General features: G+C 44.6%; 2 protein-coding genes across 4 annotated transcripts; both read left to right on the forward strand.

Moving 5' to 3' along the window:
- The first annotated feature begins 71,854 nt into the window (after positions 1 to 71,854).
- LOC134565038 (histone H2A.Z) lies at positions 71,855 to 74,011 on the forward strand. Its single transcript, XM_063424404.1, has 5 exons — positions 71,855 to 72,053; positions 72,321 to 72,398; positions 72,777 to 72,890; positions 73,338 to 73,467; positions 73,616 to 74,011. The coding sequence occupies exons 1-5, from the start codon at positions 72,051 to 72,053 to the stop codon at positions 73,675 to 73,677; spliced, it is 387 nt and encodes a 128-aa protein (XP_063280474.1). The 5' UTR covers positions 71,855 to 72,050; the 3' UTR covers positions 73,678 to 74,011.
- A 1,128-nt stretch (positions 74,012 to 75,139) lies between these two features.
- LOC134565039 (dnaJ homolog subfamily B member 14-like) lies at positions 75,140 to 110,222 on the forward strand. 3 transcript variants are annotated; one of them, XM_063424407.1, is made up of 9 exons: positions 75,140 to 76,476; positions 79,294 to 79,372; positions 81,102 to 81,276; positions 98,285 to 98,430; positions 101,404 to 101,589; positions 101,950 to 102,044; positions 102,698 to 102,807; positions 104,015 to 104,187; positions 106,603 to 110,222. In XM_063424407.1, exons 3-9 carry the CDS (start codon positions 81,119 to 81,121, stop codon positions 106,725 to 106,727), a joined length of 993 nt encoding a protein of 330 aa, XP_063280477.1. In that variant the 5' UTR covers positions 75,140 to 76,476; positions 79,294 to 79,372; positions 81,102 to 81,118; the 3' UTR covers positions 106,728 to 110,222. The 3 variants fall into 3 exon arrangements, with proteins under 3 accessions (XP_063280477.1, XP_063280478.1, XP_063280476.1); XM_063424406.1 differs by lacking the exon at positions 79,294 to 79,372 and having other exon boundaries at positions 75,145 to 75,209; positions 75,343 to 75,525; XM_063424408.1 differs by lacking the exon at positions 79,294 to 79,372.
- The last annotated feature ends 11,674 nt before the right edge of the window (positions 110,223 to 121,896 follow it).

The following is a 121,896-nucleotide window of genomic DNA, read 5'->3' on the forward strand; positions in this document are numbered from 1 at the left end:
AAGTTGATTGGATGCACGGGGGACACACCGTGTTCATAATGTTGTTCAAGTCTTGTTGCACAAAAGAAGCTGTAAAGCCAGGCTAGACAGAGCTAGTAGGGAAGTTTCCCTCCCTGTGGTAGGAAGATTGGAATAAAAATAAGCTTTAAGGTCTTTCAAATCACATATGTGCCCAAGTAATTTCCTTAGAAAGAATTATAAGCTGTGATTTCTCTGCGTTAGTAGCTACAAGTTTTTTTTTTTTTCCTTCTTCTTTTCTTTGCAATTCCTATGAACTTTTGTCTAAGGGGAAAAGGATTTTTTTCTTTTCTATTTACTGATTTCTTGAGAAGGAGATAGTTAGCATTGTCCCTTTGACATTATGTCTGGTTTACTTGCTCATCAATTTAGAAAATATAAATCCTAAAGTTGCCCTGATACCTGAATTTCAAAAATAGAGAATAAGTAATTTATGGGAAGTAGCTTTTGTGTCACTTGTATTAAAAATGATTAATGTTTGCTTGGGGTCCTTAAACCCCATATTTAGATTTAATAATACACAAGAATGGGTGGCAAATACAGCAAGTTTGCTTTGGTTTAAGGAGAACAGTCATAAGTTAACTCGAGTTTTGTTTATTAATAGAAGCTAAGTTTGTGGAAGTTTTTTTGATGACTGGAGTAAAAAGCAGTAGGGTTAATGTTCTGAAAGTTGCACTAGATAAAGCTGTCTAGTTATTGGGGCCAGAATTTTAAAGTAACTCTTAGCCTTGGAAAACTTTCCAGTATTCTAAGTTTCAAATTTAAGCGATGCATGGTATATTACAGAGTATTTTGGTGCATTTTTTTCTCTAGCTTTTGATGCTTTTCATCCAAAACGAGTTAGTTTTGCTACTCTTTTTAGGAGTGTCTGAAGTGATGCCATAATCATGTAATATGTGTAAAGCAAGACGTTATATTGCTGCTAGTATTATGTGTACCTTTTGTTTTTATTGCTTTTGTATGCTTAGTTTATTTTGAGAAGTTGAGATATTACATATTGATAAATAACCCTCCTTATTCCCCTCAAGGGTCTAAGCTAGCTCAGCCCTTCTCAGGCCTAGGAGGATTATATCAAGAGAGACAGGATAAGGATTCAAAAGAGGCTCTCTCACCCTTTTAGCTGCAGATCTTTATTCCAGGCTGGTGTCCCAGGAGAGAGAGAGCTATCCCGGGGGACAGGGGTCTTTTCTCAGGGTTTCTGAGGGAGGGGCAAGCTGGCACACAGCCAATGGGGTCAGAAGGGGAAGGAAGGGTCAGACTACATGACAGGAGTTCCAGGGGTCCCTGAGGGAGAAGAAACCATTTCCCCAGGGGGATGTAACATCTCCTCCTTTTTTTGTTTAAAAGGTACAGAGAGAAACTCTCAAATTCTGTTTGACACGGAGTGTGGGTTTTCCCACCACTTATGGTTGGTAGGGAGACCAGATCGCTTTAGATTTGCCAACTCTATATGGTTGACTTCTGAGGTAGAAGATATGAGGCCATTAATAGCCTTGAAAATCAAACAGCGTAGGATCCCGAATGCTATGGTTACAAGGAAAAGGATAAAAAAAAGTAACAAAATTGTTTTGACTACAGAAGTCCACCACCCAGTGAATCCCCAGCCCTTTAACAGTTCCTTGATCCAATCTTCTGATTCTTGCTTCACTTGTCCGATCATGTTGTTCATGCTTCGGAGGGCAGCATGGATGTTTGGAGCCTTTGAGGACAGATTCATGCAACAGAGTCCTTCAAATTCCTGGCATTCATGTCCATGCAATAGCAAAAGATAATCGATAGCAGCACGGTTCTGGATGGTGGCCTGTCTGGTAATCTCCTCGTCTTCTAGGAGGGAGCTGATGGCGATGGATGTTAAATTAGCTTGCTTGACCACCCAGCACTCTAGGTGGCCCAATTCACCTAGAGCTTTGGCTGCTGCTACCCACGGAAGAAACAGGGATACAGCAACTCTTTTTGACTTTGCCCAATGAAAAATGTCTGAATTACAATTTGGGTCCAAATTGTCAGCACTCCTTTTTTGAATTTTGTCAGCCGATTTGTTTTTGTGTGTCCATTCACGAATTAAAGTTTGGTTGGGTGTCAACACGGACAATCGCCCTATGGTACATGGCCCTCCGAAAAGCCGGGATGGAATTCCTGCCCATGCCCGATCCCCACAAACCAAGAACAATCCTCTAGGGAGGCTTCTGGGTTTGGAGTGAGATGGGTTGTCTGGTGCAATGCGCCTTATATTATGACACCACCTCTTTGCAGTAAATTCTCCCCGGAACTGCCTTATAAGGTGGTACTCGTCAGTGTTAGGGGGTATTGGGATGATAGAGAACTGGATGCAGTATGTGGCAGGGGAGGAACCCAATAGTTCTAACTCCTGGGGTTCATGAGCTACCCTGGGCAAACCCTGCACCCATTCCGCTAAGGGGTTCATGGCGAACACACCTTGCTTTTGATGATCTTTGTGTGGTTGTGGGGTGTGTGCCTCTGGAATTTCGTTGGACTTGTATTTGTCCAAGCCTGCTGGAAATTCTCCAGCCTGCAAAGGAATTCCTACCAGACAGGTAGACATAGGATTCTTAGCTGCTGCAGTGGACAAACATGTTTTCTTGCTGAAGTGTCTGTGCCAGGGTTACCCAGACGTTCTGACGTGGTTGAGGTATGATCCATGCAGCTGCCAGACTGTTCAGCATTAGCAGGATGACAACTTGGATGGGGTTCATCATAGGGTTGAGTGGGAGGTAGGTTTTCTCTGGAAGGGAAAAATAAACATTTTTAAAACATGTTAAAAAGGTTCCTGTTTCTGCCAGAAGGAATCCACCTCTAAGGAGGTTCTTTCTCTTCCATCCGTCGGCGTCTTCTCTTCGAAGCATCAGTCACTTGCTTCTCGTCCCCTTCTGCTGGAGCTGGATTTTTGGGGACAAAAGGTTTCACCCACTTCTGGGGAATCCACCAAGGGCCTGAGGGAGTAGCCACACATGCATAGCCACGACCCCAGGTCACCAGCTCATAGGGACCTCTGGTTTCCCAAGTTTCAGGATCCCTAATCAAAACCGGTGGACGCTGAGACAATTTAAACTGATTACCACTATTAAAATGACGTACCACAGGTGGACTCATGTTTTCAAATGAACAGTTCAGAAAATTGATGGTGAACATGGCTTTGCAGAGCTTCTGCTGTAGTGTCATCCACGAAACCGAGGAGTTCTGCCTAGCCAGAACCTGTTTGAGCGTCTGGTGTGCACGCTCGATCACAGCTTGACCTGTGGGGGAGTGAGGGATGCCAGTTTTATGCTCCACTCCCCACTGCTGGACAAATTCTAGGAACTCCTTGGACACATACCCTGGGCCGTTATCAGTTTTGATTGTTTTTGGAATTCCCAACACTGCAAAGGCTTGCACTAGGTGCTGCTTGGCATGTATGGATTTTTCTCCTGCGTGGGCAGAGGCATACACTGCACCCGAATATGTGTCAATGCTCACATGAACATATTTGAGGTGACCAAAACTAGGAATGTGTGTGATGTCTGTTTGCCATACCTCACAGCTGCCCAGGCCCCTGGGGTTAACCCCCATGCCCATCGATGGCATGACCTGGAGCTGGCAGTTCGGACAGGTACCTACAATGGCTCGAGCCTGGCTCCGTGTTAGCTGGAATTGTCGGATCAGGGCTGGCACATTTTGATGGTAATGTTGGTGACTCAGTTTTGCCTGCTGGAAGACATCAGGGAGATGTGCCTTTTCAACTGGTGCAGCAAGGGAGTCTGCCTGGCGATTCCCCTCTGCGATCTCACCTGGCAAATCAGTGTGTGACCTCACATGCATCACGTAAAACGGGTGCTGTCGATGAGAAACCAAATAGATTAGCTTTGAAAGCAACCTGAAGAGATGTTCATTCTCTATTTCTTTGAGCACAGCCTGCTCCGCTCTGGACACTACTCCCGCCACATAGGCAGAGTCAGTTACCAAATTGATTGGTTCTGAGAACTTCTCAAAAGCTCTTACCACTGCGGCCAGTTCAGCCACTTGGGGGGATCCCTCCACAAACTCAACATCAGCTTCCCAATGCTGAGTCCGTGGGTTCCTCCAAGTCATCACCGACTTGTTGGAAGCCCCCGATGCGTCTGTGAAGACTGTGAGAGCTTTGAGTGGTCTCCCACTCCTTTTCTCATGAGGAATGAGGTGGAATTCCTCATTGAACAACTTGTGGGACGGGGCATGGACTGATATTTGTCCCCTGTAGCTGTCCAGAGATAATTGGAGACTGGCATTACTCTGCAGCAAATGCTCAAACATCTCTTTGGTCAGTCTCTCAGGAGAGTTCTTTCCCTCCTCTGAAAGTCTGACCGGGAGGTGAATGCATGCAAAGTCACAACCTGCCAATTCACACAATCTTACCCTGGCCTTCCGAATCAGCTGCGCTATCAGCTCCTGTGGCTCTGTGATGGTCTTGGATCTTTGGTGGGAGAGGAAAACCCACTCTATTATCAACAGTGAATCTCTCTCTTCCTCGATCCATTGAAAGATCAAACCATGCAGGTGTGGCAGTTTTCCTAGAACAATGAACTGGAAAGGCACCTTTGGCTCACACCGGTGAGCCTGTCTCTCTGACAAGGATTTTTGTACCTTTTTGATTGCTGTCTTCGCCTCTGGGGTCAGCTCCCTGGGAGACGTCAGCTCCTTCTCCCCCTTCAATAAATTGAAGAGGGGTTCTAGATCTTGATTTGTGAGGCCTAGCCAGGGTCTTACCCAATTCAAAGACCCACACAGGGAGTGGAGATCTGCTAGAGTTTTTGGATTGCAACCAATTTCTAAGCTCTGTGGAACAACAGTCCTTGCACTGATTTGCAAGCCCAGGTATTTCCAAGGTGGCATCCTTTGAACCTTGTCCTCCTGTAATTGAAATCCAGCAGAGGTTAAAACTTTAACCACTAGGTCAAGCGTGTGTTGGAGTATAGAGTCATTGGGGCCACACACTAGCACATCATCCATGTAGTGAAGGATGAGGGCTTCTTTTCTCTGTGCGCGTATTGGAGACAGTAATGAGGCTACATATTGTTGGCATATGTAAGGACTCGATTTGAGACCCTGGGGAAGGACCCTCCAGTGATAACGCTTCATTGGGGCCTGTCTATTGACAGTGGGAACTGAGAAGGCAAACCTAGGGGCATTTTCAGGGTGCAATGGAATTTGGAAAAAACAGTCCTTGATGTCTAAGACAGCCAATTTCCAATCTCGGGGGAGCATTGTTGGAGTGGGCATCCCTGGTTGGAGGGGTCCCATGTCTTCTACTATTTTATTAATTTCTCTTAGATCATGGAGCAACCTCCACTTGTCCTTTCCCGGTTTCTTTATCACAAAAATCGGGAAATTCCAGGGGCTTGTTGTCTCCACAATATGTCCCTGAGCCAATTGCTCTTCCACGAGTTTTTCCAGCGCCTTGAGCTTTTCTTTACTCAAAGGCCACTGTGCTACCCATCTGGGGGTGTTTTCCAACCACTTTAACTTCTGGGTAGGGCGCTCCACAGTGGCTACTTGCAAAAATCCTGGGGTGTTTTAGGAATGACCAATTGGACTCCCCACTGAGACATGGTGTCCCTCCCCCACAGTGGGGCCTTATAATCTGCTACGAAAGGACGGACATTCGCCACCTTTCCATCAGGTCCCTCAATTTGCACCACATTTTTCGAAATCCTTGCCATTGTGATTCCTCCTATGCCCTGAAGTTTGCCTGCCACCGGCTGTAATTCCCAGTTCGAAGGCCACATGCTTTGTGGCAGTACGGTAATGTCAGCTCCCGTGTCGAGCACTCCTGCCACTAGGAGGCGCTCTTGTCCACAAATAATGTTGCACATCATAGAGGGTTTAGGTTCCCCCACCACCTCTGTCCAGTAGACCTCTGGTGATTTACCGTCTGCTGTGATCTCTGCTGGAACCGGTATGGCTTGGGCAAGAATTTGCCCCGCTACCAGATAAAAGGGTGGGTGCATGCAGTGTGCCAGCAACATGAGGCCTATTATTTTTCCCTTTATGGTCATGGGAGCTATCTCAATTTCCAAGGGTGTGTGTGCCGTGTCTCCAATAACAAAATACTCACTGTCCAATCCCATGTGGTAAACCGTCAGGTCCTGTGAGATGTTAGACAGGTCAACTGTTATAACCATCCACTCAGTAGATCTGAAATGGAAACTTTTGGTAGTTACAAGTCTAAAACGGCCAAGTGGCTGCCAAACCTTGTTAGTTGAGCATTTAACATTTACATTTTTCTGCACCTCCACACCCCGTGACCTGCCCTCCCCCCCCTTTTTCTTTAAGAGAGAAGCTTTTGCCAATGTGAGTCCCGCTATATTTATATCTTTGCGCGTTGTAGTATCAACAGCGGGTACGCGCTGTAAATTCAGTTTTTTTGTTTGTGAAATTTCTTCTGCTTCTGGGTCTGGGGGCAGGATCTGGCGAAGTGTCCTGGTTTCCTGCAGCGGAGGCAGATGATGCGCTGCAGCTGGTCTGGTGGCATCTGCTGCCTGCTGGGGTGTGGTCCTGCAGGGGCTGTATGCTGCGGGTGTGTTGTTCCAGGATGTCTTTTAGATGTGCAGAACATTTCTGCCCTTCTGGAACAAGCTTCTATCATCTGGGACAGAGTAGGTGGAGGGTCCAAGGGGAGAGTGAGGATAATTCTACGACAGGTCTCATTAGCATTTCTTTGAGCCATCTCTGATCAGCTCTGCCTGCACCACGGGATCTGGTATTTGGTGTTCCACCTGTGTCCTCAGACGATCAACAAACTGTAAGAAATTCTCTGTAGCAAATTGTTTAACATTGACATAACTTCCTTTCCCTTCCCTTGATGGTAGCTGATAAAACATTTTCTCTGCAACATTGCTAATCCTAAGTAAAATTGGTTTGGATAATACTCAGGTTTGTTTTTCGGGGCAAGCCCAGGCACCTTCACCACACAGATGTTCAAATGTAATATCATTATTCTCAGTGTCCTTAGCCATATTAGGGTTTTGCTGAATCTCCTGTAAAATTGTTCTTAAAGCTCTTTTCCACATATTGTCCCACAGATCATACTCTGAGGGAGATAACAGACATCTGAATAAGTCTTTAATATCATTAGGAACCATTTCATTAGAATCAAATGTGGCTCTAAACATCCCTTTAAAGATGGGAGTGTCCCTCCCAAATTCACGCTGTACTTTGCATAGCTCTTTCTTGTCTTGGTAGGAGAGTGGCTGGTATTGCCTAGAACCTTGCCTTCTACCTACATATGTAACAGGAGCAACAGAGAAAATGTGTTCATCTGCATGTGCCAAGGGACTGGGAACTGCTGCTGATATCCCTGTACCCGAGGACACTGAAGTTACCACGTTTGCAGTCCCTTGTGGGTTGGGAAGGGGGGGCATGCTCTCTCCGTGCTGGCTGGGCAACCCAGGCTGTCCCCCTCCCCCCGCCGTGTGGCAATCATACCCCCCGCCGTGGCTGTGCGGGGAGGGGGGGCCGGCCCCCTCTGAGCCGCCGCAACAGCCGGGAAGGAGGCAGGGGGAGGAGGGGTGGGGTGGGGCTGCCGGAGGGCAGCAGAGGTTGGCACAGGGGTATGGGGTGGGGGCGGGGGGCAGGGGGAGGGGGTGGGGGGGGAAGGGGTTGTGGGAGGAAGCTCGGGGCACATGGCAGCCGCCATTGTTATCTGCCACGTGGAGGGATACCCCCAGGGGCTCTGCAGCCTGGCAGAAGTCCCGGGCCGCCGCTGCCCCCCCACCAATATCAGTCGGAGAGAAACTGGCTTTGTTAAAAGGATCCCGGGACAAAGGTAAACCCGGATATAAAGGTGGATCAGAGGGAGGATTACATGGGGTAAATTTTTGCTCCTGGCTGGGTTTGCTTAACTCTAAAAGATGTTTGCGAGCTTGCAAAAATATTGGGATAAATACAGAAGCGGCGTGATCATTATTTTGGACTTTATCTGTGATCACAGTACCCACGTGGTCCCAAAAGGAAACAGTATCTATCTGTAACAATTCAGCTTCAGTAAATTCATGTTCTAACCAGCAAACAAATTTTTTTTGCAGCCTTTTTGAAATTTTAACGTTAATTAAAATGTCCTGGAGTTGTTTTAATACACTCTTTTGAGGAGCTGATAGCTGTATGCCCATGATTCGATATTATTGAAAGCTATTTGCTCAACATACAGCCTCCAGCTGCTACAGTCAGCTGTATGTAACTCCTGTGTCTCCTATAACCAGAGAGAACAGGCGGGGAAAACTCGGGGGCTGCGGTCGCGTATTCGCGCCGTTTCTCCAGCCCCGGTGGCACCGGGGGGGTCCCCGCAGCCTTGCTTGGCCGATGGGATATCTGCCGGGGCCGGGGTTTCCCCGAAAAGCAAGGCTTCCTATGCGGAGCCGCTCCACGGGCCCGCGGGCTGCGGCAATCGGAGACGAAAGAAAAAAAAAGAAAAAAAAATCCCAGCCGCTGGGTCACCCGCTGCTACTTGCAAAGGTAAAATTACGCCCTCCCAGTTTGCGGTACCGATCAAACGGAGGTCTTTACCTGGTCCGTGGTATCATATGCTGAGTCAGAAGCAACTGAAGGTCCTGTCTTTAGCTCACTCGTGACTGGGCAACTCACAAGCTACGAGCTTATCCCTACCCACCTATAGCAACAACATGTGGCCAAAGTGGCTAGGGTAATTGAACTTCCCAAAAAGCTTCTAAGACCCTGAAAGGTCTCCAGCTCCGCATGGGTTTCTATATTTAAACCCAGGTTGGGGGCCAATTGATAAATAACCCTCCTTATTCCCCTCAAGGGTCTAAGCTAGCTCAGCCCTTCTCAGGCCTAGGAGGATTATATCAAGAGAGACAGGATAAGGATTCAAAAGAGGCTCTCTCACCCTTTTAGCTGCAGATCTTTATTCCAGGCTGGTGTCCCAGGAGAGAGAGAGCTATCCCGGGGGACAGGGGTCTTTTCTCAGGGTTTCTGAGGGAGGGGCAAGCTGGCACACAGCCAATGGGGTCAGAAGGGGAAGGAAGGGTCAGACTACATGACAGGAGTTCCAGGGGTCCCTGAGGGAGAAGAAACCATTTCCCCAGGGGGATGTAACAACATATGTTATAAAAGATTAAGATCTGTCATTTGTGGAAACAATTCTTTAGCTTTTCTATGCCTTGTTAAAATATTACCCAAGATTATAATTGGGATCTTAAATGTTATCTCGTTTAAATACTGATTTTACTCAAGTAGCTCTTCTTCATTACAAGCATATTACCTAGAGCTAGTCTGTGGGATTAGAGATTGTCTTAATGCTTATTTACATATTGTGTAACACCCAAGTGTAAATAAGCACTTTTGGATGTATCAGAAATATATACATAAGTGTTGTTTGTCAGTATTATTATTATGAACCTCATTTAGTAAGAGGTAAAATTCCCTTTCTATTAGTACAAAAAGGAGATTCCGGATTGTGTTTTGAATTGTATTTGTCCTGGGGTGACAGGACATTTTCATGCTTTGTATCCCAAATCGTGGGTGTTTTTTTTTTCTGTTCCCATGTTCCCAGTTTGTTTTGTCTATAGCTGAGCCCCTCCCCCGGCTGCTTGCTTTTGGCTTGCTGCTAGCTTTAGGCTGCTTTGCTGGCTTTGCTCTCTTGCTTTCTGCTTTTTGCTTGCTTTTTGCCATTTTTCTGCTTTTGTGTTTCCCCTTCTTTCCTTCCTCCCTTCCCTGAAGACATCGGACCTGCTTCGGGCCCTGATTCGGGAACATCAAGGGAAAACCCCCCGGAGTCTGCACCTGAAAGAATCTTTGGCACCCTCCCCAGCAGAGACTTCTCACCCTCTCTTGGACTGGTGAAAACATTTGTTGTCATCTCGGACTGTTTTTCTTGTGTTGGGGAGTGTTTTTTCGTTGTTTCTCAATAAACAAGTTTTTTCCACTTTTCCTCTGAGGAAATTCCTCCCGAACCCGGTGGTGGGGGAGGGAGTTGTGGGAATTTTCCCCTAAATTTGTCCTAAACTAGGACAGTATTCTAGATTGTGTGCTGAATTGTTTTTGTACGGAAAAGAGATTTTGAGTTGTGTGTGGAATTGTGTGATAGATTATTTTTGTATAGAGATGATGTGTGAATTATGAACTAAAAAAACTCATTTAAATATTCAGATTGTCTGAATAATAGCCGTAGCAGGTTTACTTCCTGTAAAGCATTTTTGAAGATTTTTCAAAAGTTCTGTCCAAATTTAAACTGACATTATGCATAGACCCTTAATTGATAAATTTAATTTGAAGTAAGCTGCGATAAAATGTCAAGATTTTGACTTATATAATCAGATAAATTCTGGTAAAACAAGTTACCTCCATATGACAAAGGTGTAGTCTTTGCTAACCCCTCAGTTGGAGGGTTCCTCTGTTTTGTTCCTTGTTACAACAGGTGCCGGTGCAAAGAAACATTAAGAGAGGTGAATCCGTGCCTCCAGAAATTAAGGAGAAGGAACTACACCCCCAGGAGACCAGAAAGTGGAACTATACCTCTGTAGCAAATGGCAGAAGAAACTTCAATTCACTGCACTGAGTCCGGATGCCCCTGCAATCCCTATATACATTTCAAATGCAATTATTGCCTTGAAATTTGGGTGATGCACTGCAAGTGGGGGTGGAGACCGCTGGGGCTATGCCACGAGTGTTCTGAGGAAGAACAGAATTTGACCATGCAATTCTTAGACTGTGCCACACATCTGGGATTGATAGAACCAGATTCTCCTGGGTGGTATTCAATATATAAAAAGGGGTTAAAGGGAAAATTAGATGTAAAGGCCCAGGTGTTAGCTACTGAGTGCTGACGAACTAACAACGTGCCTTGTGTGGCAGAGCCTGTAAATTTATCTCGGTGGGGAGCCTTTAAAAGGAGATATGCCGTTCGAACCACTCCGAGGATCCGAGCAGAAAACCCCTGCTGTCGCGAAGACGGTTTTCCCCGTTGTTGGATGCTACCCAACAGACGCTGGGCTAGACAGAGGGACACTTCTGCAGATCGCTCTAGGGAGTGTGAACCAGGCTGTGCACCCGGTGAGGGGCCAGCCCTGTGAAATATGGCTCAGCTAAAAGTTACCCCTGCAAAAACCCAAGTAAGCACTCCAGCCCTACACTGGCAGAAAGTAACTAGCTGGCACTCAAAAGCACTCAGGGACACGGGAATTGGAAAAAATCAGAGGAAAAAGTATTAAAAATAGACATGGTTCAGGAATCGCTGGTCAGATGTTCCTTCTAGAGAGAAGGTAGTAAAAGAAGTGAAATGCACCAAGGAAATAAGAGACATAAAAGAAAAGCAAAATTATTAATAGCTAATAGAATTAGGAAATGATGGGGACGATGAGAACATGAATTAAATAGTTAATAAAAGAAAAGAAATAGGGGAATTGTGAAAAATGTGAAATTATTAATTCATGTTCTTATGGTTAATGGAAAAACTATAAAACTGTATAAATATGTGTTGTATAAAGTATATGTTTCAGGAGACCTTGTAGCAGTTAGTGAAACTAAAAATGTTGAAAAAGCAGGCGCCACCCCAGAAACTCCCATTCAGAAAGAGACAAAAGGTTTACTGGAAAACCGGCAGCCTCCTCGAGCACCGGGAGGAGACCCATCAAGATAAGGTGGCCAAGTGATCCACACCTGTTGGTGGGTTTATTGAAATTCTGTAATTCGATCTTTATTAATAAACCAAATTATTAATTTAATTGGAATATCATATTGGCATTTATAACAAAGGAGATGTACCTGCCTCTTGAACCAGCGACTTGGCCAACCAGGAGTGTGTGCCCACGTGGGCTGTAGATTTTAGAATCTATAACTGGGATTGTAATGTAAACAGTAAACGGCTTCTGGTGAAATCATTTTGGTTCCGTATTCAGTTGCCCATATCCCCCTGCATAATGGTGACCCACGACGTCCGAAGGACACGTGAGATTGCTGCTGACCAAAGCTCTTTGAACTCTGTTAGGGTGCGAAGGGGGTCTGCAGGGCAGAAGGCAGGGGGCCCGGCCTACAGCCTCCACGGCAGGCCGCGGGGGTGGGAGTCAAGAGACTCCGCTAGGAGTACAGGAACACGAACCTCCCGAGAAACGCTCCGGAAGAAAGAAGAAAAAACTTCTGAAGCTGCAGCGAGATTGACCGATACAGGTGAGAGGCCGGGGCTAGGGGATGGGAAAGGCACTGTCTAATGAGACACAGGCCACATCAAATGTCCCCTAACTTATTCTGTCTGAGAGAGAAGTGAAATATGATCCGAAATGGGGTCGGGAGAATGCAGGACGAACAGCCTGCAGCGAAACGAAATTCAGGCACTGAATATACAAGTGGTGAAAGGCTGCGGTTACAACCGGCCACGGAACAGCACAAAATATGCAAAGGCAAGAACCAGCTGGCAGAGCGGGATCTGAGTGGGAGCACACAGGGCCATGGACCCTGCAGGACGCGCAAAAACAAACACAGCTCCCTGGGAAACCGCGAGCACCTGGGGATGGGAGATCGAGTCAAAAACTCTTGAAATAACAACGGGATGTTTATTGGATTTTAAAGACTTTGATGAGATTGCATTACAGCTTCTTTGCGCCCTGCGTGCCGCGTATTTAATGAAGTTATGAGCAAGTTAGAGATCTGAGCTGGCAGTCGCGTCACTGCCCCCCCTGCAGAAACCTGGGCAGCTCCGCCTAAATCGGAGCAGCGCTCTGCTCCCCTGAGTTGTGACCGACCCCGCGCCCTGTCCCACCGAACTATTGCTGGTTCCCTCGACTCCGGTCGTGGCTTGCCCAGTCTTGCAGATGTCTCCCTCGGCCATACGGGCAGCCCCCCCCGGCCCGGGGCAAACCCCCCCGAGCTAACGGAGTTTGAACACGGCGGGAATCGGGCGGTGTCCTTCACCAGCACTGCGCATGTGCAGCACAGCCGTGCGTACAGCAAAATGCCAACGCCCTATCACAAGCATGCGCATTAATGCTGACACCATTTTGTGACAACCGAGGCTCACACCTCCAAGTACAGTGCCACTTCTGGGTGCTTCTATTATTGCAAGGAGCGGTAGGGGGAGAACAATGGAACAGAAAGTTATACACGAATAGAAGGAATACAACAGCGAGGAAATGATTTTATCTTGGCATAAGGGACAGATTTGCTGGATGCAGGCTCAGTGAGTCTGAAAAGAGACCCCTCAAAATTTAAATCACAAGATTTTTCAGGAAAAAGTTTAAAATCACTTAATTGGACTGAGGTGAGGCGAAAAACGATTAAAGAGAGAGATTTTGGTGTAGTAAATTAACAGCTTTTGATTATGCTTTGTTGAGAAACTCAAAAAAGAGTGTTCACCTCCTCTTCCGTGGTGACCAGAGACACAGACCTGAAGCAGGGGCAGAGTGGCTCCCGCGCCCGCGAGCTGTGCCGCCCTGCCTGACATTCCTCCCGAGCCCAGCCAGCCCGGCTGTAAGGAACACAGCCACTGCCAAGAACACCATGATCAGTCCCAGATAACCTGCAACTTGGAAAGATCCAAGGGCAGTCAGTTTCGCAGAGACATGAAAATACCTTGTCAGAAATCTTAAAGAAGACAGTAACAGGAATCCAACAACCCAAAAACTTGCTAAAATATACAGAAGGAAATAGAAGCTTGAATATATTGTACAGACATCTCCAAAATGCTGCAAAATTGAATGGCAGTTTTAAGAAACTATAAGTGTTGTCTTTTTTGTTGGCAAAGCTACAGTTATTGAATTATACTCGAGGTTACATTTAATATAAATCAAGTGTTGATAGAGTTAAGCATAAATAAGCTACTATGTTTAGGTCAGAGTTAAGTTATATGCTAATGCTTTAATATCCAGATGCTAGAGTCTTTTTAAATTAACTTTTCTTGAGTTTAAATGTTGATTAATTTGAAATTATTCTAAGTTCTGTTAAAAGATGCTTGTCTAAAGTTCAAAATATAGGGTGTTTTTTTTTTTCTTTTAGAAAAAAGGCAGCTCTGAGTGGTTGAGTTTTATCCTCCAGGAACTCCAGAGCTGCGGGCACTGGTCAGTTCGCAGCTCCATACAGAACACGTGAGCTCTGCAGATGGCAGGGACCGAACACACATTCCCTGCTCACAGCTCCTTCCTGGAGCTCAAGGCTCCAATGCCATTCTCTCTTGGTCTCTGCGTAGGCTTTTCAACAGCTCGGCTGCTCTGCCGGGGCAGCCCCGGGATCGGCAGCCCCTCTCCACAGAGCTCCATGGGCTCCAGGGCAGGAGGTGGAAGACACAAATGCTTTGTGTCTTTTTAAGCTTTTCCGTATTTGGTTTTGGTGGTTTTTTCCCCTTTTTGCTACATGCGGTCTTTAAAGGTTTTCCTTGTGTTGTTTTTCCCCTCCGCCTTTCTTTCGCAGGTGTTTGGGGAGGGGGCCAGGATGCAGCAGCCCCAGGGGCTGTCGTGGGCTGAACCGAGTAGGCATTCCTGAGCTAAGGATCTAATCCTTACGGATGTTATAAATGCCAATCCACAAGTCCAATTAAAATATAATTTAGTTTATTAAAAGATCAAATTACAGAATTTCGGTAAAAACCCCCCAGTGGAGTTACGTTGACGATGACCCGGGGAATCATCAAGGGTGAACTGGGATGCAGTATCTGGCACACTGCCATTCCCCCAAAGTTCACAAATTTGCCTTGTTTGGGGCTTGAGTTTTATACACTTTATTTTGCCCCTGGCACTAGATTTCCCCATAGTCTCTGTTCCCAGGACTGGTTATTCGAATTCATAGTCGTCTCTGGCCGGCTGAAAAGATTTTCCTCCTTACTTGGAGGTGTCAATTTCGGGCTTCCCATGGGTGAATGGAAACTGAAGTTTATGAATGGAGGAGCGTTCTTCTCCAGGGATCCAGGAGATAATGGTGCTCTGATGGCTCTGCTGCCCATGGGAGGAGAACTGATTTCTTATCTTAATGTGTCCTTCTTTCAGATGCCAATCTCCTCATCTCCAGTTCCTGACACCTTATTGTGTCCCCCTGAATAGTAGTAACTGGGTGGTGCCGCCTTGCCGAGGCCGTTTCTATGGGATATAGGTCTTAAAAGTCTAAGAACATTTTAAGGTCCAAACAGAGTGGTTTATTATATGAAAGCATAAGTCTGAAGGTGCGAGAGTTCTAAACGAGCGGTCTTACAATGTCACAATCGGTTAAGAGTATAAAGTATATGAGTATAAAGTTTTAGAAATAAAATTCCAGAATAAACAGTAGTCTTAACATGGAATGAAACATAACATTCCAACCTTAGAATAAAACAACCTTCAACTCCTGACCCCAAACAGGGTTTCTGGCCGTGGGGCTGCAATAACAGAAAGGGGTCCCAAGATCACAAATCCCAGACAGGGGTCCCGGCCCTGGGGATCGCAGAGACAGGAAAGGTCCCAAGATTCAGAACTCACACAGAGTCCCCGGCAACAGGCTCATGGCAGTGAGGGATCCCGAACCAGACAGAGTTCCCAGCCATGGGGTCACAGTGGCAATGGGGGGGTCCCGAACCCGGCAGAGTTCCCGGACACAGGGCCGCAGTGGCAGAAAGGGGGTCCCGGGGTCCTGAACCCACACAGAGTTCCCGGCAGCCCTGAACAGAGTTCTGGGGAAAGCGCCGCAGGGGGGAAAGGGAAGGGACTCCGGGGCCCTGCTCCCAAGCGTCAAAGACTACAATAGATGGTACCTTTAGAATCCCATTCGGCTCCCTGGCAGGGCTCCTTCCTCAGGCTGCAGAAGGTGGAAGTTGGATCGATAGATCGGGTTGATCAATCGATCCCTTCACTTTCAGCCCAGAGGCTTTTTATCCATAAGTTACAAATGCATATTCATATATTTATCTACACACTACCCAATCTAGGTGCAATTCTCTAAATTCGTAAAACTACGAAAAACTACGAAAAGCATCATCAAAAACCTACGCATATAGCATATCTATCAGTGCAAAAACTCTATCTTACTAGCGTAAAAGTTCTATCTTATTGTGTGTAAAAAATCTATCTTGTTATGTGAAAAACTCTATCTTAACATACATAAAAAACTTTATCTTATTTGCGCAAAATTCATACCAAAAATTATAAACAGTACTCTATTTTTGTTGTGTCTAAACTCTATCACTAGGCATGAAGCTCTGTACTTCTACACTAACAACTAGGCACTTAGGGCATGTGAAGCTTAAAACTGAGGCTTATATTTCTACTTTATGCATATATGGCTTTATATATTCTAATTTTTCTAAAGGTTTTAATTCAATCCCTTCACATTTCACTCTCTGTGGAGGATCCATGGAAACATGGACTCCAACACCGCCTAGGAATGCTAATTCCATGGCTGGGTGGAATTTAAGTTACAATTTATTTCATATTTTACCAAACCATGATTTTATTATGTTATTATCCCCAAAAATCACAAATTAACCTGCTACATTTATTACAATCCCTCCCCTTTTTAATATTAACATTTAATTTGTGTTTCCATTAACCCCAACAATTTCATATTCTAGGTTTCTCAGAAAGACTAGCAATTAGATCCTTTTCTTTTTTATTCCTTTCCAAATACCCCCTCCCTCTGTATACCTTCCCCTTTGTATACCTTCCCTTGGGAAGAACTTCTCCCGAGGAGAGGGAGCAAATCTGACCAGCGATCCCTAAACAGTGCCTGTTTGCTTTTTGAGGTTTCTGATTTTCTCAATTCCCATGGCCCTGAGTGCTCTTAAAGGGACAGCTTAGTATTTCTTGAGTGTGTGGAGCTTGGGTATTTAGTTTGTTTCCGGTGAGGGTGGCCTTAGGCCAAGCCATGTTTTTTTATGGAGCTGGCGCCTCACCGGGCGCACAGCTTGGCTCAGACTCACTAGAGCGATCCACAGATGTGCCCCTCTGTCTATGCCAGTGTCTGTTGGATTGCAGCCAACAACATGATAGGCCGTTGTCTTCTCGACAGCAGGGGTTCTCTGCTCGGATTCTCGGTGTGGTTTGAGCCGCATATCTCATTTTGAAGGCCCCCCTACCGAGATAATTTTACGGGCTCCGCTACACAAGGTACTTTATTTGTCCGTCGGCACTCAGTAGCCAAAACCTGGGCCTTTGAATCCAGCTTTCCCTTTAACCCCCTTTTGTATAATAAATACCACCCAGGAGAATCTGGTTCTATCAACCCCAGATGAGTGGCACTGTCTAAGAACCGCACAGTTAAGATCTGTTCTTTCTCAGAACACCTCCAACACAACCCCAACGGTCTCCACCCCCATTTACAATGAACCACCCAAATTTCAAGGCAATAGTTGCATTTAAAATGGATATAGGGATTGTAGGGACACCCAGGCTCTGGGCACCGGATGGAAGTCTCCTCTGCCATTGGTGTAGTTCAGCCTCCTAGCCTCCTGGGGATGTGATTTTTCCTCCTTATTTTGGGGCACGGGTTCACCTCTTCTTGGGTATCCTCACAAGGGTACCTGTTGTAAAGGGGCACAAGAAAAAAAGAACCATCCAACTGAGAGGATAAAAACACCTCTCTCTGACTTTTGTGAAACCCAAAGAGGAGTGTCTTTATCCTGGTCCTTTTTTCTTCTTGACTCCTGTAAATCTTTATTAATTACTATCAGATAACCCACATTTGTATATAAATTTTATCTAAGGTGCCTATTAGGCCCCCTTGATATTCCAACCCAGCTTCTTCCCTTGATTTTTCCCTTTTTGACCTGGCCCCCACACTTCCTATGTTACCCAATTGCAAATCCCCTAATTTAAAAAAAAGAAAACATTTTCCTTCCTATCAGGTAGTCCTTGGTTGTTCTTCTCTCATCTGTCTCTCAGCTTCATCCGTTTCTGCCCTTTTTCCATTGATATCCTGGGTGCTAATAATCCAAGAAAGCTATCTTCTTTGTCCTCTTATTAGCCAACTAGTTTTCCCAGCCTGCAGGATGAGCTACCACTGATTTTCCAAAGCTCCACGGAGGCCAAGTCCTGCTCAGATGCCAAAAGCCTTCACTGCAAGCTTCAAGCTCAAACCCTTCACTTCCCAAGGCAGAGGTTTTGCAGCAGGGAAGAATTGCCTTCCAGTGAACCCCCGGGCCCTGGGATGGGAAGGACAGACAGGGCCTGGGCACAGCTTCCTTATCCAGAAATTTGTGCTGTCCCCTTTGACATCAGTGCCAGCAGCTTGTGGCTGCAGCCCCATTCCCACAGGATGTTCCATGGGTTTTTGGGCAGCTCAAGGTGCTCCAGAGAAACACAGAGATAGCCTCGGGCACAGCCCTCCAGCTTTGGACGTTACCAGGGTGCTTTTTAAACTTGCTTTTTAAACCACTTAGATAAGAGCAAAGGTGACTCAAACAATGTTGTGATCAAGGACTCAAAACAGGGAAGCAGGAGACAGGGCAGGAGAATGAGAAAGGAAATGAAAAGAGGAGCTGCTGTAGAAGGAGGAAAAAAAACCCGAAACTGCCAAACCTGTGCTAGCCTTGCACCAGGAGTCCAGCCCTCCCTACCCTTGGAGGCAGAGGCTTTGCATTACCCAAAAATGCTTCAAACCCAGCACACAATTCAAAACCCCTCTCTGAACTGCTGCAGGGAAGAGGTAAAGGAGAAAAAAAGGAGAAAAAAAACCAAACCCCGGCCATGGTCCTTGATCGGCCTTGAGGGTGCCAGAACAGGGACCCCCACGAGGCCCTACATCCCTGTGGATGCCTGACCGCAGGAAGGAATTCTACATACAATTAAATGAGGCCCAGGGTAATGCAGGCTAGCAGCAGTTCTATAAATATATTGTAGATGGGGGAAAGTCTGGATCTGCAGGTGGAAGTTGTCCCCATTAAGGGAACCAGGGATGAGCCCCAGTCATCCGAACCCCTACCTCTCCACAGTCAGTTTTTCTTGGATCACCTACAAACACATCTGGAAGTGCCCACCTATGCTGGGCTGTACAGAAACCAAACAACTGGATTAAAGTAACCTTAAATTCCCATACACTGGCTCCAGGTGATATGATTTAAAGAGGAAGAGCCAACTGAGCAAGATTAATATTTTAAATGAGATGAAATTTAAGACATTTGCCACAATCCTGGAGGATGTTTTTATAAGGACCAGAAAATAGACCAAAACCTGGCTGATTTGGGCAACAGCCAGATTACAGCAAATAAACAAAAAGAGGGGAGAGAAAAAAAATCCCTGAAAGTCCAGTTTGCCCCTTTTAGGGGGTGTGAAAAGGTGCTGACCTGGGCTGCAGCCTGACAAATTTGGGCTAAAAATAACCAGGGCAGTGTAAATAATTTAAGTTCTGAACTCAGGGCCTCTATTAACTATATGGAAGCTGGAACAGAGCAACGCACGGTACAACCAATATGGTCAGATCATACGGTCTCCTCTTTATTCCCGAAATGGCTGGTTTTATACAGTTTCAGATAGTTTACAGTTGCAGGTGTTTTCCCATTGGCATTCAGCATGAGAAAGAATGCAAACAATCTTCGTTTAAGGCAGCTACCGTGATTCTACTCTAACTGTCCTATCTAAAGCATGCACACACCTTAACTTAAATTCTAACTGCGCCACAGGCTTATCTACTTTCACACAGGCCTGAGACTGAGGCCCAGCAGGCCCAAACCCTAGGCCCAGTTTGGGATAGCTCAAACTTCATTCCATAACATGTCATGCTCACGTTACAAAGTTCTAATCCCTTTATTTGTTATTCCTTCAAGTGCGCTACAGCAACTGTTTCAAATTCTCTTACCACCTTTACAAATGGTTTTCGATAACTACCTGACAAACCAATTCCTTTTACCTTCTTACTTATTAATTCTTTATCCTCCCTCAAATTTTTCCTCAAATGCACCACCTTAACTAACCTGGTGCTTTCAATGCCTGAAAAGCTGCATACAGATAGCAGACTTGTGCTGACCCATCAGCACTCCATCGTCCTCATTCAATGGTCCTTCAGATTCCTCATTTATTTTCACATACCTTGGCTCACTTTTCCTACTGTTTCTCTTACAGAACCATCTACAAACCATTCCTTGCCTGCTTTTAGCTCTGCATCTTCTAAGCCTGGTCACACTTTTCTGCAATCTCACTACCTCCGAACAATCACGGTTATATCTCTCCATTTCCCACTGTCCTGGTTTAGGACAAATTAGGGGAAAATCTCCACAACTCCCTCCCCCACCACCGGGTTCGGGAGGAATTTCCTCAGAGGAAAAGTGGAAAAAACTTGTTTATTGAGAAACAACGAAAAAACACTCCCCAACACAAGAAAAACAGTCGGAGATGACAACAAATGTTTTCACCAGTCCAAGAGAGGGTGAGAAGTCTCTGCTGGGGAGGGTGCCAAAGCTTCTTTCAGGTGCAGACTCCGGGGGGTTTTCCCTTGATGTTCCCGAATCAGGGCCCGAAGCAGGTCCGATGTCTTCAGGGAAGGGAGGAAGGAAAGAAGGGGAAACACAAAAGCAGAAAAATGGCAAAAAGCAAGCAAAAAGCAGAAAGCAAGAGAGCAAAGCCAGCAAAGCAGCCTAAAGCTAGCAGCAAGCCAAAAGCAAGCAGCCGGGGGAGGGGCTCAGCTATAGACAAAACAAACTGGGAACATGGGAACAGAAAAAAAAAACACCCACGATTTGGGATACAAAGCATGAAAATGTCCTGTCACCTCAGGACACCCACAAAAAGCCAAATATGTTCAACAACCTAGCATCTGTGAGTCACCTGTCTGTTTTGGCATAGGAGACTACGATACCACCACAAATGCTTCTAATGTAGTCCTTCTCACTTCTTCCATCATCCCTTTCAGAGCCACCACAGTCCCCAGATAAATCCACTAGCCTTTGCTTTCAAAATTCAATGATTTATTATACTAATTTCACCAATTTCCTGATCTCTTCCTAATTTTCATTGGCACTCCAGGCATTGTGCAATTGCTACCATCCACAGATAACCCAGAAACTCAAAACAGGAGCTTGGACCAATATTCCTTTTTAATTTCTCCAACATTCTCAGGTTCTACCCATTCTATCCTGTCTGCGGTAAAATCCCAGTACACAAAAACCACACAGCCTAGCCACAGCCTTCAATCTATCATAAAAACTCCTAATACCCTTTCTAATAGATCACAGTTTTATTTCTGGTCCTGTTTTTCCTGTCCTTATCCATTCTTGCCTCTCCACACTATACTGCTATTTTTTGGGACCTCTACACTGCTACCCCTGCGCTGCTCCAAGGGATGGCGGGACACCCCATGCGTTCCACTGCCCTGGGCAGCACCACGCCGCCACGGAAAGAAGGGGGGAAACGCCGCTTGCCCCGCTGCGCCCTGCTGCACGGATGCCACTCCGCCCAGAACCCCCTCGCTCCGTGCTCACCACCACTGCTCTCTGTTGTTTTGTAACAAACAAGTCGTCCCCTTGCCGCAGGAGCTTAATTCCTTTTTTCCTGTGCTAGCTGACCTAAGTAAAAAAAATTTTCCCAGGGCAGAGGTATACTAAATTGTTGCCTTCAGGGGGCCTCAGGATCCTTCCAATAAGATACACAAAAAATGTTCTACTGATCCCTGCCAGAGGATGAAAAAAATTCCCTTAAAAGCAATTAAACCATACTAGGGGTCTCAGGTGTATTTAGTTCGAGAGAAGGGTTATAGGTCTACCACCACCAGAAAGAGCAGAGAGAGAGAAAAAAAAATTATTCCTTTACTCCTTTTCCTGCCTTTTTCCTCCCTTAGCTGACTTGCGCGAACTCCTCCCCCAATCCAGCTCGTGCGGGTACCAACACCACCATTCATTTTCCAGTGCATCCCAATTTACCTCTGGTTCCAACAACACGTTCCGTGTTGCTCCACTGTCTAACATAAATGGAACTCTTTTCTCACTGGGTCCCAGTTTCAATTCCTCTAATGGTTGCTGTAATGGTTTTCCTTCCAAGGTGAAGGAAAAATATTTTTTATAGGAGGACTTCTTTTTTCCCCCAGTTTCCCTCCGGACCGCTTTTAAAAACGTGCAGGTTGTAATCATTCTGCTCCCACCTTAAAATTCTTTTGGGCTTCCTTGGACCTTTTTCAAGGGTCTGGGTGTCAGCAAATGCTCCAATCAGGGGATGAAAATTGAGTTTGTTCTTCCCCCCTTCCTTTTTCTTATTATTCTTTTCCTTCTTCCTAAAAGTTTGCATCGGGGGCCAGGACATGGGGTCAGTATGGGTGCATTGTCCAGTACCAAAAAAGGGGACAGTGTTCTTTTTCTGAGGTCCCTTCGGGCGAGAAAGGGTTTGGGACGACAGCAGAGCTTGAAGCTGCCATCGAGGAGGCCAAGGATGAGGCTGGATCCTGCACTGTGGAATTGCATTTTATTGAAATGGTATGCTCTGGCTCACCCCTGGAAAGTGTATGGTTTATCCCAAGTCTGTAACCTCCCCTGCAGTATCGTGTCTCTAACACCATTGGCCAGAGAATCTATCCGTGCCCACTTTGAATTTCCCTGTTAAGAGTGCAGGGGGAAGCAGACTGCCTCTCTTTGCCCTGGAGGCCTCCGGAGGCTCTGTTCCTCTCCCCTTCCCTCTCCCCTTCCCTCTCTCCCCCTCCTCTCCCCTCTCCCACAGTAACCATGTTCCCTTCCTGGGGTCGAACTCCAAATAAATCCTCATCTCATCAGCACCTCACCAGCCGTCTAGAGTCTCTTTGCCTGCCTGCATGCAAATACCAATGAACCTAGGACCCGGGGGGCTCCTGGGGAACCTTCCCCAGGGACCCCCCACCAAAATTCAAACTACAACACCGTGTGGAGTAGGGGTAGGGACAGACAAAAGGGGTGGCCACCGAGCAGGGAGAGACTGGGCTCCTCAAGGGATCCGGCTTCTTCTTTCTATCACTTCTCACAGGATATAATTTAATTGGAGCCCTATTCCATAATAGAGCATATTCCAATTCATCTGGCTCTTTTCTTTCCTTAGTTTGTACATATATGCACAGAGCCTCACAAGCTCATTCATCAAAAGTACCAAACACAGGCCATATCAGATTCGATCTTACTTCCTTTCCTTCCCAAACCTTTGTGCATACTCCAACTTGTCTACCTCCCTTCTCTCCTTGTTCCTAACATACTTACACAGAGCCTGGCTCGAACGTGCCAAACACTGACAAAATTACATGTTTCTTTATCTCCTTCCCTCCACACACTTCCATACAGAAATAAATCATCCTTTTCTTTGACTTCCCTCCCCTCACCAGACACTCCTGCCAATATTCCAACAACCATCCAAAGGGGCTTCCCCATGGGATCTTGGGAGCTACCTCTGCAGAGGCTTCCCCAGAGAGATCTTCCTGATTCCTGCTAAGATATGACCCCATCCTTAACACAACAGAAAAGTCGCAGGTCACTACTCAAAAATTAGACCTAAATCCCCAAGTCAGCGACTTGGTGCTGTTAACCTACTACTCCAACAGGGGACCGTCCCGTGGAGATTCCTTTAACGGCGGGCCCTCAAACTACTAATGCAACAAAAAATTAAGCGGACCTTCACTGGTGGCGGTCTAGAAGGTTTACTAGTTCCCGAACTCAAAAAGGAACATCCCTTCCCTCCTAACCCCCTTGTGACCGACACCCCCCCGTTAGGGAACACTCACACAAATATCATACGCTTTTCTTGCAGCCGGCCATGCCCCTCGAGGGATGATGGAACTGCGGCTTTAAGGTCCACACTCACCCTGTGATAATATCACATCTCACTCACACACACACATGCTTCACACACTTGGTCACCCCACCCAACCACACGATACTCACGGTCTCCTTTTCTTGCATGGGTTCCTCGTGCACATCGATTTTTACGAGTGAAAAACAAAATATCGTGGTTCCAGAGACCCCCCCCCGCCTGAGTCCCTGCCGAGTTCCCAGAGCCCTTTCCCAAGCTAGCTTGTCCTACCCTCCGCTGTTGTTTTTTGTTTTTGTAGGTTCTTTTTGGCCAGTTGGCTCTGCAGGATTGGCCCCCTTCCGCCGAGCCGCTTGTAACAGCGGGGCACCCCTCGGTCAGAGACGGGGGATCCGCAGATCTCCCAAAACTGGCCCCGCGCTTAGGCGCCAAAATTCTTATAAATGCCAATCCACAAGTCCAATTAAAATATAATTTAGTTTATTAAAAGATCAAATTACAGAATTTCGGTAAAACCCCCCCAGTGGAGTTACATTGACGATGACCCGGTATCACCGTGGAGGCCCAACCAGGAACACAGACTGGGGACACAGATCTGGGTGCAACAACAGCAGCAGGGCAGAAGACCTGCCCTTAGTTTATTTTTCCATTTTATATCTGTGTCAAGGTGACCATGGATTGGAGAAGGGTATCGCCACCTCTCCTGTCACATTGGTCCAGGAGGCTGTCATTCAGCCTCCCCTTCTCTTGGAGAAAGTATTCATAACATTGCCAATATTTACAAAACATGGTCCTGTGTTTACAATTCACCAGCGTGGGAAACTGCACGTTTCTCCTTTAATATGAACGCTCAGCAAACCAGGAAAATTCATGGCAACATCTCACCCTTTTAAGTATATTAAAAAGAAAACAAAAAAAGAAAAATGAACAATTCTATGACAGGAAAAAAGAAAGAAAAAAAAACCTGTATAAAGTTCACCGACCTTCATTTAGGTGACGGTGTGAGGGCTACATGTTGGTCTGATTCTGCCTTTGCTACCCAGGGTTTCACCCTGAACCCCTTGCAATAACCTGCTCAAAATATCTCGAGCATAGTCTAACATAATTCAACCAACACCCTCATATTTTTAAATTTTTATAAGATACAAGGGAATATACGGTGCAAAAGGCAGGAGCATTCCAAGAAAGATTTAACCACTCAATTGAAAATTCTGAACCCCAAAAGTTCTGTCCCAAAACCACAACCCCCAAACAACATGCACTTTCCCCACAGAGGTCACAATGGCTACCATACATAAAACTGAGCCATAGCAAACAATTCCTCTGAGTCCATGATTAACAGTCCGCTGGCTCTCAGCATCACACTGCTTCAGTCTGTCCTTGTCCAGCAGCTCCACAGGATCCAAAGTCTCTATGGAGGCCATATAGGAAAAGAGAGGATGCCAGTCCGTGTCCATGTCAATCAGATCTCGAAGAGGCTTCTGTGATGGGTGGCACTAGGGTGGCACAGGGTGCACAAAGTTTCAGGATCAAACAGGATCAGTCCAATCCACCTGAGGCAGCTCAGCAGACTTTCAACGGCCACCTTCTTAGCATGGATCGCAGAACCTGAGGATAGAGAACTTAGAAAACACAAATTGAGCAATTGACTTTTTCTCAAAGAATGCATGCAACATAGGATGTGGACGTAGAAACCCACTGCAAGGTCCAAGGAAAACTGACCATAGCTATGTGGCAACATCAACACTTCCTACACTTGAGATGATGGCTGTACACCAGCCAGAGAATTTTGCTCTTGTTCTAGAGCTTGGGAAACTGTTTCGTCCCCCTGACGTCTTCGTCTTTTTCTTCGCCTCCGAGTTTTTGGGCTTGGCGTGGGCTCAGCATGACCCACTGCCTCGCATGTTTCTGCAGTATGGTCTGGACCCACACCTTGTGCGCAGAAAAACAAGGGAGTCACTTTCTGTGCCTCCTTTTCCTGTTCTCCACTAGGCTGAATATCTGCCTGTGTCTCATGTCCATCATTCTGCCTCTTTTCTGCCGGCTGTGAAGCAGCTGTTGGGGTAATCACCATACAATCACAGGTGTTTAGAACTGCACAGGTCTGGACCATCTCCAGGACAGTAGAAGTCTCTGGAATGGTTTCCAGGAGCCTCTGGCAAGCAGAATTAGCATGGCTTCTTGCTAATTGCTCCAAAATTATCATTCTTATAGTGCTATCCTGGACTCTCATCTCTAAAAAATCCATCAGACGCACTATAAGTCGATGAAAAGGTTCACCTGGCTTCTGTGCTATATCTGAGAAGTCTTCCTTTGGGGAGAAGGATAACTTGGTTTTTATCAATGCAGATATCCCTATGTATCTGCACGAATCTAAAACAGTGAAAGAAAGGCCAGCTTGCACATCAAGGCAAGCATATTGACTCCTCCCCATAAGTAGGTCAACTCCGACCCCAAACAAGGGATCATCTCGAGGCAGGTGGCTATTTTCGACAGCCATTTGTCCAGCTAGGAATTTCCAATTTCTTTCAAAGGTAAAAACCTGTTGAGGTTCAAGCATCACTGTTGCAAAACCTCTTATTACATAAGGCAAGATCAGATTCTCAAATTCTGCACTGATCCATTGAATTGCCTCAGTGAAGCTTGTATTATTTTCTGCCACGTCCCTTGATAAGGGAAACGGGACTGCCCATGATGGGTCATCATGGCTATGATGCTGTGGACCCACGTCCACAGGTCCCTGAACTGGCTCGGGCAAAGCTGCATCTTCAGGCAGCAGCTCTCTTAGGTCAGCAGCCTGGTTCACCTGGGATGCAGGACTAAAAGCCTCATCCGATTTCACGACAGGAAAAGCGTGCACATCAGACAACGCTTTTTCCCCGTTATCATCTCCCACAGCCGACCCGGCCCCGTAGGGGGGGTGGGCGGGGGACAGTGACTCGCTCAGACTCCTCTCTGAGCGGGGGAGCGATTGTCGCGCTGGGCAGAGAGGCGTGGCCGATCGGCCACAGCTTTCAGCTCCTGTTCCATCAGCCGATGGGTCGGTGGCCGGGGCCAGAGCCGGCAGCAGCTCTGCGGCTCCAGCGCTCGGCCCCGTCCCCTCTGAACAGAGGGGGCATGCGGCGGGGCCGCGCGGCGGCGCGGGGGGGCTGTCCATCGCGGGGGGCCCCACAGCAGCGGGCAGCGTTGCGCCCAGCCCTCCCCCCGCAGCGCCGGACCGGCACCGGACGCGTGGGGCGGGGCGCGGCGCGGCGGGCGGCGGCGGCGGCTCCGCTGCGGGCACCGCACGGACCGCCGGCGGCGGCGACCCCGCGCACAGCATTTGGCGCGGCGGGGGGACGGGGCAAGGAGGGGCCGTCCCCGCCGCTCTCGCCTGCCGAATCCTGCGCGGAGCAGGTCGTGGCGGGGCGGGGCGGGCCGGGGAGGCGGCGGCAGGGGGCGGCGCCGGCAGAGCCGGGGGCGGCGTGCACGGCGGCCCCCCCGGCTCCCCGCAGGGGGCCCAAGGCGGCGCGGCTCCGCGCGGCAGCTGCAGGGCGGACCCCGCAGCGGTGGCGGGCAGCGGGGGGGTCGCCGCGGCACGACGGCCCGGGGCGGCGCGGGCGATCCCCCGCGCTCGGCGTGGGACCCGAGGCCGAGCGCTCCGCCCCCTCGGCACCCCAGCTCCCCGCCCGGCCAACCGCGCGGGGAGCGGACCGAAAAAAGCTTCCCCGCCCTTCCAAAAACCCCGCTGGGCGCGCCCAACCCCCGACATGGGGGTGGGGGTCTCCTGCATCGGCTCTAACCCTGCATCAGAGCAATCCTCGTCAGAAGCGACGGAGCTCGCAGGGGAGCTTCTGCTCTGTGTCGAAAACCCAGAATCAACTTCAAAGTCCTCCCCAGCCTCTTTTAGAAGTGGGAAGACTGTTCCCCAGGTCCTTAAGAGAGCGCTAGCTCTCATATTTCCGTTCAGAACGGATAAAAAAGTTTTTCCCCCAGGGTTTTCCATGGGTCGATTGAGAGTGCTTTTTCAGCACTATAAAAAATTCCAAGTTTCTTTCCCCAGCTAAATAGTTCTCTCACGTGTTTCCTGGTCAAGTCAGCGTCACAGGACAACAAAAAGGAGTGGAGCAGTTCCATCATCAATCGTTCCTCTGAGAACATCGTGGGTTTCTTCTTTTTGCAGCTGTAGAAGGCAGATTTTTTTTTTTCTTTCTTCTTTTTTCTTTCCTCACTAGCTTGCAACTTGACCACGTATAGGCGCCAGTTATCACCGTGGAGGCCCAACCAGGAACACAGACTGGGGACACAGATCTGGGTGCAACAACAGCAGCAGGGCAGAAGACCTGCCCTTAGTTTATTTTTCCATTTTATATCTGTGTCAAGGTGACCATGGATTGGAGAAGGGTATCGCCACCTCTCCTGTCACATTGGTCCAGGAGGCTGTCATTCAGCCTCCCCTTCTCTTGGAGAAAGTATTCATAACATTGCCAATATTTACAAAACATGGTCCTGTGTTTACAATTCACCAGCGTGAGAAACTGCACGTTTCTCCTTTAATATGAACGCTCAGCAAACCAGGAAAATTCATGGCAACAACCCGGGGAATCATCAAGGGTGAACTGGGATGCAGTATCTGGCACACTGCCATTCCCCCAAAGTTCACAAATTTGCCTTGTTTGGGGCTTGAGTTTTATACACTTTATTTTGCCCCTGGCACTAGATTTCCCCATAGTCTCTTTGTTCCCAGGACTGGTTATTCGAATTCATAGTCGTCTCTGGCCAGCTGAAAAGATTTTCCTCCTTACTTGGAGGTGTCAATTTCGGGCTTCCCATGGGTGAATGGAAACTGAAGTTTATGAATGGAGGAGTGTTCTTCTCCAGGGATCCAGGAGATAATGGTGCTCTGATGGCTCTGCTGCCCATGGGAGGAGAACTGATTTCTTATCTTAATGTGTCCTTCTTTCAGATGCCAATCTCCTCATCTCCAGTTCCTGACACCTTATTGTGTCCCCCTGAATAGTAGTAACTGGGTGGTGCCACCTAGGAATGCTAATTCCATGGCTGGCTGGAATTTAAGTTACAATTTATTTCATAATTTACCAAACCATGATTTTATTGTTATTATCCCCAAAAATCACAAATTAACCCACTACATTTATTGCACGGATGTGAGCACAACACAGCAGCTTATGTTTGTTTTTCCTTTCCCCGCAGTGGCTGCAAGATCGCGCGGCCGGAGTTTTTCCTTATTTTTTTTCCTCTCTCTTTCCCCCTCCATCTCTTTTTTCCCTGCGGGCAGCACAGCCCTCCTCTGCTCTGGCACGGAGTGGGTTCTGACTACCTCTGTTTAATGAGGCTTTACGTATTGTATTTGTGCGCCTTGAAAAGGTATTGATATAACGTTTTGGTTTGTTGATTTTTTTTTTAAGCTAATTTTTTTTTTCTGATTTCTGATTTTCTATGGTTTTACGGTTGCTGGAGAGATGGAAAGCAGTAAATGTAGTGCCTTATTACCTATCAAAGATTTTAACATAGGTCTGATTTCTTTTACAAGAACACTAATGAATTTGCCAGGTGAAATTACACGATATACAATCGCGAGAAGCTACTCAGCTATTCAGCAGTCTGCCAAATTACTCATTGTTATGTTTAATTTTTCAGTAACCCTGCACTCTAAGAAGTCTTACAAAATTTCTGTTTCCAAGAAATTTGCAGTTGCCAGGGATTTGTCTCATAACCAAATTACTTATGAGTTTAATATGCTTGTTGTGACATTTATCCCTCCAGTACATCATCATGCTGTGAATTTTTTTTTTACCGGTTGTTCACTTTTCCTTTTTTTTTTTTTTTTTTTTTTTGGTGTTATCACAGTACAGTAAGCTACATCTTGTTGTATCTATAACTTTTGGAGATATTAATTTGCAGTTGTGTTTATATAAGATCCAAGGGATAATGCTTCTGTTAAACTGAGAAAGGCTAAGTTTTAATGTGTTGGTTTAGTGGATTTCATGTCTGCTAAGTTTCAATATTAGTAAGTCTAGACAAGGTTTTATTCCACTTTTATATGGATCACAGTTGTACTGAGTATAATGGTTGACTTTGAGTTTTCTTAAAGGTACCTTCTGTTTTACTGAGATAATACCTGAGCTCTTAATTTGAAGTCCTTTTAGAGCAGTTTTATTGAGTTCATTTTGGTCAGCTTTATTGCTGTCAAAATTTGTTTACACCAAGTTTGGGTGTTGTTCAGTCTGAGTTATTGTAGATTTTACTGGTGAGTTGTTTAGTGTTTTCCTTTTCATGCTTCCTGATACCCACGGGTTATGGCCATGCAGGTTGTGCAGGAGGCAAAGCTGTTTGAGCTTTTCTATGTTTTCTGGGGGTTCTCTGGGTCTGCTGATGTTATTGAACTTGAGCAGAGGGTGGAAGCTCTTGAAGACCTTTTTCTAAATGGTAGATAAACTCTCTTGTCTTTTTTCTTTGTGGGATACTGTTGTCCATCCTTGCTGTGCAATGCTGCGTGTCTTCTCAGCTTTGGATTGGGTTGTCAGTGAAGTCTCATTTTGATTCTATCCTGTTTTTCAAATTCCAACTTATTTGGTGAAATAGCTCAGTTTTATCTCCCTTGTTTCATTTTACTGTTATAAATACATGAAGGTTTTGAATATATTATCTGAACTTTTTTGGATAGTGATAACTGATATATTTTTAAGAGAAAAGGTTACAGGTGGACACAATCTTGAATCGTGGGAGAGCACAGCCTTGAGCCATGGGGGACGGCCGAGAACCGGGAAATACATTGTGTCCGAGGAGACATGGGGCATGGTCTGAAGAACCGTGGACTTAACCCCGATAAATCATAGCTGTGTTTTGAGTGTGATACAAGAATAGGATAGCTAGTCAGGCAAAGATCCTGAGGAAGAAGGAACTGAAGGTAATTGCAAGAACAGTTTGGGAAGACTGACCAAATGGGAGAGACACTTAGTGTGGTGAGGAATGTGCTGTGAGGTCAGTCTGGGTCTGCAGTTGGACCCTGCAGTAGGAGTCTGTTGCAGTCATAGTCGAGCTGGGTGAAGGCCTACGGTCAGTGGTGGCAAGGGAATACTAGTTATATTCTACTGTCCTATTCCTACTAGAATACAGTCATATTCTAGTAAGAAATAACCAGTAGTCAGAGTCTGCAAAAGGAACCCTACAGTGGGAGTTTACTGTGGCCAAAGGTTGTGGCCGAGTTTCTCAGGTATCGTGGGCATGATATGCTCACAGATACCATTTGAGCTATTCCAAACTAGGCCAAACTAGGCCTCAGGCCTGGGTCTAGTAGGCCGCAAAACGTTCAGCATACGTAGTAGCAGATAAACTTATCTCCTACTAGGAATGTGTTAAGGTATGGACGCTCGCAGCATAGAGGTAATGGCACTAAATCTCCGTAGCTACCTTAACCCTAGATTGCTTACATACTTTTGTATGTTCACCGCCTATCACAGTGCACCTGCTAACTGTAAACTATTCGTTCTGTACTTAACCGGCCATCTCGCGGAATAAAGCGGAGTTCGTGCTGGAAACCATACTGGTTGGTCTCACGTTACTCTAGTCCCCGGTCTTACCAGAGCTCGGCTACAAAAGGTCAGTGACTAGTTAGGATCAGGATGGCTGAATTATAAAGGAGAATGTTATAAACGTTAGTCAATTCCAAATTAATAAATACTTTTCTTAATTATCAAGAATTAACAAAACAAAATTTAGGATAAGCCAGCAATTGGAAGTTCAGTGTCGAGTCCCGGGATCGGCACTGGGTGAACCTTAGCTACGGCCTCTAGCACACCGTAACTCCCCCGTTCACAAATCCAGTCTTTTTGGGGTTTCCTTATATACAGTTTATTTAGCTGGGGGCAGAGTATTTCTCCACATCTTCTTTGTCCTCTGTCTTTTCCTTCATATTCATAGGAGTTTCTCTCTGCCATCGGGTCTGTTGAATGGGTCTTCTGAGGGAAAATGAATATTAATTCAGTTTCTCGGAATCATGAATGGAGAGGTGGAATCGTGAATGGAGAGGCATTCCCCAGATAGTGAGGCGAGATCCATATCGTTCCTGATAGCTGGATCGTTCACAGTTCCACCACCCAAGAGGACCCATCTGCCTCCGGATCCACCTTCTTTTCTGTTGTTAATTTTGTATTTCCCGGTTTCCTGACAGGGGTATTGTTCATCCCAAATTCCTGGCAGAGGCAGTTGTTCATCCTAAAAATCCATCTGTCCCAAGCCCAACCAGCTTTCTCATTTTATTTTACAGAACATTTCTTAAATTACATTTTATATACACAATAAGCACAAATTATCTCATGTCATTTATCACAGAGAATAAACCAGGACCTTTTCACATTTTTAGACAAGAGTCTGTGGTTTGACTGTTTCTATCTCAAACATGAGGTCCGAATATTAATTGTATGGTGTGAACTTACTGATTGCTAATACGCATTATTCATAAGTGATATTATTGTGTTATAGCTGGCTTCTTAAAAAACACCTTGTTCCAAGATTTTATTTATTTATATATTTATTTATTTTTAACTTCTTTAAGTATTTCATAACTGCTGTTGGACCTTATTTTAAATGTGTTAAATTGTTCTCTAGCTGTTTATGCTAGTTTCTGCACTAGCTCAGTGGTTTGACCCAGTGCTGTTTCATGATTTTTAAGTATTTTTCAGAGCTTCAAGAAATGATATCTGAGCTTTGTCAAAGACCTCCTCTGAACTGATGATATTGTGACCATTAGTTCTTGTTACAGAAGCACTCTGACAGTTTGCTGTGTTTAAAGCATCCCTATCCTGAGGGAATTTCAGGGAGGGAGGAGACCAGTTATTAGATGGTTCAACTAGTTGTTCATCCTAAGATTCTTAAGTCTTGTTTTGAAATAGGCTTAGGGAATTCTCTTCCAGCTTAGAGCTCGGGCAGTGGCCAGGCCTTAGCTCTACGTGGATGGGAAATTCGCCAACACACCCAGGTGTTTTCTGTATCAAAACAGTATTCAAGTCGCTTTGACTTGGCAATTTGACTCTATGAATGACAGCTGGACCTATCTTTGAAAAGAGTCTGGGCAATCATTAGCCGGAAAATGATTGTCCAAATCTGTTGTAATTTAGATTTAGGGGTGGGTCCCCAGGGAGGGTTCCCCGGGAGCCCCCTGGGTCCTAGGGTCTTGGGTGTTCGCATGCAGGCAGGCAAGGAGACTCCAGACGGCTGGTGAGGTGCTGATGAGATGAGGGTTTATTTGGAGTTCCACCCCAGGAAGGCAGCATGGTCGCTGAGGGAGAAGGGGAAGGGAAGTGGAGAGAGGGAAGGGGAGAGAGGGAAGGGGAGCCTCCGGAGACCTCCTGGGCAAAGAGGACGAGCCCTCTCCATTTGCACCCTTAACAGAGAGGTTCAAAGTGGGCGCGGTAAGATTCTTCAGCCAATAGAGTTACAGATACAAGATACTGCAAGGAGGTTACAGACTTAGGATAAACCATACACTTTCCAGGAGTGAGCCAGAGCATACCATTTCCATAAAATGCAATTCTACAAATTCACCCTTTTTTCGTTAAAATGTGAGAAGAGAAATATGACATGACAATTAACAATTTAAAAATTAAACAATAATTACACAGTTTTGCAGCATAAGAACAAGTACAATTGCAGCAAGGATTATGTTATCTACATAAATTACAACAGTGGAGTTGGTGACTCGCTTGGTGAAAAGGGCAGTAAAGAGGGTTTGTCTGATGCAAGAAAAAAGAAGGGGGAATTGTAGCCATGCATCTGTGTAACAGGCCATTTTGATGCACCAGCCAAACTGTTCGTGAGAAATCTTATCAAGCCACCTGCAGTCTTGGTTTCAGGGTTCTCAGGGATTCATCAAGATTACTGGGAAAATATCAGGATTAAGATAGGAACAGAGAGCCTGAGAAACTGTCCACAAAGAATGTAAACCCTAGATACAGAAGACGCGACGTGATGATGGACATTTGACCAATTAGATGTCCTAAAGGAGATGTACCTGCCTCTTGGACAAGTGACTTAGCCAACCAGGAGTGTGTGCCCACGTGGGCTGTAGATTTTAGAATCTATAACTGGGATTGTAATGTAAACAATAAATGGCTTCTGGTGAAATCATTTTAGTTCAGTATTCAGTTGCCCGTATCCCCCTGCAGGAGGCAGCCAGACACCTAGCTTCCCACACAGCTTGGCACAGGGACAGGTCTGCAATCCCTAGAGCAATCCTGCAGACCAGTCTCTCTAAATCCACTGTAAGGATATGGGGAAATAGGCAAGGATTACCAAAAGAAGCCCCAAAAGATGATAGTCTTGACAAACGATAATTTGTACCAGTCTCACTGAGGATTGCATTTCACTTCATGTGTCAAAATGTGAATTTGCTTGACTCTAGCAATGATTGTGATTTCAGATTTTGTTTCCTCAAAGACTGTTTAAAGTAAAAACATTTTTTACCCTCCCTGATGGTAGGCAGTAGGGGATGGCTTGTTCTGCAGAACAAATGTCTCTGATTTCCTTCTCTCATTTTTTTCTAATACTCCACAGAGGTTTGAAATTCCTCCACAGAGTCTACATGGTCTTGAAAGCTGAGCAAGATTCATAGCTTGCTCTGAATCTGACATCTATGAGTATGCTTGCCAGGAAATGTGCATATAAGGTTTTTCAGGCAGTAACCAAATAGGGGATGTTTTTCCATATATAGCCTGTGTTGCTGGCTCACACCCCAGGCCTAACACCAGGAAAACTCATCTTCATAAATTGCTTTCTTGTGAAGGCAGGTATCATATAGCATTTTATACAGTGTTAGGCAAAAATTATCTTTAAGAATTGGGTCACTATGGTAACCACTTCTTATCTCAAAATCAAATAGCCGTTATGGCTGTAATTATTGTCCTAGTTTAGGACAAAATTCCACAACTCCCGCCCCCACCACCGGGTTCGGGAGGAATTTCCCCAGAGGAGAAAGTGGAAAAAACTTGTTTATTGAGAAACAGTGAAAAAAACCACTCCCCAACACAAGAAAAACAGTCCGAGATGACAACAAATGTTTTCACCAGTCCAAGAGAGGGTGAGCAGTCTCTGCTGGGGAGGGTGCCAAAGCTTCTTTCAGGTGCAGACTCCAGGGGGTGTTCCCTTGATGTTCCCGAAATCAGGGCCCGAAGCAGGTCCGATGTCTTCAGGGAAGGGAGGAAGGAAAGAAGGGGAAACACAAAAGCAGAAAAATGGCAAAAAAGCAAGCAAAAAGCAGAAAGCAAGAGAGCAAAGCCAGCAAAGCAGCCTAAAGCTAGCAGCAAGCCAGAAGCAAGCAGCCGGGGGAGGGGCTCAGCCACAGACAAAACAAACTGAGAACACGGGAACAGGGGAAAAAAAAAACACCCACGATTTGTGATACAAAGCATGAAAATTTCCTGTCACCCCAGGACACTATGGTAACCACTTCTTATCTCAAAATCAAATAGCCGTTATGGCTGTAACTATACATTATATGATTTCTACCAAGAATTATTCTGAATTATAATTCATTTTCTGTCGCAAGCTGGAATTATTTTTATTGCCCCCAAAGGCATCAGCATTTGATCTAATTCAGCAGTACAAAACTTCACATAGAGAGATTATAACCTGCTTTGAATCTACTGTCAGAAATCATGGTCAATGACTGCAATCTCTTAAATACTTCAACGGATTCTATAAAACATCAGAAATAATTTTTGGGGAAGGCAGAAGATAAACAAGGTCTCCTGAAACTTGTGTTTCATTGCAGCTAGTCACATGCCCTGAGCCCAGTGGTGCACAAGAGGGCCAGGTTTGCTGCTGTATACAGGGAGTGGGCAGGCCACAAAATCGAATTTTCTTTTAGCTTAAGCAGAAACTTTATTTTAAAACAAGCAAAAAATATAGAAAAAAAGAAGAAAATCTCTCAGCTTTTCTTCCTTGGGCACTTTTGCCTATCACTTCTATTCTTGGGACCAAGGTCATGCATGGAAACCTTGGCAGACTACTGGGACACGGTGAACATCATTCACAGGTCAGTCACTGTGACTGCCTTTAAAACCATAACATAAGTAACAGGAGCACAATGTTCCACGTGGGCCCAATCAAGCCAGGGGAAAAGCTGGTTTCCAAATAAAGGGGAACAAACCCAGCCTTGTGAGTAGGTGAGTTGCACCAGCTGGCTCTGATGTGAGTTGTCCACAGGTGGCTTCAGGGAGGAGCAAAGCCCCCAGTGCTAATACGAACCACTTCCTAGGGAGTAGCAGTAGAGCGGTTTTGTTAGCGTAGGAAAACATATAACCACACAAAGGCGATCATATGCGGTTCTTTATTTGAGCACGCGCGGGACACAGGGGCATGGAATGCCCAAATCTTGTGCCCAAGGATACAGAGTTGCTTTGTGATTTTATAGCTTCAAGTTATACATACGTTAACTAACATCCACCCCTAGATACTGGTTCTCCTATTTCTTAGTTACTATCTCAAATCATACCTATGCTTTACCCTGAGTTATACTTGATTTGGTTAAAACAATGCTTCTCAATTATCTCCTGGGCTGGAGTCACACTTGATTCAATTAAAACAATAGTATGAGGCTGGTTGCAGAAAGCTGACGTTTGTTCCAAGGCCAGGCTGCGTCAGGTTTCAGGCCGTGGGTCTTCTACCTTCCCCCCACCACCCACAGTTAGCTTATACAGAAATTATTTTTTTAGCCCTCCACTGTCATTCCCCCCTTTGAAAGTATTTTCACTCTAATATACTAAGTGTAAATGCTTTCACTTAATACAGTCCATTTGGCTTCAAAGTTTATACTGGAGGTTCATCCTCAAATCTTCGGTTGTCATGGGTTTTGTCACGGATGTTGTGGCGGATCAAAGGAGCTGGATATGGAGTCCGTGCCAATGCCTTCATTATGGTTCTGTTCCAAGATGCCTTTTTCTGTATCTCTCTCTTCAGGATTCTGTAAACTAACCAAATTGCTAAAAATATAATTAGTAAAATTATCAGACTTTTAAAGATAGACTTTATCCATGAACTCACATTCCATCCTAATCCTTTAAAGATTTTGCCTAACCAGCTGGTAGCTAAATCCTTTTGTTCCTTTTGTGCCTCATGCTCTATTTGTTTTAACTGGCTGATGTCATGTTCTACATCTGCAGTTACATTTGGGATGTGGATGCAGCAATGGTCAATTTGTCCTTTTAGATATCCACACACTCCATGTTCTTTCCATAGTAACATATCTAAAGCCAAATGATTTTGCAGAGTCATTTTGGTGGTGGCTTGTAATTGCATGTTGAGTTCTTTAAATCTTTCTCGTGTGATTCTTGCTAATCTGTCTACCTGACCTGTGAGTCTATGTAGCATTTCTCTATTTCGATAATTTGCAACTGGACCAAACAAAGACTCTAGGGCCCACCTGATTTTTACTCCTCTAGAGGGTTCCTGCCAAGTGTCATCTGGGTTCGTGTCTTCTGGGACACCTCGTTTTGCTCTTATCTGCAAGAGCTCATGGGTCCCGTTAAATGGGGATTTTTTCTAAATTGGACATAAAGTGGGAAGGCCCAGGGTGATTTCTCTTACTTCTTCATCCACAGGCAAGTGTGTTGTCTATGTGCCATCAGTCATTGCCCATGCAAATGGTCCTGGACTTCGAATTGTACTCCTGCTACATCCTACTATAAACTTGGAATCTATTTTGCCTTGTTTGTGTCTAATCTTCCTGCAAGCACAACTGCTTGGTAAGGCTACTGCCAATGGTGACCACTGTTTCATTTCCAGATCATCAGAGGTGCAATCATAAATTTTATTACATACCCACCAACTTACCTTATTTGCCTCTTTCTGACTGCTAGTACCAGTATTTGTTACTGTGGGATCTGTCTCATTTTCAGAGCCTTTCCATTTAATGCACCAAGTAGTGCTTGCCATATATTGGAATTTCTGGAGGATACTCATAGACCATGCACTGTCCCAGGGTTCCAGTCCTTTCTAATATTTTTCTTCACATTTCCACACCACAGTGCTCTCTGTAGCATTTTCCCTGATCTTTTGATAACGTGGTAACCAACATTCCCATTTTGCAAGGTCTTGGTCCTTAACCCACCACTCTACGATTTGTCCTAATTTGCCATTACTAAGAGTGCAGTCTGATTTTCTCATAGGTTGCATATAGGCTCTCTCTGTTATCTTCCAGTACTCTTTGACTACCACCCTTGACTCTAGTACTTGTTTACATTTGACTGTTTTGTTCCCTTCTATTTCAGGTAATTTTGACGTTATTATTCCCCAGCTTACTGGGTCCCCTGCTGCCTTTGGTATTGGCAGACAGGCTGTTATTCTGCTGGTATTGTGCATTTTGGCAAAGTCTCTGACCAATCCAATCATTACATTTTCAGCCCGAATTGCATTAGAGATTTCTGTTACTTGTGTCTTTGCTTGTACCTCTCTCTTCATTCTAGAATGAAGAGTGGTTAGCTGACCCTTCTGTATTCAATATCCCAAAGTAACAGCAATCCCTACTGGTGACATTAGTATCCACGAAATTAACATTACCCACAAGAAGAGCATGAGCACAATTACTGATACCATTTGAACAGTCACAGATGTTTTAGCCTCAGCTTTGTTGGTCCTATAGTTTCTACAGCCCACGATTGGACTCCACAAGGGACCTTCTTCACACGCGTGCAGTGTATCCAGGGTTCCACTCTAGCCACTTTGACTGCTGTAAAGGTGGTTAGCAGTACCTGATGGGGACCAGTCCACTTCTCTTTTAGTGGTTCTTCGTTCCAGGTTCTGATGTATACTTCATCTCCTGGTTTGATATTGTGGACTGGATTCTCCAGGGCCAGTGGTCTATTCCACACGAGGACACTTCGAAGCCAAGCTAGAGTTTTCCCTAAGGACAGAACATAATTATACACATCTTGTTTCCCTGTGACGTGAATATTTGGATTGGAGTCAGGAGATTCATATGGTTTCTCATACAACATCTCATAAGGACTAACTGACATCCCACTCCTAGGCTTTATCCAAATTCTCCGCAATGCTATTGGTAAAGCCTGCGGCCACTGCAGTTTGGCTTCCTGGCATATTTTACCGATCTGCCCCTTCAGTGTCTGGTTCATTCTCTCTACTTGCCCACTTGACTGGGGTCTCCATGGTGTGTGGAGGTCCCAAGATATTCCCAATAACTTGTTCACCCCTTGTGCCAAGATGGCTATGAAATGTGAGCCTCTGTCTGATGATATCCCTAGGGGCACCCCAAACTTGGGAATGATCTCTTGTAATAACCACTTAACTATTTCCTTTGCTTGGTTTGTGCAACAGGGAAGGGTTTCTGGCCATCTGGAAAATGTGTCAAGCCCTACTAACAGGTATTTGTATCCCCGAGTTCTTGGCAATTCTGCAAAATCTACCTGCTAATAGTCTCCTGGTTCTATTCCCATCCGAATTCTGCCTAACTGTGCCTGTTGTCTAGCTACTTGGTTGTTTTTCAGTCAGATTTCACATTTAGACATTACTGACTTGGCCATTGTTTGCATCCGTACTGAGATTAGGTGTTGTCTCAACCACTTTACCAATGCCTCTGTGTTGCAGCCGGGAAGCCTGGTAGGCTCCCGTGGCGGTCAGTCGCTTAAGGGCAGAAATGCCTAGTCATGGTGACTAGGCCAAAATAACCCTTCTCCCGCGCTTGGACCCTCGCTTATCTCCCTGTAAGACAATAGGTCACTTTGTACCCCGAACCATACCATTGGACACCTTTTCAAAACCTCTGTACCCTATAAAAACCCCACTTTCCCCCAGCTCAGCAGAAGCCGCTGTCCCTGGAACCCTTCACCGAAGAAGCTAATAAAGATTCATCTGTGGAACTCCATACGGCGCTTCTCCTCTCTCTCCCTGCGTCTGCCAAGGCACCTTAGCAAGCTTATGAGCTGAGAATCACTGCTAAAGAGCTGATCACTGCTAAGAGCTGAATATCACTATAACTAAGCTTGCTAAGTGTTGCCTGGGCCCGGGAGCTTTGCCGGAGTTGCTTGGACAGGGGGGTACGTAAGTGCACCCCTAACCAGGACCAACAAAGGCAGCCGAGACACCGACTGAAGCTACCGGGGAAAAACAAAACCTGGCGAACCAACGTGGGTGAAAAACCCCTGGAGAGCAGCCTTCACCGCGAAGAGTTACTGCCTTGGTTCGCTCAGAGTCCTTCTGAAGGCAACTTCTCCGTTATAGAAGAATTTCTCTGCAGAAGGCGTCTGACGACCCTCCCAGTCCAGCTCTGAGGAGTCAGACGTTGGCAGACCACCCTACCAGCAGCTTTTTGACCCACATTCGGCTGAGGAGTAAGTTGATTACAGCCTTTTTGCGCGCAAAATATTCTTTACTCGGGTCTTTTTCTTTTTCTTTTTATTTTTTTTTCTCTTTTTCTGCTGGGAGGGGAACGGGACCACATTACCATGGGATCAAAAAATAGTAAATTTAAACGATCCCAGAACGAGAGAGACTTATATTTAGAAATCTTAGAAATTCTATCTCTTAACAACCCTTCTTTCTCTAAAAGTAAAATCTTAAAAACTAACTTGAAAAAGTTTATCAAATGGATCATTTCCCAGTTTCCTGATACTAATACACAATCTATCACTTTAGATTCTTTTTGGGACTCGGTGGGGATAAAAATATACACTTCCCAACTTAATGGAGATTTCTCTGTTACACGATTTCTGCCCATTTTTCATAATATTACCAAAGTAGTAGAACAAGGAAATGTTAAGAAGTCTCCCAGTCCCCCCGGAGAGAGCTGTCCATCCTTATCTCTCCCGCCAGACTGTGTCCTTTCAGATGCTAATCTCCTCCCCCTCTCTCCAGATGCCGGCCACAGGGGGGTAGGGCGCGGATGCGCCGCTCCTGCCCCGCTCCCGCCCTGCGCCCCCGGTACCACCGCGGCCCCCGGCACCCCCACGCCCTCTCCCCAACGCCCCCACCCCCACCCCTCGGCCCCCCCTCCTCCACCTTCAGCCGCCCCCCCGGGGACGGAGAACACGGACTCCGTGCTGTCCCCACCCCCCCTCTCCGCGCCGCCCCCACCTTCCCCCTCCCTCGCGCTGATCCCAAACCCTTCCTGTGTGCCTGCAAAGCCTGCAGGACCTGCTTATCTCATGTGTGGCCATCACCCTTTCCCCGCAGTATCTTCGAATGCAACTGTGCCTGCTCCTATAGACTCTGCACCCCCACACCTCACCCCCCCCACTCCCTCTGTAGCGAACGTGGCCCCATGCAATCCCACCCACCCTTCGATACCTTATCCCCAAACCCTGCAGCCACTAAACCCTCATGGTACTTCTGAGACGCCCCATGGTAGCATAACGCTTTTACAGGCCTCGCAACACTGTCCCAGCTGCGCCTCCCGTAGCCAGGTCTTGCAGCCCTGTCTACAGCACCCCACACCCCTGCAAAATGCCACTCCAAAACGCCAGAAAAAGCACTCCTCATCTGAGGATAGTAGTGATACTGAGCTCAGTTCTGATGAAGATGACATTGATCCATGGGCTTTAATTAAAATGGAAGCCACTCACGCAGGTGACTGGGAGTTGGCTCAGAAAATTTCTGCCTTCCCTGTAACTTATATAAAGGGAAAAAGAGGTGGTGCCTCCACTAAAATTATGTGGGAACCTAATACAAACAAAGAGCTCATAGAACTTCGAAAAGTAGCCAAAGAACATGGCAGAAGTTCACATATTTTTAAAAATTTCCTAGAAGCTATCTTCTCGGCACATGTTTTAATACCCCATGATGTTAAGAATATTGCTCACTGCCTCCTATCCCCGGCAGAATATATGCTATGGGAAAGGCATTGGAAAAAACAATTAAAAACATTATCAGACACATACGCTAAAGATCCTACTAGGCAAAGTTTTTCAGTTGAACAGCTGGCTGGAGAAGGCAATTTGCAGAAACCCTCAGATCAAGCTAAAACTTTGTCTGAGGCAGCAATACGAGATTTGGCTATTGCAGCTAAGACTTCCTTACTTCTTACCCCAGATGACTCTATCCCTACCCTACACTTCTCTAATATTAAACAAGGAGTAGATGAAAGCTTTATAAAATTTGTGGACAGAATTAAAGATGCTCTGGATAAACAGATAGAGAGCATAGAGGCAAGAAAAGAACTGTTATGCAAACTTGCCATGAGCAATGCTAATGAACAATGTAAAACTATTCTGAGAGCCTTACCCTTGGATACAGAACCTACCATAGAACAAATGGTGGAAAGCTGTACACGTCACCTCTCCACTGAAAACACAGTAGCCCAAGCAGTTGCTAAGGGTATTGCAGAAGGAGTTTCTGGTGCATTTGCAGTAGTGACTTCCCAAGACCAGACCCGCTGCTTTCACTGTGGAGACTTTGGACATTTTATAAAGGACTGTCCACATAGGTCACCTATGCAAATTCCCCGTAACACTTACCACAGACCCCAAAATCAGCAGCGCTTCCAGCGGCGTTCGGGAAACTGCCAGCGGAGCGTGGTCAGGCTCCACGCCAAGACAACAAATCAAAAGCCATCCAGACCCAACCATGCATCATTCCAGGAGATGCCACGTCACAAGAAGGGGATCCAACATACAGAGCAATACAGACGGGAACCCGGCGCCAGCTGGTAACTGCTTTATCCATTGACTTAAAAAAGAGGGATGTTTATCGTGTCCCTACTGGCAAGTATGGGCCAAAAGGAGGTCCTTTTGACATTTTAATTATAGGTGATACCGTTAATGGGCCGGATGAAATTTTTGTTTTTCCAGCAGTACAAACAGTGCACCCAGGTCAAGAAATCTTGGTCCAACTGTGCTGCACAGACTTACCATTCTTTCTTTTAAAGGGAACTCCAATTGCACAAGCCTTTCTACTCCCAAAAAATCACAAGGAACAGCTTCCTCTCAACCCTATAGCAATGTGGGCACAAATTTTGGGATCCAATAGGCCTACCATTGAGTGTGGCCTATCCTGCAAAGGTGAGAAGATCCACCGACTGGGACTCCTGGACTCAGGCGCAGACCTGAGCCTCATCGCACGCTCAGAATGGCCTGCAAACTGGGAACTAGAACCGGTACCAGGTATGATTTCAGGGATCGGTGGAGCCACAATGTCCATGCGAAGCAAGCACAACGTGCTCATCGAAGGGCCTGAAGGCAAGTTGGCAACTATCCGCCCATTTGTGGTAAGGGCCCCCATCACCCTTTGGGGAAGGGATGTTCTATCCCAATGGGGAGCTTCCTTACAAATTCCCAGTCGGGATTTCTAATTGGGGCCACTGAGGAGCGCACACTACCAGATACCCCTCAGCTTACCTGGAAATGCCAAACCCCAATCTGGATTGAACAGTGGCCCCTCCCTAAAGTAAAACTGTGCGCACTACAAGCACTTGTAGAAGAACAGCTTGCCAAAGGTCACATTGTCGAGACCACCAGCCCTTGGAACACCCCAGTCTTTGTACTGCAAAAGCCTGGAACGGACAGGTGGAGGCTCCTCCAGGATCTGCGTAAAATCAATGAGGTAATTGAGGATATGGGCCCCCTTCAGCCTGGACTGCCTTCACCATCGATGTTGCCTCGAGACTGGACACTTGCCATCATAGATATTAAAGACTGTTTCTTCAGCATCCCGCTGCACCCCCAGGACGCTCCAAGGTTTGCTTTTTCTGTCCCCTCTCTTAACAGAGAGGCTCCACTCAAAAGATATCATTGGCTTTTTCTTCCCCAAGGTCTCAAGGTCTCACCTACCATATGCCAATGGTATGTTGCTCGTGTTTTGTCTCCCGTTCGGAGCCTATTTCCAGATGCAATCATCTACCACTATATGGATGACATCCTGATCTGTGCATCAGACAAAGCCTACCTAGACAAAGCGGTTACAAAGACTATTGAAACCATAGAAAAAGCAGGGTTCGAGATCCGTGAAGACAAAATACAGTACACCAACCCATGGACTTATCTTGGATTCCAGATCCGGGAAAGGACCATCGTACCCCAGCAGCTCGTCATCCGAGACGACCCAAAAACTCTGAGAGACTTACATAGTCTGTGTGGATCCATCAATTGGGTACGTCCTCTGCTAGGAATTACAACAGAGGACCTCGCTCCCCTGTTCAACCTTCTCCGTGGCAACGGAGACCTGGACTCTCCACGCACTCTTACAACAGAAGCCCGAGATGCCATCACCAAAGTCCAAGAAGCCCTATCTTCACACCAAGCCCATCGCTTCGAGCCTAGCCTGCCTTTCCAGTTTGTCATCCTGGGAAAAGCACCCCGGTTCCATGGACTGATTTTCCAATGGGATACTCAGCTTCGAGACCCTTTATTGATAATTGAGTGGATCTTTACAAACAACCAACCTACAAAGACAATTACCACCTTCCAAGAAATCATGGCACATCTAATAAAAAAGGCCAGAACTCGCCTCCGTTCCCTTGCAGGGTGTGAGTTCACATGCATATACATGCCATTAACCGGCGGAGACCTGGAGCATTTGCTTCAGACCAATGAAAATCTCCAGTACGCCCTAGATAGCTATACAGGCCAAATTTCCATCCATATCCCAAAACATAAACTTTTTAATATAACCTTTAATCTGACCCCAAAATTAGTACAGAGTAGAACACCTCTCAAAGCTCTAACAGTCTTTACAGATGGCTCGGGGTCATCCCACAAGTCTGTAATGACATGGAAAGACCCGAAGACCCAAAAATGGGAATCTGATGTCCAAATTGTGGAGGGATCTCCACAGATTGCAGAGTTAGCAGCTGTTGTCAGAGCCTTTGAGAAATTCAAAGACGAACCTTTTAATCTCATTACAGACTCTTCATATGTCGCAGGTATAGCTATGAGGGCAGAACAAGCCCTTCTCAAAGACGTTTCCAATCCAAAGTTACACCAACTGATTTCTGCATTAATACGTTTAATCTCCCACAGAAAACAACCTTACTATGTAATGCATGTAAGGTCACACACTGACCTCCCAGGTATCATTGCAGAAGGGAACAGGAGAGCAGATGCTTTGGCCATGGCACTAGAGACTGCTAACATCCCTGACATCTTTGCCCAGGCAAAATTGTCACATGCATTTTATCACCAAAATGCAGCTGCCCTTATTAGAATGTTCAAGCTCTCAAAAGATCAAGCAAAAGCTATTGTTGCCACGTGCCCGAACTGCCAAAGCTACCAGATACCATCTGTGGGGACAGGAGTCAATCCCCGAGGACTTAACAGCTGCCAGCTGTGGCAGACAGATGTCACTCACTTCCCACCTTTTGGAAGGTCAAAGTATGTGCACGTATCGGTTGACACGTTTTCTGGAGCAGTGTTTGCATCATCTCATCCAGGAGAAACTACACAGCATGCCATAAAGCACTTCCTCCTTGCCTTTGCTACCCTGGGAGTACCAAAACAGATCAAAACAGATAATGGACCTGCCTATGCCTCTCGTAAGTTAAAAGAATTCTTCAGTAACTGGGGAATAGAACACAAGACAGGCATACCTGCAAATCCCACAGGACAATCCATCATAGAGAGAACACATCAAACCCTCAAAAGAGTCCTCAATCAGCAGCGAAGTGAAACAAAAATCATATCTCCAGTTGAAAGACTCTGCAAGGCTCTCTATGTCATCAACTTCCTAAATGGTACAACATCAGAGCCCGACCCTCCAGTACTTCGCCACTTCGCAAATACCACCCAAGCAAAGCTTGCTGAGAAACCACCTGTGCTAGTGAAGGACCCAGAGACTCATCAAATTTCCGGGCCTTTCCAGTTAATTACTTGGGGGAGAGGATATGCGTGTGTTTCACTACCATCTGGTCCAAGATGGTACCCAGGAAAACACATAAAACCATACCTAGGCACTACAAACACTACTCAGTCAGACACTGACAAGAGTTCTTCTGAGTTGAATACAAGACCGCCTCAAAACCAGACAAGTTCTGCCTGGAGACGAAGGCGTCGCCGAATATCCACGTACCAAAGAAAAAACCGACCCATCCCACGACAGCAGAAGAAACAGAAAAGATGAACAACATTCTGCTGCATCAGTCAAGCTATAAGCCAGACATAGCTTGAACACAAACTTGTCCTCTGAATTACATGTCATTATCTTTTTTTAGAAAATTTTTACCCCAAAAACCCCTATTATTCCCTTTCCCAACTCTTACCAAAAACCCCTAACTTCACACCCACTTACCCATCCCTTGTATAAAAAAAGAGGGGGGGAGGGGGGAAGGAACAGAGAAATGGAATGAAGGAAAAAACCCAAACCCTTTCCTCCCATCATGAAAGATAACAACTTTTTGTTTATATTCCCTATCAGAAGCCTTATCCCTGTCCAGAGATGAAAACTGGTGTTCTCCTCACTCCTGTTTGGATGCTCTTCACCGTACCGTACGCCTGCGGCTGGATTAGCCCCCAGCCTAGTCATAATGTTTGGGTAACCTTAGCAAAAACATTGAAACAGGATAACATGTGCTTATCCATGGGCAGCGTTGATAACCCACTTTCCACATGTCTAGTAGGGATTCCTTTTGTAGCAGAGGACTGGCCCGTCTATAACTCTGAGCTCCTCCGCACCACAGGTAAGAGACCCAATGCAGTAGATACTTGGGATGATTGGACAAAAATGTTACCTAATGCCCTAGAGGAACCCCAAGAATTGGACTTGCTGGGGTCCACCAAAGCAGCATACTGTGTTAAATTTTACTATAGACGCCCAAGGAATAATGGGCCAGAAACTAACCAGTTAAAAAACACATACAGAAAAGACATATCACCCATTAACAAAGCCTATAACTATCCGGATTGGTGCAATTACACCACTCGCGTGATATCTGTATCCTCTATCCATCCCAAAGTACTACCCAAAGGGATGTTTCTCATCTGTGGTGACCGAGTATGGGCTGGGATCCCCTCACGCCTGCAGGGAGGTCCCTGTAGCCTTGGGAGACTTTCTACCCTCACACCAAATATTACCTTGTTACATAATTGGAAAAAAGAAAGTGAAGCAAATCGCCACAAAAGATCCTATACAGAATTTGACGAAACCTGTGATCCCAAATTATACAATTGGAATAAACCAAAAAGAATTGCTGTCTCCCTATTCTTACCGTGGGTAGCTGCAGCTAAGGCACTTGGTGAAATAAATCACTTAGGCTGCTGGCTTAGTAAGCAAGCCAACGCTACATCTGCTGCCCTGAGTGATCTTTTAAAGGATGAGGAAACCACAAGACATGCATCTCTCCAGAACCGCGCCGCGATTGACCTCTTGCTGCTCGCCCACGGACACGGATGCCAAGACTTCGAAGGGATGTGTTGCTTCAATCTCTCATCACGCTCAGAATCCATCCACGCAAACATCCAAAAACTGAGAGAACTTGTGAAGGACTTAAAAATAGAAAAGAACCCAGACTGGGTCAATGACCTTTTTGGTCAATGGGGATTAACAGGATGGGTTGCATCTCTTGTTAAGGGAATTCTGTGGATTTTCATTGTAGCTGTCATTGTATTAGTTATGTTCTCATGCCTTATCTATTGCTTTAAAAGAACTATAGGGAACGCTTTTTTATTAAATACAGAAAGTGGAATTGTTGCAGCCGGGAAGCCTGGTAGGCTCCCGTGGCGGTCAGTCGCTTAAGGGCAGAAATGCCTAGTCATGGTGACTAGGCCAAAATAACCCTTCTCCCGCGCTTGGACCCTCGCTTATCTCCCTGTAAGACAATAGGTCACTTTGTACCCCGAACCATACCATTGGACACCTTTTCAAAACCTCTGTACCCTATAAAAACCCCACTTTCCCCCAGCTCAGCAGAAGCCGCTGTCCCTGGAACCCTTCACCGAAGAAGCTAATAAAGATTCATCTGTGGAACTCCATACGGCGCTTCTCCTCTCTCTCCCTGCGTCTGCCAAGGCACCTTAGCAAGCTTATGAGCTGAGAATCACTGCTAAAGAGCTGATCACTGCTAAGAGCTGAATATCACTATAACTAAGCTTGCTAAGTGTTGCCTGGGCCCGGGAGCTTTGCCGGAGTTGCTTGGACAGGGGGGTACGTAAGTGCACCCCTAACCAGGACCAACAAAGGCAGCCGAGACACCGACTGAAGCTACCGGGGAAAAACAAAACCTCTGCACCCCAGTGACACTCATTATGTTTTACCTGTAAAATTTCTCTCATTACTAAAGGAGATACCACTATTTGCCCTTGTGCGGTTACATACCACCCTTCTGTGTTCTTCTGTGCCTTCAGCAGTTGTGCTAGTTTGTCATCTATTGTATATTTTTGCTTAGGAGGCAAATTAAATTGGGAGATATTAAGTCTTGACAGTATCAATGGCATCGTTTTCTGCACCTCTTGTGCTACCTGGCGGGCTGCCCAATCTGCTCTTCGATTTCCTTCACGAATTTTGGAGTTGCCTGATTGATGTGCTGTGCAGTGCATGATTGCTACTTGTTCAGGTTTTTGTACTGCATCTATCAGTTGCAGGACTGCATCTTGATGTTTAATACATGTACCTTGGGAGGACAGCAGCAGTCCTCTTTCTTTCCATAGAGCTCCGTGTACATGCACTACTCCGAAGGCATATTTGGAGTCAGTCTATATATTTACTGTCTTCCCTTCACTCAGCTCTAGTGCTCTGGTTAATGCAACTAGTTCTGCCCTCTGGGCAGATGTATTAGGTGGTAGTGCTTTTGCCTCTATTACTACATCAGTTGTGGTTACCTCATATCCTGCGTATCTGCTTCTGTTGTCCATGAAGCTGCTTCCATCTGTAAAGAGTTCCTACTCTGGTTGGTCTAGGGGTCTCAGGGTTGCTCTTCCCTGAGATTCTCATTGGGGTTGCTGTTCCCTGAGGTAATAAGGTTTTCTCCCAAGGTTGCTGTTCCCTGAAATTATCCTCGGGGTTGCTGTTCCCCGAGGTAATAAGGTTTTCTGTCTTCTCTTTGCCCTAAGTGTTTCACACGGGAGGCAGAGACGACAAGCTGAGCCCGCCAGTGCATGTTTCCAAGGTTGTTTATTCTTCATTATCTTAGTTCTTTCTCAGCTCTGCCAGGCCTCCCTGGCAGGGTACATTATCTTAGTTCTTTCTCAGCTCTGCAAGGCATCCCCAGCAGAGCAGGACACGGGGCGGACTGGGGTGGATCAGAGAGCCCCGCATATTATGTACAGTACCCCTGACCCAACCACCGTCCACAACGTACTTTTTATTTACAAAATTGTACCAATGCCTACTACCTATGCTAACACGTCATTTCTACTCTAAACCAATCTCTAAAATCCAACTCAGCAAAAGATGGGGGATGAGAGCAAGAACAAGGAGCACAGGGGCCACTCCCCAATTCCTCCATCTTGTCTCTTCAGCCCCATATACTAAAAATCCTAGATTCTACATTTACATTCTATGATAAACTAAATACTACTTATTTTGAATTCTCTCAGCTTGTGATTCTTCATACAATGTGGGCATTCACTCCCATGGGCAGGGATCAGAGGCAATGTCCTCCTGGTCTCTGTGTGAGGCTGGTTGACCCCCTTGTACAGATCCCAGACACCCTGTCTGATCTCCAAAGCCTCCAGGGCGGCCAGAGGGATGTTCTAGACTCCGACATCTCCCCCTCTTATTTGCAGTAAAAATGCTTCTCTGACAACTCTGTTCATGGCCCGCCGTATGCATTGAAGCAAACACGGCACAAACATCAGAAGAATCACAAGCCTCAACAGGAAATACACACATACTCTCAAAAGTTCCCTCTATCATGATAAAAGGTTAAATAAATTGAACACTCCATCCATTCAAGGCTCAGTTCTCATATTAAGTTGGTTCACAGCCTTTTTCCAATTCTTATGTTCTCATGATATCTCCCCAAACTTATCTACTTGTGTCTCAGCGTCAGCAATGAATAATCAATTGCTGTTCTGTTTTCATCTCACACTGTGAATATCAGTTAACAAATCATTCAGTGCAAGAGAAGTGGCATGGACATTCTTGTTCCGCCCACAGCCCCTTTGATCCAATTGTGTTAAAATCATCCCTGATACTATCTGCATTGCCATCACAACTTGGATCATATTGTTCAACAGATCTTTTCTCTCTTGCTTTTTTATCAATGTCATGCTGGGTATTAACAAAGAACATCTGTTGCTGCATGGCCCATCCTTGACATCTGCAGGGATCACAGACTAAATCCTGCCTTCACAAATGAAAAGGATTCCTTTTGGGAATTGCATTGAAACCTGGCTTGCTAGTTTATCTGACATCTCAGTGTAGTTACACCAAGATGATGCACTTTTACAAATCATATGATTTGGAGTGACGTCTATGATGTTATCTTTTTTGTGTCACTCCAGAAAAGACCAAATTTTTTGCAAAAATTCTTTTTTGCTGAACCAAGAATTTTTTATTCCCGAGGTTTATAAAGAACCACAGAAAAGAATTTCATTTGAACATCCCATTTGTCCACTAGTTTGAAAATGAACTGTGAAATTGCTGGAGGGATGTCCTCTGGGATAGACTACTTGCTCGATCGCCTGCCTGCTAACAAACTCATAAAACATATTGAAAAGAATTTCCCTGATCTTGAGTATATCAAAAGAAATATGTTCAACTCTGATGCATTGGCCAGAGTTTCCCAACCATTCTCCCTTGACTGAATCATGGGCGAAACTACCCCACTGCCTAAGGCAAGCAGTGAGAACATGAGGCACAAGTATAACACTTGATTGAACTGCATGTTCAAAGGCCTCACTCTCTGTGGGAATCTCTGAAATGCAACACCACTCAAGTCCCAAGAGAAATCCTAAGTCCCAAAATCTTTTGCACGCCGAACGAAGAGATGTAGCAGTCTTGACACCAGCTCACATCTGCGTGCTCACTTCTCCGTTTCTGGGACCGGAGTCTGATGCCGTTGACTTCGGCAGAGGTTCTCGTGCCTTGCTGATGCTCATTTTCAGCTCCTGTGAAAACGCAAGAACAATCCCTGCCCCAAACCTTCAATTTAAATGATTTTCCAATCCATCCTGTCTCTGGGTTTCTGCTCAGGACTAAAGGATTCTCTTCACATTTCTCTTCCAGTTCCACTTGATGCTCGGTGAAGTGGAATCTACAAAAGAACTTGTCAAAAGTTTAAAACATACTAAATTTTCCTCAACATTCAGGATTCTGCTTAAATTTGCACTCAACATTCCTCCCCTCTCCTTTTGAACCATGAAGGTTATTTCAATTTTTTTGAGATATAAAACATGACATGAGTACTATAAAGCATGACAAAAGACTTCAATGAAAAAAATGCTCAACACAAAGAAATAATTCGACATACCAATGAAAATGAAGCATGATTATCAAAACATTTTTGCCATCACCTCAGAGACTGCAAACTGCTGAAACACTTTCCTTCAGTGAAAATCCTGATACCCTTTCCCGGGCAAGGACATCAGGTTTCACCTCAAAGTTGATTCAGCTGTTATATTAATAGGATCAAATTGCCAAGTCAAAATGACTTGCATATTATTTTTTGGAGCAGAAACCTCTGGGCTTTGTTGGCAAACAGCATCCGTCCAAGTTAAAATCAGAGTCTGGCCAGGACTCAAACTTCAAGTTGGAGTGATGCTCTTTAGTATATTCTTTAAATAAAACCTCTAACAACAATGAACGTAAAATGTCCAAAATACAACAAACTGTCATAACATTTTTACACAAAAGAGACACTTAAAATTTAAGATGAAAAATTGATCAGATCACTCAGGAACTCGTCTTTTCTGGAACTTTTCTTGAAAACAGTTGAGTACCAATTGGAACAATCACAGGATCAACAGCTGATGGAAAAATCATCAGTGATGCTTCAGGTATCTCTCTCCAAGACCTTCTGAAAAACACTTAAAGATTTAACAAACTGAAATGCAGTGTCTCTACTCACACAAGAGGTACCAAAACAAGCCCAAAATCTCATTTCAAGCGAAATGCATTACACAATTAAAAATTTAAATGAATCTTTAAAAGGACATGCTAAAACATTGCATAAAACATACAAGATTGATTACAAAAGAGACAAACTATATACTTAAAATGAAACTTAAGAAAAAATTCTCACTTGCACTGAACAATACAACTACATTTTTCAACAACAGCATTTACGAAATGCTTAAATGGCTAAAAAAACAAATAGAAAAATTCAAAATGACAAATGCCTTTTGAAAAACCCTATAAACAAATGACAAAGCATAAAAACTTAACTGTAATATCAACTTACAAGTACTATCAATTTTTATATATATTGTCATACTATATAATCAATATATCAATACTTAACATGTCAAATTGTATTTCAAGATGCTCATACACTTGTTAATTCAAAATGAAACACAAAAGACTGAAACAATTTACAACCAACAATAAAATCAAGGATCTAACAAATTGTATCTTCTCCTCACATCTTGTTTATCAATGTTCCATCATCATTATTTCAATTGAAACTCTTTCTTTGTTGAAGAAAAATAACTAAACTTTGCAAATTAAACAAACATACCTTTTATAAATTGTAAATCAGCTTTTAAATCAACCAACGCTTAAATTCAACATAAATAAATCTTGTTAAAAAATCTACAACTTGCAGTAACCTTATAAAATCCATATATAATAAATCAATAAAATATAAATTAATTACTAATTAAACTTCATGAAACTTAAATATAAACTTAAACTCATCAGGGCCCAAACTTGAAATAAACTTTAGAATTATATATTTAACAATATGTAACTCAAACTCGAACCAAACCCCACAAAAATCAATCTCAACAACATTAAAATGTGGAAACGACTCAAACTTACACACAATGAATAACTGGCTAAAAGCTCATTTCCATTTCATTTTCTATTTTATCTTCTTTATGATAGGATGTCCCTTTCTCACATTGTGTTTCCCACACAATGATGGATTGCTCCACAACAAAGGGACAAATGACTGTATTTTCTTCTTCTGGTCTTTTCTTACAATGTCCATGTGCTGTTCTGTTGAAGCACTTGTTGAAGTGCTGTGAGAATTCCTTCATCTCGGGCTTGGAGGATCCTTTCAAGCTGGTTTCTTCAGATGCCTGCTTGCACTGATGTGCCATGCTAAGGTGTGTCCACTTCGCTGCATGCCTTTACCATTTATGCCTTCACCATCTCTGCCAGAGATGGTCGACCAGGCATTGCATTGATGCTGCATCTGCATTCTGCCTTGGCATTCACAAATGCAAGGAATTGAAGCAGGTGTAGCTTTGCTATTTCATTGTTCACTTGCCTGTTCATTGCATTTTTGGGACAACCAGGGAATGACATGAAAGACTCTGAAGGTCCTTGCTGGATTATTGTATAAATGTTTTCAGGTGTTTCAATCAATGGAACTTGCAAAATTGTTTTTTGTGGTGTATTTCTGATGTCTGCCGGCACCTGTTGTGGCAAGTCCCTGGCTCAAATTTTGGGTCTGTCATGTGGCATGCCCCCTCCCACCTGCAACATGGTGAGGGTTGCATTCACTCCTTCTAGGTATCTGTTCCTCAGTTCCTCAAGGGCTTTCCTCTATTTAGCATTCCTTCAAAAACTGTTGGAAGTACAGAGATTTCAAACCATTTTCTTGCATCACTTTCTTACAGTCTCTGAGCACATCATGATCCAATTGCTCCCATCTTGGGTTTGCATCCTGTAGATCATAAGTCATTGGTAACACAATACTTTCCATGCTTCACTATATCAAAGCTCTTTTCTTTCAACGTTTTCTTTTTGATTTCTTTGCAGTCTGTTATAATTCTTTCATCCTGTGAATTTGCAGGAATGTGATTCAATTGCTGTTGCCATGATGCTGCTTCTTCCATTTTGGAGCTTGCTGACATTTCTGGTTTTTTCTGGCATTTCTGACTTTTCTCCCTCTCCTGGATGAGGAGTGGATATTGTAAATCATTTTTCCCCCTCCTGTATGAGGACTGGGGAATTACTTTCTCTGTGCTGCACATAATACCTATGTGGCACGATGAAGGGAAAACACGGCTGAAATTGCCGCTGACCCAGCAGGTAGCCTTGGTATAAATGTGTAGGGATTATTTGCAGAGGATTCAGAAAGGGTGTGGCTACCTCATGCTGGAAGGGCTAATTGAGGGAAATGCATTGCTAAATTCGGATAAAATTCCAGAGCACAGTCTTTCAACTGAAGAAATAATTGCTTTAAAAAATCTTTTGAAAATAAAGATGATTGTGATTAAGTGGAAAAAGAAGTTTGGGTTGCAGTCCAAAAATCATGTGGAGTTTGAACTGACTTGCTGTCACCAACGGTGAATATTTGCTGCTGCTTCTGGGCTAGCATATTTTGAACTTTGTTGTCTTCAGGAGTTGATGAAAGCTGTCTTCGTTGTTGTTTTTGTTGTTGAATCTGTGCAGTCTGCCTGGAAATCCATTGCAATGCTGCTGTTCCTCCATGCGTGGTGCTGTCGCTGCACCGGCTGGGTGCAGTTTTAGGATTTCGCCACTAGGTGGCGCTGTCACTGAACCAGCTGGGTTCAGCATTTGCTCGTCTGGCTGGCCAGGCCGTTCTGACTGAGCTGAGGGATTTGGGGTTGATAAAAACATTGAGGGGTCCCTGGCACGGTTAACTCCATGCCAGTGTTGTGATACAATGGGCATGTTTGTGAAAATTTCTTTGCCCTGATCACTGCAGCTTTTGGGTGTTGCTGTGTGTTTCTTATAAATCTTAAATGCTATGCGTTGCCATCATGCAACATCATCTTCCCCCTCTCCTTTCTGAGGATGGGAGAACTACAATCCTTGTAAAGCATGCTTTAAAAAGCTGCAATTTTGCAATTGTGTCACTCGCGTAGCGCCGGCTGGGTGCTGCAAGCATATTTGCTGTTTTGCTTTAATTATTTCAATGCCTTGGCATTGCTGCATCATTGCTTTTGATTTTGGTCGTGCACCGAGGTTGCTGCGGGACGGTCCCGCTCTCTGAGTACTGCTGTGATGAGAGGGAATGAGCAGAATGCTGCTTGCCTTTGCTGCGAGGGGGCGGGGAGAGGGGGCAGTGCCTGCGATCCCTCCACTCCTTTCCCCTTCGTCTCTCCCTGTCCCGCTGTGGGGGGGAGGTGGGGGGGTGGGGGGGGGTGCAGCGCTTTGTCCCTCCGTGTTCGATGTCTGGAGGGGGGGGCTGAGGGCACATGGAGGCGGGGTCTGTGTTGGACTCCCCGCACCTCCTTCCCGGGTAACGCCTATCGTGGCGGGGGGGCAAGCCTCAAAAAAAATTTTAAAAAAAAGGGGATCCATGTCCTCCTCCTCAGTAGGATGGATCAGTAGTTTCAGGCTTCTCGGGAGCAGTGATGGGGTGTGTGTGTGGACCATGGGGAAGTTAAGTAAAACCACTTTTTTCACTCATTCACCTATCGCTACTGCGTCTCCTGTCCCGCCTCCTTTTGCTCGCGCGCAGTGACATGGGTCCGTTTCCGTTCCTCCACGCGCCCTGGCGCCGTGTGGCCCCTTCTCCACCTCCCTGCTGGGGAGGCAGCAGCCTCTGTCACCGGCCGCACGGCGAGTGCAGCAGGCTCCTCAAACTTTCGCGTGGTGCGACCCAATCCAGCCTTCCCCAGCCCTGCGGTGTGGCGAGGAGATCGCTCCGCTCGCCACCTGTCCCGTCTTCCCGTGGCACAGCGGCACTGCCCGCTGCTGCTTTTGCATCAGCTCTGACCTGAGCGAACACGCACGGCCACACTGCCCTGTGTTTCTTGGTGTAAGTTGTATTTCGTGAAAATCACCCAGAAATGATTCGTTCTCCTCACTTTCTTGCTCTGACCGATTCAAAGGCGACTGTAAAAGCTCGCCTTCTCCCTATTTTATTTCTTCACCCTGTTTCCAACCCTTCTTCCCGGCTAATGTTTCCTTCCCAGTGCAGGGCGTCTGCGGACCGCCCTCCACGGGCACTGTGTGTTCCCCCCGGCCCTGGTGGCGTGGCTGGCGTTCCTTCTGCCCTTTCCCCTCTTTCCCTTGCCGTTTTGCAGTGGGGGATGGGGAGAGCAGCGTGGCACGGCAATTCCTCCATCTTGTCTCTTCAACCCCATATACTAAAAATCCTAGATCCTACATTTACATTCTATAATAAACTAAACACTACTTATTTTGAATTCTCTCAGCTTGTGATTCTTCATACAATGTGGGCATTCACTCCCATGGGCAGGGATCAGAGGCAGTGTCCTCCTGGTCTCTGTGTGAGGCTGGTTGACCCCCTTGTACAGATCCCAGACCCCCCTGTCTGGTCTCCAAACCCTCCAGGGTGGTCAGAGGAATGTTCTAGACTCCGACACACCCCGACTACCAGTGCTGGGGTGGATGTTCAAAGCAGAGGTTCCCTCTACCCACCATGCCACTGACGCCACATGGAGTAAATGGATTGCCCTCATCACTCAGCTCGCCCGTATTGGAAAACTGAATCACCCTGGGATTATAGAGATAATTACAAACTGGCCAGAAGGTAAAAACTTTGGTCTCACGGACAAAGAGGAACAAGAGCAAATGCAACATGCTGAATGAGCTCCACCGTATAACCAACTGCCAACAGAAGAAACACGCTACGCTCTTTTCACTGACAGTTCCTGTCGCATCATAGGGATGAACCGGAAGTGGAAAGCAGCTGTATGGAGCCCCACATGACAGGTTGCACAAGCCACTGAAGGAGAAGGTGGTTCAAGTCAACTCGCTGAACTCAAAGCTGTTCAACTGGCCTTGGACATTGCTGAGAGAGAGAAGTGGCCAAAGCTCTACCTCTACACTGATTCATGGATGGTAGCCAATGCTCTGTGGGGTTGGCTGGAAAGGTGGAAAAAGGCCAACTGGCAGCATGGGGGAAAAACAATCTGGGCTGCTGATGAATGGGAGGACATTGCCACTCAGGTAGAGAAGCTACCTGTAAAAGTCCACCATGTAGATGCCCATGTCCCCAAGAGTCGGGCTAATGAGGAGCACTGAAACAATAAGCAAGTAGATCAAGCTGCGAAGATAGAAGTATCAAAGATAGACTTAGATTGGCAACACAAGGGCTAATTGTTCCTAGCTTGATGGGCCCATGACGCCTCAGGTCATCAGGGCAGAGATGCCACCTATAAGTGGGCATGAGACCAACAGGTAGATCTAACCATGGACAGCATTTCTCAGGTTATCCATGACTGTGATATGTGTGCTGCAATCAAGCAGGCCAAGCGAGTGAAGCCCCTATGGTATGGCGGGTGGTGGCCCAAATATAGGTATGGGGAAGCTTGGCAAATTGTCTATATTACACTGTCCCAGATACGTCCAGGCAAGCGCTACGTACTGACCATGGTGGAAGCCACCACTGGATGGTTGGAAACCTACCCTGTGCCTCGCTACTGCCCAGAACACCATCTTGGGCCTGGAAAAGCAAGTCCTGTGGAGACATGGCACCCCTGAGAGAATCGAGTCAGACAATGGGACCCATTTCAAGAACAGCCTTATAACAACCTGGGCTCTAGAACATGGCATCTAGTGGGTGTACCATATTCCTTATCATGCACCAGCAGCCAGGAAAGTTGAATGGTGCAATGGCCTGCTTAAAAGGGAAAGGTAAAAGACAGAGCTGTGGGGGCAGTTGCTCTCTCTCACTCTCGGCATCAGGGAGGACGGTCAGGCTGCTGTTTGCTGCGGGAAGAGTTCGCGGTCCTCACTCCATCTCATCCTGGGAAAATCTACCGTCATCTGCTCTTGTACCCAGGAATCCTGAGCTCGCCTTCTGCCCTTATGGGCTGGCCCTGCCCCCACCACCGCTGCTTCCTTGGCGATGTAGGCTTTTCTGCTAATCTGTAGCCTTGCACTTCCCTGCCCTGCCCGGCCGGGACGTTCCTGCTATTCCATCTACCAGAGTCACAGAAAAGATGATCCTGATGAAAGCCTTTCAAACCACCAGTGTTTAACTCTCCCTGTGCCGAATATTTCTCTTCTTTCAGACTGCTCCCAAGTGTTGCAAGGCCTCACCGGTAAATCACTGTATTTGACAAACTTGTTTACATTTTTTCTGCTTTTTACTTGCATGGATTTGGGACAAAAGCAAGACCATGCAGGCCCAGGCCCAGGTGAGAAATTTAGAAAAGATGCAATGATGTATAATCAAAAGTTATCAGGACATACAACTCCTCTCCCCCACAAAATTTGATAGGATGGGAGGGTTTTTTTAAGCTAGAAAAGAGCTCACTTGTTAAAGTCAAACATTTTATAGTTGCATAATTATGCCTCTATTCATCTGCAGTAACTTCACCTAGTGAATTTCACATGCTAAATTTTGTTTTGCTTTCACATCTAAGGAAAAAAATCGCTTTTTAACACAACATCCCTAATGCATGTTATCTTTCCTGCTCTGAAGTCCTAGCAGAAGATCTTAACCAGATGGCAGCCAGGCAAGGTCCATCTAGCATAAAAGGCTGACCTTGCCTAGTATCCTGACCACAAAAAATAAAATGTTTTTCTTTCCAATTTTACAGCAAGATAAATGCTATGCTTTGGTTTTAACAGCAACTCCACCCCCAGAAAACAAGGACACCTCTTTGATGATGATGACTTAGCCTTACTGAAGAGGAAACCCTTCATATTTTGTTATTTTATTTCTTATGTTATGCTGCCACCATTGGGACAATTTCATTTGGTCAGTCACAGCCCCTTTACAGTTGAAGAGATTCATCTTTATAGCCCTGGTCAAAGTGTGACTCATTTTCATGGTATATCACATTTAATTGGGCAGTAATAGTCATACTGCAAGATGAAATGCTTCCAAGTACAAACCTCTGCATTAAGGAGACTTGGAAGTTTCCAAAACAATTTCCAAAACAAATCCAGCACAAAAGGCCCTTCATTGCAGCAAACAGCAAAGAAGAGATGAAAGAAGGTGAGGAGTCTACTTACCTGCGTGACTTTTTTTTCTTCTTTAGGTACAATTACTAAAATTTAAAGATAAATTAAATAAAAAAAAAAAAAGCCAAACCCAACCTCTCTGGGAGTTACTGTTCTTGGGAATGAGATGCCCTTAGCTATAATTCCAAATTTTGGCAGAAGTGAACTCCTGAGTTAATCCTACTGTTGTTTGTAAAGGTATGTCAGTAACAATTAACCCCCTTGTCCTTTGACCTATGACCCCTTACCTATGATCCTTGACCCTTACCCTTTACCCCTTATCCTTGACCCCTGGCTCTGGAGCCTGGACCCTGACCCTGGACCCTAATCTGGTCCCTAACTACTCTGCCCTGTCTGTACCCAGACCTACTGCTGTGCCCTGTAACCCTGAACTCCTGCTGTGTAACCCTCCGCTCCTATCCCTGCCCATCACTCTGCAGCCTGTACATGTCATCCCTACCTTTTGACTGTGGTCTTGTCCTCCTGTGAGTGTTCTGGTGTTGTCCTGGTGTTAGGATTGCTGCTGCTGCTGCCACGAGGGCTAAAATGGCACCCCTTGTGGTGGTGCAACTTTCTACTGCTGTTTTTTTATTTTAAACTAGAGACAAAAATTAAGATCCGGTTTAAACACAGAAGAACAGAGGAAACAGTCTCTGCGAATAAAGCAGATCAAACCCAGAAAGGTTCAAAATACACCCAAAAAATGAGATTAAAACTAAATAAGGTTAGATGTTGATGCCAAAATTGATATGTTTTATTTCATAATAAAAGAGGCAAAGAGGAAGGAAGGAATAGAGAAAGAAGAGTGCATGGAGGGTCAGGGGACAGGGAGAGAATGACAGGGGTTAGGTAGAAACATAGTGTTGCAGCATGCTTTTTAGGTCATATTTATCCATATTTTCATTTTATGGTTTAACCTAGCACCCCCCCCTATTTTTTCCCCAGTTTTTGGTCCAACCCAAGTGTTGCAATCCTTCCCTTGCCCATTTCACTAGCATATACCCACGCTGTTTCCCCTAATTCCCCTTTCATGCTCTGCCCTCATTGGGTGATCACCCTGACCCCTTCCCCTTCCGCTTTCTTTGTGCATAAAAGCCCTCTCCATGTGGGCAAGTCGTCTTGGATCCACCATGCATTGAATAAACCACCTCTGTTCAACCCCCCAAGACCGGTGCTGCTGTTCCTTCTGTCCCTGCACTGAAAGCATTGATAACTGGGACCCGCAAAGCTTGTGGGGACATGTTGCACCCTGTACAGTGCCGCTTCACCTAAAGCACCCCTGGGTACAGAGGTACCTTGGGGGAACGCTTTAACATAGCACCCTTCCAGGGGTCCCAACGATGTCTCATTTCTCCTCTCCATCTGGTCTTCTTGGCCCCACCACTGGGGCTATGCCGAAAAGTACAGAATCCAGTAAAATTTGTGCTGACACCTCAAATGGTTCTGTGAAACTGGTAATTTCTCGGTATAAAACAATCCCCGGAGCTTGTAGTTCTTTGTAGACTAAAAATGAGAACATATTAATGTACTGTTCAGTGAGGGCTAGGCTGTCTGTGCCACAAGCCAGGTGTGGTACAGGATCTCATTCCACTTGTGAGCTTCAGTTACTTCTCTACAAAACCCAATTTACACCATGAGGAAGAAATGATAGTTGTAGTAGCTGCCTCCTACCACCTAAGAAGAGTTGGATCTCTTCTACTTGCAATGACTTTGGCAAGGAAAGGGCAGGCCCCTCAGTGAATTTTCTCTCCGGACTTCCAAAAGGCAGGTGGCATTTCTTTTTTCCTTTCATTTTCACAGAACAAGTTATGTAGAACCATTTCCAGATCCTGCAAGGGAGCATTTTGTTTGAAAACCTGTAAAAAGCCACCTTCAGGAAAATGCAATTTTCTTCCCATTTCTCTTTCATGTTTTCCAGGTTGCTTTCTTAGGCAAAGAAACTGGTATAACAAATTTTCTATAGCTGGTAAAAGCCTATTTGATTACAATGTCCTTGGGACATAGGTATCACAAGGTAAATTAGATTCACCTGAGAGCTCCCCAACTTGAACATCATTGGAGTAGGTGCTTGCAAATGACTGCAGCCAACACAAAATATCGCGTAAATATAGCTTCAATTACTATAATGAACAGAGCTCAGATATGAGGAAGGGAGAGGACCAAAAAAACAGCAAAAAGTGAGTGTTGAGGGATGAGGTTCTGTGTAAGACAATGGGAAGGATGAGGTAAAGGAGTTCTGGCTGTCACTGTCTCTGACAGACTCTCATTTCACTTTGCCTAACTAGCTATAGTTTCCTTTCAGAGCTGGCTAAACAAGAACAAGATAAAAATCTATTCAGTCTAGTCATTATGACACTATTAATGGCAAATACAAGGGTGTACCATGAACAGTATAGATATAGGGGTAGTTCAAGTCTTTCTGAAATCAGTATGCAAGTGTTACCTGCAGAGATTTGTATTTTGTTACGAGTATAGAAATTTATCAGAAAATAAACCCTTTTGCTTTCCAGCTGGTCCTCAGAGGGGCTGAGTGCATATAGGTTCTTTTTTTTAATTGTATCCAATTCAGCACTGTAAGTTCAGTTGCATTCAGTAAGATCCCAGAGGCACCAATACAGTGAGTCTCATTCACAATCAGAGATTCACAAATAGTGCAGCTTACCAATAAGACACTGTAAGTCTGGTTGGGTTCAGAAGAACTTTCACGAACACAGACTCATTGTGTAGTTTATTGGAACAACAGATTGCAAATTCTTACAGCTTGACAGTGATGGATTCACTAGATGTGCCAAATTTAAATATATAGTACTATGTACAAGTGTTTCTAGGTATGTTCTAGAGGTGCAAATCTTACCAAAGAGGCATCTCAACTATGGGGAAGGAGAGAGGATTATGCCCTTTGACTTGTGTGCAAGGTGGTGGGTATTCTCAACCTCTGCCACAGAGGACTGCAAATACCAAATCACCTTTTTGGAGATGTGGAGGTGAGAACATAGTCAAATATTCTGTCAGCTGCTATCAAAAAGGGGAGGGACAGAAACTTTACACCTAAATGAGGACTACTGAGAGTTACAAAAAGAGAGATTACAAAGGCTGTCTTGGACAAGGGCAGAACAGGACAGTGACACCACAGTGTTACTCCCTCTTCCACCTGGATTGCAGTGATGAGAATCACCTACAACTGTTGGGGGTTAGATTTGCTTCTTTTTCACTTACAGAATTTTTTCCCATAAGTTGCTAAGAAAAACTTAACGACAGTGCTTAACCAGAACAAAGGAAGTGGTCAAAGGAGATGGCAGCACAAGGCTACACCTATTGTTTTGAGTCTCTGGGAGTTTCCCTCAGAGGGGAGAGAGATAACCCGAGCTTTGGGAAAGGTAAAAGACAGAGCTGGGGGGACAGTTGCTAACTCTTGCTTTTCGGCATCGAGGAGGACAGTCAAGCTGCCCCTCGCTGCAAGAAGAGTTCACGGCCATCACTCCATCTCGTCCTGGGAAATCTACCGTCATCTGCTCTTGAACCCAGGAATCCTGAGCTCGCTTTCTCCGGCCCTCCCCCCACCACTGCTGCTTCTTCGGAGCTTTGAGGTTTTCCTGCTACTCTGTAGCCCTGCACTGCCCAGCCCTGCCGAGATATCCCTGCCGCTCCAGCTACCAGCGCAGAGCATCTGATCTCATCCACCAGCCCGGGACTTTCCACCCTTCCAGCTTGGCCTCTCGGAGTCCTGCAGGGGCACCGAGATCAAACTGCTCCAGGCTTTTGGGAAAGAAAGCCCTCAAGGTTCCTAGTTCTGTTTATTATTAATGCTGTAGTTGTTGTTTGTATGTTTTGTCATATATACTAGTAAAGAACTGTTATTCCTATCCCCATACCTCTGTCTGAAAGCCCCTTTAATTTTCTAAATTAGAATAATTTCGAAGGAGGGGATTAGAATTCTCCATCTCTAGGGAGGTCCTGCCCCTAGCAAATACCTGTCTTTCAAACCAAGACAAGAACCTATAGATAAAATAACCTATCACCCCATCGGCAGCCCATCATGCACATGGTAGTCCCTTCACCACATATCTCCCATCATATCTCATTCCTACAATGTGTGAAGCTGTTTAGAGACAACAGATATATCTGTTAAACTGAACAATTGACTCCATTAATCACTACAAACAATAGAGCAGTGCAGCCAGGGAGGGTGGGATTTTCCTGAACACAAATACAGCAGTCAGCAGGGAGACCCAGTTGAGCAGAACCCTGTTATTTGATAGAGATCCTGGAAAAGGGTACAAGGGAAGTCCTCTGCAAGGAGAAAGAACCCTGGGGGCAAATACAAGTCATACTGGAATTCATCTCATCACAAAAAATAGAGCCTAAATAATTTAAGTGGTGTCTAAAAAAACCCAAAACCCTAACAAAATATATTATTCCCCGAAGAGGAGTTAGTTCAGAGTTTGGCATACTGAAACCTCTTACAAAAAACTGAACTACTTATCTGTCACCTGAAATATTTATTTTCTCAAATGCTTTCTGCTGCCTGGCTTTTGAAGTTCCACAGATACCCAGATTTGTATCCATGGCAGAGCTGAGTGCCTTGACATGTGTAATATATGATGTGAGATAATTCGTGTTCATACAATGTAAATGTGAAATCATTCATATTCATGTAATATAATGTGAAATAACTCGCATTTGTGATCGATGGTGTAAAATCAATTGCGTTTTAGAAGAAATAGGGTAACAGTCACTGGGCTTGGAAATAAAGAAAAATGTTCAGGAATTGTAAACGCCTTTGCCCAAAACTCCAAGGACCACAATTTGCAACAGAAACAAGAGTGACTCTGAGAAGAGATAAGCCCACTCCAGTGATGGACTTGACAACAACGATGCAACAATTATTGCTTGATATGGATCTAGCCTCCATCATCCGGGGTGTGCATCCAATACGAGATTCCCAGAAATCGAGTCAAGTATTCATCTCTACTCGGAAATCCATTCAACCGTCCCGCAGTGGGGACAGAATTACATGAATATGGAAAAGGAATCGGGAAGACAAAGAAGTATGAAGCAATGCGCTGTCCAACTAAAGAAACTGTATATAAACTGACCATGAAGAGACTGAAATTGTGAACAGGGGAGCTCCGGTGCCATAGAGGCCGAAGCTAGGTTCACCCAGTACCAACCCCAGGCTCGACACTGATTTTGTTTGTGGCTTTTCCAAATTCCATTTTTAAAATTATTTAATATATTTCTTTTTATTAATTTGATTGACTACGTATTTATAACAAACTTGGGGACTCTTCCAGGATCCAGTTTTTGTGGTCTACAGTCCCCCTCGTTCCATCCGGGAGGCACCCCAGTGATTAAGTGGCCCAGAGGAACAGGGAGATTTCATGGAACCAACTGGACATCCGAACCAATCAGAAATCTAAGCCACAATCAAAAGAGGACAGGATAAGAGCTGGCTCAGGGGGTCTTGGAGAACTCAGAGAGGACTCAGGGAAAGGGGTCCTCAGAACCATGGCATAGTTTCACTCATAAAGTCGATGTGCACGAAGAATCTATGCAGGAAAAAGGCTCCGTAAGTATTGCATGGTTGAGTGGGGTGACTGAGTGTGAGTGAGACGTGATATTATCATGAGGTGCGTGCGGATCCCACGATCGCAGTTCCGTTTGCCCGCGAGGGAAACGGTTGGTCAAGGAGGAAGTGAGTGGCTCATCTCACGTCAAATCCGATCCTGGGAGGGTTGGACATCGGTCATGGTGGCTAAAAGGGAAGGGACATCCTTAGGAGTTTGAAGGGCTGGTAAACCTTTTAGTCTAGGACCAGGGTAGGTCCAGGTAACTTAGGCGAATAGAGAGCTCATCACCAGGTGAAACCCTCCTTGCCGGACCCTTGCGGGGTTAGTAGACTGCTGATACCAAAATAAGGAACTAGAAAAAATACGTTACCAGTTAAGTTTAAGATTGTGGAAGTCAGAGAAGTTAGGACTTCACTTGTAACGGGCTAAACTGCAGTAGCCTAGACAATATGGGACAGCGAAAAAGTAAACTTCAGGAAAAAACAGCAGAGAAGTCCACTGCGAATCTAAAGGACGGCACACCAGAAATCCCATGGGGAAGCCCATTGGAGTGGTTACTGGAGTGTTGGGACAAATGTCCTGTAAGAAGAAAATCAAAGGAAAAGATGGTTCATTACTGTGTAGAAATCTGGGGAGGAGAGGAAATAAGGAGTCATGTAGTTTGGCCTGTGTTTGGTACATTTGAGCAGTGGACATGCAGAGCTTTGTGCGTTTACATAGCCAGCAAACAGACACAGGATGATGAGGAGTACGAATACGCTAAGGTATGGGAAAGGGCGGACATCAGGTTCTACCCAATAAAAACTAAAAACCCTGGTGGGACCCAAGGAAGCGCATGGGAACCTTTAGATAATCTCCCACCACCATATCTACAGTCTTTACCCCAGACTGCGCAAGTCCCAGCACCCCCGGGACCCCCACCCCAACCCCTGCAGGCAGCTCGAGCCCCTCTACCAGGATCTTTGGCGCCGTCGCCTGAGCAACAACCCCCACTGGCAGGGGTTCAGCCCCTGCTCCCTTTCCGGCCCCAGGACCTCCTACCCCCAGAACACCCACCTCCTGAGCTGGACTCGGCACCCCCTCCCAACCCTAGCCCCTCCACACACACAAGCTCCCCAAAGGTGATATCCACCCTACTAGCTAGGAGGACGCAGCAAAGATTAAAGAAAATAAGTGAAGGAGATAGTGAAGAGGAGGAAGATAGGCACAATCTTCTCCCCCTAAGGGAGGTGCCGACGGCCCCAGAGATTATTGGATACGTAAATGTACCGATTCATACTGGAGATGTAAGAGCTTTTAAAAAGGGAGAAAAGAGAATTTAAGGGATGACCCTTTGGGGGTCTCAGATAGACTTAATGATTTCCTGGGCATGAGTATTTGTTCATGCAAAGCAGTGCTGAGGGGACAACACATAAGCAAGGTATTCAGAGAATGCCAGGGGAACGACGAATTTCCAAGCATCCATGTGGTCATTTTCGGCGTGGCAAACAGCGACATCTGGTGCCCAACTGGTAAAATTGCAAGCTGTGGGATGGGGGGGGGGGGGGGGGGGAAGGAAGAAAAAACTGTTTTCCACTGCTGCAATCATGAAACCCATGATTTCCTAGGACGATCGACTTCTGATGGAACTCCTCCGATCATTCGTGATGTCCCATGAAGCTACGTTACCCATGGACACGTGAGAGAACTGTATTCCTGGGGAAAAACGTGGAATTTTTTATAGTGCTGAAAAGGCACTGTCACTGGCCCTGTGGGAGACTGTGGGAAAGTCTCTTTGAATCCGTCCTCGACGGAGACCTGACTGTGGCCACGATGTTGGGATCTTGGGGAAAAATTTTCTGCTTCTTCATGAGATTGGCCAAGATTCCGATATTGGAATTGTGATGGAGAGACACAATTCTTGGTGCGGGAGCAGAGCGGGCTCCCCCGCAGGCTGTGTCCTTGTGGACGATAACCTGTCTGAAGCAGGGTTCGAGCCATCGCGGGAGGACTGTACCCCCGTGTCGGGGGTTGCGAGTGGCCAGCGCAAATTTTGGGAGGGGTGCGGAGTTTTTTCCAGTCCCTTTCCTGGGGCACCACACACCAGGAAGGGCAGTGAGCTGTGGGGTGAGGAAATCCCGGTCCCTGGGGCAGACCTGGGATTGGCAGTGCCTCCAGCGCAGGCGCTGGATGCCAGGGGCACCCCCCGCAGCCCTGAAGTGGGGATGGAGGCGCCTCCTGCGCCTGCGCCGTAGGCGGACGTGTTGGCAGGGGGGTCTCTGCAGACCCGTAGGCGGGCCCCGCCCCTGCCGAGGCAGCACCGCCCTGTCCTGCCCCACGTGGGCTTCGTCATCAGAGAAGCCCAGCGGGAGTGGGGCTACCCTGTCCTGCCCCACGTGGGCTGCATCATCAGAGCAGCCCCGAGACCCGCCCCCTGCCCGGGCAGCCCCTGGCCCTGACCGCCAAGAGCGGGCTGGGCGGCGCAGCGGCTCTGCCACCGCCCTCCTCCCCCTGCTGGCACCTGCCCGCACAGTCCCTGGCCCCGCCCACCAAGAGCGGGCCAAGCGAGGCAGCGGCTTTGCCCCAGCCCTCCTCCCCCGGCCGGCACCTGCCTGTGCGGCCCCGGCCTCCCCCGAACCGAGAAGGGGCTGAGCGCTGCAGCGGATCTGCCGTCCCCCCCCTCCCCCGACCGGCACTTGCAGGCTGAGCTGGGGGGCGAGCGGGGCTGGATCGCTGTCAGATTTGCACGCTCGCCCTCCATTGGATCAGGACGCATTTTCTGGCCCTGCACCACAGCTGGGTCCAGCTGGTGCTGTTGTGGAGCCACTGTCTGAATGTGCAGCCCTGCTCAGGCCTGTCCCGGGAGCCGTGGGCGTGGTTTCACAGCCTCAGGGCCACGCCTCCCTGTCCTGGGTGGATCTACCTGCCTTCCAAAGGGAGGTGGACAAGTGTGATCTCGGTTTTTCTAATGTCATACAGCTGATCCTTATTAACTTTGTGGATTTGATCCTTCCATATGAAATTAGACACCTGGCTTTGGCATTGTTTGGACCTGTTCGGGTTATGAAAAATATGGGATGTTAATTCATATTCTTATAGGTTATGACATATTAAAACTATGAAAATCACTGTATATATGTTATGAGAATATAAGTTTCAGTCTGCCTTGAAAATTTGCTAAGACAAAAAGCAGGCACCACCCTGGAATTTAACATTTAGAAAGGAGACAAAGGACTTATGGGAAAACCAGCCGGGAAACCAGCCGTCTCCCCAGCACCAGGAGAAGACACATTAAGATAAGCTATCAGTCTTCTCCTCCCTGGATGGCAGAGTCGTCAGATCATCATCATCAGCCAACACCCTCATCCGAACATGGAACACCACCATTAGAGGACCATCATCACCCACTCTCCGGAGATGAACTTTTACCATTCATCAACCTGGGCGTCAATGCACTCACAAGAAACCAGAAATTGACACCTCACCGGAGAGAAGGAACTCTTTTCAGCTAAGCCGGAGACAACTATGAATTTGAATAACTAGCTTGGACACAAAGAGACTAGGAGGAAATTTTTGCCAGGGGCGGAATAAAGTGCATAAAAGCTAAGCCCCGAACAAAGCCAATTTGTGAACCTAGGGGGGACGGCAGTTGGCCAGGTACTGCATCCCGGTTCACCCTTGACATTTTCCCGGGTAAAAATAGTCAGTTGTCTCCGCTGTGGGTGGTTTTGTCGAAATTCTGTAATTCGATCTTTTTGTTAATAAACCAAAATTTTATTTTTAATTGGAATATTATGTTGGCATTTATAACAGGGTTATCGCTGTTGAAGGCAATTGGAGACGCTGGTGTCTTGGTTTGAAAGACAGGTATCTGCTAGGAAGGGGGCAGGACCTCCCCGGAGAATTCAAATCCCCTCCCTCCAAATTATTCCAATTAAAAAAAAAATTAAAGGAGCTTTCAGACAGAGGTATGGGGGTAGGAATAACAGTTCTTTACTAGTATATATGACAAAACAACAAACAAACAACTACAGCATTAATTATAAACAGAACTAGGAACCTTGAGGGCTTTCTTTCCCAAAAGCCCGGGGCAGTTTGATCTTGGTGCTCTTGCAGGACTCTGAGAGGCCAAGCTGGAAGGGTGGAAAGTCCCGGGCTGGTGGATGAGATCAGATGCTCTGCGCTGGTAGCTGGAGTGGCAGGGGTGTCCCGGCAGGGCTGGGCAGTGCAGGGCTACAGAGTAGCAGGAAAACCTCAAAGCTCCGAAGAAGCAGCGGCGATGGGGGAACAGCTGGAGAAAGCGAGCTCAGGATTCCTGGGTACATGAGCAGATGACGGTAGCTTTCCCAGGACGAGATGGAGTGATGGCCGTGAACTCTTCCTGCAGAGAGGGGCAGCTTGACTGTCCTCCTCGATGCCGAAAAGCAAGAGTTAGCAACTGTTCCCCCAGCTCTGTCTTTTACCTTTCCCAAAGCTGGCATTATCTCTCCTCTCTGAGGGAAACTCCCAGAGACTCAAAAACAATAGGTGTAGACTTGTGCTGCCATCTCCTTCAACTACTCCCTTTGTTCTAGTTAAGTACTGTCATTAGGGTTTCTTAGCAACTTATGGGAAAAAATTCTGTAAGTGAAAAAGAGGCAAATCTAACCCCCAACACCTAGTTTCTGAGCATTCATATTAAAGTAGAAGTCTTTCACCCTCTCCTGCTCTGTCGTGTAAACAAGGAGATTGTGTTTTATTAATATTACCATTGTTTTCACATTCTTCTCCAAGGAGAGGAGAGGTTGTGTGACAGTCCTTTTGACCAACGTGGTTGAGAAGTGGGGATTCCACTCTCCAATCCATGGTCATCTTTCAAATAGTATTTAAGAGCATGTAATAAACGTCAGACTGGCTCTGCCCTGCTTTTCTCTCATAACTCCCGAGTCTCTGCGTGGTCATTTCGAGTGTGGCAAACAGTGACAAAATATAAGTTGGATATTAGGAAGAAGTTTTTCACAGAGAGAGTAATAAAATACTGGAATAGCCTGCCTGGGGAGGTGGTGGAGTCGCCATCCTTGGATGTGTTTAAAAAAAGACTGGATGTGGCACTCAGTGCCATGGTTTAGTGTAGGTGTTAGGGCATGGGTTGGACTCGATGATCTTGAAGGTCTCTTCCAACTGACTAATTCTGTGAATCTGTGATATGGTAGAACTCCCTGTTTCCTGTTTTCCAGGACTATTTCAATGGGTTTCTGGAAACAGGAGGTTTGCAATTGTCTTGTGTTCTATTGATTAGTTCCTCTGTTTTTCATAATACACAAACATGAAGTTGACAAGCAATTAGTTACTAGATCCAGGGTAGCTTATCTTAAATCCAGTTTCTTTTAACCATCCTCTAACTTTTAACTGATTTCAGCAAATCTTATCTATTCATTTCAGCTAAATCAGCAACATCTATTGTTAACTATACCCTCAGCTTTTCTAAAATCTTCAAAATTAGTGTCTCAGCCTTACAGATCCAGCTCATCTTCCCTCTAGGGCTATTCAGCCATCTAAGAGCCAAGGTTTCTCCCTGAGCTCATTGCATGCTCACAGATGAACAGCAGATCTCTCAGATAATACAGACCTACAGTGTTCTGGAAGAGCACAGTGAATTGTTAATTTTTTGAAGCTGAACAAATTGGATTAACCAAGAACACCCTCAGCTGAGGTCTGAGGTTAAATGGTAACTTAGTTAAAATGGCACCCCCAAAAAAAAACAAGCGTGTTAAGTCTTCATTTTAGGGAAATACAGGCAGGGATTTGAAGTGCCCAAGGTGAGGAAATTTGCACTGCATTGATTGTTACACTTGGAACAGAATTAAGGATAAAATGCTTTTAACTCTAGTTTGTGAAATATCCAGAGACACAAAGAGGTCTGAGGCTGGGTGGCCCTAGGTATTGGTGCATCCCCTGCTTGCGATAGATGAAAAAATAAAAAATCAGTGCACATGTGTAGTTGTTGGTGTTATGAACTAATTTCCAGTGGGTATGAGGGCTCAAAAAGCTGCCCGTGTTCGCTGCTGTGGCCCTGGGAGGGGGGCAGGGCTATGTCTCTAGAACACCAGCCGCCGGGCAACCACAGCCATGCCATGAGGCCCTGACAGGTGCAGCCACTGCTAATGAGAACCACGGCCGGGCTCTGAACAGAGTAAATGGGGGGGAGGGAGGGGGGGGGGGCTGGGGGGGGGGGGGCACTGGAACCCCCAGAGTTTCCCAGGGAAGGGAAAACCCGGTCGAGAGGGGTTGTGCCATCCCTGTCCTAGCACCCATAGCAAGACAGCCGCACCATCCCCACAGAGGAAAATGTGGAGCATCCATTAGCATATTAAAAGAGTTTCTGAGTACTCAAAATGCAACCCCCTCCTCCCATCAATTTGTGCCGTCACCCAGCCTTTTAGAAAAATGGGGGTTTTTTTCTCTTTTGCAGAGAACCCCATAGCTGGGGTGATGCTGCTGTCCCTAGAAAGCCGCTGACCCCCTCCCGGCTAGGCTAGATGTAGCCCCACACCCCAGCAAGTTTGAGGATGAAGGGAAGCAGCCCTGTGGCATTCTCCTACCTCATTAAAATGTGAAAAGGAGCGGCTCCTGTCTAGATAGCCCTGTCATTGTTCGCTGTAACTACCTTTTCAGCAGGGATACCCTCTGCTGCGACCAGGACAAATGCATATGCATTTGTATATGCAAATAAAACCGACCCTGTGAATCCTGGGAGGGCTTTTTTGAGAGGAACTGCACCCCAAGATGGGAAGCTAGATGCATCAGAGGAGAATTAGATAGTGCCCTGGCCGAGGAAGGAGTGGACGCACCCCCTGGCCTGGTTTGAAGACTCACCATAACCTATGAGGAGTCTCAATGGAATGGGAGCCGGCCAGCTCAAGTGACTGAGACAGAGAACGGGAAACTCCAGGTTTTTCCCTGAGGGTTAAGAGCTGACTGTGCACTCCAGTGACAGACTGCCACTGCTCTGCCTTCTGATGGTTGACCAGAGAGAACTCCTAGCTGTTCCTATGGGAACAAGGACTCGCCACCCACTGTTTGCAGTGGAGTGATGAACTGGGACAGCACTTGCAGTGTGGAAAACTCCTGCCGGACGCTACCATCCAGCTGATGACTTTAATAAAGAGCTGAATATTAATAAAGGCATATTCCCTGTTCTTTTCATTGGCACTTTCCCACCGCCAGAATGTTGAGGTGTTGATGCGAGCTTTATTCGATGCCCCTGAGCAGCCTAGTGTCCTCACTAACGCAGTGTAATAGCCCCTCATCCCAAGCCCGGGACATGATCTCCTTCAGGCTGCTCCTGAGGCGCTTTGCACACAAAGCCAAATAACTCGATTGTGGAAAGAAAGCTTCGCCAGGAGCGCAGCGGCTCTGGAGCGATTTAAGTACACAGGCGAGGCTCGGTGCCGGAGCGGGACCTGGCGATACAGAACCCCGGGAAAATAAGTGGAGTGACTCTGGGAAGGGCCTCTCCCGCCGGTGACCCCACGGAGCCCCATCCCCAGCACAGGCCGCCGGCGCCGAGGCGAAGGAAGCCCCCAAAAGGCGGGCGACATAACCAAAACACCCCCGCCTTCATCCCATCTTGTCTCTTTAAGTGGAGGCGGGGGCTTCTCCTGCCCCCCTCCCCCACCCCCCCATCTTGCGGCCGGCCTCGCCCCGCCATTGGTTGTCGCTGGGGCAGAGCGGCCGTCCCGCCCGCGGCCATTGGCTGGCGGAGAGGCCGGGGTTCCCGGATGCGGCCGCACGGTGTGAATATAAAGGGCCGGGGGAAGGCGGGAGTGGGCATAGTTTGATTTGCGGCGGGTTCGGTTCGGTCGGTGCTCGCGTCCGGGCTTGGTGCGTGCGGGACGCTCTCTGCTTCAGTTTTCCCTTGTGCGACAGTGCGCTCCGGTTTGCTATGGTGAGGAACAGCGGGGGCCAATCGGGGAACGGACGGCGGTGGCTGGGGCCGGGGCGGTTCCGTGCTGTTGATGGTGGGGGGAACGCGCGCGGGCTTAGTGGGGGGAGGGTCGCACGCGCATTGGCGCCCCGGGGACGGGGGGACGGGGACGGGGGGGGGACGGTGTGGTGGCCGCGCATGCGCGCGGGGAGGGGCCTGTGCGGCGGGGTGCGGAGGGCGCGCATGCGCGGTGGGGGACGTCAGCTTCTGTTCTCTTTGTGTTGCTAGGCTGGTGGGAAAGCTGGGAAGGACTCTGGGAAGACCAAGACCAAAGCAGTTTCCCGCTCCCAAAGGGCTGGATTGCAGGTGAGCAGGGGCTGGGATGTGGGTGAGTTCAAGTCAGGCTTTCCATCTGTTGGTTTGTTTGTGTGAAACGTTCACACTCTTCTGTCTTGCTGTTGTTTGGAATGATGTAAGGCTCATAAGCCAGACATTAGCACACCTGATGGGGTTTAGACCTTTGCATATGCAGGGAGGAAAGTAATTCCCTTGTGGCCATTGCTACTGCTTGTGCTGAGAATTGTGCAAGTTGCTGATGTGAGTTTGGCATGCAGTGTCTTAACTGGATTCTCAAGTTTTGAAATTAGCCTGTGCTGCTGCCCCTGGGATTCTGCTGCCCAGGGTGTGGTTTTGTGCAGAGACATTCTGTTGTCACAGCTTGTTCATACTTCTGTTATTTTCCAGTTCCCTGTTGGCCGCATCCATAGGCACCTGAAGTCTAGGACAACCAGCCATGGGCGTGTAGGAGCCACAGCTGCTGTGTATAGTGCTGCAATCCTGGAGTACCTGACAGCTGAGGTAAAATGCCTGCATGGGGTGCCAGCAAGGTGGTCAATCCCCAAAAGGCATAATGACCATTGCCTACTGTATTTGACAGTTTGGACTGGGTTGTGAACTCTTTGTGTGCTTTGAGACACTTTAAATGCATACATCAGCAAAAGACCACAAAACATAACTCCTGCATTTCATGCAAATCCCTGAGTGTGACTTGTAGGAAAAATGTAGTGTGTGAAATAACTTTTAAAATGAGCCATTACAGTATGCCATATTTGCTGTAGAACACTTACTCTGTCATTGGGAAAACTAAATGCAGAGCTCCAAAGGAGGAACTCCTTCAAAAGAGACATTGTTTGCTGTCTTGGTGTCACTAACAGTGACGCTGTATTTCTAACCGAGAATTAAACAGCTAAGACTGTGCCATTGGTCTCCTTTAATTGTAACTGTTGAAAAATGGTTTTGTTTCAGGTCCTTGAGCTGGCAGGAAATGCATCCAAAGACTTGAAGGTGAAACGTATCACTCCCCGTCACCTGCAGCTTGCCATTAGAGGAGATGAAGAGCTGGATTCTTTGATCAAAGCAACAATTGCTGGTGGTGGTATGTCAGTTGCTTGCTGTTCATGGGTACTTGGGTGGTATGAACAGTCACAGATTTGAAGTTCCTTAGTGTTGTCATTTTATTTGAAGTATGAAGTTTAAGAAAATTGAAGAGAAATAGCATGGTCTTAACTGTTGTTCTTTCTTAGGTGTAATACCACATATCCACAAGTCCCTCATTGGCAAGAAAGGACAACAGAAGACTGTCTAAAGGATACCAGGATTCCTTGTTATCTCAGGACTCAAAGTACTTAATTTGTCCAGTGTTGGTGATTCCAGTGGACTGTATCTGTGAAACACAATTTTGCCTTTTAACTTTAAGAAGCTAAAGCTCCCTTGAGCTTTCTAACAAACCAAATTTCTGCATTGGAGTCTTAACCATATTTAAGTGTTACCATGGCTTCAAAGAAGCTATTGTGTTCGTAGTGGGTTGTAATTGAGCTGACTGTTTCTAGATTGGTTTTAAGTAAAGGAAATGTTTGGTTTTGTACAGACTTCTCATCTACTAGAGTGGAAATACTCAATAAAGGTTATGCCAAGACTGATTTCTCTTTTCCATTAACTGGAAAATGTGGTCTCCACTGCGCAGCTCTTGAAGTTGTTCCAAGAGCAAGTAACTGACAACCCTTCCTGCAAGGCTTGGGGCTTCTTGAAATACAGCCTGAGAATAGTGCAGTTAGTAAATACCATGCAGTGCAAGGCACAGGGCTTTGTCCTGTAAACTTACACTCTTCCTAACTGAACCTGCTGTGTCGTGCTGAAGTTGTCTTTAGCAGGGCAGATGAAAGGCTGATGTTATTTAAGGCCAGTTTTACTCAGTGTCAGCCTCCATAGAGGGAGAGGGTCTGTCATGCAGGAGCATAAGATAAGCTGAAGGGATGTTGAAATTCCATGCTTCACATAATTTTGTGTCAGGGCCTGGACCCTCTTACTGTTTCAGCTTGCAAAAGCTTTGTACAGAAATCCATGACAGCAGGACTGTACTGCAGCAGACTTTAAATTGTGCCTTGCAGTAGAATTCTCAGTAGCTGTGGATTATAGGGGGGTGTGGGCACACCTTCAGGTGTCCTCCACTCTGCCACTTCATGCAGCAAAGCCCTGCCTGTTGTGGTACGGGAAAGCTCTTTTTGGTAACACAGAAGGGAATGGTTACTATATGCGGCTGGCGGTAGCAAGCTCCCTGCCTTCCAGAACTGCAGTCAGCAGTGAAATACTGCAAGTAGAGATGCTTCTGCTGAGACCGGGCTCTTGCAGGCAATAATCTCTGCTGCAGCACTGTAGCTGGAAGGCGGTGACCTAGATCAGAGACACTGGTGAGACCTGTGCTAACTGCGCTCCTCTGCCACTGCGGTGCTTCCCTGGATCGGCACCCGACTGCTTCCTTCGCGGCAAAGCAGTCCTTGCCAGGCTGTAATTGATGTTAGTAATTACACTGAGCCGTAACGAGGTGCTAATGAGTACCTTAAGGCATAGTCAGGCACGGGAAGCAGTGGCCCCGCGCGGGCTCCTCTCATTTCTGTGCAGGGCCGCAGTGCTGCGGCATCGCGCACGGTAATTGCCCATCGCAGCCGGCTCCCTCGCGGGGCCTGGCGTGCGGGCGGCTGCGCTCCCGGCCCTTCCAGCCGCTCCAGGCCGGGCGGCGGCGGAGCCCCGGGCGGGCAGGGCGGCGCATGCGCGGCGGGGCCCGGGCAGGGCGGCGCACGCGCGGCGGGGCCCGGAACGGGCGGCCGGGCTGGCGCCGGGGTGAGTGCCGCGCTGGGGCTGCGGCAGCGCCGGGGCAGGGGCGGGATGAGCCCTGCGGAGTGAACGCAGCTCTGCCTGACGTCCCGCGCCGCTCTCGGCTCCTCCGCTCTGCTCACCTCCGCTCTGGCTTCAGGCCCCTTCTCTCTTCGCTGCGGCGGGCGGAGCCAGCGGAAGGAGAAGCCCATGGAGGGGAACCGGGACGAGGCCGAGAAGTGCATTGGGATCGCGCGGGAGGCGCTGGAGGCCGGGAACCGCGACCGCGCCCTCCGCTTCCTGGGCAAGGCGCAGAAGCTCTACCCGACCGAGACGGCCCGAGGTGAAGCCCGGCCCCCTCCCCGCTCCCGCGGCCTGGCTCCGTCGGGACGAGCCTGGACCGCCCGCGGGGCCCGCAGGAGGGCGGGCGCAGGGGGGCCTCCTCCGGGGGGCTATGCAGGCTGAGGCGAGCGGGACCCGGCCCCAAAGCCAGCCCGGGGCTGTGGCGGGGCGCGCCACTCGGCTGGGAAAGGAGGCCGGAGTGTGCGCCCAGGAGCAGCGCTCAGGGCAGTGCCTTCCCCCCCGCCAGTGCATGACTCCGGCGTCAGGCGCTGCGGAGGAGTGGGTTCACCTCCCCCGGTGCCAGTGTGGATCTTCCAGGGCCGACCCAGCTCCTCGCCTACATTCCCTCTCCTCCCTACAGCCATCAGTAAAAGCGCGGCCATACAGACGCGGCTTAGTCCCGATTAACATCAGGACATCTCAGGCCCCAGGCCGAGACAGGCTGGGTTGGCTTCTTTTCTGTCGCTGTGGATCACCCCTCTCTAACAGCTTGCAATGAGAGCTGCAGCTCCAGAGTGGACCGTGTGTTCATTCTCTAATATACTTGTGGTTTGGGTTTTCTTGGGTTTGGTTCCCTTTTGGTTGTATAGCAGCCACTTAGGAATTGCACATGAGTTTACCTTTCCTGGAGAAAATGGAATATGTGGCTCCCCCCCAGACTTAATTAGCTCTTCTGACTACTCCATACTAAAAACTTGAAACCATTTAGCAAAAGGTATTTAGAAATAATTGTTTAAAAGGAACTGTAGTAAGGTTTCAGTGTATGTAGAACTGTTACCTGTCTTGGAGCCTTTCTGTCACACAGTGCCGGAAGTCCGCTCAAGACACCTTTGGACACAGCAGGGACTTGTTACATTCCTCTGGCTCTCACTGGTCTATGCTGTGAAAGGAGTAGGAACTACTTCAGTGCCCTGTACCACTTAAAGGCCTCAGCATTTGCCGTTTCTGAAGTGTAAGTTTGAGGCGAAATCTTGACTGGAAGTTGCTGTGAGGAGATGCAGTGAATATTTTTGGGCCTCTTATCTCCTGTCTTCTTATTATGTGCAAACAATAAATGAAAATTTCACTGATACTTTTCTTTTTTAATTAGTGTTTAATTTTTCAAGTGTTTGTTTTTTCTCCTGCAAGACAGTATGATGTTGCCATATTCCCCTAAATTTCCGTGGCTTGAGAACATGACATGCATGAAAATACTTTGAACTTTTTGGAATCTGTGTTGGTCGGGAGGCAGGAAGGCAGAGGATTTCAATTCAGCTTCTTCCACCAAGGAGAGCAAATAGCTTCGTCTGCTTCACACAGCTTATCATCTTATATCTCAAAGATAAGATCTAGAGTAGCTTTCAGGGAAAAAAAATCTTCATCTGACTTGTTTTGAGCATTTGGTGTGTTTTTTTTTTAAGTAGGACTGTCACTACATAACCACCATTATAAAGTATTCAGTGCAAGAAATAGATGGCTAATTAGGCTATTGTCTGTAGGACACGTGTTTTATTCACTGGAAACTAGCAGAGTCAATCACACATGAGGCACAGACCTGGGGAAAAGAAGATGGCCTTGTGGTAGTGGGCTGTAATCTGAGGAACTGTGTCTTTTAAAGTAAAAGCTTCACAGAATTTCTCTGTGATGTTAAATAAGTCAGTTCACTCTGTTTCCATTAGTGACCAGCTAATTGTTTATGCTTCGTTTTTTCAGGTATTCAGCTTGAAAGAAGGGCCTGATTTGTGGTACTGGTGGGCAGTTGAAGCCCCATCTGAAGCTAAAGAGAATTGCAGATGCCCTAATACCACTGAAAAAGCCCTAGGCCTGATTTGAACTAGATACTTTGATATTAGGGGACTCTGTAAACTTCTAATATCTCTATGCTTCAGCTGTGGAGGTTGTTAAATCTTAAACTCATCTCATTTCCTCCCAATACAACACCAACTCATTGAATTTATTTTGGTTTAAAGTTTGAGGCACTTAAATGGTCCTCTTAAAAGTGCAGTAAGGTGCAAGGACACAAACTCTTTTTCAGGACAGGTTCTGGAAGAGGTGCAATAAATTACAGCTGGCATTTTACACTAAGAACAAATTAAATTGCTCTCGTTGGCATCTTTTAGTGGGGGGTCCACTTGAAGACGAAATCCAACTCATAATTCAGGTAATCAAAAATGTGTCGTAGTATATACCAGAGAGAAAGAAGCAGTTAAGGTTTTGTTAGCCCATTTAGTTCTAACACAAATTCTTATTCTACAGTCACAATGTGTTTGGTTTATATGGTGCTAGGACAATGTGGTGCAGGCCCAGTTGTCACTGCTCACTTTTTTTTTTCTCTGGAGTGTGGATTAGAAGGTAGTTGAACTAATTTCTCACTGAAGTTGCAGATTCTGCGTTTGTTGTACCTTTAGTATCATTTTGAGAAAAATTGCCCACCATTTCACAAATGAAGTTCTGTCAGTCATAAAAGCAATGAGAACGGTAATGCTGAATCTTTTACTGGCAGGAGCTTCCTCCTCCTGATGTTATAGTGGATTACAAAAGGACAGAGAATAGGTTTTAACTATTGTCTCTAAAACAATGCTGTGTGTGATCTGCTTTTGGCAACATTTACATTTGAAGGGCATTCAGCACTAGTTCAGTCATCAGTGAAGTTTAGTTTTGCTAAACAAAGCTGCCTGAAATATGCTGACTGTAGCACTGCTATTTTAAGGCTTTACTAGTGTGAAATGTAAGGTCAATGCTTATTTAATGATACTGAGCTAATGACTTCATATTAGCAGTGTCCATGTTGACGTAATTCTTTGCTAGAAAATAATTTTACCCTTCAGCTGTTAAAAAAAAGTTTGATTTTGATTTTTGCTAATGATTCATCTTGCAACTGAACGGAACCTAATTGCATGTCTGGAAAAGATTTTTAAGAGTGGGTTTAAAGACATCAAAGGACAAGATGACCCTTTCAAACTTAGGTGCCATTCTGTTTGAAGGCAGAAAACAATGTTAAGAAAAACTTTATTTTTTCAGTGCTTCTTAAGATGTTTTTTTCCTATTTCTGATGCTGCCTTTAAAAACAATTTTTTTGGGTGCATGTCAGCTGAGTTTTTAGGCTGTTGCATTAGGACAAATTCTGAATTAGAATTCTTCCATTAGTCAAACTGTGTGTATAGGGGTCATGTTCAATGAATAATGGAATCAAATGTAGTCCAAGGATCTTTCATTCAACAAGAGGTAATAGTACACACATGAGAGGCTTCAGACACATTCAGAGATAAGATTCGTTTCCTTACCTGCTAACAAAACAAGTCTTTGGTTGGCTGTATGCCCTGTTTTGAAATACTAGATGCACAGTGAAAGTTTTCTTTAATGCACTGTTGGTACTACAGTTCTAACAGCTGATTTTACCACCAGCAGTTCATGGAAGAGTCAGAGTTTTTTCTGAATATCTAAACTATATCTTTTCTTTGAAGGAAACAATGGTCCCATACTCTTTGTGTGGTTTTCTTTTTCAGTGTAGGACAATAGCATGTTTGTATACGCTTGTCCTGCTATTTTAAGAAGTTCACACCGATATATTTGAATTTTATTTTTTTAAGCATCCTGCATTGTATTCTCAGCAATGCAACTCCGTTATGAGGTCTGAGAAGGGAGTTAGAAAATAGTAATGTTTAAAGTATACTGCAGCCAAACCTATTCATTAAGAGACTTAGAGCCACACTTGCTGTGAAGAAACACTGGATGTTAAAAATGCAAACTGTCACCCATGCATGCATTTCTGCCATTTCTGCTCCCACAGGTTCTGCATAAATGTTGGTGCAGGGACGAGAAATTTCTAGAGCAATACCGATATAAAAGGAGGAACTGCAAAACTTTGAGTAAGCATTGTTTCAAGAAGGCCACATGTTCAATAGGATTCTATGGGATGCCACTGTTAAATGTCATACTCACTAGACAGAAAAATAATTTTGTTTTGTTTTCTAGTAGCACTTCTTTGGAACACATTGAGACTGAAACACTTCATTCTGAGGGCACTGTCTGCTCAAAGCTCTGTTCTTGAGTAGTTTTAAACCTGCAGACCTGGTCACCTCATTGGAGTTGTTATTACTTCATTTACCTCAGAACTTCATATGCCACAACAGAGGATTTAGAATAAAGTATTGCAAATATTGAATATGTCCTTCAGTTTTAATCTATAATGCAACTGTAGCTCTCCTGATTTCAAGCTCCAGATTTCACTTGTACTGAAAGCATCCCCTCAGTTACAACTAGACATCTAAAGCTTAGTTGTTTGCTTATATCTGCTGTAAAGAGTCTGATCTGATCAATCCATGAGTCTTGCTGAGGCAGCTGGAGGGCAGGACCAGCTCTGAAGTCAGCTGACTTTCTTGTTCAGGCTGAGTGTAGCTATTCACTAATAAGTGAATGGAAAAGTAAATACTGGGGAGCTTTCAAGAAGTGGTGGCTCTCCTCTTCAACAAAGCTTCACTTTCTTTTCTTCCTGTGATATACAAGCTATGATGTGTAGGATCCCAGTTTTCTGCTGCTCTAAGAAAGACCATGCTAGGCAGAGGAGAATTTTTTTTTTTTTTTGGATTTAGGAGAAAATTCTTAAGGATTCTTCCCACTGGCTTTCTAGAAGAAAGTGCTATGCTTTCACAGTGCATGGGACATTTTTCCTTAGCAGTTTTTATTAGTGCATTTTTAATGTAGATAATGACTCGTTTTCTTTATTAAACAATTTTAGCCTATGTAGTTTGCCATGTTGCTCTGAAGGAATCTGTTTTCAGGAAAGGTGGACTATTTAATAATCTTTGATCTATATTATACTTTGTGTGCAGTCCCTTATGTTGGAATGGTATTGTTTCTGATTCATTGCTAAGACAGATACCCCCAAAATACAGGCTTATATACAGAAAGAAAAACCAGACTTTGTGTATAATGTTTATTAAAACTGCTACATTTGATATCTGCTGGAACATGGAATGATACAGGATTTCAAGAACTAGCAGAAGCCAACTGGTTTTCAAGATTCAGATTTTGAGTTGGGTGTACTTGGCTGATCCTGTGTTTTTTGTGGCATTTTAACAGTGGTTTGAATTTCAGCTGATATTGCCTGGAAGGAGTAGAGCATCATTTTGTGGCCACTAATGACTCAGGTTACAGATAGGAATGTATTGTAAGAACTGAAATGTGCTGGAGATGCGCTTGATGTCTGTGGAATAATTTGCAGTTTCTATAGAGTGTAAGGTTAGTTCCTCTTCTTCAATTTACAGTTGCTTATTCAGGTGTTCAGATGTTTTCACCTCAAGGCTCAGGTTCAGTCCTTCTAAAAAACATCTAGAAATGAAGCACGTGGACAAATTCTCTCCAGTGTTACATTACCTTGGCAGAGATAGTTGGGAGCAGTCTAGTCACTAATTTTGAAACACTTTTCCATAGTTTTGCCATGAAAAGGAAACATTTGTGGCACAAAGTGGTGATTGACAAGGAAGGAGGATGTAGCAGCTAATCTTGTAATGTGGTGCTCTCATCTAAGATACTTGAGAGCCCTGACTTAATCACTAATGCCTGCAATGATACTATGATATATTGTTGTTTTTATAGTTTTGTTGGAAGCTATTATGAAGAATGGAAGTACTGCTGGGGGAGGCGTTTACTGCGGAAAACCAGCCAATAGCAGTGATCAAAGTAAGCCCAATAGCACGAAGGAGAACAATGCATCTGCTGCAGGTGAAAGTGCAAAAGGCTACAACCAAGACCAAATGGAAGGAGTATTAAGGTATGGCTTAAATATGTCACTGCTTTTCATTCTGTGTTGTGTACTTATCCTTTCAACTCTATCATCTAAAGGAGCCACAGGAAGTTTGAGGTTAGCTCAGAGGGGTTACTTGTACTGAACTTTAACTAGAAGGAAGAGTTTTGCTGGTTCTAAACACCGAATGAGATGCTGTCACTTTCTGCAAGAAAGATGCTACTCCTTTTTTCAAATTATCAAGGCTACTTTATGGAAAAATAATACTCAAAACAGTTATTGAGTAGATCTCATGGTAAATTGACAACTTGCAGGAAAGTGTTTCTATTCAATATTTTTATACTAAAGATACACGGTCACTTCAAAAGTTCATTTTCAAGCTAGTCTTGCTGTACAGGCTGGTCTTAGACAAGTGTTAAAATGATTTTGGTTTGGATATAAAGGTATCTGAGAAGCAGTGGAACACGTAGTCTGAGTTGCAGTATAAACTCTGCTTAGTGCAGCTTGATAGTATTAAGATGAGGTGATATCAGGAAAGGATATGTGAAAAGAAACAAAGGTCAATAAAAATGTCCTTCTGAGGCAAGTAACTCTTAAGTCATGTTATCACTGCACACTTGCTGGCTATAGGAGCAAGAAAAATATTGTTTGATTTGTGCCCAGATTTCTGCTAAAGAAATATGGATACAGCAAAGAAATTGCACACCTCAAACCCTGGTATTTTCAGATAAGTCTAGCCCAAATATTTTCAAGGAAGCTTGAAGGGAAATCAAGAGGTCCCTGTCTCCTAGTTTGTGTATATTGGATGAACTGTTGTGCATAACAGAAATTTGTGAGGGATTTTTTTTGTGTGCATCTGTGAAATGTATGTTACTGCTGATACTATCTTGGGATCTTCCTGAAGTTCAATAATCTGTTCAGCTGTGCTATCCAGTGAGGAAAGAAGTAGCTTTCCTTTGTTGATACAGAAGCTCTGTATTCAGGCAGGTAGACAGCAGCAGCTCTCACATGGTTATCTGTTGTAGTTTAAATTTTGGGGGGGATCTCGGGGAGGGTTCTCTGGGAACCCCCCAGGCTCTAGGGTTATGGGTGTTCGCGTGTTGGCAGGCAAAGAGACTTCAGACGGCTGCTGAGGTGCTGATGAGATGAGGGTTTATTCACTGAGGAAGGGGGGAAGGGAAGGGGAGAGGGGGAAGGGGAGAGGGAGAAGGGGGCCTCCGGAGACCTCCAGGGGAAAGAGGGGCAAAGAGGGCGGGCTCTCTGTGTTTGCACTTTTAACACAGAGGTTCAAGGTGGGCGCGGTAACATTCTCCAGCCAATAGAGTTACAGATACATGATACTGCAGGGAGGGTACAGACTTGGGATAAACCATACACTTTTCAGGGGTGAGCCAGAGCAAACCATTTCCATAAAATGCAATTCCACAGTTATCCTCTTGGTGTTATTTACTAGAGCTTTTCATTTACCATCATCTCCACTTAATTAATATTATTGCCTTTTGTGATATATCTAAATAAAACCCAAATAAGCTTGTACCTTTTTGGCCACCTTACATCAGCTGTTAAAGTGAATGCAGAATGTGTGTGCATACAGATGTGTGAAACAAAATACCCAGAAAGAAGTCCTCTGTAAATGCAGCTTAGATCAAAATAAGATATGTAACATACTCCCAGAAAGCTGCTGCAAGGAGACCTGTATTGGTGCCAATAGTCACTCACCTGTGACATGCCATTCTGAGCTGCAGTCTGCTTCGACATCAGGCTTCCTGCAAGATCAGTCTGTTTGTTTGTTTTAGCAGAAGGTATATTGCCTACTTTGTCTTGACTGAAATGCTGTTGTAGAGCTAACTTTTTTCTCTGGTAGGCTTTTGTGGTGTTGGGTATTGCTTTCTTGAAGGGATTTGTTAGATGCTCTATAAACTTAATCTAGTTTGTTGAGATCAGGACGAGAGTTAGGGGTATTCAGCAGTTGCACATTGAGAATAATCTTGATGCAACATTGCTTCAAGAATATTGAATATTCAATATGGAGTTTTAAAACCTACCAAGATTTTGCAAAATAAGTGGTTGTAATACCTTACAGAACAACCCATGTTTGTTTGTTTTACATACCGCTTAAAATCATGCATTAAAGCAGTATCTTCACCTTCGCTTGGGGAACACTGCCACCCTTTAATACAGCAGTTCATGAACCTTTCGAGAGAGATGGAATTTTTGTTTAGATGTGCAGCGATCAACAGAGTAAGTTTCCAGTTCATGTTGGAAGTTTTGAAATGTTTGTCATGTTATTAGTTGTTGGCCAGGGCATCAGCCAGAGTCAAGACAACACTCAATATGAGTTAAAAATCTTGCTCGTTTATTCAGCTATTTGGCTTACATTTATACTGTGCTAAGCATATCATGCACCTAACTCTGAACATCATTGGTTAAACCATAGTGTTCACGGGTCCTTGCAGTATACATAATTGGTTCAGAAGCTCTGTCCACGAGGCTAAATGCTGCAAATCTTCCCTAACTTATGGTCAATGCATCCTGTCTAGCATCCTGTTACAGCTATTGTTCCAAGCTTTACTTCCTCCTTATCCCATCTAAGGAATGGTTCAAGGACATTTCATCTTCTACTCATCCCTTAAGCTAAGAGCAGGATTGTGCACGTCCCTGCTTTTCCAGCCATGCATCCACAATTAGTTAGTGACATAAACAAACCACTTAAAAAATTTGTGGTTAAGAATTGAAAAACGTGTGCCTTGCCAAGGAGAATAGAATTAAATACAAACAATGGGCTAAAACTAAATGGAAAAATATAACACATTCAGTGATGATAACTGAGAGAAAGTTCATGTTTAAACCACAGTGAGAATGAGCTTTCTAGTCAGAAACCTGACAGGCAGCATGAGATATTGCTTCAGTCAGGCCCCAGATTTTAACAATTAAATGAAACATGCCCCTTTGGGAAGGATATTCTTTAGAGAATAGAGTTTGTCACCACCATATGCTTCTGCTGTACCACAGTGGAATGGTTTTCAGATGTTTGAATTGGTTAAAGAAATAGTGTGTAAAAAGAAGTGGTTTTAAACAGTGTTTCATGCCCAGTTTTTGTCTTTTTTTCCTGTAAGGGAAGAAGTTTATAGACAGCAAGGTAGCAAAATCTCCGATCTTCAATAAATTCTGACACTCAGCATGAATTTGACATTGGAGAAACAGAGTTGTTTTGCATGTGCATGATTTGAAAGGTCATTATCCTCAAATATCCTTCCCTTTAGGAGTTTTTGGTTCAGTAACTGAATATAGACATAGGGAAAGCGCGTCTGTTTTCAACTACACTTCCATGCCATTTGCAATGCTTTTGTTATAAGCTTTAGTGAGCTGTCAGACAGGGGGACTGACTGAGCTCCCTGGCTTGGATCACTGATTAAAGTTCCTGGAGTTGTACAGCTATCTTGAATTAGCTTGTGACAGCAGATTTAAGAAGAATAGTGAAGACACGCTTGGAGCAATGTAAGTAATTTAGCTGCATTAATTTTCATCAGGCTTACTCTAGTAATGTGAGTAGGTATGAGTACAAAAAAGCACCTCTCTGCTAGCTTTGTTTTTTCCACACACAGAGGGGACACTGCTAACAAGTTACCATAACAGTTCTGTAGAGTATTACATGAGCTTGCAAGTTGCTCAACAGGGAGAAGCGTAAGATGTAACATATTTCCTCTGATTGCATAAGTGCTGGGTAATGATACCCTTTGTGGGAGCCATGCTCACTATTTCAGTGTGACAGTTTGAAGCTTGACAGATACAACAGAAGTTTGTTGCTTTTAAATGGAAGTGCTTTGAAAATCCCATATGTAGTACATGCATATTTTTCTTAATGATTCTTACCTTGTCACTGAGAACTGGATCAAGTTGCCTTATACACCCTTAGATGACCTGCATGTGGGAGATAATGACAGGAGACTAGCAGAAATACACTAGGACTCACAGTAGACTTAATGTCTTTTTAGAGCAAGTGCCCTACAAGTCTCTGGGCAACTGAAAGCTACCCAAGCAATGTCAGCTTAAGGCAACTGTGTGAGAATCATGTGCATGACAAAAAAAATAAACAGGAAGCATTGTCACATTGTATGTTTCATACAGGCTCCCTTTAAATTATCTTAAAATGCACATGGTGTTTGACCTCTTTGGTCTTTTTTAGTCAATAAGCCATAGCATGTATTCCATATTGCCTTTTTGACATCTGAAAGAAAACTGCTGTGACTAGTAATATGCTAAATTTGCATTGTTGTCTTGAGAAAATTGTGGTGGAATACTGCTTTTCCTGCCTTGCAGTGCCTAATTCTTGGAAGAAAGCACAATAATCAAATTTTATATTTGCATCTTTGAGATAGAACCAAAAAAAAAAGGAACAGAGGCATGAGTTCTGTAGAAACCTTGCAAGACAGGATTAAGAGCCATCGAGTAGTGGTCAGGTGTTGCAGTTTAGATTTAGGGGGGTCCCCGGGGAAGGTTCCCTGGGAGCCCCCCAGGTCCTAGGTTCATTGGTATTTGCATACAGGCAGGCAAGGAGACTCTAGACGGCTGGTGAGGTGCTGATGACATGAGGATTTATTTGGAGTTCGACTCTGGGAAGGCAGCATGGTCACTGAGGGAGAGGGGGAAGGAGGGGGAGAGAGGGAAGGGGAGAGGAAGGGGAGAAGAGCAGAGCCTCCACAGGCCTCCAGGGCAAAGACAGCGAGCCCTCTCCGTTTGCACCCTTAACAGAGAGATTCGAAGTAGGCGCGTGTCGCTGTGAGCCTAGCCAGAAAGACACACTCGGAGCCGGAGTTTGGGTTGATCAGAGCAGCAGGGCAGAAGATCCCTGCTTTGTTTATTCCTTCCTATTTTATACTTCTAGCAAGGTGACCATGGATTGGAGAGTGGGCATTCCCACCTCTTACCCACATTGGTCAAGGAGGCTGTCATTCAACCTCCCCTTCTCGTGGAGAAGGAATTCATAACAATGGCAATATTTACAAAACACGATCTTCTGTTTACATTAACAAGCGTGAGAAGGTGTACACTTCTACTTTAGTGTGAACGCTCAGCAAATTAGGAAGATCTCATGGTGACATCTCACCCTTGTAACTATTACAAAAAAGAAAACAAAAACAGAAAAATGAACAATTGTACAACGGGAAAAAAAAAAGAGAAAAAACCTGTACAAAGTTCACCGACCTTCATTTTGGTCATGGTGTGAGGGTTGCTTGTTGGCCTGGTTCTGCCTTTGCCGTGCAGGGTTTCACCCTGAATCCCTTTGCAGTAATCTGCTCAAATTACCTCGAGCATATTCTACAATGATTTGACCAGACAACCCTCCTTTTCCAAATTTCTATATGATGCAAAGGCAATATAATGCAAAGGCAGGAGCATTCCAAGAAAAAAATCACTCAAGTCAAAAGTTCTGTCCCAAACCGCAACCCCAAACCACGTGCACATTCCCCACAAAGGTCACAATGGCTACAGTACATAAAACTGAACCATTGCAAACAGTTCCTCTGAGTCCACGATTAACAGCCTGCTGGCTCACACAGCGCCACACTACTCCACCCATCCTGCAACAAGCAGTTCCACAGGATCAAAAACCACTATGGGGGCCAAGCAGAAAAGGAGAGGATGGGCCAAATCCGTGTCCATGTCAATCAGATCTCGAAGATGCTTCTCTGATGGGTGGCACCAGGGTGGCACAGAGTACACAAGGTTTCAGGATCAGACAGGATCACAGTCCAGTGCACTTGAGGCAGCTCAGCAGACTTGCAGCGGCCACCTTCGCGACACAGATTCCCGAACCTGTGGACAGAAAACTTAAAATACAAGTTGAGCAATTTGAATTTTCTCAAAGAGTGTGACATGGGAGGTGGGGGTGGGAACCACTGCACAAGTGTGCACTTCGCAAAAGTCCAAAAAGAAAAAATGAAAAAAATGACCATTGCTACTGTGGTGACATCAACACCTCCTGAACTGCAGATTCTGGCTGCAAACCAGCCAAACAAATTTGCTCTTGCTCCAGAGCTTGGGAAACTGTTTCGTTCCCCAGACGTCTTTGGCACTTTCTCCGCTTCCAACTTTTCAGACTTGGCAAAGGTTGGCCCTCAACATGAACCACTGCTTCACATATCTCTGCAGTATGTTCTGGCCTGCCACACCGTGCACAGAAAAACAAAGGGGTCACTTTCTGTGCCTCCTTTCCCTGTTTTCCACTGGCCTGAACATTTGCCTGTGTCTTATGTTCACTTTTCAGCCCCTTATCAGACGGCTGTGGGGCAGCAGCCGGGGCAGACACCTTAAGGTCAGAGGTGTCCAGAACCACACAGGCCTGGATCATATCCAAGACATTAGAAGTCTCAGGAAGGCTTCCAAGGAGCCTCTGGCAAGCAGAATTAGCATTGCTCTTTGCAAATTGTTCTAGCAATATTATATTCAAAGTGCTATCCTTAACTTGCTTCTCTAAAGAATGCATCAGACACCTTACAAATTGAAGAAAGGTTTCGTCTGGCTTCTGGACTATAACCAAGAAGTCTTGCTTTAGAGAGGAGGATAACATAGTTTTTATCAGTGCTGATATGTGTCTGCACAGATTCAGAACAGTCTGAAGAAGGCCAAATTGCACATCAGGGTAAGCATAATCGCTTGTCCCAGTAAGCAAATTAGCTCTGACCCCAAACAAGGGATCTTCTTGAGACAATTGACTATTTTGGACAGCCACTTCTGTGGCCAGTCGTTTCCAATTGTCTTCAAAGGTAGAAACCTGAACAGGTCCAAATAATGCCAAAGCCAGGCATCTAATTTCATACGGAAGGATCAGATCCTCAAATTCAAGACTGATCCATTGTATGACATCAGAAAAACCGACATCACTTTTTGCCACATCCCTTTGGAAGGGAGACAGATCTGCCCAGGACAGGGCAGTGTGGCCGTGAGGCTGTGAAACCACATCCACAGCTCTCTGGACCGGCTGGAGCACTGCTGCACATTCAGACAGCAGCTCCGTCAGCTCAGCAGCCACGCTCGGCTGCGATGCAGGACCAAGAATTACATCCCAATTCAGGGGAGGGCGAGCATGCACATATGACGACGCTTCAGGCTCACTTGCCCCTCTCACAGCCGGCTCGGGCCGGCTGGGCGAGCGGGGGGACAACAGAGACCCCACCTCACTCAGCCTCCGCTCCATGCGGGGGTGTGTATGTTGCGCTAGGCAGGGGGGCGTGGCAGATCGGTCATGGCTTTCCGCCCCCTGCCAGATCAGGGGTGCTCGGGACCAGGCAGGCAAGTCCCGGTCAGGAGGGAATGGCGGCGGCACAGCTGCCGCCCCTGCTCCCCGCTCAGCCTGCAAGTGCTGGCTGGGGGAGTGGGAGCATGGCACGGCTGTCGCAGCACCCAGCCCGCTCTCTGCGGGCTGTGTGGGGAGGGGGTAGGGAGGGTTCCCTCCCGCTGGGCTCGTCTGCCGAAGCCCGCGTGGGGTGGGACAGGGTGGGGCCGCCGTGTTGGGGGCCGGGCTAGCCGGCGGCGCGGCGAGCGCGGGACCGAGCCGGGGCGCTCTCCGCGGGCTGCGCAGGGAGGGGCCGGGCTGCGGTGCCGTCCCGGCGCCTAACGTGCAGGGCAGGGCAGGGAGTTTGTGCCACTGCAGGATCCTCCCCCCCGCACGGCCACCAGCGGCGCAGGTACAGTAGGCTCATCCGTCCCCGCTCCATGGCCGAGGGGGAGGGGTGCCTCTGCACCCAGCGCCCGCGCTGAAGGCGGCGCCGATCCAGGGGCCGGGATGCCCTGCTCCCACGGCCCACCCGTGACCTCTGCACACACTGACCCAGAAAAAAAACCCCAAAAAGCCTCGTAGCCCTCCCAAAAATTCGCGCTGGCCACGCTCAACCCCCGACATGGGGGTGGGGATCTCCTGTGATGGCTCGAACCCTGCTTCAGAGCATTCATCGTCGAAAGTGACGGAGCTGGCAGGGGAACCAACTGTACTGTCTGTCAAAAACCCAGAATCCATTTCCCAATCATGAACAGTCTCTTTTAGAAGCAAAAAGACTGTCGCCCAAGTCCCTAAGAGAATGCCCGCATTAGAATCTCCGTCAAGGACAGGTGAAAAAAGGCTTTTCCCTAGGGTTTTCCATGGGGTGACTGAAAGTGCTTTTTCAGGACTATAAAAAATTCCACGTGTCTTTCCCCAAGTGTACAGTTCACTGGTTAGCTGGGCTTCACGGGACATGAGGAATGATCGGAGAAGTTCCATTAGCAGTCGATCTTCCGAGAACATCATGGGTTTCTGATTGCAGCCGTGGAAGATGGATTTTTTCTTCTTTTTTTTCTTGTCTCAGCTTGCAATTTGACCACGTGGGCACCAGATATCGCTGTGAGCCTAGCCAGAAAGACACACTCGGAGCCGGAGTTTGGGTTGATCAGAGCAGCAGGGCAGAAGATCCCTGCTTTGTTTATTCCTTCCTATTTTATACTTCTAGCAAGGTGACCATGGATTGGAGAGTGGGCATTCCCACCTCTTACCCACATTGGTCAAGGAGGCTGTCATTCAACCTCCCCTTCTCGTGGAGAAGGAATTCATAACAATGGCAATATTTACAAAACACGATCTTCTGTTTACATTAACAAGCGTGAGAAGGTGTACACTTCTACTGTAGTATGAACGCTCAGCAAACTAGGAAGATCTCATGGTGACAGGCACGGATAGATCTTCAGGCCAATGGGGTTACAGACACACGATAGTGCAGGGGAGGTTACGGACTTGGGATAAACCATACACTTACCAGGGGTGAGCCAGAGAATACCATTTCAATAAAATGCAATTCCACAAATTCACCCTTTTTTCATTAAAATATGAGAAGAGAAATATGACATATGACAATTAACAATTTAAAAATGAAACAGTAATTACACAGTTTTGCAGCATAAAAACAGATATAATTACAGTAAGGAATATGTTATACTGTGAACAATTTATCTGACTATGTAATTGCAATAAACGGGTTATGTGGGTTCATATTGCAAGATTTAAACAAATTTGTTAGCCTTTTCAGCGTGACTGGAATAATAGTGTCTAGCCTTTTCCAACTGGCATTTCAGACCACCACAGCCCCCAGTTCTAGGCTATGGCGCTAACTTCTCCCATTCCAGGGACAGGAAAACACTTGGGGTTCCCCGGGCTCCATACAAGGCCTCAGATTCTCACCCATGCATCTGAGCCAAACTATTCTTTTCACTTTCCAACTGGTTCAAACAAAGGAGTGACATTCTGCATGCAATTGTTTATATACATCCATAAGTACCCACTGGGGATTTTTTTCATCCATATCTGCACCAGAAGTGTCGAGAGACCTAACAGAAGACCCCCAGTTTTAGGTCACCAAAACAAAAACAAAAACAAAAAAATTTTTTTTTTTATTCTTTCCCCCCCCCCTTTTTTTTTTTTTTTTTTCAAAATACTTTCTCAGACACCATTTTAGGTTATCAGTCACCCTCAGAACCTACTGAGGACAGCATAAACCCAAAAGCGATTCTGACTAAGTAGTCTACCACTGAATCGCGCTTTACAAGAAAACAATTCAAAAACTGCTTCCCATGGATTTATCCTTGTGACATGAATAGGCCTCTGCTTTCTAAAACTGAAAGCAGGACAATCTGCAATATGAACACACACAAAAACCAGAAAGGCATAATTGTAAAACTACTTCATGGGGATGGGAAGGAAATGGAGAAACAACAGGTTTTGGGTTTTAGGGTTGGAGAAGTAGGGGGTTTGGATCTCCCTGCCGTTTGGCCAGAACAGCAAGGGGGGTCTCCGGCATTTTGGGGTGAGGAGAGACAGGAGGGACAGGGGCAGAATAACACGGAAAGGAGATCATAAAGTAGAAGTAACAATTATACAAGGCTGTAAAACTGGTATTACAAATTTACCTTAGCTTTGGGTTTTGGTTTCTTAGCTTTTACTTTGTGGGACTTTGAAAGCCGAAGGTGGGAACTAAGAGCTGGAGGGGAAGCACGTGGCCATGTTGGCCATGCGGCCACAGAGCATACGGCGGCAACTGTACCGGGCTTAGCAGGATGGGGTTAGCTCTCGGGGGTTTTTTAAGGGAAGGGGCGTTAGGGAGAAGGAGCAGCGAGGGGAGGAGGGAGTAAGGGTGAGGAAGGAGGTCACAGAATTTACAGAAACAGTTTTGGGAGGTACGGGGCTTGGGCACAGCTGAAGACTGCTTTTTCCTTCTCTGATGGCTTTCTCGCTGAGTTCTTTTCGTGTCTGTCCAGGGCGTTGGCTGCTCGCGCTTGACGGTGTGCACGGTCTGCTCGTTCTGCGGGGCCGGGGCCCACCGCCGCGCAGGGGGAGGGCTGTCTTGGCCCCATTGCTGCGGCAACGGTGCCGTGGGCAGCAGGCCGGGTGTGCTTCGCATGGCTTTTCTGGGTGCCGGGGCCTGCGTGCGTGCAGCGGCTCACACCAGGGCTTCGCCGCACCAGCTCTCAGGCCCGCGCCACACCGGCGGTCCTGCTGGGCCGGGGCCGCTCTGGGGCCCCGCCGCCACGCCGCGCCGCCCGCACTGCCCGTGCCACGCCACCATGGGCCAGAGCGCCGAGGGGCCGGGACTTGGGCCTGCGCCACATTAGCTGGCGGTGGTAGGACGACAGCGTGGTGGCTTGGGGGGTCTCTGCGCGGTGGGGGAGGGGCCGCCCGGGGCTGCGACTGCGGCCAGGGACGGCTTCTCCGCCATGCCGGAGACGGTGCTGAAGCGGCGTTCTGCGAGGTTCTGCGCTGTGCTGGTGGTGTAGTGGTCCATCTTTGTCTCAGGGTCGTTGGTACTCGTGCCTCACGTTGGTGCATCAATTGTTGCGGTTTAGATATACGGGGAGTCCCTGGGGAAGGTTCCCTGGGAGCCCCCCAGGTCCTAGGTTCATTGGTATTTGCATGCAGGCAGGCAAAGAGACTCTAGATGGCTGGTGAGGTGCTGATGAGTTGAGGATTTATTTGGAGTTTGACCCTGGGAAGGCAGCATGGTCACTGAGGGAGAGGGGGAAGGAGGGGGGGAGAGGGAAGGGGAGAAGAGCAGAGCCTCCAGAGGCCTCCAGGGCAAAGAGAGCGAGCCCTCTCCGTTTGCACCCTTAACAGAGAGATTCAAAGTGGGCGCGGATAGATCTTCAGGCCAATGGGGTTACAGAGAGACGATACTGCAGGGGAGGTTACAGACTTGGGATAAACCATACACTTTCCAGGGGTGAGCCAGAGCATACCATTTCAATAAAATGCAATTCCACAGTCAGGAATAATCAGTAGCTTGATTTGAATTCATGTAGTGAACCAAAAAATTGCCTCTACGCATTTAATGGATCAAACTAGGAGTATAAGTTGTGTGACTGACTTTTTTGAGGCATTCTGCTTGCACTTTTGCCAATCCAGCAAAAAAATACTGATTCTTTTTCAGCATGGTTTCGAGGAGATAATTAATTGGAAGGGGATTAATAAGAGCAGTAAATGTGTGTTAAAAAAAACCCAAACCACCAAAGCAAAGAAATCAGGGCATGCCTTCAATTAGGCTGTAGAGCTGCCATAAATTGTTGAAATATCCATTTGAATGGTTGAAAAATTAAGGTGGAAATCATAGTCATAGAGCCTGTCACAGAAAAGTGGCAGAGAAGACATGATGGACTTTGTCAGAAAGCTCGTAACTAAAATAAAAGCTTAAATAAAATCTGGAGAAAAGTATGCTGATGTAAACATAGCCTTGTATATTTCATATAATCCACACAGTAGAAACAAACTGATCATGTACATCCAAGGGCCAGGTAGTAAGACAAGCACCCTAATGTGTTGTTGAATCTATCAGTGCAACAGAGATCTAAGACTCCTGCTGCATTTGTTTCAGAAACTAGGGATATGCTGGTACCAGCTTGAGTTCCTTGACAATGCTGTGACCTTTTCTTCCCAATCTAGAGCACTTCTTTCAGGCCATGTTTATGTCACCCAAACTGTGACTGGCACATTCCCAGCTGAGCTGCGAGATACCATTTGCATCAGGCTCTCTGGCATAATTGGAAATTTGACCTGCATGGATTTTGGTTTGCATTTTACTGTGTTTTTCTGCTCAACTCTAGGATCAGAAGTCAGTATAGCTTCTTCTTGCTGGGTTCTTTGTCACTAACATTCACATGGCTGCTCGCTGTGCTGCTCAGTTCAGATTACCATTGGGAGAAATATTTTTCAACAAAAATTGTGGCTCCCTTGATATGCTTCTGGTTGAAGTATTTGTCTTTTGGGCTGTTCCTGTGAGGCTTTGTGTTGTAATTTCGAATTAGGGGGTCCCTGGGGAGGGTTCCCCAGGAGCCCCCCAGGTCCCAGGGTCGTGGGTATTTGCATGGAGGCAGGCAAGGAGACTCTAGACGGCTGGTGAGGTGCTGATGGGATGAGGATTTATTAGGAGTTCGACCCCGGGAAGGCAGCATGGTCACTGAGGGAGAGGGGAGAGGAGGGGGAGAGGGGGAAGGGAAGAGGAGCAGAGCCTCCGGAGACCTCCAGGGCAAAGAGAGCGAGCCCTCTCCGTTTGCACCCTTAACAGGGAGCTTCGAAATGGTTGCGGTAAGATTCTTCAGCCAATAGAGTTACAGATACACGATACTGCAGGAGGTTACAGACTTGGGATAAACCATACACTTTCCAGGAGTGAGCCAGAGCATACCATTTCAATAAAATGCAATTCCACAGCTTTGGAATACCCTTTGAAATACCTCATCATACTCCAAATTTCATGATTGTGCATTGCTGCAAGTATTTGATACTGTAAGGCAAGCATCTCTGATAGGTTTTGTTAATCTGATAAAAGCTGGCAGTTCTGACCTAATCTGAATTGTAGATTTGAAAAGTGATCTGACAAGCACAGCAGCAGGATCACATCATTTTGTAGTCACAGGAGAACCAGCGGTGGTAGCGCTAGGGTTTCTGCAGGTGATAAGAGACGTTTCAGGACCTGAAGGGCTTCTGCTGTCAGCCATCAGAGCATGGAGAGAAGCCTAGCATTCAGCAGAGTTGTTGGTGCTGCAGTTTGAAGCTGGCTGACCAGTTCTACTGCAGGTGCCTTGTCAGCTGCAAGCTGAGGTAGTGGAGCTTTGCAAGTCGTGATGAGATACCTCTGTCAACAGACTGGGGATGAATGTAGGCCATCACTTGCTTTCCTGCTGTTTGAGAAGTCTATTCTGTAAGTCAGCTGTTACTTCAGGAACAGCCAGCAAATCTGTTAATCAGAAGGACAGTGCCAAGGTGTTGGCAGGGGACTAACAATTCAACAAAGAGAGAAATTACCTAAACAACAGAAATAATTAGATAGTAATTCAGATACAGAAGTCCAACTAGAAATGAAAAGTACAAGAAAAGCAATTCACAAAAAACCAAAACCCCAAGCAAAGTATCAATGAAAACACCAAACTTCAAATAAGCCAGAAATAAAGAACAACAAAAATAACCTGTTCAATACAAAATGGGCAATTAGTAAGCAAGTGATGTGTACATTAGAATTTTAAAAAGAAATGTCTGCGTGGAGTTTATGTATGCAAGAAAATTAGCAATAGGAACTGCAGTGCCTTAAGGGCAGCAAGACCAAACAAACAAAAATTTGAAATGGAGCATTCAGAAAGTTGTTCATGCTGAGAGTGTTGCAGGGGTTTCAGATGCAGTTAAAAGCCAGCAGTAACATCAGTGATGAGGCTTTTCTAGAACCTCCACTGGTTTTACCCTTAATTTTTCTCTGCCTTTACTGGCTAATTTGTGTGCCCTGTAATAAGAGAAAAGTGAGAAAGGAGTGGATCCTTCCATCTACCTGCCTTCCCATGACAAATCTCCACAGGATAATTCAGTGGTGCAGGTGAGGGATTCTGGCTGAGTGAGGATTGTCAGAGGTCAGCCTACTAAAGAGGTGAGGAATATGTCCAAAAAGGTCTGTGTCTTCTGAGGGACAAGGATCAAGTTGGACATGGCTTCCAACAGCTTCCAGCAGCTGGAGAGAACTTTCTCATCAGGAGAATGGAGTTTTGGAGGAAGAAGACTTGGAGCATCTCTTGAAGGATGAGGAGGGATGGGCCTTCTGAGGCCCTGGTATGGTGGGCTGTGTGCTCCAATAGTGTTAGAGAAGCCTTGTGGCTGTACAGCCATGTATGACCTGAGTCCTGGTGACCCCACAGTTTGTCCTGTGATAAACTGACTTAGCAAGTTCAGTTTGTGATGCATTGGAGTTTTGCCTCTCAGGAGTACATGACAAACACCGATAACTTTGTTTAATTGGAAAGCACCTTTTAATAATTTTTGCTTGTCCCATCATCCCCAGTGCAAGTTTTGGTGCAAAACTCACATGAACTCAGCAGAGGGGGGAAAACAGGTGTTATCCTGTTATGATTGCCTTGAATTGTGCTCTGACAGGAACCTCCTGGCAAAAGTCACTGTCTCCCTCCCAGGAGGAAACTGCATTAACCAGGTGCTAGCTACTTACAGTCCAGGTGGTTTTTGCCTTGAAGTGGGCAAGCAATGGTGTAAAACTCTTGGCTAATGGCAGTGTGGCAAGGACTTCATAGCATAAGGTCACTGCTGAAAATTACAGGCTTGGGAATGGGTTTTGGCCCCTGTGCATTTGTAGAATCATTTAATGTTTTTTAGCTTTAAAGCTTGATCTGCCTAATCCAAAGGCTTGCTAAACTGCAAAATTTCCATATGAATATGCATGTTCCACATTTGTGTTTGTAGAATTTTTCATTTACTGCTAGGAAAGACTTGCAAAGATAAAACAGATGTGTTATACCTCGGCTGAACACGTTTCTCAGTAATAACAATACCTCATCTGTGGGCCAGGTTCAGGATATCTGTTGCATGGAGGTGACTGCATTAATCCTTTAGATCTCTTGGTTTATACTCACCATTGCTGCTTCTCCTTTGAGGGTTGTCCACTGTGGAACATCCACTGGTTGTGAACAGGAGGGAACTCTCAAGTTTGTGTTGGGGAGTTAGAAGAACAGGTTGGCATCTATTGCATTGTTCTTTTTTTTACCCATATTTCTTCTTTTGGCATCCTAGAGTTGTGAAATGAATGTATATTTGGTCTGCAAATAAATAAACTTTTGTGTTAGTTTTTTTTTTTCATGAAAAATGACAATATGGTATTGAGAGAGTTGTTGAGGATGCACAGTGCTTAAAAACACTTGAATGAATGTTTAACGCCAAAGTTTTAAGGCTAAAAAAATAACAACTTTGGTAAATGTTGATGGCTTGCTATGTAATTTTATATCAACCAAAGTTCTGGAAGAATCTTGCCCACAAACAGATAGCTCAGAAACAATTATTGAAGATAACTTAGATTGGATGCTGAGATAGCAATTTTGTGAAATAAAAGCTTAATTTGATACTGTTACACATTTAAATAAAGCTACTTGCTCTTGATACAGTCATCAAGGCAATGAGGCTGTGGATTAAGGGATCTGTACACTACCATGCTTCTATTTGTACAAATTACAAAAAAAAAAGCTTCCAGTACTCAAGAGTATGAGTTAATGTATTTTCTTTCCATCCTTTTGATGGATTCACTGTTCTTTTCAGTTAGCTCTATCAGCTTCCTAATTGGAGCTTATTAAATGTTACTTCAATGTAATGAGCTATATTTATTTCACAGGATGTTTGTGTTGGCAGCTGCCTGCATACATTCAATTCAGTGCTCTTGTGAGCATTACACTGAGGCTTCCATAAAAGCTCCTGTATTTGAACCCAGGAAACAGGATCCCTCAAATGAAACTTGATTTGATCAATCTGTGAAGTAGCATGGGCCACACATGATGGTGGGGTTGTACTTGTGATGTTCACGTTCCCTTAACTGCAGGATATCCATACTTCTTTCATGAGAATGCCAAAGACTTACTTGCCCCCCTGTTTTCCACATGGTTGCCCTGTGTATTGTCTTGAAAACATTAAACCCAAATTCACACAGAAATTAGTGCATGTAAGAGAATGCAGATACAATTACAGCCATGTGAAGAGACTCACATGAAACTTTTAAAATATTTATGGATTTAATTTCTATTTCTTGCTCAGACCAGCCCATTTCTTTTGGCATGCACTCTGTGTCAGTATGCCTCATTTCTGCAGTGCAAGTTTGGGATTTAGCCTTTTCTTTCTGAATTCTTACCCAAGTAACTTGGTTTGATTGTTAAGATGTATTTACTGGTTTGATCAGTTCTTCCTGCCCACATAGAATTAATGTTCTCTCTTCTCCTGTAAGTGCTCTTTCTTTCTTCTGGGGTATTGTAAAGTATACTAAATCATTATGTCATTTCCAGATTTTGCTTTTCCTGTCTGGGTTAGACAGCCTACAAAAAGAATATTTCTGAGGTTTCAGTTTTTAAAAATGCTGCACTTGGTTATATGAGATGAGCTAAAGATGTAATTGCTGGAGCTGCTACTGTGACTTTGAATTTACATAAACACTTACAGAAAGATTATTAAGATCCAGGTGCATTCCCAGCAGCAGAAGTATTCTCACATGTTTTATTCCCTGAAAAGTGAATGCTTGAGTGGTGGTATGATTTGACTTTTGTTTGAAGAAAGGGAGGTATTGTTTGCTTTGTTTTATATCCTTCATACTGAAGTCCATTTGCTGTTTACAGTCAAAACAGATTTTCCTACCTGCTAGTTGTACAAAGTAAATTTGGAACCTTCTTTTTATGAGTTATTAGGAGCAATATTAATGTAATTGTGGATGAGGAAATGCTGCAGTAGTTGCAAACTGAAATCCTTTTTTACAACTGTGGTAGTTCTACAGTGGAAGTAAAAGAAATGTACGTAATAAGCTCAATAGTGAGTTTATTATGAAAAAATGACATTCTTTGTTTCTAGAGTGGATATTTAAAAATATTTTATATTGAAAGCAAAAGATGTAATGTGATGCATCAATGTAGTGTATGACCTCATCTGCAGCTGTGTGTTAACTCATTATTTTTACATCTTTTTGTTTGCAACATTTTATGTCATTTTCTTTTGCAGTATAAAGAAATGTAAAAATTATTATGAAGTCCTTGGAGTGTCAAAGGATGCAGGCGAAGAAGACCTAAAGAAGGCTTATAGAAAACTTGCTTTGAAATTCCACCCAGACAAAAACCATGCACCTGGAGCAACAGAAGCTTTTAAAAGTAAAACACCATTTTTACTTTAAATTTCTTTTCTGATTAAACTTCATCCAAATAAAACATATTTATCTGCATTGGTCATTTGTATTTTTACAAATGTAAATGTATTTTTTAGCTATTGTTAAACTGATATTTTTAGTCAAGAAAATATTTGACCTTTGTTATATTAAAATTATAGATAAATAACATGGACTTTGGCAGTAGGGCTTGGTTTCAGAAAATTGACTGTAATGTTCAGTATAGGGAACAAATACTTGATCTGTGAAACCAAATTGCACTTTTTTACTGTTATTGACTTAATGTAGTCATTGAATTTTACTACCTTGGATCTTTACTGTACTTGAGCTAGAAAAAAGAAAGCAATCCTTGATAGCAAAATGCAGTTTTTACTGAATCACGTGCCACACTAAGTTAGCTCGTCCTTAGAATTTCTTGCATGTGTGTACTTTTACTGCTTTTTCTGCACAAAAACACCTGAGTTCAATCATGGCCTTACTAGTAGTTGCCTTTGACCATTTTTTAGGTAAAATTTACAGTCTGACTTGACCATATTTAAGGCTGCCCAGCTTAGCCCTGCACAAGGGAAATTGTTGAAGAAAAGCTTTTTAAAGAAAGCAACACCATCATCTCAGATGAAGAAAAATGTGAATCTGTAAGAAATGATGATTCATAAGCAATCTGATTGTGCTACATCTTTTTATTTCTTTCCTGTGTGAGGCTTACATGCAGATATTTGAAAAAATCATTCAGATAAAACACTTAAATTGGGGAGGGAAAAAAAAGAAAAAAAAGTCCTGAGCAAGACTTCTGATACAGTCTTTAAGAGGTAATTATGATAATATATTAACAATTCCAGGTGAAAAGTAGATACAGCAGAGCAGGAAAGTTGATTCCTATTGATTCATTTAAAACAGCTATGTGATGTCTTTATCTAAAAGATACTATTCCTATAAAATAGTCTCCAGCCCTAGGAATAAAATAGTTCTTCCTTGTTAACAGCTTTTCAAATTATCTTTAAAATTCTAAAAATCAGTTTCTTAATATTTTATTTAACATAAGTACTTTGTACAAATCTGATTTCTTCAGCTGAATTTCACTTTCTGGTTTTTAACTAGATGAATAAATGAACAGAAAATTTTGTAGGTGAATCTCATTGACCAAAAATTATTTAATGACAACTAGCATTTTCTTGCATTGAAATTTATCATAATCCTTTTGTATGGCTTAGTAAATTTATGATTTAATTTTCCTTTAAAGGTGTCTGATCAGTTTTTGACATCCATCTGAGAAAAGGAGTTCAAAATAATAGTTTTTATTTCATAATAATGCTTTATTTTAAGGAAAGGTCACATTATAAAACAGAATTGAGTTTCATGGTAGGTAAGGTACTTAGATCTTGACCTACCTAGTACTACCCTTCTATTGTATTGAGCAGTCTCACTGAAATGAATTTTAAATCAAAAAGTTTGTGTAACTATAATAACTTCTGCTGTCTTTTACCAATTTAATCAAAAATCTTTCCTTTGAAACTTTTGAGCAGTGGCTTTTTTTTCATTTTTATGTCCTTTTTGAAAAGAAAATTATATTGGAATCAAATCTGTTGTGAATTAGCACCAGATAATCAAGAGCAAGTAACAAACAGGCATATTTTGACAGTATGGTAACTTTATATGCACTCACCTGATTTATCTATGTTTTTAATTGTTGGGAAAATCTACATTTTTACTACCAACTTTACCCTTGTACTGAGCAACAGAGCAATATTTGATGCCAGTTTATGTCATGCTTTCAGTGCAAAATACCAGGCTTCATTTCTTTGGGTTTTCTCCTCCACTTAAAGGAATTGCTTATGTTTTTTCCTAAGGGCATATTAAAAGACACATAGCTAAAACTCATTAACTTTTTCTTAGATTGGATAATGTTTAAAATATTAGTTATAAAGACACAGTCTTATTTGCGTGTGTTGAGGTTATAGTGTTGCACCTTTCACAAACTTTTGATGACTGATGGCTTTTCAACACTGAAAATCATAATCCCTGTGCCTTGGGTTGGTTGGTTGCAAAAGAAGTCTTTCATTGGAGAGGACTGGCGGAAAGAGTAGAAAGGAAGGCAGAAAGGGTTTAATGAAGATAGTGAAGATTGTTCATCAAGTGGCAACACAAACTTTCCATCAATCTGCAAGATCATGATGTCTGTGCACAGCAAGAAAAAAGCTTCTAAAGTCAATAGAATATGTGGGTTTTCTTGCTGTTTTTTCCATGCTTACCTAAGTGAGGTTTTTTCCTTTCTACTGCCAAAATTGAAGCTGTTCATTTGTGATACCATAGCATAAACAGGGACAAGCATCCAGGCCAGGCCCTCCACACACTGAGGTCATATTGACTGCCCGAGGATCACACACATTACTGTCATGCATGCATGTTGTACTCTTCATGTTACATCATGCAAAACTTTGTGTTACTAATGTAATTAATAAAATACCTTCAGAAGCATGAAGAAAAATACATTCACACTCCTGTAGACAATGAAGTTGGTGCATTCCAAGAAATGACCACTTACCAAATGAAACCAAAGAAAACCTGCCAAGTCTATGATGGTTTTTTAAATTAGGCTGCTAGAGCAAACTTCAGTTACCCAGCTTCAGTCTCATTGTATGCTTGATGCTTTTTTTATAACTGCAGTCAGTGAGAACATTTCCACAGGTGTAGGTGTTCCTCTAGAAAAAGAAACAAAGCTCTCCTGCCTTCTGCCTTGTTTAATGGGATAAAAGGCCTTTGAATAGTGTTGGTAGGAAACTGTGGAAGCTATTCTAAGAAAAGTGGAGATGTTTCTGGACCTTGTTCTACTGTAGTTGTTTTGTAACATACAGTAAATTACATCGTTTGCTGCCTATTTTTGACTTTGAAATTGCAATTTTCGTGCTGGAATAGCTTTTATCGTGCATTTATGGGAGTTGTGTTTTATTCCTTGCTTCAGAAATCGGAAATGCATATGCTGTGCTGAGTAATCCAGAAAAACGAAAGCAGTATGATCTTACAGGCAGTGAAGAGCAAACTTGCAATCACCCTAGCAATGGCAGATTCAACTTCCATAGGGGTTGTGAAGCAGATATTACTCCAGAGGATCTGTTCAACATGTTTTTTGGAGGGGCCTTTCCAACAGGTATTTGTATACATCAGTATAATTGTTGAGATGTACTGCTGAGATATACTGTTGAGTGGCATTAGAGTCTATGACATTATAAAATAGTAGAATTATTCCAGCCGGCCTTGAACCCCAACTCTACAATCTGCATCAATTTATTTTTACCTCAAGTGTTGCTAAATCCCAAAAATGCCAATTCTTTGGGTCTACTATCATAGAGCTTAAAATACTTAATTTAAGCAACTTTGAAATAGTGAGATATCTTAATGTCATTTTATGTGCTGTTGTGCAGTAATGTAAAGTGCTTTATGTTGGTTCTGTACTGACCTCTAAATAGTATTTTTGTACATGATTTAAATGTGGATGTTCCTTCCTCAGGTAGTGTACACTCATTTTCTAATGGTCGTGCTGGCTACAGCCATCCGAATCAGCACCGTCAGAGCGGGCACGAGAGGGAGGAAGAGAGAGGTGATGTAAGTTTAAGCACCATAGGCTTTAAACTATGAAATTTGCTTTCAGTGGTGTGACTGTACAGGAGCTCTGTACTGTAGAGGAGGATTTGTACCTGCCAGTTGGGTATTTTAAACTGAAGCGGGTGGGTGGTTTACTGACTGGTAAATAGGCATGCAAATTTGAGAAGGTAATAGCCTGGTTTTGTAAACCTGTTGTTGTATGTCACTCTCTTACTGGTGACTGGTATTATTAACCTAAATATGTCACTAATTCTGGCCACTAATCCTTGTATGCATTTAAAAATTTATTTGGGCTGAGGTAAGAATTGAACTTACGGCTCAATATTCACCTACATGAATTATCTCTAGTCCTGTATAACCACATATCACTGTATAAATAAGACCAAATCATGGCATACAATGTAGCTGAATCCAGCTTTTATTTGGTAGTTGCTTGTGTATATGTGCTAACCCATGAAATCTTGCAGCTTGAGCACTCTGTGAATATTGTGTATGCATTTTAAAGTTCAGATAATACCACAGTGTTTGCAGTTACTGTTTTCCTAGCAGCTTTTGAGGCTTAAAGCAGAAAGTCACACTTAGCATTAAGTATTGTCAAATTTACCTGTTTGTTTGATGATTTATGAAATACCTGAATCTGTTTTGTTCCTTAGGGAGGTTTCTCTATGGTCATTCAGCTGATGCCTATTATTGTGTTGATCTTTGTCTCCTTGTTGAGCCAGTTGATGGTATCTAACCCTCCTTACGCCTTATACCCAAGATCGTAAGTAATACTTAATTACATCACCTTAAAGCAGAGAAGGTATTGTAATCACCATCTCCCACTTAGAAACATTGTGGAGAGCCTTCCATTAGTTGACCTTTGATTTCCCACAGTGAAGAAAGGAAGGGAAGGTGTAGATGAAGCAGAACAAAAAATTTAGGTGCAAAGAACATGCTGTGAGAATGTAATGGAGAAGAGATCAGCAGTACTTGGGGTTTAGGAGGTCTAGTACAAGGCAGTGGGGCTGTGCAACATGGCATGTTGCAAAGGTGTTTACATCTCCAACATACTTAATCAAAACCTGAAATCTGCTAAGGCTCATTACTCTTTTGGGGGTAATCTGTGTTTGTAGAAGGTGAAGAACTTAAAAGCAACCTTCTCATCCTTATTTAAGTGCTAAACTTGATGACAGCTGGGAAGATTGTCTGTTCTTTGCTTCATTCTAGGTGATGGTAAAATCTTCATTTTCTTGTGAAAAATTCTACTTCTGAAACTTACCTGTTTTGTACAGTAGGATATTTAAACATTTTCTTCTTGTGAGAAATAAATAATTTGAATGAAGAGTGCAGCTAGCTGATAGACTTAACCCACTCACCACAGTGGTTTTAAAGGTCCTTAGTTCCTTGCAGAATTCTCAGCCCCACAACAGAAAGGTTTCTTTTCTCCTGTTTTTCAAAGTTCTCTATTTCTGGAGTAGGATGTTTTTCCTTTCTGCAGCTAAGCTGTTGTAATACTTAGAAAAGCATCTCTGCCAAAATTTTTGCATCAAGTCTTTGATTTTTGATCTGCAGAATGCCAGCAGGAAAATAAATTTATCAGGGCTGGCAGCAAACACTTCAGGATGGAAATGCCTGTACTGGGTTGCTGCAGAATAGTGACCTGTTTCTGTTGAGTTTGAATGTAATTTTCTATTATTAAAACTTATATTTGTCTAAAAAGGTATGAAATAAGTGTCTTAGTAAAGTGGAATTTTTTTTAAGCTCAAGTGTTTAAGGAGCAGAAGTTTAATGATCAGGTAAATGCAATAATTTTATTCTCTAGCAGAGTATTAGAGCCATTATTTTCATTATTTGTCTCAAAATGGCAAATTTAGGAATGTACTGGTATTATTCTGTACTGGCAATATTTTTTTAAGTCTATTTGTTGTGTAAAAAAATAATTGAATTAATATTTAGTCTTTCTCTCTCTCCTGCCTCCTTTTTTGCAGAAGTACAGGGCAGACCATAAAAATGCAGACAGAAAATTTGGGTGTCATTTATTATGTCAATAAGGACTTTAGAAATGAATACAAAGGAATGTCATTACAGAAAGTAGAAAAGAGTGTGGAAGAGGATTATGTGTCCAACGTTCGCAACAACTGTTGGAAGGAGAGGCAACAAAGTGAGTTTGGTAATATGCGTAATTTCATGAAATCATGCATTACTATAAAAATAAATTGCCTTGGGCAAGAAGGAAGTGCTTGTATTATTACAGTATCTCAATGCAAAAGTAAGTGTAAAGTCCCCTGCTCTTTCTCCCTTTAAAACTGTCCCCAGTGTCACTTAGTTTTTGAATTTTACTCAGTGATCTAACAACCATTTGCAAATTATCAGCAATTTTAACCTGCTGCTTTATTATCTATAATCATTTCTCAGAAAATTAAGACTACACTTAATTGATAATTACAAAGCTTTTGTCCTTAACTCACTGCAATTTCTAAGAAATCTCATATCTTCCACATTACTTTATCATGGCAATAGCTCATTTCCCTAGGCGCTTTTATATAAGTAAATAAATAAACCAGAAGCTTACATAGGTGCTTCCAGAGAGACAAAAACATAATCTGCCTTGGACAACAGTACATACAAACACTGCTTTTCCAGGCAACTAAGGACAGACAGCATGTCTTGTAAAACAAGGGGGTTTAGTTTGCCATCTGTTTCTCCAATCTAGTATTAGACAATGAGTTACTTCTTTTCAGAAACCTAGAATTCAGTGTTAAAGCATAAAAATACTGAAGAGCACCAGCCTTCTCTAAATCAGCATCAAGTTTAACCAGTTATTCTGTTATCTGTGACCATTTTGTGATCTATGAGGGAACAGCACTGCTAAAATTACATCAGTGTTGAAAACCGATGGTTTTAACTTTTCAAGTGGTAAACTTCAGTCACAGCTAGCTGGAAAAATAATTCATTTATGAACTGTCAGTAAACTGACCAGAAGCAAATAGAGACACAGAGCAATTCTCTGAGTCAGACCACATGTTCCTGCCCAGCTTTAGTCTCTGCAGTCCAGTTGTTTGGTACTTGTAATTTATCAGGTTGTGAAAACGACCCAAACTAATTTTGAGTAAGAGGCTCCTAATTTGTTGGGGTTTTTTCCTGATTACAGAAACAGCTGTGTCTTTGTTTGGAAAGACAGGTATCTTTCAGGGAAAACTGGAGTTTCCCTTGGAATGGAGAATGTAAAAACCCCCTCCCTCCAAATTATTACAATTTTGCAAGTAGGAGCTTTCAGGCAAAAATACGGGAATAGGAATAACAGTTCTTTACTAGGAATATTAAAAAATACAAATGTAGTAGTACAAACAAGCAAACAAACAAAAGCCCTAGAAAACCCTGACAGAGTCAGAGATACGACCTGACACCCTGTTGTCAGGGTGTTGGAAGCAGTCCAAATAAGTCTTCCTGGAGTAACAGAGGTTCTGTGAAGTAGAGATGATCCTGTAGAAAAAAGGGTCCAGTGCTGGCGAGATGGGTCTGGTCTTCCTCTGACAATTCAGTAGAAAACCAACTGAATTAGTGTTTGGGATTACAGGTTTTATCCCAGTGGAAAGGCTTTGGCTCCTCCCACTGGGTGGAGCATCTCACAATGGAATGAAGTAATGTTATCAGTCATGTGAGAGGCCTTAAATGGCCCATTCACAGGTGATGTCCCTCAGAGGAGGATGGGTGGAGGAAGAGATAAGGAGGCACTGCCATATCTGGTGTTATCAGTTGTCCCATTAACAAAAGGCATCTGTCCTCTTCCCCCCCTAGAATTTACAAGAGATAAGGAACAATACCTCCCAACTGGTTTCAACAGATGAAAATAGAATACACATTTTTGGTTACATTTTTCAACCCAAGACAAGCTGATTTTGTGGTTTTATGGATTTAAAATACCTGTTGTGCATTAAATCTCCTTGACAATTACAATCTATCCGGGGTTGATTGACATTTAAGGATGTCTTACATTTTGAGTTGAAATGACAAAAAAGATTTTACAGAATTAAAATGCTCAGCAATGTGAATCTGTTGAGCACCAGTATAATACAGAGAGCTCTTAATTATTAATAGCTCTGAACACTGACAGTATGAATCAGCATCAGTTGGAGTAAAGGGCTTTACATTCAGATTGGATTTTTTGGGGCACAGACAAGATGCTAGAGCTATCAATAACAATGCAGGATCCCTGCGAGTGGCCTATATTTGTCATGTTTAATGAGGTCTGACAGAAGTAGTAGGGGATTTTTTGTATTTTGTCGTTGGGGATTTTTCTAGGGTGTGATTTTCTTTTTAATCAGATACTTCTGTATGAACTCTGAAGGAGCTGGAAGGCTGATACAGCTTTACCTGCTCAAAAAGATGGAATTGTTACAAAGATCCAGCAAAGGAAAACTGTAGCAGTGCTGTTTAGGTGGTGTCTGAGTGAAGTTAGAATAGAGAGAAGGAAAAACGGGCAAGGGTTAAAACCTGAGGTGTTTTGTGCAACTCTGTCATGTGCTAAGTATTCAGTTTGTAACCAAAAAAAATCTTTTCTCTTTTCTCCTTAAAGAAACAGACTTACTTTATGCAGCAAAAGTATATAGAGATGACCGCCTCCGAAAGAAAGCAGAGTCCATGTCCATGGAGAACTGCAAAGAACTAGAACGGCTGACCAGCCTCTACCGAGGAGGATGAGCTGCAGTTACACACACATCTTACGTATTCTGTTATCTCTCCTGTAAACTGACAAGAGATGTTTCACCATGGATGCTGGAAAAGAGGGTGGATGTAAAACTCTACTGTGTAGCTGTTTCCAGAAACCTTATGCTGAAATATCATTTAACAGCTTCTTTATCTACTGTGAAATATAGGTAACTTTAAATGTCTAGATTTTACTTCAAAGCTTCTGTGAATTCTTTCAGCAGAGAGAATAGCTCAGAAAGGATGCTATACTTGTACAGACTTAGTCATAGTGGTTCTCCTCTAACATATTTGCCATGTAAATATCTGTGGAAAGAACACTTTGTGTATATACAAGTTAAATGACTTTCTATTTAAAAATCTCAGAAATTTAGTTCCATAATACATTTTGTCTCACTGATGGAATAAATAGTGTGATTATATCACTTCTATTCAGATGTCGTGTGTGGAGTTGAAACAATCATTTTTAATATTTTATCTCTAACTCTATGTAAAATCTTCTAGGTTTACCGCTTAGAGCAACTTGGTATTTTTAAATATAATGCCATATATTCCTAAATATCTGTTGACATATATTGATCTGGTGTAGAGTAGCAGTGTAGCTGTTGTAGTTTTTTAGCCTTTCTAAGCAATGCTGAGAAAAATAAGAACTACACTAATCTCTTTTCAAAGTAAATATTTGCAAATGCTGTACAGACCATTATAAACATTGCTTTTAGTACTTGCAACAGTTTACAGCAGCTCTACCATTTGGTATTCCAGTAGTAGTAAATCCATACGTATGGTTAACATGCATCCATAGCTTCCCTAATTTTCACTGGAAAGGTAGAGGAAAACATGCAACACTAAAATAAAAAGGCAACCTATTTTTTTTCCTGGCAGGCTTCCATTTTCTTGCTACTTTTTTATTTCAAGCTAGGTCCCAATACTGGTTCTTCAATGGACACCACAAGTGGAACAGGGAAATTTTGCTAAGGACAAGCTACATGCCTTTCAACCCTTTTGCCAAGTATTTAAATGCTTTGCTGCTTTGCAGTGTGCTCCTGTGGTCAGAGCCCTATCATTTGTCAGAAGAGGTAGGGTATGCATTTTTTGGGACCAGAATGTAGCTGGGCTGACTTCCTAGAAAGGAGCAAGCCTACTGTTTGGCTCCTACACAGAACATTATGTAACTCAGTGGCCTGGAAATGGAAACTATATGTAGCCACGCCTGCTGATGCAAAGAAGTGTCCTGAAGCAGCTAAGTACAATGTACTTAAAGTTTATCAAAGCGTGTTGAAAATATTTTTAGGTTCAGTAGCTGATGTTTTTTACATTTTAACAGTGTTATGCAGGGGAATATTTCTTGTATTTGAGAATGCAAGACAGCTTGTATTATGGGCAATATATTTTGTTTGAGAAAACTGCTCTTTGAACAATGCTGTCAGTTCATGTGGAGCCAAATATTTCTCCTAAATTGAAAAATTAAATACTTTGTCTGACTTCATTGCAATTCCTTCTGATCTAGAGCAGGATATGACTTTACAAACACTAAATGCTATTGCTCCAAGTGACCCAGAAAACATTTTGCATATATCCCTTTTCTAAACTGTCCCAGTGGAAATGTCTTCTCTTGAATTGGTATAACATGAGACTGGCTGCAGGCTTTTAACTAAGCAGCTAAACCAGCCTTCAAGGTGGACATAAAAGCCTGGGGCACAAAACAGAATTAGAAGTTTCTGAAATAACAACAACAAAAAAAGGGTTGCTGTACTGAATGTCCTTGCTAAGACTATAGTAAAAGGGTTCAGATGTAATAGAAAGGCATCCAGTTGTTTGAAATATGCAATCAAATCTATGGAGAAAACAAGATTCCCCAGATTTTGTAACTGTCCAGAATGTATTGTGATTATATTAATGAAAACAATCTATTGAAGTACATCCTGGTACTCCTGTGTCTTCTTAAAGGAAGAAAATTGTTCCAAAAGCTTTAAAAAGTACTTGGGCCTTCCTGTTTACAAATGAGTCTGAGCTTGCAAGTGATCTTTTAGTTAACAGGAAGAAGGATATATAACACATTTATCAAATATTGGAACTGTGAAGTCAGAGTGAACAGATGGTCTTAGCAAAGCTGCCTACAATAATCCTATGGGCTGTGTCTGCCCTGCAGCCACTTCTGTTGCAGGTGAGAAGTGGGGAAATGGATGGATGCTGAGCTGTGTCAGCTTGGTTCAATTGCTATCAGTTCCTCTGTAAACTGGAATAATGTGGTGGCTGTGCCCTATGGCAACACAGACATCCCAGAAGGTTAAAACTGAGACCTAGACTGCAGCATTTCATTTGACTACCTATTGCAATTGGCACTTTCTGAGAAGGAAATAATATGTTTATATTGGTGGAAGAATGCTGCTTAGCATTTAACAGATGAAATAGTTGCACACTTTGAAATATGTAGTAATGTGCAAAAGGATGCTGTGATTTCCTGTGGCATAAAGATAAGACTGCTCTAAATATGGCCTGCAAACATTCTTTTAATATTTCAAGTGGGTGTTTTTCTCCTCATGATTGTTGCTTTTTTCCTCAAGTCTGAAGTTTTTTTTTTCTTCAGAAATGTCAATATCTTCCCTGGATTTGTTGAGGGAATCTGCTGGAAAGTTCAGAATTCATTTTCTCATGAGCAAAATGCAAATTGAAGAGGGTGGAGTACTTAAATCTTTTCAGATGACCTTTATTCAGAAGGCAAAGTTCTCATTAAAATAAGATGTTAAAAAGAAAAGGGGAAAACAAAACTAGTTTTGAACAGCCTGACTAAAAATCCCTCAACATTTTAGCTGCCTGCTCCTTACTGTTTTTATTTAGTCATTACCTTTCATTTAATCTAGAATTAAGGATACCACGAGCATGAGTTCTTTGTTTTATCCTTTAAAAGGGCAGGCAGAAAAGCCCTGCAAAAAGAGAAAAATCTCGGCATGACTGACATAGCCTAAAGAAAAAAGGAGATGATTTGCATCTGCTGAAATATATCATCAGTATGTGTTCTATTTATGGAGCATCCTGAGTCACAAGTAAGTTCAGTGTTCACATCTGATGAACATTTCCCTACAAGTTCTCTGTTTGGGTAAAACAAGTGTAAATTGGAATTTTTTACCTTTTTTTAAATGGTCTTTTTTCTTTTACAAGTTTCCAAGAAATGGTAGAACATTACAGCACTAAAAATGTAACAGATGCATTTAAATACACAGCAGAGACAACTTTAAATTATAAATATCTTTAATACAATTTTGTAACAAATGCTGTAAAAGGATTAAAATGGGAGGGCAAGAATATTTTTCAAGTTTGTTTATAAATTTCATTCACCCTTAAGCAGTTGTTATTCTGACTTCTTGTAGCTCTGTCAAAGAGAAGTGTAATAGTAAAAGCATTTTGTTTTTAAAAAAGCAGATAATATTGAATAAATTTCTGAAGCTATAACTTCCTTACATGTAATAAATATAGGAAAGAAATAGGCTATTTGTTGTGGTTTGGCCTCAGTTTAATCATCAAAACAAATATCAGTGATCAATAGCAATGAAAAGGGAGACAACAAGGGAGAGAGGAATAAACCCCAAGAAACAGAAGTGATGCCCAGTACAATTGGTGATGCTCACCACACTGACCAATGCCCAGCCTGTCCCTGACGAGCAGTCAACAGCTCCTAACCAACCTCCCCAGTTTATACACTGAGCATGAGATGCTCCATGACATTGAATATCTCTGGCAAATTTGGGTCTGCTGTCCTGGCCATGCTCCCTCCCAGTGCTCCCTCCCTTCTTGTGCACCTGCTTGCTGCCAGAGCGTGGGAAACTGAAAAATCCTGGATTTAGGGTAAGCACTGCTCAGCAACAGCCAAAGTATCAGTGTATTACCAACATTATTCTCATACTGAATTCAAAGCACAGCACTGTACCAGCTGCTTGGAAGAAAACTAACTCCCCTATCCCAGCTGAAAGCAGGACACCATTATAAACTGTACTTCCCATACTTCCCAGTCAGGCAGGAATTAGGTTTGAGTACTGGGCTTCTCCACATTTTTGGAAGTAATATTAAAATACACTGTTTAGTTACAACGTTATCCTTCATGCAGAATACACTTCTCCCTTCAGTATTGGTTTATTCCGTGCATAGAAAGACTGTCATTGGGATGGGAGAATAAATTCCCATTAACAGCAATACAGGAGCCATCTCATAGATGCTTTTGCATAGCTTTTAATCAAAATGTGACAGTAAAACTGATCACTGAGCATCACGGCTGCAAATAATTTTTTAAAAGTTGCATTTTTAAACATTTTTAGTATATAGTAAGGAATATTTTAATAAATGAGAAGACCAAAGTTGTCCCAGGTAGCATTTTCAAAATACTATCAGAAGCTCACACAATGATTTTTATGGGGTTCTCTTTTAAGTATCTCTCTAATATGACCAAGTCCTTACCAAAATGCGGTGTGTACATGGCTTGGATTAAGAAGGAGGTATGGATTCTCAGTATTCAAATAAATTTGTTCTTTTGAATGACCTTTTCCTCTGTTACTTGCAAAAAGTGGCTTATCTCTGTTTCGGGCTTTTTGGAAACTTCACTGGACCTATATGTTCAGAAACATGAGCAATTTCCAAGTGATTTTTTTTTTTTTTTAATTTGCACTTTTTAAAATTTTAGTTTGATACTGGCATCTAAGCAAAATCTTCCGGTATCAACAATGCTCTAGTTACTGGTGATGTCCCCTGGGCTCATTACTGGGCCCAGTCCTGTTCACTATCTTTACTGACGATCTGGATGAGGAGTTTGAGTGCACCCCCAGTAAATTCATGGACAACACCAAGTTGGGTGGCAACGTTGATCTGCTGGAGGGTAGGAAGGCTCTGAAGGGGATCTGGACAGGCTGGATCAATGGGCTGAGACCAGTGGAATGATGGTCAACAAGGCCAAGTGCCTAGTCCTGCCCTTGGATCACAGCAACCCCGACAGTGCTACAGGCAGGGGACAGAGTGGCTGGGAAGCTGGCCAGTGGAAAAAGACCTGGGGGTGCTGGTGACAACAACTGAACCTGAGCCACTGTGTGTGCCCAGAAGGCCAAGAAGGCCAAGGGCGTCCTGGCCTGTATCAGCAATGGTGTGGCCAGCAGGACCAGGGCAGTGATTGTCCCCCTGTTCTTCAGCACTGGTGAGGTCACACCTCAAGAGCTGTGTCCAGTTCTGGGCCCCTCACTACAAGAAGGACATTGAGGGGCTGGAGCATGTCCAGAGAAGGGCAACAGAGCTGGGCAAGGGTCTGGAGCTCAACTCTGGTGAGAGGCAGCTGAGGGAGCTGGGGATGTTTAGCCTGGAGAAGAGGAGGCTCAAGGGGCACCTTACTGCTCTACAACTCCCTGACAGGAGGTGTAGCCAGGTAGGGTCAGCCTCTTCTTCCAGACAACCAGTGACAGGATGAGAGGAAATTACCTCAAGCTGTGCCAGGAGAGATTCAGGTTGGACATTAGGAGGAATTCTTCACAGAAGAGGTGACTAGATACTGAAATGGGCTGCCCAGTAAGGTGATGGAATCACTGTTGCTGGAGGTGTTTGAGGGAAGACTGGATGTGGCACTCAGGGCCATGGTCTGGTTAACATGATGCTGTTCAGTCATAGTTTGGACTCAGTGATCTGGGAGGTCTTTTCCAATCTAAATGATTCTGTGATTCTGTGCTTGGCCAGTAGCAACTCTTCTTTTTAGAGAAAAACCATTGTTACATGCTGAGCAGGCTTGGGGGGGTTTATAAATCTACCAGGAGGGTCCTGCATTCTGATAGAAGACTTTAAAAACAGATATGCAGTTACCATAGTTACACTGTAGCCATCCACTAAAATAACTATTTTATTTCTTCACATTAGCTGTTAAATTATTAGCCTGCAGTTCCATGGTTTGATGGACTAGATCCAAAAGTAGGGGAAATATGCAACATTGGAAGAGTAAAATTGGCAGTAACTCTTCTCAGCAGAAAAAGATGTTTGCTTTCTGTTGTTGTGATTTATTAAAATATGAATATCGATCTAATATCGATATCCAACTGTGACAGACAAAAAACTCTCTAACAGTTAAAGTTAGAAAGTGTATGTTCATTGCGATGCAGGGCGTGGGATAGCTCCCTAATGCGCACTGCCAAGATCACAGGTAATTACAAAGCCTTTTATTTACAAAAATGTTGAATACAAAAAATACAAATGCATATTCATACCCCTGTCACTTCCTTTTCTCTGCTTGGTATGCTAATTGACAAAAAGGCTATTAAGCACGCATAGTTTGTTCCCTGAAATGGGTCGGTGGTCCTTTTGTGAGGAGTGGTCACCAAAAGGAGGAAGTGAAACAAGTCCTCCTCGTTCTAAACTTTCAACCTTTTCAATGCAAATGTGATTGACAAATGGTAGAACTCCTTGTTTCCTGTTTTCCAGGACTATTTCAGTAGGTTTCTGGAAACAGGAGGTTTGCAATTGTCTTCTGTTCCTGGGGTCTTATTGATTACACAAACATAAAGTTGAAAAGCAATGAGTTACTAGATCCAGGGTAGCTTATCTTAAATCCGTTTTCTTTTAACTATCCTCTAACTTTTGACTGATTTCAGCAAAGCTTATCTATTCATTTCAGCTAAATCAGCAACATCTATTGTTAACTGTAACCTTAGCTTTTCTAAAATCTTCAAAATTAGTGTCTCATTTCCCCACTTATTCTTTGAAATTAGTAAATTCTTTTACTCAGTATACAGCGTCTTCTTCATCTATCTAAGCTGTACGACCAGTGTCTCTCAAGACTAAGCCATACGCCTTTGACAGTGATGTAAAAGCTGCCACTCGTCATAGCATCCTCCAATTCCAAACAAGTATTACAACAGATAATACTAAACTTATGCTGACTAAAATAAGCAACACAATTACAGGGTGGACTAAGGCATTCAGTATACCGGTTGCTGTTGGTGACCACCCAAAAAGCACATCCCACCAATGATGAGACAAATGTTCCTCAAGCCTTTTAAAAACCCCTTTGATGGTCTCTGTGTCATGGTGTATCGTAATTAATGTCTTCTTCCCTCCATCTCTAATTTCTGTTAAGATTTCTCTCAATTCATGATGTTTCATCAATTGAGCAACTAAAGTCAAATTCATTTTCATTCCTATGGGTACAGGCAGTATCTCCTGCATAGTGGCTAGGTTGGCCTTTATATATTGATGTGATATTACAGGTGCCCAATAGGAAAGATCACATCCCTTAATTCTAACAAAATTGCAGACACACAAATTGGACTGAGTCTCATCTATAATTTGGTTGTCTATCCTTATGATGGGGCATGCAGTCCTAAGACAGACACAACCTTGTCCTGTATACACAAGTGAAGTTGTCTGTTTGCCCAGATGCATTTCAAAGTGACAAATACTTTGGTCAGTACCTGTCACGGTGCTGTGTTTCGAGACCTCAGCGTCTCCACCCACAGCTAGCCCGGGCACTGCGACACGGTACGAGGATCAGTTCATACGCCGAGCGACGATACTGATTCCTGTGGGTTCTTGTTATGAGAGATCTTTGGCAGCAGTCTTAAAGTGACGAAGCAGAGGCAGGATGGAAGGCAGCGAGGTAGCGATGTTTATTGTGCGGCAAGCGCAATATCACCCGCCTGCGCCTGCTCTCGCAACTGCCGAGGGCGGTTCTGCGTACACTTTTATACAGATGGTGTCAGGGAGGGGTAAAGGTGAAACAACCAATAGAGGGAGTTATAGGGACTGTTAGATAGGTGCAATATTCAACTTTTGCCAACCAGGGGACAGGGAGAAATACAAAATTCGCGAGCTTTCTGATGGACAGAAAACTGACAGTTACGTCACTTGCCTCAGGGGTACACGTGGATGAGGAGGGAACAAAGGAACATATAACAAACTTAATAAACCAAATTTCACACACCGCCACAAGTACCCAAAGAAGTGTCTTTGTCACCTTCTAATATCCCTTCACATATGTATCCTAGTTGTCTCCTCACAGTACAGGGCTCTAGATGAACAGTTTGCCATTTTCTTTCAATTTCTCGTGCCCACATCCTGTGTTCAGAAGGGTACAATACTGTTCCCTCATGGTTTAATCCTAAAGGGACTATGGGATGTGTTAGGTCCACTGAGGCATTGTGTATAGTTAAAACAAAGGCTGTCACCATACTAGTCACAGGGTTATAGGTGAAATGGACCAACATCCACCAAGACTGAAGTTCCCTTCCCATATCAGAAGCATTGTCCCAAACAATCTTGCGAATTTCAGCAGGGAATGTTCCCTCTCCACCTTCCCTGATAACTGCAGCAGCTACTGATTGCATCCACAGTTGTGCTTGAGTACACCCTAGAGCCAGCGAGATGTTTTCACTAGCTGTGCCTAGCGCATTAATTATTACCTCATGATCTCGCTCCTCTGTATTTTCCTATTCTGGTAATATTTGGGTCAATTTCCAATGATTGTTACCCAGTGCTAGTAGAGAGGATTGCAAAGGTTGCTGTAGTTGGACTAAATCACTCCCTACTGAGGTTAATTTACTCATCAGCACTTCTGAATCTATTGTGTTCAGCACTCCCAGTCCTGTCCCTAGCAACCCAGTGAGATCCCTCTTACTCCTAAAATTAGGAGGCATACTTTTTTGGAGCCAAGTGGTACAGTCCATAAAGGAGTTCCTGAGAAATGGGGCACATTCTGGCTGAATGTGAGAAGCATTTACCTGTACTCCCATTTCTACTCATTTCAAAGACCACTTTGGGTTAGCTATCAGCTTCTGAACTCCTGTCTTTTTAATAGCATATGGCCCAATTCTGGTAACTACAGGAGTTATTTGTTCCTCTACTTCTGGAATAGCTGGCATCTGGGTGATCACAGCCTTTCTTGGCACTGGTGGAGTAATCTTGGTCTGGTCCTTATGGAGCTCAGTACACACCTGGATGATGTTAAAGTCAATATCATACCCTCTTATTGCACACCCCTCTATTCTGAGTCTAAACTGAGGACATTTACTCAAGCATTTGTCACAGCATTCAGGACTAATCTGGATGGGTCTCATGGGTGGGTGGTAAGCCTCGTGGAATCCATCCCGTACAAATGCATACTTACATCCCCAAACATTTCTTCCTTCCCACAAGCTTGCATTCGTGACTTTTAGCATCTTGTTTAAAGCCTTGCAAGAGTAAGGGTCATAAGCTCTTCATTGGCATCAGTATATCCCAGTCACATTACACCTGCGTGGTATTGCGTTGACTCTTGTTATGGCTAAGGTAATCTCTACAATAGTTACAAGTTTCCACATAATGTCTATAATAACTATTAGTTCATTTATTCATGGTCCTGAGTGAGCTTCAGCTTGAGTTCATTGTTGCCATGAGTTTTTCCTGGTTTGGCTGAGCGTTCATATTAAAGGAGAAGTCCGTACCTTCTCACGCTCTTTTAATGTAAACATCAGCTATGTTCTATAAACATAGCCATTGTTTTTACATTCCCTGCTGGGACAAACAAGACTGTGTGACAGTCCCCTTAACCAATGTGGTGGGGAGGTGGGAATTCCTTCCTCCAATCCACAGGCCTCATAGGAAAATTATAAAAGTAGGTTTTTGTAAATAAACCGGGTCTTCTGCCCTGCTGCTCTGTTGCACCCAGATCTGTGTCCCCAGTCTGTTTTCTGGCTAGGCCTCCACGGTGGTAGTTCATTACCGCCTGGTGTGACCTTCCAGATTCCCTCTGGGGCTTTCTTCACTTGGGAGTGATGGATCCAGGCCTTCTGTTCTTTGATCTTGATTGCAGTGAAGGTAGTGAGGAGAACCTGGAATGGTCCTTCCCACTGAGGTTCCAAGGTCTTTACTGCAAAAGACTTAACATACACATAATCCCCAGGTTGTACATCATGTACTGGCCCATCTATTTCACTGTTTTGAGCTCCAGCCACATCTCTCAGTTTCTCTAAGTTGTTTATTTAGGGCCACCATATATCTATGTAGGGTTTCTTCCCCTACTTTAATGGGTGTTGTCCCCTCTTGAACTGCATATAGCCTCTCGTACAATATTTCAAAAGGGCTTAGTTTCTCTTTTGCCCTTGGTTTTGTTCGAATTTGCAATAATGTCAATGGGAGAGCCTGGGGCCAGGGCAAATTTGCTTCTTGCCCCAATCTCACAATTTGTTGTTTAATCAAATGGTTCATTTTTTCTACTTGGCCACTAGATTGAGGGTGGTATGGGGTATGCAATTCCCAGTCTATTCCCAGGTGGTGACTTATTTGCTGTACAATTTTTGAAATAAAGTGTGGCCCCCTATCTGAGGATATGGTGGCTGGAACTCCAAATCGTGGTATTATTTCTTGCAACAGTGCTTTGGTCACCTCTCAGGCCTTAGCTGTCCTGGAAGGAAAGGCTTCTGGCCATCCTGAAAAGGTATCAGTTAGCACCAATAGGTAACAATACCCTCCCTTCCTGGGCAGTTCTGTAAAATCAATTTGCCACTGTTGCCCAGGTCCACAACCTTTCCCAAATTGTCCCACTTTAGGCTTTGGGGTGTTTTTAGGGTTAGTTTGGAGGCAAAGGCTACACTAACAAGTTACCTGTATCACTGTGCCCTGCAATTTCCTGGCCATACTTCTTTCTTTCAAGTGGTTTTACAGGGCATATACAGTAATGCATACTTACACCCGAACAGGTGTTTCTGTATAAGGGAAAGAGTTTCAGCTTACCTTGAAACATATAAGGAAGTTAAACTAGAATTATCTGTTGCCTGCTCATTGTAACTGGCTCAGTGCCAGCACAGAGACAGTGATTGGGCTTTAGAAGTGCATCTCAAAGCCTGTTCTCAATTTCATTGGGCAAGGTGCCAAATAGCCCACCTAAACAATCAAGTACTAAAGAGACAGCACAGTGGTGCTTGAGGCTTTTTTGGAATGCCTTAGCCAGTGTTGGAGTGGTTTCTACAATGTGTTCGCCTTGTATTTCTTTGCTTTATAATGTTTATGATTTTTGTTGTTATAAAAACCTTTTATTTTACAAAGCATGTCCAGAGAAGCCATCTCGCTGTTTATTAAGCCATTTCTCTGCAAGGCTGGACCCTAGGAGGTATTGGGTAGCTCCCAATAGGCATCAATTCCCCAGTGTGTTTTCTCATGTTCCCTCTGTACTAATGACTGCAACAAATAAGAGAGTACTACAAGTTTCCCTTCTTCTGTTACAGCCCATCCCTCCTGGTTATAACTTGCCTTTTCTACCTTAATAAGGGTCTTATCCTTTTTATTGTATATTGGCTTACCCTCAATAGAATTTTTTCCATCTGGAATCAATGCTGCCTCAATTGTCTCATCAGATATCTCACCTTTTGCTGCTTCTTTTGCCTCCCTATCTGCCAGCATATTCCCTTCCTCCAATTCAGAGCTCACTTTTTGGTCCGCTTTAATGTGCATGATGGCTACCTTTTCAGGTAATTGTACTGCATCCAATAGTCTCAGTATTTCTTGGGCATGTTTAATACTCTTCCCTTGTGAGTTCAACAGTCCTCTCTCCTTCCAAATGGCTCCATGTGCAAGAACTGCTCCAAATGCCTACCTTGAGTCTGTATAGATGTTAATTCTTTTTCTTTTTGCCAGCTCTAGGGCTCGAATTAAGGCAATTATCTCAGCCTTCTGCACAGAGGTATTTCTTGGTAATGGTCCAGACTCTATTACCTCTCTGCTTGTGGTAACTGCATACCCAGCATGCCTCTTTCCACTGATGACATAGCTGCTCCCATCAGTAAACCAGGTCTCGGCATTCTCAAGCGGGGTGTCCTTCAGATCCGGACGACTGAAGTAGGTGGCTTCGATGGTCTCCAGGCAATCATGGATCACTGGTTCTCCCATATTCCCGCTGAGGAAGGAAGCTGGGTTCACAATGTTAGTTACCACAATTTCAACATCATCTTGTTCTACCAGTATAGCTTGGTACTTCAGGAATCTCTGTGGGGAGAGCCAATGCCCCCCTTTTGCTTCCAGGACTGTAGACACTGTGTGGGACACTAGCACAGTCATCTTCTGGCCCAGGGTGAACTTGCGTGCTTCTTGGATGTTCACCGCTACTGCTGCAATGGCTCTGAGACACCCTGGCCACTCCTTAGCTGCTGTATCCAGCTGTTTGGAGAGGTAGGCAACTGCCCTTCAGTACGGGCCCAGATTTTGTGCTAGTATTCCTAAAGTGATTCCTTGCTTCTCATGAGAAAACAAAAAGAACGGCTTACTCATGTCTGGAAGTCCTAAGGCTGGTGCTAACATGAGGGCCTTCTTTAGCTGGTCGAAGGCTCGAGTTGCTTCTTTTGTCCATTGAAGATCTCTGCTCCCTTCCGTGATCAAGGCATACAGAGGTTTAACAAGCAATCCATAATTATAAATCCTCAGTCTGCATCACCCTGTCATGCCTAGAAAGGTTCTCAGCTCTTTCACTGTCTGAGGCTTTGGGGTCTGGTATATTGCCTCTTCGCAATCTTGTCCCAAGGTTCTTTGTCCAGCACTTACTTCATAGCCCAGGTAAATAACTGTCTGCTTTACCATATGAGCCTTCTTTTGGGATACTCGATACCCTTGCATGCCCAGAAAGTTTAGGAGGCTTACTGTCCAGTCCATGCATGTTTCCTGAGTCTGGGTGGCTATTAAGAGGTCATCCACATACTGGAGGAGCTGTCCTTCTTCTGGAGGAGGTTCCCAGGACTCCAAATCCTTTGCAAGCTGCTCCCCAAATAGGGTAGGAGAGTTCTTATACCCCTGCGGTAATACGCACTATGTGAGTTGAGTTTTACATCTGGATCTAGGGCTTTCCCATTCAAATGCAAATTTTTCTGTCTGGCTTCATGGAGAGGTAGGCAAAAGAAAGCATCTTTCAAATCTACAATGGCAAACCAGGTTAATTCAGGTGTTAAACAGGTTAACAGGGTATAAGGATTAGCAACTACTGGGTACAAGTCCTCAGTTACTTTGGTAACAGCTCTTAAATCTTGTGCCAACCTATATGACCCATCAGGCTTTTTCACTGGCAAAATAGGAGTGTTGAAATCAGACTGACACTCCCTCAGTAGTCCTATCTTCAAAAAATTTTCAGTAATTTGATTAATCCCTTCTCTATCTTCTTTCTTTAGGGGGTATTGTTTAACTCTTACTGTCTGTCCTCCTTCTTTAAGTTTAATCTGTACTGGTAGTGCATTCTTTGCCCTTCCTGGTGTATCAGAAGGCCACACTCCAGGAAATACCTGATCTATTATTTTCCTGAAATTTTCCTCTTCATTTGCAACTTCAATTTCTTTGGTTATCATCATTAAACTTAACAGTTCTACATATTGTTGATCTTTTACCTCCAAAATAATTTCTCCATTCTTAAATATTATTTTTGCCTCCAGCTGCTCTAGCAGGTCTCTGCCCAGAAGTGCAGACGGAGCTTTAGGCATGTATAAAAATTGGTGACTTCCCCACTGTTTACTCAATTTATACTTCAATGGTTTGCAAAAATAAGCGGTCTCAGATTGGCCAGTCGCCCCTTTTACCATAACATAGTCATTGGTTACAGGTACTAGGGCCTTATTCAGCACTGAAAATGTTGCCCCTGTGTCTATCCAAAATTCCACCTCTTTCTCTTTGTTCCCCAGTTTGACTATAACCAGAGGGTCCTCCAGGATAGGGCCTCCTGGTCCCCCTCAGTCCTCTTTTACATGAGCAACTACTATTTCCTCTCAAGGTTAATTTTCCCTGAGATTCTCCTTGGGGTTGCTGTTCCCCAAGGTACTAACGGTTCCCCCAAGGTTGCTGTTCCCTGGGAGTTTCCTCTGGGTTGCTGTTCCCAGAGGTAATAAGGTTTTCAGTCTTCTCTTTGCCCTAAGTGTTACACACCAGAGGTAGAGACGACAAGCTGAGTCTGCCAGTGCATATTTCCAAGGTTGTTTATTCTTCATTATCTCAGTTCTTTTTCAGCTCTGCCAGGCCTCCCTGGCAGGGTACCTTATCTTAGTTCTTTCTCAGCTCTGCGAGGCATCCCCAGCAGAGCAAGACACGCGGCGGACTGGGCGGATCAGAGAGCTCTGCACCTTATGTACAGTACCCCTGACCCAACCACCGTCCACAACGTACTTTTTATCTACAAAATTGTACCAATGCCTACTACCTATACTAACATGTCGTTTCTACTCTAAACCAATCTCTAAAATCCAACTCAGCAAAAGATGGGGGACGAGAGCAAGAACAAGGAGCACAGGGGCCACTCCCCAATTCCTCCATCTTGTCTCTTCAGCCCCATATACTAAAAATCCTAGATTCTACATTTACATTCTATGATAAACTAAATACTACTTATTTTGAATTATCCCAGCTTGTGATTCTTCATACAATGTGGGCATTCACTCCCATGGACAGGGATCAGAGGCAATGTCCTCCTGGTCTCTGTGTGAGGCTGGTTGACCCCCTTGTACAGATCCCAGACCCCCCTGTCTGGTCTCCAAACCCTCCAGGGTGGCCAGAGGGATGTTCTAGACTCCAACAATTTCCCCTTTCTGACCACCTTTTCTATGTTCATCACCCCTTCTTAGTTCTGGACACTGGTTTTTCCAGTGACCAAATTTTTTGCAAAATGCACATTGATCTTTTCCCAGTCAGGGTGGTCCCTGTTTCGGTGGACCTTGCCCACGTTTTCCTTTTTCTCCCTCTTTTACTACTGTCTGGGAATACACAAGACAGAGAGTCAAACAGACTTGATTAGCATATCTGGTTTGATAACTAAGATGCCATGGCAGGAATAAACAGAACTGTGAAAATTACAGGAGATGGGATTACACCTGCTTACGGGAAGAGAGAAGATTCAATCAACTTCTGCAAGCAAAGAGTTGTTGTAAAATGCATGAGTTTTCTGTGTGATTTTTAACCTGATTATTGTAGTAGAAATGATTAACCTGTCTGAAATAGTATATAAGCTTTTGGAAAACCTGAGTAAAATCGAATTCTGATCACCGAATCAGTCTTCCCGTCTCTCATCAATCGCCAATAATTGGTGCCCCGTGTGAGGAGAAGAACCGGCGGTCTGCTGGCAATTGGCGACGCCCCTAGAACTGATCGTGGCGGTGAAAGAACCGTGTTTGGGCCTACAATCATCTGTACGCCGGACGTGACAGGTGAG

This window comes from Prinia subflava (assembly GCF_021018805.1).
Source record: "Prinia subflava isolate CZ2003 ecotype Zambia chromosome W unlocalized genomic scaffold, Cam_Psub_1.2 scaffold_32_NEW, whole genome shotgun sequence".
Taxonomy (NCBI): domain Eukaryota; kingdom Metazoa; phylum Chordata; class Aves; order Passeriformes; family Cisticolidae; genus Prinia; species Prinia subflava.

Coding starts and splice junctions, on each gene's coding strand:
- LOC134565038 (XM_063424404.1), top strand. Junction 72,399..72,776: donor CCCAAAGGGCTGGATTGCAG/GTGAGCAGGGGC, acceptor GTTATTTTCCAG/TTCCCTGTTGGCCGCATCCA. Junction 73,468..73,615: donor AGCAACAATTGCTGGTGGTG/GTATGTCAGTTG, acceptor GTTCTTTCTTAG/GTGTAATACCACATATCCAC.
- LOC134565039 (XM_063424406.1), top strand. CDS start 75,393: ATGGAGGGGAACCGGGACGAGGCCGAGAAGTGCATTGGGATCGCGCGG. Junction 81,277..98,284: donor CAAATGGAAGGAGTATTAAG/GTATGGCTTAAA, acceptor TTTCTTTTGCAG/TATAAAGAAATGTAAAAATT. Junction 101,590..101,949: donor TGGAGGGGCCTTTCCAACAG/GTATTTGTATAC, acceptor TTCCTTCCTCAG/GTAGTGTACACTCATTTTCT.